General features: G+C 40.1%; 11 protein-coding genes and 1 long non-coding RNA gene across 17 annotated transcripts in view; 8 read left to right on the top strand and 4 right to left on the bottom strand.

Moving 5' to 3' along the window:
- Positions 1-3,583, bottom strand: part of tfb2m (transcription factor B2, mitochondrial) — a 5,852-nt gene extending 2,269 nt beyond the window's left edge. Inside the window, exons 1-4 of one of the 2 annotated variants that reach the window (XM_023425013.2) lie at positions 3,417-3,583; positions 2,444-2,807; positions 1,625-1,808; positions 1,390-1,481 (exon numbers count right to left, since the gene is read on the bottom strand). In XM_023425013.2, coding sequence (XP_023280781.1) covers positions 1,390-1,481; positions 1,625-1,808; positions 2,444-2,731 — 564 coding nt within the window. In that variant the 5' untranslated portion in view covers positions 2,732-2,807; positions 3,417-3,583. The remainder of the gene's footprint in view (positions 1-1,389; positions 1,482-1,624; positions 1,809-2,443; positions 2,808-3,416) is intronic. The other variant, XM_023425014.2, reaches the window with a different exon arrangement.
- Positions 3,584-3,881: 298 nt separating this feature from the next.
- LOC111668863 (saccharopine dehydrogenase-like oxidoreductase) lies at positions 3,882-12,375 on the top strand. Its single transcript, XM_023425015.2, has 12 exons — positions 3,882-4,145; positions 5,856-5,968; positions 6,710-6,790; positions 8,076-8,205; positions 8,386-8,435; positions 8,650-8,780; positions 9,480-9,597; positions 9,717-9,836; positions 9,984-10,040; positions 10,170-10,281; positions 10,504-10,585; positions 10,909-12,375. The coding sequence occupies exons 1-12, from the start codon at positions 3,947-3,949 to the stop codon at positions 10,997-10,999; spliced, it is 1,284 nt and encodes a 427-aa protein (XP_023280783.1). The 5' UTR covers positions 3,882-3,946; the 3' UTR covers positions 11,000-12,375.
- A 795-nt stretch (positions 12,376-13,170) lies between these two features.
- gcfc2 (GC-rich sequence DNA-binding factor 2) lies at positions 13,171-23,655 on the bottom strand. The gene is made up of 18 exons (XM_023425011.2): positions 23,276-23,655; positions 22,511-22,612; positions 21,639-21,821; positions 21,218-21,463; positions 20,765-20,865; positions 20,282-20,439; positions 19,881-20,064; positions 19,230-19,353; positions 18,714-18,765; positions 18,385-18,482; positions 17,917-18,116; positions 17,660-17,804; positions 16,896-17,017; positions 16,535-16,611; positions 16,130-16,196; positions 15,850-15,996; positions 15,557-15,693; positions 13,171-13,508 (listed from the first exon to the last, which is right to left on the bottom strand). The coding sequence occupies exons 1-18, from the start codon at positions 23,577-23,579 to the stop codon at positions 13,376-13,378; spliced, it is 2,580 nt and encodes an 859-aa protein (XP_023280779.1). The 5' UTR covers positions 23,580-23,655; the 3' UTR covers positions 13,171-13,375.
- Positions 23,656-24,216: 561 nt separating this feature from the next.
- itsn2b (intersectin 2b) lies at positions 24,217-54,805 on the top strand. Of its 5 annotated transcripts, XM_087178969.1 has the most exons (41): positions 24,218-24,431; positions 25,710-25,865; positions 31,781-31,858; positions 32,833-32,925; positions 33,234-33,297; positions 33,431-33,618; positions 33,886-34,146; positions 34,709-34,811; positions 34,986-35,122; positions 35,683-35,746; positions 35,977-36,114; positions 36,246-36,334; positions 36,905-37,167; positions 37,329-37,478; positions 37,626-37,766; positions 38,033-38,120; positions 38,496-38,635; positions 40,509-40,690; positions 40,803-41,575; positions 41,676-41,797; positions 41,972-42,238; positions 42,345-42,541; positions 43,067-43,122; positions 43,507-43,673; positions 43,867-43,897; positions 44,025-44,146; positions 44,418-44,514; positions 44,654-44,848; positions 48,155-48,276; positions 48,507-48,613; positions 48,748-48,931; positions 49,266-49,364; positions 49,589-49,672; positions 49,806-49,889; positions 50,096-50,158; positions 50,682-50,831; positions 51,000-51,118; positions 51,213-51,295; positions 51,403-51,486; positions 51,947-52,120; positions 52,351-54,805. In XM_087178969.1, exons 3-41 carry the CDS (start codon positions 31,852-31,854, stop codon positions 52,497-52,499), a joined length of 5,637 nt encoding a protein of 1,878 aa, XP_087035095.1. In that variant the 5' UTR covers positions 24,218-24,431; positions 25,710-25,865; positions 31,781-31,851; the 3' UTR covers positions 52,500-54,805. The 5 variants fall into 5 exon arrangements, with proteins under 5 accessions (XP_023280746.1, XP_087035095.1, XP_023280742.1 ...); XM_023424978.2 differs by lacking the exon at positions 25,710-25,865 and having other exon boundaries at positions 24,217-24,431; positions 42,348-42,541; XM_023424974.2 differs by lacking the exon at positions 25,710-25,865.
- A 6,193-nt stretch (positions 54,806-60,998) lies between these two features.
- Positions 60,999-69,846, top strand: eva1ab (eva-1 homolog A, regulator of programmed cell death b). The gene is made up of 4 exons (XM_023424965.2): positions 60,999-61,405; positions 67,216-67,396; positions 67,913-68,269; positions 68,885-69,846. The coding sequence occupies exons 2-4, from the start codon at positions 67,294-67,296 to the stop codon at positions 68,995-68,997; spliced, it is 573 nt and encodes a 190-aa protein (XP_023280733.1). The 5' UTR covers positions 60,999-61,405; positions 67,216-67,293; the 3' UTR covers positions 68,998-69,846.
- A 1,670-nt stretch (positions 69,847-71,516) lies between these two features.
- Positions 71,517-82,774, top strand: xkr5b (XK related 5b). Its single transcript, XM_023425010.2, has 13 exons — positions 71,517-71,729; positions 73,291-73,380; positions 73,485-73,590; positions 73,938-74,104; positions 74,874-75,007; positions 75,152-75,230; positions 75,360-75,529; positions 75,995-76,106; positions 76,299-76,466; positions 76,628-76,818; positions 76,985-77,068; positions 77,385-77,571; positions 78,096-82,774. The coding sequence occupies exons 1-13, from the start codon at positions 71,621-71,623 to the stop codon at positions 78,779-78,781; spliced, it is 2,283 nt and encodes a 760-aa protein (XP_023280778.1). The 5' UTR covers positions 71,517-71,620; the 3' UTR covers positions 78,782-82,774.
- A 2,316-nt stretch (positions 82,775-85,090) lies between these two features.
- ctsba (cathepsin Ba) lies at positions 85,091-92,690 on the top strand. Its single transcript, XM_023425017.2, has 11 exons — positions 85,091-85,171; positions 88,283-88,410; positions 88,501-88,586; positions 88,862-88,976; positions 89,274-89,389; positions 89,855-89,940; positions 90,034-90,180; positions 90,836-90,952; positions 91,164-91,292; positions 91,689-91,770; positions 91,899-92,690. The coding sequence occupies exons 2-10, from the start codon at positions 88,288-88,290 to the stop codon at positions 91,760-91,762; spliced, it is 993 nt and encodes a 330-aa protein (XP_023280785.1). The 5' UTR covers positions 85,091-85,171; positions 88,283-88,287; the 3' UTR covers positions 91,763-91,770; positions 91,899-92,690.
- A 793-nt stretch (positions 92,691-93,483) lies between these two features.
- adpgk2 (ADP-dependent glucokinase 2) lies at positions 93,484-105,362 on the top strand. Its single transcript, XM_023424990.2, has 7 exons — positions 93,484-93,733; positions 95,548-95,707; positions 97,518-97,708; positions 97,885-97,981; positions 98,176-98,312; positions 99,229-99,365; positions 102,175-105,362. The coding sequence occupies exons 1-7, from the start codon at positions 93,538-93,540 to the stop codon at positions 102,745-102,747; spliced, it is 1,491 nt and encodes a 496-aa protein (XP_023280758.1). The 5' UTR covers positions 93,484-93,537; the 3' UTR covers positions 102,748-105,362.
- Positions 105,363-106,438: 1,076 nt separating this feature from the next.
- drc8 (dynein regulatory complex subunit 8) lies at positions 106,439-109,064 on the bottom strand. The gene is made up of 7 exons (XM_087178965.1): positions 109,040-109,064; positions 108,739-108,856; positions 107,946-108,018; positions 107,529-107,605; positions 107,374-107,416; positions 107,142-107,208; positions 106,439-107,058 (listed from the first exon to the last, which is right to left on the bottom strand). Exons 1-7 carry the CDS (start codon positions 109,062-109,064, stop codon positions 106,940-106,942), a joined length of 522 nt encoding a protein of 173 aa, XP_087035091.1. The 3' UTR covers positions 106,439-106,939.
- Positions 109,065-109,740: 676 nt separating this feature from the next.
- Positions 109,741-115,594, bottom strand: cgref1 (cell growth regulator with EF-hand domain 1). The gene is made up of 7 exons (XM_023424960.2): positions 115,361-115,594; positions 114,284-114,389; positions 113,845-113,919; positions 112,512-112,585; positions 112,010-112,134; positions 111,704-111,805; positions 109,741-111,152 (listed from the first exon to the last, which is right to left on the bottom strand). Exons 1-7 carry the CDS (start codon positions 115,368-115,370, stop codon positions 110,859-110,861), a joined length of 786 nt encoding a protein of 261 aa, XP_023280728.1. The 5' UTR covers positions 115,371-115,594; the 3' UTR covers positions 109,741-110,858.
- Positions 115,595-116,237: 643 nt separating this feature from the next.
- Positions 116,238-117,203, top strand: LOC147818028 (uncharacterized). The gene is made up of 2 exons (XR_015438381.1): positions 116,238-116,376; positions 116,742-117,203. It is a non-coding gene; the product is annotated as an uncharacterized LOC147818028 (long non-coding RNA).
- Positions 117,204-130,107: 12,904 nt separating this feature from the next.
- Positions 130,108-140,729, top strand: LOC111668854 (potassium channel subfamily K member 2-like). Its single transcript, XM_023425004.2, has 7 exons — positions 130,108-130,220; positions 130,948-131,038; positions 131,462-131,579; positions 132,385-132,545; positions 135,593-135,779; positions 135,876-136,015; positions 138,165-140,729. The coding sequence occupies exons 1-7, from the start codon at positions 130,123-130,125 to the stop codon at positions 138,501-138,503; spliced, it is 1,134 nt and encodes a 377-aa protein (XP_023280772.2). The 5' UTR covers positions 130,108-130,122; the 3' UTR covers positions 138,504-140,729.
- Positions 140,730-141,759: the final 1,030 nt, after the last annotated feature.

Below are 141,759 nucleotides of genomic sequence, written 5' to 3'. Positions count from 1 at the left end.
AAAACATCATTTATTTGTCTCATTGATACCTCAAGGAAAAAAAGATGAATTGAAGACACAACACCAGATATATACAGTGATTTGGATTAGAACTCGGGATTGGTGAAAGTGATAGTTTGGGTAACTTGACTTGAGGTTGTGTGAAGTACTTATCTATAGCCAGTGTATAACCTGCAGTACATTTGGAACAGAGCGCTCCATGTTTAAAGAAGCAGCCAAGAATGCTGTTACAGAATCTGAGTAATGTGCTGCTGTGGACAGAGCCAGCCGCAAAAATGTGTTTTAGCCACTTTAAAAAAAAAAAAAAAAAAAGGCCACCGAGAAAAGTCAATATCAGGTGAGGTGTAAGATTTATTTTCAATATTTTCACCGCTTTATCTGCCATCAAAAAGCCCTTTCCTTTGGTACTACATTTTCTCAACCATTAAACTACCGTATTCCTATGCACAAGGTACGTCGTAGATCAGCTGTTTTAGTCTGACAAAGCTGAACTTCACTTTGGTAAACATTTCTAAGATGGCACATGTTTGTATTCAGCATTCATTTAGCATTCACTAAGGCAGGAAAATGGATGGCTGGTGATGCAGACTGGACGTGAGATGCTGGCATTCTCTGATTCAGAAAGATCCTGAAGTTGTGTTGTAGCCAAGTCCCCCTCATTGCAGCAGCAGCTGTCCGGGTCCATGGGCATGGGCTTACAGTTCACACATCTGCACCACCAGGTAGTGCATGTGAGCTCTTTTTTGGCCTCCAGCTTCCCCAGAAAATTCCCTTTTCTCTGTTTCAGGTCATTCATTCTGCATTTGCGAAAGTTCTTCTGCTGTACACTCTGGCTCATAAAAGTATCCTTTTGTCTCCACACACAATGGCATTTTGTCTGTGCCATCATAATCACTCATTTTTATTTTATTTTATTTTATTTGTCGTCACTTCCACAAACCACTCAAACAACTGATCTACAGTGCGATACAGTGGCGTAGGTGTGCTTCTGCGCAGAAATACAGTAGGTCAAAAGATCCCAAAACTACATTTTGTAGTGCCAAAGGGCTGTTTGACGGCAAGATAAAACAGTGAAAGTATTCAAAATATAGTGTACACTTCAACTGATATTGGCTTTTTTTGCAGGCATTTTTTTTTTTTTTTTTAAAGGGGGCTAAAACACATGTTTTGCAGCTGTGCGTGTCCACAGTAGTACATCTCTCAGCTTTTGTGCTGGTATTCCTGGCTGCCTCTCCAGTTGGAACTCACCAATCCGAATCTACTGCAGGTAATACACTGACTATAAGTTAAGTACCTCACACAGCACCACATCAAATACATCAAAATATCCATTTAAGATTTGTGTAATGATACAAAAAGTTGTTTGATTCTTAGAGATGTTTGTGTTACCCGTAGGTCATGCAGGAAGAACCTGTCCCCTTCAAGAGCCACAAGCCTCTGAGCTCCAGCATTTAGCAGTGTCCTGGTCAACACCCCAGGACCTAAGAGAGACAGACAAGAAAAAATGTTTAGTTTGTCAAATTAGATGAAAATTGTACATGAAATGCACTTGCAGAAGAACAAAAATTCATACATCAAGTCCACCTCTGTGTTTCACTGATGTAAACATTGTATAAATTCATACCTGGGTTACATTCGAAGATAACAGCTTTAGAATCCTCAGGTCCTAGATGCTGCGTTACCAGTTTAGCCAGGTCTGGGTCCACTATGAGATGTCTGATTTTTTTACAGGCCATAGCACGGAGTAAATTCTCCTCTACCTCTGCAAGGTCCAGGAAGTTATACTGACATAGTGGACGACACTGGCCCTGGAGAAACACATAAATGCATATAGAGTTTGAAAATCAACAAGTGAAAAAGCTCACAATATATTGAAGACCACAGTAATTTTTTTCATAGCTTATTGCATAAAGCCGAGCTCCTTTCCAATGCATAGATTTTCTCCTCACACAAAGTAATTCAAGTAACCAGGAAAACATCAATATTTATTCACTTTTTTTGAGCTAAAACCACATCAATTGAAACTTTAATGGCACCTGAGGCAAAATTGGGGCACAGACACACACAGAGCACAGCAAACTCACGTACACCGTTGATAGGAATACAGCAAAAAAAGAGTCATCCTAACCACAGTTAGCAGGGGGAAAATTGCCTTTAAATAGATTTCCTTTTATCTATTTTCATGCCTGTTTTCATACTGTGTCTCCATTGCAAACATTTCATACAAATACCACTTTTTTTGCCAATATAAGAAAATTCCTTAAAGACAGAACTTTCCTCACAGCTTTAAACCCAATTAATATGTAAAGGAAAAAGGTACAGAAGCAGAAACATCAGTAAATCAATATCAGAGAGGTTATGTATGTCATTAGTTCTACATACACTATAATGCAGTTGAAAATTAGTGTCCGGAAAAAAAGTACAGCCAAAGATAACTGCCTACCTGTACAGCCGCAGCAGACAGGTACCTGGGCGAAAGTGGTGCGGAAGGGGAAGTCCCCTCTGTGTGGGGCTGCTGTAAACTCGGACCATGTGCAGGCCGACCAGGACCCGAAGACAGAGAGTCCAGGCTGTAAGCCCTTCTATGAAGCACTGGAGCTCCAGGAACACAGGGACCAGGGGGACCCACAGGGGCCAACACTGCCTTGCGCAAACAGGATCTACTTCTGACAGTCCTGCAGCAAGCAGAGTGCATCACCAGCTGCACTACTCTACACATCTGGATGGACATGGTGGACCAGTGGATGTTTAACTATAGAGGGGGAAGGGTGGAGGGAGATTTAAGGACGTCTCAAAGACGTCACTGCCTAAAGAGAACAGGGAGGAAAAGGGATAAGAGATGTCAAGATGAACAATAATCTGCTTTGACAAACAGCAACATAGATTTAAGAGACATTATTTACATTTAAACATGTACTATCAATTTTCAAAATACTTTGGTAACTTGCGAATACTTTCGCAAAAACTGTTCTAGCACCTAGCTGATTGTTTAACTGTCCCATTTAAAAGGGGCAATATGATGGCTAAAATTTAGAAAAAAAAAAAAGAAAAAAAAATCGACCGTAGATATCATACTAAGATTGGATAAATGATGTAAACAAAACCTCCGTAACAACTGCGTGGTCGCAGTTTGCTCTGTTAGCACGTGGGCAAACTTCTCTGTAACATTTAATATCTCAACTCTGTGGCCTCACCGGAGAGGTGTTCACTGTCCTTCCCTGACCCTGTAAGGTCACAAACTTTGGTTCTTGGCCAAAGAGGTGGCACAAAATAATAATGCTTGATGTTACATAAAGGTGGTAAACAATATGAAGGGACTGATGATAGTATCACTGGCTAGCCGTGCGCTAACGCCACTCAAAGCTATGTCTCGAAATGCATTTAATGTAGTTTCACCCGGAGAAACGCATACATACCTACTTGCAGAATATCTTATATGTCCCAATTCTATGACAGAAGTGATTTTAAGGACAGGCTGTCGGCGATCTGTTTGCTGACAACGTTCCGTGACATTGAGGCGATCGTCCTGACCCTCACTTCATTTTGCAATGCTTGTCTCATGGTGTTGCTGGCGCATCTGAATGTCGTCATTGATAGGCGACATCTACGAGGACCAATCAAAAACTCGAGGAAGTTGTTGTGCTGATAGGCGAATGATAAAAAAAACAAAAAAAAAATCTAAATGTGGAAATAGGACATGTATAACCAGAAAAAATACAAGTTATTCAGTAAATACACATTTCACACAATGCACAGTCATTATACGTAATTGTTTCGGTGGCTATGAACTACCGCTGCTTCTGTTAATAACAGTTAGCATATTAGCATAATGTTGCTACGGAAGTACAAAAAGCAGAGGCGTTAAAACCGGTTTGGTCCTCCCCCGTCAGTCAGTCAGACCGAGTCCAGCAGAGAGGTGAGCCACTCCAGCCTGTCTTCTGTCACCATGGCGCATGTTGAGACATCCTCTAGCAGGCCGTACCACCTGGTTATCTTCGGAGCCTCTGGCTTCACGGGGCAGTTTGTGGTGGAGGAAGTGGCACGGACTGTGTCCGAGGGTCCGAAGGGGAACCTGAAGTGGGCCGTGGCCGGCAGAAGCAAGCAGAAGCTGGAAAAAGTTGTGGAGCAGGCCGCCGGAGTCCTCAGTATGTACCTGAACAGTCTTAGTATACGTGCGTGTTGCAGCAGGGAAGCTTTTTAATTCATTTGTTTAGCAGAGATAACCTCGAGTGCAGGGATATGTATCTGGTGAACTCATTTTCCAAGAATACTTGGTGTTTTTTCGGGAAAGGGAAATTGCTTAACTCAAGATGACAAGTGATAATGCTGATAATGATAAGTTTGACATGACTTTGACCCTAAACTTTGACTGAACTCCAAAGTGTAAGCTAGGTTGCAACAGATAACCTTTTAATGTAAATGTTTTTACATTAATGAACAGAAATTAACTCTTTAATTTGCTGAGACGGTAAGCAGCTAATGGTTGATGATTATTCATTCAGACTATTAGTGAGTATATTTTCAGATGATCATCTTTGATTCAACTGTAATAACTGTATGATTGATTGTTGATTTGTTGAGATGAATTGATTCATTTATAAATTTAATGGCAGAAAGCAATTAAAACACCCATCACCCAGAGTCCATGGTGACATCTTCATGCATCCTGGTTAGTCCAACCAACTGTCAAAGTCAAAGATATTCAATTTACAATCACGAATAACAGAGAAACACAAGAAATCTCTTTTTGAGAAGCTGTATCAAACCTTTTGCCTTTTGCTAATTAAACCTCTTAAATTATTAGTAAATTGTAATGATACTTAGTCATTGGCTTCCTGTTTCTCGACTAATTAATTAATTATTTATTTAGGTATTTCAGCTCTAACAGAAATAGAAATATAATTCACCTGAATGCAAATAATACAGTATATGGTCTATGTAACAAACATTTACTCTTGCCAGTATGCCAGTAATTTTCCAGGTTGATGATTTGTATCCATGCAACACTGTAAACATGGAAAAGTAAGTCCATCACCAGATCAAAACCAGGGAGCTATTGTGCTGTCATGCAGTAATGTGGGTTTCCAGAGGATTAGCTAGTCATTCTGTTGTCCCCTCCTCTACGGCTTGCTCTTCAGGGAGTGTTCAACAGCTGATGGAACATACCCGCTAACTGTACAGTCCCTGTCCATGACGACACACACACTGCCCGACAGGTCAGCTAATCCAGTCATTCAGTGAGCACTGAAGACTGCAGTTTGTCCCTTACAACTGAAACCTTGACAGTTACAGTGTCATATTTAAAAACAGCTTTTGTTGTTTTTGCTAGCTCCCTACAGTATGTCAAGTACATGGCAAGACATTTAATCCAACACATACCATATCTGTGTTCCTGTATTTTATCCTGTTTTATTTTTTTCTTATTTTCTCCTCACATATTTTCATGCAATACTATTATTACCCTACTATGTATTCTCACTGAACAGTGTTAGTCCTGTTTATTCTTTGACTTTTAAGGCCAGCTGTATTTTATTGCCTAAACTATTCATATACTTTAACAGACATTTTCTTATGATGATAAGGCAAAACAGCTGAGGGCATTTATAGAGAGTTAACTGCTTTCCATCTTTGGTTGGACAGTAATAGTGGCATAATAGGTAATACTGCTGAGTTAACTGTCCCACAGTGAAATTAAATGGAGCCATTGCACCTCAATATAGCGTCATGAATATTTTAAATAATATGAACTATGAATACTGAAATCTTAGAAGTGGATGGCAAACTTTTCAGATTGAAATATACTAAAGCACTCGTCCTTACAAAGTGTGTGTCCATGTGTTTGTGTTTGTGTACAGGTAAACCTGAGCTGAGGAAAGAGGTGGACATCATCGTGGCAGATGTAGGGGAGCCAGACTCCCTGGCAGCCATGTGCAAACAGGCTGTGATTGTTCTCAACTGTGTGGGGCCTGTAAGTAGACAGTTCCACAGGAATCTTTGTGCTTGTGTTTATTTTTCTGTAGAAACTCCTTCGCATGACACAATCTAGTTTTTGCACAAATTGTCTCAACAACTTTCATGTTGTAATCTTTCTTTGGCATTAGTGTAGCTAAACTTATCACCATCTTTCTCTGCTTCGCTCGTCCTCTGTCTTTCTCTTCTCTCTCTCCATCTCTCACTCACACACACACACACACACACACACACAGAGTCGCCTTCATTTACACAATGAAGGCCACTGACTTACAGCACACAATAAGTCGTATTGTGTGGAAGTCAGAATGGAGAGTAGGTTTCCAGCTCCACTGCTTCACGTCCTGCGTGTCATTCAGGTTCTTGTTTTAAACCAAATTCCTCCGTTACAGTTGCCACTACGATTGCACACAGCAGCATTATGCCAGCTGAGTTAAAACTGGGGCACAAAATTGAAGCCATAAGAAGACAAGACTACAGTATTTGTTCTTTCTTTTCAGTTTCAGTGTTTTTATGTTGATAATACAAATAACATTGTGGCTCGACGCATAGACACCGCCAGGTGAAAATAAATGGCTGTATTGAAGGAGACATGCATTTGTCTGCATTCTAGTAGCGACCAGGACTATAATTAATGGGGAACTGGCCATTGATCAAAGTCAGAAAGAAAGAAGAAGATTAAAAAAGCATGCAAACAGGATATGAATTAATTTGTGTGTGTGTCTCTGGCTGTCTATAGTACAGATTCTATGGCGAGCCAGTGGTCAAAGCCTGTGTGGAGAATGGAGCCCACCATATTGACATCTGTGGAGAGCCTCAGGTATGTATCATACTGTATTTCTGTATTGTAATGTATGCATGTGTATTTGTTTATCCTTGCCCTCTCATTTGGTTTGACATAACCCTACACTAACAGGTAGATGCTTTTAATTTCATCATGCATGTTCACTAAAGGAACACTGTAATTGCCCTTCTCCTTCCATAAATGATGTGCCCAACTCGAACAACTGAAGCTCTGAACTCAAACACGTATTTTTAAAACAATAGAGATGGCGCTGAAATGACTGACTTTCCTACACTATTGGTTTTGCATAATATTTCCTGCATGCTGTGACTGGACATTGCATGGACATTTCCCTGCAGAAGGGTTTCCAGAGAGCAGGTTTTGTGAGAACTCTGAGTTTGTTAAACTTGAGTTGAGTGTAAGTCTGAGTTCTCAGCTACTATGGTAACTTACTCTATGAACCTAAATTGCTTGTTGTCAAGCCTGAAGGAGCTCTTTTCTTTCATATAGTTCGTATCAAAGCACATATAAGAGCGCATCAATTTGTAGAAGTTTACGTCGTAAGAAGATTAAAATCCCAGTTGGATAGGCGAGTAGTTTGTTACCCAAGACCAGTCTTTATTAACGTTGCCTCTTTTATGACTAATTGGTTATCATGAGGACAGAGACAGCGACTTTTGTTTTTAATAGATGAATATGCAGTAATGGCACCCAATATTTCTAGGTCTACTCGATTAAAATTGAGGCTCTTATCTTTATTTGCCAGTTGCTATGGTCAATCGTAGTATCGAAGCTCCATTGATGGCTTATTTTGTTCACCACACACTTCGCCCAACGTGAACATATTCAAAGTTGACTGAACTAACTCTGATCAGCTGTTCTGGACCCAGATCTCAGGGTTAGTCAACTCAGTTCAGGGTTAGATTCAGAATAACAAACCCCAGATGTCCGAACGTTGGGCTTGGCTGTTGTTTTTGTTGGGATTAAATGGGAGACGTGCTGACTTTCATGCTGTAGCCTGTTAGACAAAATTATCTCTCACTTGGCTACATGACAGCAGTTTTCCCTCACTGTCAGATGCCGATGTGTGTAATGCAGCTTGTCACACTGAAACAAAGTCAGCACTCTGATGGCCTAACTTGAGGTTTATGTGTATTTTCAGGCTTGCTTTCTAATGGCTCTCTGAAACTACACAGAAAAAAAATCACCACTTTCAATACATTGGGAAAGAACTTGTCTAAGAAAGCGATATTGAAGTTTCTTCAAGATTTAAATTGAAAAAATGCTAGTCTTTATAGTATGTGCTTCTGTCTGTATACAGTTTCTGGAGGGCATGCAGTTGAACTACAGCAGCCAGGCAGCTGATAAAGGTGTGTACATCATTGGGAGCTGTGGATTCGACTCCATACCTGCAGACATGGGAGTCCTCTACACCAGGGACCAGTTCAAGGGTAGGCACATGTTGAGATGCCCATATACATATTCAGCATACACACCGTGACATACACCCTGTGACACTGATATGCAGCGGTCAATTGACTCCCTTTCTGTCGTTATAATTAAATTATTCTTTGTTGTATTAGCCTCTGCCAAAATATATATAGTGTATGTGTGTGGGTATTCATCCACAGGTACACTGACTGCAGTGGAGAGCTTCCTGACTGTCAGCTCAGGACCTGATGTACGTAACTACATTTCCCATTCGTCCACACAGTTGATCCTTAATCACCCACTTTCCACCCCCACTCACCTTCCCCATGTCTGTACACTAATTTCTTACAATTCTGTGTCATCACATATTTTTCTCCTTTTCTCAAATGCATCTTGTTTCTCCGTGTTTATGTGCTCCATTATTTCTCCCTTTGTACATGTGTTACTCCGTCTTCCTCTATCAGGGCGGATGTATCCATGATGGTACGTGGCAGTCTGCCATCTACGGTTTTTCTGACGGCCCAAAGCTCCAGAGTCTTCGGAGGAAGTTTAATCACAAACCTCTCCCTACTTTTGGCTCTAAGCTTAAACGCAGGTAGGTAAATCAGTAATGCCTTTTGCTTTTTTCAAAAGAAATCAAATCCTTTACTTTTCCTGACAGGCACTTCACAAAGCCACTTTGCCAAATTCATGATAAATACTATATTGTAGGCTCGTAGACTTTGAAATATGTCGGTTAATCTGCACATTTCGAAACATTTTGGAGACAGTATGTCATTACAAAGTTTTTCTATCATTTTGTAGCGTTTTCTAGACTCACTGAGAAGTAGCTTAATTTAAGTAGAACTTGGTGACTGATGGGGCAGATAAAGATACTGATATTTGAGAGCTTTAAAAAAATCAAAAATAGCAATATTTATATATTTTTACACAATATAATTAATATTCTTTATTAGGATTTTTTAAATTTGGCTATTAGTTCATATGTACTGAGCAGGACATTTTACAGATTAAACAAACTTGTCAGTGCCCTCTGGTGGACAAACTGTGTAATGGTGACACTGTGTCTAAATGACCTCAAACATATCTCTGGCATGAAAGTTACAATTTCCCGTTACCAATCAGATGACACAGATGTATGTGTGATAAGATGGTAACAACAAATATTACTGTTCTGATGGTGTGTCTGTTTGGTTCTGACAACCTGATAGAACAGTGAATAATCCTCTTACCACATTTGGACAATTTTGTGTTTTCTCAACACATTTTTCTTTGTATGTTTGTGCATTTGCAGGGGAGCACTGTTCTTCAGTAATGAGATCCAACAGTATACGGTGCCGTTCATGGGCTCTGATCCCTCTGTTGTGAAGAGAACTCAGCGGTTTGTGGCGGAGGAACATCAGGCCACACCAGTCAGTCTTTTTTTCCCCTCGTCTTTTCTTTCTTAGATCAAGATGGCACCAACAATATGTATATTACCACTTCTGCTATGTTTCTAGAGCATTAAATAATCTTTTTTTGTCAACCCTAGGTTCAGTATGGAGCATATGCAGGAATAGGAGGCATTGGCAACATTATCAAGCTGATGTTTGCTGGCATGATGTTCTGGTTCTTAGTGAAGTTCAGTTTTGGACGCAATCTGCTCATCAAGGTAAACAATACAATGACTTGATACAATTTACATTTCACAAGTGACTGTAACTGAATATTCTACCAGTTGGAAATCAGAGTATACATACTGTGTGCTGGGAAATATTTTGGTGTTCATGTCTGCCTGTTTTTGTACCCACCTTCTCAGCACCCAGAGTTTTTCTCCTTTGGACTCTTCTCTAAAGCTGGACCAACTAGAAAGCAGGTAAAGTGTTGTCAGCACAAAAAAGTAGGGCCTTAGACACAGTTAATGCACAGCAGCAGTTCTTAGTTCAAGTAGTTCAGCATGCTAATAAGAGGCTCTGTTTTCTGATGTGTGTCGTGTGTGTATTAGATGGAAGCTTCATCCTTCCAGTTTGCCTTCTATGGAGAGGGATATCCCGATGGTGAGGACCCCTCACACGGAAAACCTACCAGCAAGATCCGCACACTGGTTCAGGGGCCAGGTAACTGGAACTTAAAGTCCTTGTTAATTCAAGGTTTTATCCTTGATGTAACAAATGGTGAAAACAAAGATACTTGATGCATGAAGCAGAATGATAGAATATTTCAATAAACCCATTATAAATACAGGAACAAAATGCTGTAGAGTAAGAAGAACATTAGCCATGTTACTTAATGATCAGATGACCTTGCTTGATTTGTCTAATCTATTCTATCTTAATCAGAGTGTGGATACGTGGCCACGCCCATTGCCATGGTACAGGCTGCTCTAACAATCCTCAATGAATCCACAGCCTTGCCCAAGAAGTGAGTAATCACACCGCACATCTACTGCCTGACGTGGAAATGAATTTACACTCAAATACAAATACAGCAGACATTGATAATCTGTCAAAAACTAAATTGGAATTCAGTGTGTTTACGCTGTTTTATTTTAAAAGGAAAACTAAAAGTAGAAGACAAGAGCAAATGTTGCTACAACATTACTACTGTGCAGTGTTTTTTATCATAAGTATTTCATATTTTTTATAGTATAATGGTTTAACATCCATTAATTCCATGAATTTCTGAGACTTGGGTATGAAATTAATTTTGATTTGAATGTTCTTGTTTTTATCCTTCATTTCCAGGGGAGGAGTGTACACTCCAGGGGCTGCATTTGCAAAAACCACCCTGGTCGACCGCCTGAACAAACACGGCATCCAGTTCTCAGTCATCTAAAGTCTGTCCCCACCCTGATGCCGTACTCCAGGTTTTTCTGAGCACTTACTAATATGCATAACAACAACTGGGAAGTTTCCAGCTTTAGAAGAGAGCTATTTAATCACAAGAGCTTTGACTAGAGATGGAGTACACCTTCAGATGAAAATCAAACACCATTTTTGGTACTTTCAGCATTTATCCTTCATTTGGTCAGAAACTTGCCAGTCTCCTTTTGGCATGAATGTACTAATAACCCTCTGCTTCTAAGACAAATAGCACAACTGTGGCAGTGTTTCCTAGCCAAGGACAGGAGAAGAACAGGTGTGTAAATGGGTTTAACATGGCTCTCTAATGACATCATTATTGCTAATGATAGAATTTTGGCCAGCATTTGCTTCCCTCCCTGTATCTGAACAAAATTTCTAATATCTAAAATTCTTTAATGATGCTGTATCCACAAAAACTGGATAAAAAGACAGTAGTTTCTACACCTTCGTGTTGGAGTCTACCTGGGATACTTTAACAGGTTGATCACAAGTTAAAAATCTCATGTTCCCTTTCATGACGAATGTTGTTAAACAGCCACAGTTTAGCAAGCTGATAGTTTCATAATATCAGCCATAATGATTCCAGATAATCTTTACTGTGGCAGGGTAGAGGATTGGTAAAGTAGCTTGAAATCAGTGCTACAGATGTAGTGAGCTGTAATAAAACATGTTCTAAGAAAAAACAACTGGCAACTGTAACAGTGGAAGAAAAGCAAACTACAATCTTCATGTGTTGTCCTTGTAACATACAGTCGCTTTATGTGCACAAGGACATTAATCCCTAAATTACACTAACATGGTAGTTGTACATGTGTTGTTCAGTGGAGTGAAGCTGTCAATAGAGAAATAGAAATCTGCTGTATGTGCACGTACATGCTTGTCTTTCCTGGCCTGGCCTGTTAGTTAAAAATCCTGATTGCTTGGTTTTTGACAGATAGTAGTTGGACTATCACTAAATCATCCTATTTTCTTTGTTGTCTGTATTTTGTAGTTGAATGTTGCAACGGCTCACCTATCCAAATGTTTGCTTTTGAGCCTTGTCAGAAAATGCATCCAGTTGTTTGTGCACAAAACAGCATGAGTAACTCCATGAAACTGAACAGATCCTCTCTGCTGGTTAGTTAACAAGTGTGTTAAGTTGGTTTTTTTTTTGTTTTTTTTTAAATGTTTTTTGCGCTCGTATGGACTGGAATAAGTTCACTCAAAGTGATAAGGTTGATCTCAGTCCAGACTCATTTTTCACATTTGAGCTTTATGTGCACGCGACAGGCTAAGTTTTGGGTTTTGTTTTGGTGTGTTTTGCTTTGTATGAACCTTATAAATAAAGCCAACTCTGCTAATACAAAAGTCTTGAGTATTTCTCACACAGCTTTATGGAAACATATCAGTAATGCACATAATTAATTTCTTGTCAGGTATCGTTTAAATCTCAAGTCTAGGAATGTTGTGTGTGTTCATGTTCAACCCTTACTTTACCTGCACAGGGCTGGAAAACGTATCCTGTGTCAGAGCACTGATCTGAAGGTAAAATGTGTGTGTATGTGTGTGTGTGGAGGCAACTCAGGTGTCCTCAGATCATTTGCATTCTGAATGGGTAGTATAATTATTTTGTCACCGTTCGGTTGTACAGCGATAACATGTCAAAAACATTCATCCAAATGATGATTCACAATGAGCCGAGCTGAGTTTTTGAACTGGGGAATTTGTTGGCCTGTAAGACTCTTCGGTGTAAATTGTGTATGGAACAGAGTAATAACTTGAAGTAGTTAATCAAAGCAGAATCTTTTCTTCTACTGGGATTATGGATTTCATGCTACAGTGAAGGGCTTTAAGATGTTTAAATGGGATTTGTTGTTGTATTTCACAAATCTATATGTGCTCATGTATCCAGGTACTTAGTCAACTTACCATAATGAATGTGGCTTAAATTGGACTATATACAACATTCAGAGCTGGCCTGTTATGTTGGTTTCCATGGTGACAGTTGTTATTACCATCAACTGGTATCTACAGTGAAAAAGTGGCTCCACCATACACTTGTTTTTATGTCTAACTTCAAAGTGAGATTATAGGTATTAGCCAGTCACTTGTGTGAAGAACTTAAAATATGACAGTGAATAGATTCTAAAAACTCTAGCTATATTAACACAATTCAAATATTTATTCATAAAAATACAGTTATCTCCTGTACAAAACAGACTACAAAATGTTCATGGCTAAAAATTACGGGAAGGGGAATTCTTTTATCCATATAATTCCTTTTGGTTGTTTCCTTGGTTTAACAATGAATTTGCACCATTTGTTGCCATATACATAATGCTCCACCACATTCCACAGCATTCAGTGTTCATACTGTCTCCTGGTTCAGCAGCTGGTGCGAGTAGATGACATCTTCATAGTGGTATTTCTCTGCTATGGCCATGATGGAGTCATTGCACCTGACCCTACTCAGAATCTGCAGCACTTCAACCACAGCCGACCTGCAGCAGACAGAGAAACAAATGTATGAGGAAAAGTGCATGAATTTATAAATATAACCACGAAATAACCTTAAAAAAAAATCGGTAATGTTTTGCCATTTGGAAACCTGTGAAGCTGCAGATGTCACATGATGGGGGAATAAGGGGGTATTTTTTTCTGTCCAACTGCTGGTTCATCATCAAGTAACCACAAACATAAAGAAGTCAAAAGTACGAATTTTTATTTAAAAGGTAAACTAAGGAGGCTGAGCACTACCATGCCTAACAGACTATTATAAGGCAAACAGTTGAGATGCTTAGCATGCTGCTGTAAACAGGAGTACAAAGCAAAATGGAAAGATTCCTTTCAAAAAATCTCAGACATGTATGGTTTGGAAATTGTTTTTTTTAGGTACTTACAAATTAGGGCATACTTTAACAAAGAGATAAAACCCATTGAGAACTGTGATACCAAATTAACTGATATATTTAATGACAAGTATAAAAATAAGGACAACAGGAAACTTGTCCCAAAACTCTATTCAAGCATTCAATCTACAAAGAAACATTCAACAAATAAGATTAAACTAAAATGGGAGAAGGAATGTGGACTTGTCATCTCAGAGGAGGACTGGTTGAATATGTGTCTCTATCCAATCATCTTCCACAAGTTCAGGCCTTTGGAGAGACTTCCGTTGGAGGAATTTGATCAGATAAGATGTAGCCCCAAGCTAAAAGGTGTACAGACAAGTGTATTGGAAAGAGGTCTATGCTGGAGGAAATGTGGTAAACAGCTGGCAGATCATGTCCACATATTCTGGGCTGCCCAGCCATTCGGTCATATTGGCAGGAAGTAACACAAGTAATACAAAATATATTTAGTGATGGAATTGACTGCTCTTTTACTACAATTTATTTAGGCAACATTGCAGCTCATCTATTGGCGAAGATAATTACCTACTAAAGATATAATTAGCTGCCAGAAAGAAAGCTATAACATGAAAAAGGCTACAGGCCGAACCTCCAACAAAGACCGACTGGATAGATATTGTTACTACTATTCAAGGGATGGAAAGAATAACTTTACTAACTTTTAGATTTACAGACTGATAAATTCCTGCGCTACTAGGAAAAATGTTATGTGTGCGTGACCTCACAAAATGAACACTGAATATTTATCATATAAACTGACTTGTATATCCATCAGTGAAATTACTTGTATAAACACAAGGTTACCAACTGTTTTTATCTTCTGCAGTGTTTTACTGTATTTCAATGTTTCTTTTTAAAAAATAAAGAATAAAAAGTAATAATAAAAGGCAATAAAATAAGGAATTTCTTTGTTAGTTACTTAGCTGATAAAAAAAAATAAAAAATACTACACAGGCTATATCTGTGAAGAAAGAAACTTTGGGAGATATTCCCTTCAGTAAACTCAACCTGTGACTGATGTGGACAGACACCAGCCTCATTACCACATACTGCAGAACTGCTCAAATCCTCCAATCTCTCTGAGGCCAAATAGAAACCATTCAGACCTGATCCAAGTCTGGCTGTTTTGGTGTTAAAGCTTCTGAAATTGAATATAAACAAATATAATTTCATTCCTATTGTAATGTTGTTAACATGTAGCATGTAGGATGATTCTAGCAGCAGAAGAATCCACCAACCCAGTCCTACACTGGTTATCTGATTATGAGAATATTGTCTGGATTTGCACCGAATTGTGCAAATAGAGATGTCAACACGATTAATATGTCTAATCTTTTTACATCAAGATATGTTATTTCCTGAGGAATTCATGAAACTGTCAAAAAATACCCCCATCTCACAATGTTAAGGGAAGTGAGCCTGGATCTGGCTTTTTCAGATCAGCACCAAAGTTTTATTGTTTCTTCCCTGGACCCATGCCCCATCCCCTCACCAAATTTAGTGCAAATTGGTTTAAGCTTAATAATCCCACTGACAAATAAACAAACCAACAAACAGACAAGTGAAATCATAACCTCCTTTGCAGAGGTAATTCAAATGTAAGTGGACTAAATGAACCTTACAGCAGTTTTTATTACCTTGTGTTTGGATCTTCAGGAGACTGTTGTTTGCAGATGGTATGAACTTTCTGAACGAGGTGGTTTTCAAAGTTCCGTAGCTGAGGCAAACAAATGTTCCCTCCTTTGAACAAAGAGAGCGGAAGACTATCTGCTATCTGGAAAGACAGAGAGAGGGAGAGAAAGAAAGAGAGTAGTGCAAGATTAAGGACACCAGAGAAAGTGAGGGAGACAATAATAATCAAAAATAACATCATTGTCAAGACTGATGTGTGCATGGACACACTCCACATTAAAATGGTGAATCAAAATACCTTTTTGCATGTAAGGACAGTATTGTTAAATTGAGTCTGACTGCACAGAGTGGTCATCAGGTATCGGTTCAGCAGTTTGTCCAACATCAGTTCCATCAATACAGTCTCAGGAAGCAGCAAATCCCATTTCCCCATGTTACCTAGAAGCTAATATAAAAACAAAAAAACTCTGGTTAATAGCTGGCAGAATTTAGCTCCCAACTAGGAAATGCATCTTGGAGAGACAATATAACATACAAAAGTGTTTTTTTTTTTTTAAGTATTTGTTAAAGAGCAGTACTTTTATGGCCGTCCAGAGCTGTTGTTCCCTGAAGCAACTCTGAGGAGACGACCTGTCTTCTAGGAACCTGGACAGAAAAACAAACAGAATAAATAATACATGAAAAGACCATAAATGTAATAAGATAATTTTACACTATTTTTACCTAAACTTTAAAAAAATACATCAAAGTAGGTCACTATGACACAGTTTTCTATCGTGATTGAGCAGAGACATATGACATATTTGCATTTATATAGTATGCTGGATCAGGAAAAGAAGTCTGCTGTAAACAAAGAGGAACATGTATAAGAGCAACAAATAATTTTGTGTTATACTGAGGTGAAGTCAAACCTGCTTTCTCATTGTTAGTCATTTAAATAAATCCTTAATGCTTAAACCGTCAAAGTCAAAAAAGAGACTGACTTTTTTGGGTACAGAGGGATGAAGACATCTTCGTCTACACAGCTCCTCAGTCTCCTGACCACAGCCTCGATGAATGCCTGCCCAGGATATAAACACACATTGTTCACACAAACATGTTCATATATTGTGTATCTGACTTGCTAATTATTGTATATTTATTTATATATGTAACATTATTTTTCATATCTCTCCTTAATTGTTAGATATTAGGCATTCTAAAAATCGCTGTAGGGCTTGGTGCTTATTGTTTGAGCAAAACCTTTAAACATTAAAATTCAGCTAAAATAGCAGTGCAAGATAGAAGCAGGAGGATTTCTGTGTTGACAAATACACATAAGCCTTATGTGTAAGTTGGTCTCACCTTGACTGGTTTACTCTGCTCTCCCTCAAAGATGGAATAGTCCTCCTTCAGTCTGTGACAGACATCAGAGAGACAGACTGACTGTTGGTGGGACATGGGATCCCACACCAGCTCCACAAATGCTGAGCGACAGAGCAGAGCAAAAAGACAGTCAGAGTATGATGCTTCTGTAGTTTGACACATCTGTAGTCTAAAACAGGCCATGGAGGTGAGGAAAGTTTGTGGACAGAGTGTTTAACTATGGGTGAATAGCAAACATGGTAAATCACTTAGAACTGGATGCTAGCCTCGTCTACATTGTGGAGAAGCTCCCCGCTACTGGAGCATGTGGTGGAAAAGCAAGACGCACAGAAGGCAGAGGGTGAAGAGAAACATTTAGTCCTTGGAGAGAGGATAGAAATATGGTACATGTACTGTAACTAGTAAAAATATCTTTTATAACTCAAGCAAATCATGCACAGTCTCACTACAATGAATTAAGTGAAATTTGTGGGTGAGTGTATTGTTTAAATAAGTAGCCACTAAAATCAACATGTAAGCATTCCACTTATAAAACATATTTCCAAGGTACTTGTGCCGTTATTGCTACCGCTGTAAACATTATTGCTACCACTGTAAACAAACTCAAAACATGTGTGTGCCTTCTCATTTGTTTATATTTTAACACATAAAACATATTGAAAATATGGCTCATTTAATAAGAAGTGGATAGGTACATGTGTGTGAATAAGAGTGGGAAAAGTGTGTGCCTGTGTGTGTATTACCAGTTATTTTGGGTAGGACAGTCTTTTCTATGACATTAGACAGCGTCCGTCTGTCTGTGTGCTCAAGCTCCTCATGACCGTGTCCATGACAAAACGTCTCCACTGCTGTGAACCAGGGGAGGTTTTCAAAGTCCCCACTGGCATCCTGAGACACACACATGCATTACATTAAACACATAATGTCATATATTTAGTAATGCCAGTTGTGTGAATGTATCAGTAAGCCTCTATGTTGGTGTGTTCAAATGTTTAATCACCTTTAGTGGGTTCCATGCCAGTAGCTGATGTCTAATGATGGGGTTCAACAACTTGGGCAGACACAGAGAGATGTAGGCACTGTGGTAAGAGTCAGAGTAAGATTTTCTCCATTCTTCAAAGCGAGACAGAATCTTTTTAACGTTGCAGAAATCATCCTGGACGTCAGAAAACACTGTCTGGGACCTCAGCAGAATATCAGCTGGAGAGGGAAAGAAAGACAATGAAACAAAAGCATCAAGTGGATCACTTGATTCAGCCTAGACATAACAAGGTAAAAAAAAAAAAGTGTTTTCTCTACTTAGGTTTTGCTGAAATTTTCAACATAAAAAGTGAAAGAGCAAGTGGGAAAACAAGAAAAAAACAGAAGCTTGCAGTAAATAGTGTACAGACTAATTTTGCAGCCCGGCAGAATTTTACTGATTCACACTTTATAGTGTTAAAGCTGAATAGATTTAATTCCTCCTTACCCATCTTCTTTTGCAGCTGCTCTTCCTCTTCTGCTGAAGGTTGTGTGTCTTCAGGAATATCAAAGTCTCCCTCAGCTTTAGCAGCAGTGCCTGCCACACTGCAACACATAAGACAAATATACAAAAATCTGTGTAAGGGTAGAGTGGAGTACCTATTTTTTTTTATATACTTTTGTAATATTTTTGTACTGGATTTTATTAGATCCAATTTGTTACCATTTCTAATTTACTATTTCAGCAATCTTGTTGTAGAATATATTTAACATAACATATGAAAAAAAAAATAAACCAAAGAAACTTTATCTTGAAAGCTATTTTAGTACACTCACCCTGGAGTTTGTGTTCCATTGGCTGAACTTCCATTCTGCTCATCTGTGCTATCTAAAAAAGTGAGAAGAAAAATCCACTTAATTTAAATCTTACAACCTGGTGACCGTTTTACTTTCAACTGCCAGAGCTTCTTAAATCCTTTCCAGTGTTTTTACTGTAAACCTGAAGTAAAATTCTATTACTTTCTATGTCCATACCAGAGAGATTCTGTAGCCTAAAATGTTCCTTTTGGGAAACAATGTAAAGAAAGGAGTTTTCATTTTACAGTTCTGTATCTTGTTGGCGCTACATTGACACAATGTATTCACTTAAAGAATTGGCCCACACTCTCAAATGTTCTGTAGATTAAAAAGTCACACAGGACTTCGACTTTGTCAGTGGCTTTGAAGTAACAAACATAGTCTCTGACTTGGATCCAGAATAACAAGAAACACACAAGCTTAAATTGCAAAACTTGCAACAGTTCATGTCAAATGCACATACAGACACAAGGAAACACAAATGCACAAACTCACAGCTGAGCTGCTGCAGACTGTCAGCCTGATCTTTGACCTTCTGTCTTCTCTGAGCCAACAGTGCCTCCAAGTGGTCGGAGAGCAGAGTGTGAAGCTCCAGTTCGAAAGAGTTGATCTCAACAACCTGCAGTCCACAAATTAGTGCCAGTCAGAAAATTATCCCTGTTTAATTTCCAAAGGGGGAGCATCGATGTTCCCTACAGGCTGCTGGTGTTAGACAAAATCTCTTCATAGTTGGTTTTGCACATTCTAAGGCTCTTCAGCATCACCTGCCTTCAGTGTGGCACTTCCTTGTGATACATTGGTTGTATTTATTTTACCAAATTAGGAAAGCTGTGTTAGTCTGAAAAGTGCTGTATAAATATACAGAGCCATGATCCCACCAGTTCTAAATAATCAAAATGGCAACCATTTCATCAGCATTGGCCACCCAATGTTGAAGGCTAGCTAACGGTTCCGCAATCACTAAAATTTAGAGTCGGGCCCTGCCAACATTTGACAGACACACAGCTGGTTGATAAACTGCCCTCATCTTGGAAGAGAAAAATGTAAATTTCTTACCCTTTTAACTTTAATAATCTTATTGACAAGTTTGCTTTTAAGAGACAGTTAAAAGTAGAGATACTTTAGACAGATTTATTAATTGCTGACCTTCTCCCGCAGACACTCCACCAGGTTGTGGACATAGAGCGTCATGCCCCGGTAAAACTTAAGCTGAATCTCTGAGGAACTTTCCTCCAGACTCTCCACTGAGGTTTTAGCGCTCTCAACATCCCCCTCCATCCTCCTCAGCTCTGCCTGCCGTGCTCTGTGCACCTCCTTCAGGGAGTCCAGTCTAAAGGACAAAAAAAAATTAAAATCAGAGGAAAGTCTACATGTAATTAAGTAATAAAAGTGATAAACTAGGAGACAGGAAAATGTATAAGGAAATATGAGCATGAAGAATGTAGGGAATTTATCTGATACAAAAGCATTTTATCACTAATATTTCACATTATTGCAATGTGTTAATAAGGCAGGTATAGCTAAAAAAAAAAAAATAAAAAACCTACTTTCCAGTGATCCTCCTCTTGACCATTGAAACACTGATGGAAGGAAGGGTCTTTGGGATTCTAACACCTGATCTCTTCTTTTGTCTTTGTCTGTCTCGCCTGCTGCTGCTGGATCTGCTGGATCTGCTGGATCTGCTGGATTCACTGCCAGATGGGCTCTGAGAAGAAGAAAATAAGAGCATAAAGGATGTCAATGCTGCAGTAAAGAGGGGTGAAGCTACACTTCTTGAGTTTTGAGGCTTTTTGAGGCTTGATTCTTCAGTAAGAGACTACAGTGTTCTGCCATATGCCCAATTTTTAGACAACATGGGACAAAAGAGCAATACAGAAAGGATGTGACACAGGGGAAAAAAAACCCTAGAAAGAAAAGGGAAAATTTAGATAAAAAGGAAAGAATTCGAGAAAATATGCAAAAAAGTAAAAAAAGAAAAACAGAGTAAAAGAAAAGAGAAAAAGTAAAAACAAGACAATAAGACCTCCTACCTGTTCTCCTGGCCGTCTCTTGACTCCCTTCCCAATTTGTGTCTCCTCCCAAAGTTCCTGCTCTTCCCCATCAGTCCCTGACAGGCTGCCATCACTTCCTCCTAGATTACACAAAAACATAAAGAAAAGTAGACTTCATATTCCCACAATCAGGCAGGCTTATTGTTATGTAATTCATAAACAACAGACCATTTCAGTTTAATCCTGCTGCTACTGTAGTTTGACAGCTATACTAATTCACATGCTCATAAAAAAGAATCACAAAATGCTAATACCATGTTATGCAAAATATCACCAATACAATAATGTTTGACCAATACTGCTGCTTTTTAAAGCCGTTACTAATTGGCAGCTGATCTATTTACAAATCAAAACATACATAACATAAAAAAAAAAAAAAAATCTGCTTTAATCCACTTTCTTTCTCCCCTCCTTTCCATCTCCCTCTCCTACCGAGTTTCTCAGCAATCCTCTCTCTTATGCTCTTCAATCGTGGGGCAAACTCGATTCTTCTCTCATGGTCATCCGGCTCGTCATCATCATCAACTCTGTCTTCTTCATCGTCCCTGCTGTAGTGATCCGGGGTGCTACCACCAGAGCTCTGGCCACCTCGACTCAGCGAAATGAACTCTTTCTGGGCTCGAGTGGCACGACGCTGCCTCCTGGCTGCTCTGATCTCTTCAGCGTTTGGGATAACTACTGTAAAGTCAATTTGACAGACATAAAATTGAAGGAACAGGCATGCAGACAAACACACAGGGAAACTGTGATATCTAACAAGTACTTTTACACATTGTAATAAACTTGTAACAATCATCGGTGGATAAAACACCCAAATACACACTATCTATGTGCATCCCACAAAAACACATACCTGGTTTGGCAGTAGAGCGGCTCGAGTCTGAGGCTGAGCTAGCTGAAGGAGACCTGGCACCACCTTCATCACTTTCACTGTCTTCACTGTCATCATCATTATAGTGCGGACCATGTGGTGAAGCCTGACTGTCATAATCTTGCCTAGGAGAACCAGATGGTGGGACACCTACACCAGCTGGGGCTGGGAGAGAGGAGAGGGAGACATTTCAAAGTATAATGATGTTGGCCAACATTATCGCATTATTATCTAGATACTTATGGAAGAAGGAAGTAAGATGATAATAAGATAACATGAAATAAAATGATAATTTATAAATTGTTTTAATTACATTCATGGCTAAGACATGTTAAGTTTGGGAGCTGACAATTCAACATTTTCAACTGATTATGAGTTTTGTATCAGAAGTGCCTTTTTGAAACCAAAATAATTCTACCATCCATATCCATGAATCCATAAATAAGTTTATGTCAAATTACACGACAACCAATTGGATTTTTATCAGAATATACTCTCAGTTTCCAATTTATTAGGTACATTGAGAGGTGCTCTGGTTTATATCAGATATATATAAAAGTATTCATCTTTATCTAAACACAAACCTGAACATTTTGCCCTTTGTGAAGGTAGGCTTTATTGCAGGGCTGTTGTATTAGGCTGCCTTGGTTTTACTTGGATGTACCTAATACACTGGCAATTAAGTGAATATATGCATCAGTTAATGTCACTTCCCTAATCAAGACTGACTAAGGAACTGGGGGCTTTTGTGTGGATGCAGATATTCTGCCTTCCCAGTGATACTTCTTTTTTACACTCTACCCCCCCAAACATGTATTTATTGCAGTATTAACATGATCCATCCATGCACCTACCTGTGCTGTAGGTAGTCTTGGCAGGTGAAGCTTCCTTCCTCCTGACTTGGAACAGCACAGCTTTATCAGAGGACTTCTTCAGTTTAAATGCTGGTTCTTCAGCTGAGACAAGAAAAAGAAAAGCAGAGACACATGAGGAAAAAGTTGCTGCTGATTTCCCATTAAAGTTCCCCTGGACAATGCACACCACATCATACGTTTAGTTACTTCATTACATGACCAGAAAGCGAAAAATCAACTAGTCCCGTGCTGGAACTCCCCAGCCACAGGTTGTCTCTGTGTCAAATACTTTGTGATAAACTCAACTTTAAACTTAACTGTATTTTGAGGACCCCCGATAAAAGACAGCCAGTATCTAAGCTAATGAACGTGCAAATTTGCAATTATTCAAATTAATTACCTTAATCAAATTTGGCTTGCAGTGAACCTGGGGCTTTGGGGGCCCCTGGAGCCCCTGGAGGTCTGGGGTCAGTTGACACTATGATATATGTGTACGCAAATACAGAGGTGAAGGGAACAATGTAACTGGCGGTAAAATACAATAATCTAACAATTATAACCAAATATATTCTGTCAGTATATCTATATTATCCTTATAAATACACTACAAACCCTCACTCCTAAATTGTAACTAGTACGTGGGACGGTCTCCAACGGTAGTTCGTAGCCGTTGCTTTGAGGTCAGTTACCGTTGTCGTTGAGTGAACGTTTGAATGAGATCCATCTTTGACTTCAAAACGCTACATTTACTTATATATTACTTACCTTCTTTGTCGTCAGAGAAACTGAGGGCGGTAGTTGTTTTCTCTTTCCCTCCACCTTTATCTTTCCTCCTTGCTTCTTTATCGGCAGTCACTTCCAGCTTCTCCTCGTCCTCTCCGTCACTGCTGTCCGGCTTCTTCGAGCTACAAGAGATGCCGCGGCCCTGGGCAACTTTAGACTGTTTATTTACCACAACCGGAGCTTTCTCGGTCTCCCCTCCATCTTCGCTGTTGTTCTGTCGGTCCTCTTCGTCACTGGAGCTATCTTTTCTCTGCCGAAAGTTCCTCCGGGGCTTTTTGTTGAACATTTCGCTCCACTCACCGTAGACGTATGAACTGTGGTAGTAAACTCGAAGTAAAGCGTAATACGTCACGTCGGAAATCGCTTGAAGAAGTCGCAAGGAGTAACGTAACACTGCCGCAATGCACCATGGGCGATGTAGTGAGTATGTAAGGGCTGACCAAATTGCATAGAAAAAATGGGAAACTTTACATTCTTCAGATTTTTTAAACAGCACCATGAATTAAAACATTTTTACATGTAAAAATAAACTGTATTGTGCGCCCTCATATATATCTGGCCATTCTTATTGTGACCGTCTGTTCGATTATGTAAATATAATATTCATGAGAAATAAATTATGTATGAATCTTGGCTCAGGAGAATATCAGTGGTAAAATGTCAGCTAAAATCAGATGAGGTTAGGACTATCACTATCTGTCCTCACGTCGACACCCCGAGCACTCCGTGGGTAGCTGAAGTCAATGTAGAACTTCAAATGAAAAAAAACCCAACTGTGGTTATTGTGTTGCTTTCTCCCTTATCTTTCCCCCATCAGCTTTCCCATCAATTGTTCTCCTTCTCCATCTGTTGAACTTTTATTTCTGCGTCTCTCTCCTCCCACTCGGTGCCCGGTCAGACGTTAACAGCCACTCATCACTCGTAGTCAGCCATGTTGTTGGTGTGACACACCGAGCTGTCAGCAACAGGTTCTCAGACTAGAACCGCTGCTAAACTTTAACATTTCTCCAACAATTACTGCTTTCTTTGGATATCAAACCTCTGCAGTGTGTCTGGGAAACCTCCCAGAAGTGGCGAGTGATAACTTCAGACCCCTCGAAAGCTCGGAAGTTGATGTTTTTTGGCCGCGGTGAGAGAGGTAAGCGAGCGAAACTGCTTATCTAAGCATGAGTATAAGTTTGATATTATGATGGTAATGTTTCTGTAGATGACTTTTGAGCTACACGTTAGCTTTTAGACTTTGTGTAATTTCGCCTGTAAGTGTTCGTTTAGTTTGTCCTCGTTGATTCAGGAATATGAAAGAAAAACCTGTGTTTGACGGAGGGGGTGATGCTTCTGTACTGATCTGGGACACAGGATGGGAGTTAGTTTAGCTAGCTAAGTTATGATTTCATTAGATGTTGGTTACAATCGATACCTAGATGTGTGGCATTCATTGTTTCCTCTGTAAGGCAGGTTTGCAAGTAGGTCTTCTAAATTCCTCTCGGTTCAAACTAGTTGAGCAGGTTGCAGGCATGTCTCAGGCTGGCTAGTGACAAGTGATCAGGGAATGATACTGTATCAGTTTATCTTACAGACAGGCAGAGGGAGGTAGAAGTTAGTTTGAGAGTGGAAGTAAAGACAATCCGTGGTCCTCAATACAGCAGCAGTGGTCAGTCCTGCCTTTGTTGGGAAATCAACATAGTGTGTCTGTAAAGCCACCAGAGAATAAGCATCAACTATGATATCAGTGATACAGGGCCTTGTAGGAATCCACAATATCTATGTCTTTGCCAGAATTTGATAACTGACAATATCTTTGTGCAAATGCTGACATCTATGGAATTACTGAGTAGCCAGCTGTCCTGATTTAATTTTATTGTTTTCATAAAGTAACTACTGTCTTCATTTACTGAAGGTGGTGAATGGAAATGAAATCAATTATTTTTATGAAATGTCTTCAGACATCTTTTCTTTTGCACAAAATTATTGCACTATAGGCACTACCAGGTGTAATATTGATGACATCTCCAGCACAGTTTTTATGGTTGAACAGTCATTGCTTGACACTGATAAGCTGTATGATATGGCAAGGGTACAGGGAAGGTCTGGTCCTTAGGGCCTTTTTACTATTCTTGTGACCATACAGCAATCATATTAGATTATTTCCTTGAAAAAATAAAGAAGGGAGAGAGATAGAGAGAGAGAGAATGGATATTAGCACACAGTGTTCAGGATAATAATTCAGTTTGAAGGGCCTGGTGTGCGATAGACGAAGAGTCTTATCATAGAAGATGCCAATAGTTATATAGAGTACAAGCCCCAATTCTTGCAGTCTCTCTGTCACTGCAAATAATGTACTAAAACAGACTTTTTGTTCTTGCCAGCTTCCTTTACATCCTCACAACTTGATGTCTGTCATTTTATTACTGAACAGGCGCCGACCCTGTTTGGTAGAGTCTTGAAGAGGGACATTGGCTTAGACCTCCATGTTTGCATACATCCACTTGGCTGAAGTATCCTCAAGCCAAGACGCTCAATGCCTGCCACATGCAGGAGGGCTCTTTCACTGTGATCTTTCAGTCCACTAAAGGTCAGGGTTGTCATTTACATTATTATTACAGTGTTAACATTATCAGTGAGCCTATCATAAGCTTAATTGCCAGTTTACTTCATCGCTGTCATGCCACTTTAGATCGTCACTATTGTTATGAATGTGATCGTATGATTTGGAGCAGCTTTTATGACATTACCTCATCATGGAAGCCAGATGCTGCGTTGACACACAATTGATGCAACAACTGTGAGGCTTAATCAGCGCTTTGACTCCTCCTTTTTGAAAATCTTCCCTGTTAAAATTGAAGCCAAGATGACGATGATGAAACACTTACATTATACCCACAGTGCAAGAGAAACAAGCCGGTTTGACACTGCAAATGAACAGTTTATCAAAGTCCTTTCTCCAGTCCTGTCATATCCTGATATATTTACAAATCAGGGTGGGTCACAGCCGACTTAAGGAGGGAGAGGCCTGTCTTGCCTCTTAAGAAAACAAAACACAGCAATGCAAACAGCATTAATCAAAATCCAGTCCAAGTCGTTCCAAAAGGGCCTGTGCAGCACTTTCTGAATGTGTGAATGCCACTGGTGGATGGGGTATTTATGGCAACATGAGTGGATGTGCTGTGCTGAAATATCACTTTAACAAGGTCAGCTGAAGAGTTAGCTCTGTGGTAGGAGGGAGTCAGAAAGACAGAACAGAATAATAACAGAAGAGAGGGCAATGGGTGATAAAGGAGATGGACAGGCAAAAGAGCATGGGTAGTTTTATAAACACACAGAGGGAGAGGGAGAGAGTCATCGGGGCAGAAACAGAGTTGTGGACTGAGTTGATGTCATTGGTGTGAGGTCAGCGAGTGAGGCGGCTGAAAATCAATCATTTCTTAGAACAACAGGCGGTGCTTGTTTCTGAACAGAGTAGTGATGAGGACAGGCCAGGGTCACACAACTGGCAGGGTATATATTTAAGGACAGAAGAACAGGCATAGATATATAATGACACATGGAGAGACAGAGGAAGAGGAAAATGAGACGGTCAGGGAATGAGGAAATGGAGGAATTAAGAGAGGGAAAAAAGGTGACTACTTATACTCATCCATCTCTACCTGGTTCTTCATTGTGGTTTTCATTTCCTTCTGTAAATGTAAAAGAGAGTCTATATGTCAGCAAGTTGCAGTATAAAAGATTCACACTAAAAAGATTATAAGAGACAAACAAACAGAAAGATGCACTGGTGGACAGTGGTCAGGGACGGGCAGGCTGACTGAGGGTCGGAAATGTTTCAACAGGGATCAAAGCAGAACTGAAGCAGGTGAGGTCTGACTGACAAAGGCAAGCCAAAAATGAAAAGCTAGAGTTTTAATTTAGCCATCACACTCAAGTCAGCCAATTATAATGTATGAAGTGAGAGGTTTGAAAATGGTTACATATAACTAATTTAGTTAAAGAAATGTGCAGGTTGAAATCATGTTTTAGCTTTTTCATTGGTTTTGATGAAATGCTCTGTAATTCTAATTTCTGATTAATAGAGACTGCTAAGTCTTAGTTTGGATCAAAATGCCCTTTTCACAGACATAGCAGAAAAAGCACACTTGTTATTAATGATATAATAGGGGCTACACTGCATTTAGCTTTACTAGGTTCAGAGTCATGCCACTGCTGGCTCACTGGGGAGGCCTGCTGATATACTTAGATGGAACAGTTGTTGTTAATGTATTAATTACACCTGTGCTTTTTCTGCTATGACCTATAATAGCCCATGTAGAGCTTGATTTTACCAGTTTCAGCTGGAAATATAGTAGAGCTAGCTGTGATTGCCCCTGTCATGGAAGCCTTTGTATTTACACCTGGTATTAACATCTGATCTGGATATCTGTATAATGACACTTAATAATAAGTGATTGGACTAAACTGGTGGACTTGTTAATAGTTCAAGGGAAGCAATGCCCAGGATAGATGTTATTCATTATGAAATCACTTTTTTGGTACAGGAAAACTTGCTAGGTACTTCTGCTGTTTGTAGCTTTTCACAAGGCTTGTTTAAACTTGCAGGAAGAGTCAGAGCTAAGTGATCTTTAAACTTGCTGGGTGTGTTTTTTTTCATTGGTCACACTGAAGAGATTGCATTTACACCTGGCTGAGATCTGAGAAATTATTTCAAAATGTCAATGTATCATTTTAGTTGTAATATTTCTCCAAAGCTTAGCGATGCCCCGTTTGTTTAAAGGTTGACAGCTGTTAGTAAATATATATCCTGTATACTTGCATGTTTCACCACCTCTTACGCCTCTTAAATTCAGCTTCAGACAATGGTGTAGCTAGAGCTTGGATGGAAATCAAAGTCTTGCTCATGGGCACCTCAACGGGATGGGTTCTTGCTGTCACAGATTCAAACACACACCTGACTGTTGCTAGTCTCCATTCATTACAAGGAAGTGGTGTTTAGACTATACAGCGTGTTCTGAAAGTTTTTTTTCTGAGGTTATGAAAATTGCCCAGCCCATATGATGATCATACCTTTATGTACAAAAATAAGAACTTTTTGTTGTTTGTAAATGTGTTATTAATACCTCCCTCTCTATGGAGAAGGCTGTAGCTCTGTTAAAGCAGTGCGTCAAGCTTTTGCTCAAAGTCACTTTCATGTAGCCTAGTGTCTGTTTTCCAACCTTGTTTTTGTGGTTTTTTTAATAGCTCCTGCATCATTGGTAAAGTACAAGCTGTAGTTAGTTTTTATTGTAGGTGGAGCCCTGTTAGCCAACACTAACCCTGATTTTACCCCTATCACTATGCAATTGCTGATTCTGCTGTATTCATTTAGCAGCTGAAGGCTTCTACTGAGCACAGACCACTTGTGTGTGTTCATGTGTGTAAGTGTATGGGGAGGACAAAATCGGGCAGGATTTGCATGAGGTTTGCAAAGCTGACTCTGCCACTGAAGTCAGTCTCTTTTGCTGGCCAATTCAGTCAATCAGTCGGTCACTTGGCCAATCAGCTATCCATTCAGGAAAAGTGGGACTCCTCCGTCACTCTGGAAATGGTTTAAAGCCAACAGTCTATGGCTATCTTTCATTTATCCATTATAATTCCTACAGTGATACATTACCAGAGGTTACACTACTTTACTAGAGCCTCACCATTACTGGATGCCTGATACCAGCTAATCAGTCATACTAAACATTGTATTGGCATATATGTATGATGGGCAATATGCAAAAAAGTGCTTGAAACAGTATTAGGACTTTACACTTAAATCCATATGCTGCTGTGAATGGTAACCTGATTCTTTGTGCTGGCCCTGTAAATGAATGCAGTCTTGCTATTGTATTACTGCATACATTTGTGATGTCAGGAGTCTCCATAGCAGTTTTCAGTAAGAATAATTCATATGTACACTCATTTTGAGTAGTTAATAAAGCATTTACAGGCAGAAAGTGAAGAAAGAAAGGATGATAAAAGAGGGGGACTTATCCCAGGAAAAGTGAAGGAGAAGGAGAGAGGCAGGTAGCAACAGATGGCAGGCAGTAGATTAGTAGCTCTCCCTTGATGTTTCTCTGCCCTTGTGAGAGCATTGAGCAGGTCACATTCACAAAAACGACACGCGCTCACTCATTCTGTTTTTCTCAGCTTCTCGTTTCTTTTTTCCCTATCTCATTCATGTTCTCGTTCACAAAGCTCATATCACTAGGTAAGACAACTGTCGCCAACTTTGCTTCCTAAAAATCACTTTTCAATCTGCTATTCTTCTACTCCCCCAGGTCTAACCTGAGCTCTGAGGTTAATATATTTTCTGGGACATCAAAGCTGTCCCTAAGCCAAAATCCACGATCACTTCCTGTCAACTGAGGTTGCATGAGGAAATGCTTGTGTCTGTGGGTTACCAGGCAGGAAGTGTTGAGTAGAAAGATTGGAATTTTTCTCCTCCTTTTCCTCCTCCGATTTCATCATGTGAGCCTGACTGGCTGATGGGAGAGAGATAATCATGGAGGAAGCAGGTGTTCAGCACGCCTGATGAAATGAATGTGAAAGCTGCACAAATGACGTGATAAGTCTGATTCAGTGTGGGCATGTGTATTTCTTTCCACAAAAACAATTGATTTGCCTTCTAGAGAATTAAAGATAAAATCAGTTATATTCCGTGTGACTTTTATAACTGTTAAAGTAAAAGTTAGTCGTCATAGTGCTTGGGGCTTTCTCTTTATCTGTCCATACTGTGACCTCATTAAACAAAAGTTCACACCATTCATCCCACAGCAAAAACTGTTTTATATCTAAACAAAGCAGTTTTGTGGTGGCTCTATTTAAGCAGACAGAACTGTGCTGTGCAACCAAAGACGAGACCTATAAATATGCTGGCAAACCCAGCATGATACAAGTCACTAGTCTTTTGTCAACAAGGTGCCCATATATGGGCCATTTAGTCTGTGGACATACAGTCCAGTACATTTACCATGGTGTGACCCACGACAAACATCCTCCAAACCATCCCAAGAAATATGAAAAGAAAAAATTACAGAAATGTGTTTTAATAATTTGACAGAAAATCTAAAAATGTTTAAGGATAATGAATCATCAATGCTCTTTGGCTGCTGAGCTGATTCTGTCATCTGACCACACTGTTCTACAGCTTCTTTATCTTTATTGTAGTAAACTGATAAAGTGCACACACAGAAACATCCACCCTTGCACTAAATGCAATCACTTAAAACCTAAAAACCCCAACCTTGCAGAGAAGTTGGCCTTCCGCTGCAAAACTGCAAAAACTGGTTTGTTCCTTAGTAGCTCCATTTATGCACTCGTACATGACTCGACAAGAATGGGTTTAAGGCATGATGTAACAGATGTTGAAAAAGGCATGATCATGGGTGGCAGAAAGGGATGTTGGAAGTCCACCACTTTGCTCCTTAAATATCTCAACAAGTATTGGATGGACTGCCAGAAGATTTTGTGTAGACGTTCAAGCTCCCCAGAGGATAGATTCTTAGGATTTTGTTGATCTTCTGACTTTTCCTCTAATGTGATTATCAAGACAAAATGTTAATTGGTCCAGTATTTTGGTTTATGAACAAATATTTGCAAAACTCCCATCAGCCTCAGCTGTATTTGTGGTAATTAGCACATGTTAGCTTGCTAGCAGACTAAACTAAAATGGTGAACAGGTAAACATTATCCCTGCTTGTCATCAGCATGTTAGCATTGTCATTGTGAGCATGTTAGCGTGCTGACATTAGCACAAATCTCAAAGCACTGCTGTGCCTTAGTACAGCCTCACAGAGCTGCTAGCCTGGCTGTGGACTCATGGTCTTGTATGAGGTAGACAAGCTCAAGGCTTCACAGTGAATGAACGCAAACATAGCATACTTGTTTATTTTTTGAGGCGACCCAAAGTAGATGAATGTTGTAGATCGCTGCCTCTCGTGTCCACGGTAACCTCTGGCAGCATCTGCAGAGAAAACTTGGGCAGCTGCATGAAGAACTGATGTCTGCTTAACACCACAACACTATTTAGGTTATTTGTCAAGGCTTTGACACAGCCTGTGCCAGCTGTTACTAGAGCCAAATCTGAACCAACATAGTACTGAACAGGGTTTTGTAGTCCTCTGGACATAAAGTGTAAATGTCCTCTTATGAGAGTTTGTCAGCCTAGGCTGTGTAGTGGTGTTGCACTGATCTATGGTCCCCTACAGAGTCAGTGTGGATAGTACTGGAACAAGTCCTAGTGGTTTAAAAGGTTTGGGATGTGGCCAGACTGCTCCTGACTGAAGAGAACAGGAGGAGCCCTGTTTGACTGTGCTGACTGACCAGAATCCCCCCTCCCTCCCCCCAAACTCCCCCCAACCTCTCTCTCCATTTCTCTCTCCCCTGTTTTCTCTCCCTGCTCTCAGTGACAGCGCTGGCCTGTCTTGGCTGCAGTATTGACTGATGACTGGGCTGTGACTGTGTGTTTTGCAGATGGCTGCAAGCAGTAGCTGAGGACACCACCGGGAGTTCCCCATCTCTGTCTCCCTCTGCCACCTGCAAATATGAATGGTAAGACCACTGCAGTGTGTATGTGTGTGAGTGAGTGTGTAAAGGAGGGCAGCAAACCAGAAGTGTACGTCTGTGTGGAGAGAAAGCTGTGTGTGGTTTTTGGCTCTGCAGATCTGTTGGGGCAAATACAGTGCTAGGTATAGTAATAATTCCCAGTTCGATGACTGCGTTTGGCTGCACGTGCGTCTGTCTGTATGCACACTGTTTTATTAATTTGTCTCTGCTATCCTTGTGTTGAACTGCATACTTTGAGTCCTACATTTAGTGCAGTTGTGCTCTGTCAGTTTGAAGTTGGTTCCAATTTTTTTCCATATTATGACACCAGCTTTGTTTATAGTGCCAGTTACAGGACTAAAGGTAGAGCAAATGTTTATGTTTTTCTATGATGTAGTGAACTGTCCATTCAGTGTGTCTGCTGATGTGACTGTTGAGTAAACACTGATGTATAGTCGGCCTTGGTGGGGTAAATAGTAGTGAAAGGCTGAGCTTGTTCTACCCTCCTGTCTGAACAAAGTGACACAGCACCACTGGCAACACAGAGCTTCATTATCACTTCGTCAATATCGGTGCATTCTCATCTCTTAACTGCCGCCAAGGCTGGCATTGGGGTTGTCTCTCGTGTGTGTGTGTGTGTGTGTGTGTGTGTGTGTGTGTGTGTGTGCGCGCACGCGTGTGTACTCCTGTCTTCCAGCTTGTTTATTTGCAAGTCATAAAATTGTATTCATGCAAAATATCTGCTTGTTTGCCTTGCTCAGATTTACGTGTTGTTTGTGTGTAATTCACACTTATGTGATTATTTAAACAGTAAGAAAGTAAACAGTTTGGGGCCTTTTCAAGAAGCAAGTTTGCCTAAGAAAAATGAGTAAACTTACTCCTTGAAGCTGATTGGCCTGGTATTAATATGACTTTAAGGTCTGTGTTCCATGTCTGATGCTTCAAATTTATCTGAACCTGTGACTTCTTGTTCTCTCTAGGTGGTCTGAGTATATGGGCGATTAGTCCGGAGGAGAGGGACAAGCATGATCAGAAGTTTGACACCCTCTCCCCATCAATGGGATATGTCTCAGGTACACACACAAACATACGTCATTGCAGAGACTGTTGACGCATCATGCTCACAGTGATTGCCCTGACAGCACATTTACATGAGACATTACAAGTCAGACCTTTTCCCATTGTTTAAACTGATAAACGCCAACTGTTTAAACCAAAACGATTCCCTAATCCCACAATAATACCAAGACACACATGTCACATATACTGTATATAGTGATGTGTAAGAGTCATATTTTTAAGGTGATGCATGCAGGAGAACCATTACCCTCACAGTTTTCTTCTGTTTTTCGTTTTCTTCCCTATCTGTCTCTTTCTGCAGGGGAGCAGGCAAGGAAGTTTTTCCTCCAATCAGGGCTGCCTGCTTCAGTTTTGGCTGAGATATGGTGAGAAACACACACACATTCACACATACTGAGATTTTTTTGAATGATCGGTTCTCTGGAAGTATTCACTGAAATCTATACCTGAATATTTTAACACTCTTTTCTCACTCTCTATTTTTCCTCTGTCTCTCAGGTCTCTGGCTGATATGAATAAAGATGGGAAGATGGACAGGTTGGAGTTTTCCATCGCTATGAAGCTCATAAAGCTAAAACTCCAGGGCACGCCGCTTCCCTCAGCACTGCCAATCATCATGAAGCAGCCTCCAGTGCCTGTTCCCAGCCTCAGTAAACCCACCTCATCTATGACCAACCCAGCCTATGGTACAGTATTACATATATATGGATACTGTATAGTCAGGAATGTAATTGTTTTCCTAAACTGTCCATGATGTGAAAATGTGTTTTTGGCTGTAACTTCATATACAAATAAGTCTCCTTGTGTGATTTTAAACAGCTGACGGCTGGCTATTCTAAGGGTTGTCTAACTGATTGTCTCTATACATATTGTGTATATACATGTTGACTGCTGTGCCATCTAATGGGTGTACCGTGTGTTTGTGTGTGTGCGTGTGTGTGTTTGTGTCCTAGGTATTGGTTCTGTGCCTAACATGCCCATGATGTCCGGGGCAAACTTTGCCATGTTGACCCCTATCTCCATGGCAACCCCTGGACTCTCACCTTTGACACCAATGACAGGCCTCACCTCTTTGGTTCCTACAGCAACAGGTCTAAGCCCTCTAATAGCCTCCAACCCCACCAGGCCCCTGATGCCCACTATGGGAAACACCACACTGCCAAACGGCACCATGGGACTTCTGCAGCCAATCCCAGCTGGAGCTTTGGCAACTGGTACGCGTGATTCTCATTTTTATCTCTCTATTGGATTCTTCTCTTCTTTTTTCTATTCTGTTGTGTATCTGTCACTGCTCTGGAAGAAAAGTCATCAGGAGGGTCTCCAGTATGATTGAATGTATTCATGTGTCTTGTGATTATCACTTGCTCGATGCTTATTATCTGTGTCCTGTGGCATAAAAACCTTTGAGGAGGAACGCCCTGCTCTGAGAATACATATGTTTGCAGCAGAGTGCTGATGATGAAATATTTCTGCAGCTTTTGGGGGGGAAACAGGAGAAATGAATCCTAGTCCAGTTTTGCAGAGTCAGGTCTCTCTGTCTCATTTCCATATAAATAGCTTCCCTGACCTTGACAAGGGTACAACAGTGAGTGCATGATAGTATATCACTGAGCCTCTGCAGGACTCTCCTCCCCTTTCTGAAAACTTAAAAAAAAAAAAGTATACATTTTGGGAGGATAATATGTTATGGCTGTCGTTAGGTGTTAGAACAAAATGTCCTAAAAATGTTGCACACTATTATAGAAATGGATATGTTTTGGTGCTTTGTGGTTTTAGGCCTACCTCTATCTGCATCCACCTACTCCTCTCCACTAGGACTCTCCTCTTCTCCTGCTGGTTTATACAAGGCTTCATCACTGTTGGACCTGGGATCCAGCAGGTAAAACATACCCACACATTTACATAGAAATTTGGAAGAACTATGCACTTCCCCCTTTTACACAATCAGCACCTTGTTTATCTTGTTAGTCTCTTTAAAGATGCAACACTCAAAGATGTCTGAAGTTTGTTGCATTCATCTTTTAATTTTTTCATGTCACTGTTTGTCTTTCAGCTCTGCTTCCTCATCCCCTTCTGTGATGTCCCCTATGGTTGCTGGTCCCAGTGACTGGGCTGTGCCACATGCCTCTAGACTTAAATACAGACAGCAGTTCAACAGCCTGGATAAACAGATGACTGGATACCTCACTGGTATGATGTCTGTGTGAATGTGTGTATGTACAGTGTTTAGGTCAAACAAAACCAAACTATGCATGGAATGTAGGCGTGGATGTTCATGAACAACAGCCACTGATCATTTCGTAACAGTTGTTTTTTGATGTGAATCGAGTCTTAGTTAACTCTAAGGAAGTGGAGACACAGGAGTGACAGTTTCTCAACACACGCATACAAATACACAAACACATACACACACAAAGACTCACTCACTTACTTCAGCTAGATTTGCAGATGGTTTCCTCTCTAATGGAACTAGGCACAGACAGTAGTATACAGCTCCACACACCTTACCCATGATACCCACTGTTGTTCATGCTGTCACAATCCTTTTAATCATCATCTTTTCCATTCAGGTTAAATGTTTCTAGTTTCCCATTCAACATTAGACACTTTTATCAAAAACATCTGCACGGGGCTGCCCCATCTCTACACATGCTACATTTTAAATTTTATTTGTTAAGTAAATCCGTCCTCCACCACACCCACACATCTGTGCCATACAGTTGTTCTGACATTGTCATTTTTGTTACCAGGTCAACAGGTGAGAGGTTCCATGGCAACCACAATGCTGACTCAGACACAGCTGGCCACCATCTGGTGAGTGTGTGTGTGTGTGTGTGTGTGTGTGAGTGAGTGATGAAAACAGCTGATGAACAGAGTTGTAATTATACTGAGGACCTTGGTTGTCTTACAGGTGCTAAATATTTGTTTCTAAACTCAGTATACTTTTCTCAGTTGTATATAATTCTTCTGCATTCAAAGGTAATATTGTCAGTGTAAAATCATGCAAAAACAACTTTTACATTTCATTGTCAACTCTTCTGCAGGACTTTAGCAGATGTGGATAAGGATGGCAAGCTGAAAGCTGAGGAGTTTATTCTGGCAATGCATCTGGTAGACATGGCGAAGATCGGACAACCACTGCCGCTAACACTCCCAACTGAGCTGGTACCACCCTCACAAAGGTATTTGCACACATAACAAAAAAGTGTTTTGAAATACGTTATTGAAACATTAAACATTGACTACAATAATGTGACTGTTTATTGAATATTTGAATTGTGTGTATTTAAACAAATTATTTTAACTATTGCAGGGGTGCAATGAATGGATCCAGCTCTTCTCTCTATGCTGCTCTGACTGATGACTTGGACATAGAACCTCCACAGAAAGCCAAGACCAACAGTCAGTGCTCACACGTCCACACTAGCAAAGAGAGTGCAGTCTCGTTTAACTACTGGCACAGTGTTAAAGCTTGTTCTCTCTAAGATAATACAAGGCTAAAACCATACCTAGTAACCAAACTCACTACAATCAGTGGCTATGGATCACAGCTGTGCAGCTGAGTTGGCTGCCAAACTCTCCATTGATCACCATAAACATACACTCACTGTTGTGACATACACAGTCATAGGCAGTTGAAAACATCCAAGTAACTCTAAAGTAGAGTAGGGCAATACTTTGTTGTTGGATTTGTACACACTATCATAATCACAAAGCAAGTTGTAGAAGCTTGATTTAAAGTTTGTATCAGCTGTTTTTAAATATTGGGACCTGTTTTTGATTATGGTAAGATAGGAGAGTTGTGTCTATGAGTTTCTGTGTAATCCATCCTTCTGGTTTAACTTTCCAACATATTTTAACCATATAAGCTCAAATAAGTAATCATTATTTGTGCATTTTTATAAAACAGAGTAAATATTTCCAGGATTTGACTTCACAATCATAATAAACTTTTTACCCGTCTATATTCAGTGTCATTTGAGGATAAATTCAAAGCCAACCTGGAGCGAGGAAACGCAGAACTGGAGAAAAGACGACTGGCGCTGCGGGAGGCAGAGAGGAGGGAGCAGGAGCGGCGGGCTCAAAAGGAGAGAGAGGACCGAGAGAGGAGAGAGAGGGAGGCTCGGGAGGCTGAGGAGTTCAGGAGGAAAGAAGAGGAGAGGAGGCTTGAGCGACAGAGGGAACTCGAGAGGCAGAAAGAAGAGGAGCGACAGAGAGAGATAGAGAGAAAAGAGGTGGGGGAGCATGTTACAGCTTTCTGAATGAGCTGTAAATACTGTATGTAAAAGGATGATTTTTTTGTATGAATGTTTCCTTCTTTTAATAGTAGAAATGTTTGTTCACACTTCTGTGAATATATATTTACTTCAGTGTCTTTTGTCTGTGATCATTCCAGGCTGCACAGCGGGAGCTTGAGCGTCAGAGGAAGGAGGAGTGGGAGAGAAGGAGGCGAGGAGAGCTCCAGATAAAGAAGGAGCAGGAGCAGGATGATATAATCAGATTGAAAGCAAAGAAAAGGAGTCTGGAGATGGAGCTGGAGGCTGTGGTGAGTGGTGAAGAGACAATATCTAGAGTTTATTTCAGAGCAACACATAAGCCGTTCATAGACGTACCCTCATTATGTCCAGATGTCTGTCACCCATTATTAAGTTTCTAACACCTCTATCTGTCTTTCTGTCTCTCTGTACCTCAGGGTAACAAGCATCGTCAGATCTCAGATCGGCTGCGTGACATTCAGAATAAGAAGAAGCTGCAGAGGACAGAGCTGGATCTGATTAATCAAAGGAAAGAGACACGCCAACAAGACATTAACAACCTGCACAAACAGCTAGAGGTGTGTGTGTGTGTGTGTGTGTGTGTCTCTCTCTCTCTTTTCTTTTTCCAATGTGTTTCTAAGTTTAAGGTGTAAATGTGATTTTCTGACACTATTTTCCTGTGGCAAAGTAACCAAGACAGTTATTGATTGTAACCATTTTGTGTTATCTGTGATTCATGTGTCTGATCTTTGCTTCCCTGGGAAATTGTGTATTATTGTTTTCCTGAACATTTTCTTCCAATGACGCATTTCTTGTTGCTTTTGATGCATTTCCTCTCGGTCAGGAGTTCCAGAGGAAGTTGTCCCAGTTGACTCCGGAGCAGAAGAGGCTGACAGAGAAACTCAAAAGCATGACTCTGAATAACCTGCCTGGTAAGTGCTGATGGATGAACATAAAGAGCTCAGGAACAGCAGCTTAGAGTAGATATTAAATAAAAGAATATATTAAATGGGCAATTTGGGTAGTAAAATAAATTCAGAAAATATGCAGTTATTTGAAATAATGCACCAAACCAGTGCAAAAATGAAAATACTAAAAAGTTGTGAGAAGCATTAAAATATCTTTATTGCTAATGTAAACAGAGAGTGCAATATATATGAAAATGTATTTAAAGAGTTTTTCACTTTGTAAACCTCATTTTCCTTCTTAGTACACCTGTGTCTGGGAAGCAAACCGACCTGGTGTCATAGCAGCCTTTTTCACAGGGAAGGTTCTGGCTTGTTTAACTGTATTTCATCTGTTTCTAGTGGCGACCATGTCCACCCTGAAGGTGGGTGTTTCAGAGAAAAAGGGGACATGTATGAAACTGCAAGAGCAGCTGGAAGCTCTTGAGAAAGATACTGCTGCCAAACTGGCTGAGATGGACCAGTACAACAAAGACATGCAGGTAGGAATAAGTTACAAAAATAGCGTTGTTAAATTAACTTCTAGTAACTAAAGTAATTAAAGTAATCATCATTTCACACAGAACATTCGCATCAAGCCTGTTTTAACCACAAATAACATGGAGCATGTGTTCAGATCTAAGAATGTCCTCAATCATTACATCTAAACTAAATGGCTAAAGTGCTGTTGTGGTATGCGGATCACTTAATCAGAAATTCTACATTACTGCTGGACTGTGTAGGGTTCAATTGGGTTGGGCAGACAATGCAAAATGCCACAGCAGCCACGTCAAACAATTAACACTGATGAGGACTCCTTTCACTTTAATTGTGCCAGTGAGCAATGATGGTGCCCGAAATCACTTCCTGTTTACTATATAGTGCCACTACATTTACTGTCTGCCACAAAAAACACTGTGTCCTAGGCATGTAAAATTACTGTTGTGGATCTCTACAGCTGTCAGTCATGATGATGATTAGTAAGTGACTGAAATCCCAATTTATTGCTCACTACTGAGTAAACTATTGAGTGTCTGTTACAGAGAGAGCAGTGAATGAGGGAGTGATTTTGGACACAGTCAGAGAAACAGTGTACAACAAAAGGACTCTACCCAGCACTCCTCAATCTAATGCCGCCAACATTAATATTATTTTGTTTGACAAGTCAGAATTTCAACCATGAGAAAGCTCGATAGCCTGACCAGTCAACACTTGTTTGATTTTCATGTGCCCAGCATTAAAGAGACGGAAAAGACTTCATATCGACTTTTTGACTCCCTGCAGACACCACAGTGTAGTCTTTTTTAGCAGAACCTTCCCTTACATTTTCACAGTTTTAGTTCACATTGGGAGCTTCTCACTAAACTACTACTATCTTCCATCGGTGGCTAGTTATATACTCCTCCACAACAGTATTGTTTTGACTAGCTTGAAGAAATACAGTGTCAGTAGTTGTAATGGAAGGTGGACTATTAGTCATTTACTTTTTTCAGCCTGATTAATCAACAACCACTCAACACCCCCCCAAGCAGTCATACTTATTCTTTGTAAGTATCAGTCACTACAAATGGAATAAAGTGCTGACTGAGCACATTGCCATGTTAGTCCAGTATCTGAACAGAAGTGTGTTTCTTAAATTACATAAAATCAGGGTTTTGCTGCCAGTGTGAAGCTTTATTGCAGAGCAGGTTGTAGTCAAGGTTATTTTTCCTGTTACTTCCCTTACAAACTTTGAGTGTCTATCTTTAAGTCCCACAGATATTACATACTAATTACTGCTGCTTGGCCCTTATGCCTCTGTTTTTCTCCTCCTCCTCCTCCTCCTCCTCCTCCTCCAATCATTCTTCTCCTTCATAACCCACTTTCTTGCCTTCTGTTACCGATTTTATCCCTTTGTTATCTTTATCTTTTATTCCTCTCATCTCCTTTGGAAATCCTCTGTTCTTTCCTACACTGGATCCCATTCCTCTCCTCCCTCTCACCTACCTCATATCCCTTCTCCCCAACTTTACAGTATGTGGGTGCTGACGACTCTATGCTTCAGGCTGTCTTCTGTCTGCTGGCCTGCCTTCGTAACCTCTTCTACCTACTTAAGGTTTTCACTGTTCTCAGCTGGTCTAATCTGGTCTTTTCTAATGTTCATTGCTCTGCTCATGTTTCTCGATCAGTCACATCTCATTTCCTCAGGTTCATTCTTATGCTTTGAATTATCTCTGAATCTTTTTTTTCTTCTAAATATTTAGCCACCTTTGGGCTCACTACGTGTTTGTGCATGTTGTTTGTGTACAGCACATCATAACTGTCTAGTCAGTTCAATCTTAAATTCAGCCTCATATCTTTCCGCCAGTAAATGTGTGTTGTTATTGTTTACATTAGGAGCTGAGAGAGAGCCAGAGAAAGCAGCAGGCAGCATTAGAGAAACTACGGAACATCAAAGAGGACAAACGGCGTGAACTGATTCGAAGGAAGGAGCAGGAAGAGGAGAGGAAGAGGAGAGAAGAGGAGAAGACACGACAGGAGGAGGAGAGGAGGCGGAAGGAGGAGGAGGAAGCTCAGAGGTATTTTGCTTTTCCACTGGTTTAATTTTAGATTTCAATGTCAGTTAAAAGTACATTTCCTCTTGATATATTAACTTTTACAATATTGGCAATGTTTGCTTCCCACTCTCAGGCGTATTAAAATGGAAAAGGAGCGCCAATGGCAGGAGAAGCTGAGAAGAGATGAAGAGGAGCGTCAGAGGAGGCTTCAGGAGGAGAGAGAGGCCAAACAGAGGGAGGAGGAAGAGAGAGAGAGACAGGCTCTGATCCAGGCTGCCAAGGAGCAGGCTGAGCGAGAGCTCAGAGCAAAGGAGGAGGCAGAGCGAAAGAGAAGAGAGGAGGAGAGGAAGAAAAGAGAAGAAGAGGAGGAGCGTCAGAGGCAGTCAGAGAAACGGAGGCAGGAGGAGGAGAGGAGAAAGCTGGAGGAGGAGAGGAGGCAGCTAGAGGAAGAGAGGAGGAAACTGGAGGAGGAGCGGAAGAAAGAGGAGAAAAGAAGGAAAGAAGAAGAGGAGCGGCGCCGGAGGGAGGAGGAGAGAAGAGAGGTGGAGCGCAGGAGGGAGAGGGAGGAGGAGGAGTGCAGAAGACAGAGGGCGGCCGAGGCTGCTGTCCGAGATGCGGAGGAGAGGAGAAAGCGAGAGGAGGAGGACAGGAGGAAGAGGGATGAAGAGAGGAGAAGGCTTCAGCAGCAGCAGCTGGAGGAGGAGAGGAGGAAGCGTGAGGAGGAAAGAAAGAGGGCAGAAGAGGAGAGGAAGAGAAAAGAGGAGGAAGAGGGGAGCAGGAAAGCCGAGGAGGAGAGAAAGAGGAAGGAGGAGACAGCTCGTCAGCAGCAGCACCTGGGTGGAGGAGGGAAGCTGGATATTCAGGAGAAACTAACGTCTCTGCTGAGAGGACTGGAGGAGAGGAAGGGTGAGACACACTCATTCATTTCTATACTTCTCTGTAGTCTCTTTCTGCCCTCAGTGTCTATTAATGGTCAAATCACATAATAATTCTTGTGCTGCTTTAGGTGGACAACCCAGGGCCACACAACACAGGAAGTCAGCTGCTCTCACATCCTTCAAAGCGCTCTACCCGTTCACTGCACGAAACAACGAAGAGCTCAGCTTCAATGCGGATGATATCATTGAGGTAAGCATGACAATTATGTCTCAAAAGGGCTGCACTGAACCGAAAATTCCCCGTCTCTTCCTTCTAGGGGATAAATAAAGTATCTATCTATCTCTTTTACTTTTGCTCCTCGCTGTCCATGCCTTTACACCTCTCCCTTCTTCTCTCTCGAACTCCCCTGTCTCTTTTTCTCAGGTTGATGAGACGACAGAGCGGGAGGAAGGTTGGCTGTATGGCAGCAAACAAGGGAAGATGGGCTGGTTCCCAGAGAGCTACGTCGAGAGAATGGCCCCATCAGACACTGCTAACAGTAATACTGCTGCCGCTGCTGCCACCGCTCCTAAAGTGCCGCTCCAGTCACAGCTTTCCAGTGTCCTTGAGGCTGCCAAGGCAGCAGGCACAAAGTCTGCCTTTACACCAACACACTCTCCAAACCTTGCCACCTTGGAGACACAAGGACAGGTGAGAAGTTTACAGATCTGGATGAGCCACTAGCCTCTGATTACGACGGTATGATTATTGTCTGCACATGCTCATTGTACTTTCTTTATTTCTGTGCTACTGTCAGCAGGTGGTTGGTAACCTGCTCGCCCAGGCCCTGTGTTCATGGACAGCGAAGACAGACAACCATCTGAACTTTAATAAGGACGATGTCATTCAGGTGCTGGAGCAGCAGGAGAACTGGTGGCTGGGAGAGTTGAACGGTGAACAGGGCTGGTTCCCCAAGACATATGTGACGCTGCTGGGAGAAGAAGAAAGTTCAGAGTAAGTTTGCTTCCCATAATTAAACTAGTGGGAGTGGGTTTGTCTCACATTTTTTAATTTTAAATTCCTCTTGGAGTCTATTCTAGAGACTTTGACAGCTATATCAAAATCAGACATGAAGGCCAATGATTAACTTAGCTGGCACGATCCCTGAAACTTGAATCTGCACACTAGTTTGGTAAGACTTGCCAAAATATCTGAATCATTAGTCATGATCCTTTTTTTTTTTGTACTACATTTATAAACTTAAATAAACTCGGTAGCACAAAGCACATACCTGTCCTCCACTTTCCATGCCATTATATCCTGTAGCCGTTGGGTCACTTTTAACTCAATGTAAGTCAAAGAAAACAAGCATCTGTCACATGACAATGTAGATGTGCTTGTGAGTGCATCAACAGGTGTGATAACAAATCCAGTATGGTGGGAATTCAGGCCAAGGAAATAGTTGTGTCCCTCCTCAGTGATGAGGAAGCTTTAATTTGATAAGCGTGGTAGTGTAATGTTGGTTTTCTGTGTTTATAGCAGGAAGAGTTCCCCTCCTGATGCGTCAGAGTCCAGCGACAACCTGCAGCTTGAAGGTACACTAAGACGTTATCTCAACCTTCCTTATTTATCGGCCTAATGTAGTTCAGTTAATATTTATCTTCATATGTTACTCACTGTACATTATACACTCATGTGTTGCTGTCTAGCTCATATTTCAACATCTAAGGAGCACACATGGCATTATATACTAGTTTTATCTTGCTTTTCATGGCACAGTGAAATCTGGATTTCTTGCTGAATTACATAGATTATGTGTTTATCCACTATGTCTACAACCTTTGTGGTATATTTTGCATTGAACATACAGTATATAACCACATTATCTGAAATAAATGTGTTGTCATAATAGATGTGTTGGAAATCTTGTGGCCATTCATTCTGGTCTAGTTGAAACCATGTGTCCTTTTACTCTCCAGAATACGTGGCGTTGTACACTTATGAGTCTCCAGAACCTGGTGATCTGACGTTTAGAGAGGGAGATGTGATCTTGGTGAGCAAGAGAGAGGGAGAGTGGTGGCACGGCTCTATAGGTGATCGCACAGGCCTCTTCCCCAACAACTACATCACACCCAAAGAGACGGATGTAAGAACTCTTTACACATATATAGGATAAACTAGTGTATCATAAAACTGGGTGATAATGGATGATGTATTATATTGCAATATGTTAATTTTATATTTTTTCACTCCCTGTATTTCTGTGTAGTGCTCTTAAAGATTTTAACTGATGATATATTAGACAGACTCTAACAGATTTATAATTTGTTTTATTTTAGACATCAAGCATATCTGGAAAGAAGAAGCCAGGTAAGCTCATCGTCTTTTATTTTTTAAATAAAATAATAATTCTGTCTCTGGCTCACTTATAAGAACACAAATCCTTCTTTTGCATTTTGCTGCAGTTTCAATTTCGGTTTCTGTTTTGTGTGCACAGAGATTGGCCAGGTGATCAGGGCCCACTCCTCTAGCAGACCTGAGCAGCTAAACCTGGAAAATGGCCAGCTCGTCCTCATCCTCAGCAAGAACGCCTCTGGCTGGTGGCTTGGAGAACTGCAGGTCAGTGTTCGACTGCTCTTCAGACCTGTTTGAGGTGATCTATCGTACTGTACAGGAGGTAACCGCAGAGGGTCTGGGATTCAGTTTACCTATGCTAAACTGAACTCTGTTGCACTTTAGCAGCTGTGGCCCCAAATCAGCATAACAGCCAGAAGTCTCAGCACTTCTTAACAACTTCTTTCCCAACCCTTTGGCTTGTGACCTTGGCCGACATCTCCGCTTTCTGGTTAAAACCTCAATATCCACATTATTTTGTGTTTTCTGACTCTAGGCCCGTGGTAAAAAGCGACAGAAGGGCTGGTTCCCTGCTTCTCATGTCAAAATATTAGGATCCAACAGCGGCAAGTCCACACCAGCACTCCAGCCAGGTAACACACACACACACACACACACCTTTCTGCAAGTCAGTTGAAAGCCAGAGGTGGAGAGAAACAGTCCGCTACATTTTCTACAATTGTGATGTGATAAAATAGTTGGCTGAGAACATTCTGTCCTATTCTCTCTCAGTCTGTCAGGTGATCGCCATATACGACTACACCGCCTCCAATAAGGATGAGATGAGCTTCTCCAAAGGTCAGCTGATCAACGTTCTAGACAAGAACGACCCTGATTGGTGGAGAGGAGAGATCAATGGCGTCACTGGCCTGTTCCCAATCAATTACGTTACGATGACCACAGCAGAGTGCGACCCCAGCCAGCAGTGTAAGTAAATCTCTTAAACATCATATCGTGATTGTAAATGAAGATGCTCTGCTCCCATGTTGCTTCAAACCTCTGTGACTAACTGATCCTTATCCTGATGTTCTTCATCTGTGCAACCGCCTTCTGCCATCACGTGTATTCTTTCATCCACCCACCTCTTCATCTGTTTATCCCTTCTTCTCACTGACTATTTCACTTTTTCCTTGTTTGTGTCACTTCCTCCCTCCCTTCCCAATCTGTATTTCTTCTTTCCTCTCTGTCTCTCCATTCCCCGGCCTCTGTCTCTTTCTCCTTCTAGGGCGGTAGAAAGTCCTCTTCCTCCTCCACCTCCTCTTCCTCTCCTCCTGACTTCAGAGAGACCCACTATTGCACTCTTCTCTGAAGAGACGGAGGTTCTGGACTCCCTATCCACTAACTTCTCCCACTGAGATAATGCTACCGTGTGTGTGTGTGTGTGTGTGTGTGTGTGAGAGCGACAGACAGAGAGAGAGTGTACTGTGTGAGTACGTGTTTTTGAGAAGAAAATGAAAACGGTTCCTGTGTTACCTTTGAATGAAGCAGGACCTGAAACAACTTTCCTACTACTCAGTGCTGTATCTATCAATTGTTAAAGCCTTGGTGCCTTTGGTGACTGTGAACTGATGATGCTGAAGCACAGAAAAAGTGTCTGAAGCAGAGAGATAGTGGGTCTCTCTGTGGCTTCTCCCTCTCCTTTCCTTTCATTTCCCCTCATAAGACACTTATTTTTCTCTCTCCTTCCTTCCACATGTCACCCTTTTTTCTCTCTCTCTCTCTCTCTCTCACTTAATTTCCTTTTCTTATTCATTATTTCTATTCTTTGTTTAAAGCCTTATTTCCATTCTAACTCCCTCTGTCTTGGGAGTTCAGCTCACATAGAGCCCACTATTTATCTCAGAGATGTTCAGACATGTCACACAAGCTTTACTGTCACTTTCTAAGCCTTGTTCTCAGGTAATGAGAAACATTGTACTAACCCTCAAGCCTGTGGGTAATTTGAGAAAGAGTGGACAGTCCAAATTCCAGGCCGTGTTCATGTGCAACCATCCTGTACTTGTCTTTAAAAATGCTTGAAACAAGCCCTTAAGTTTGACCCTCTATATTTACAAAAGAAATATTTTGAAAAAAAGGAATAAGACAGGACACAATCAACAGTAATTTTGCTCATGATTGAGTTGGAAACTTGAGAGGAGAACCTGCTAAAAATAAAAATTCTTACCCTTCACCTTATGTAAACCCTGTTACCGTTAACCGTTTTGCAGTGGGCTTTTGATTTCATGCCTTTGAACACCTTTAGTTTCACTTCATTTGGACACAAAATGGTACAAGCAAAAGTGTACATCTCTATATGTGAAAGCCATAACTAGGTCAGCTGTTAACACCAACGGAAGGAAAAGAAGTAGTTTTGAAGTGAGATGAAGCGACTCTTCACCATATGGCGAACTGTTTCAAAGCCATCGACAGACATAAGCTTTGCCTCATGGGGTGACATTACAAACTGCTTCTCCTCATATTAACTGAATGCTGTTTTGCTGCTGCTCTGATGGTTTTTGTTTGTGCATAAAGTGAATGCACGTTACACGGTGAGAAAAACAACTGTAATCATTACTGTCAGGATTGTGGATAAATTTTCCTCAGGCCAACAAGTGAAAAACTAATCTATGCAAGCTTCACATGAGGAACTGACTCCTGAGTCCAGTCTAATGAATACTGAGGTACATCGACATCAAGGAAGCAAATGAAAAATGATAGTTTGAGGAACCCTAATGCAAGAAAAAGGAAATTGTTGCAAATGCGCTCTTCCCTGTCTTCTGTTATTTTAATTCAGAAGTTGCATCAGTCAATTTATCACAAACCTCACATACATTTCAAGTGAATAGCTGCAAGCAAATTGTGTAAACCACACTGTCAGCAACAAGATTTCATAGCAGCAAGGGCTTGACGATATAAACAGTCGGGTCCAAAAGTCTGAGACCACTTGAATGAGAAAGTGGTCTCAGACTTTTGCCAGCACTGTAGACAGAACATTTGTGTTACAAGAGAGTGGAACTATTTTTGAAGATGTGCTTAATATATTTTCTGATTCTGAAATAAAACAAAAAATAAAGATTGGTTTGGGATCACACAAGTTTTTTATTATGAAATACTCAGTGAAATATCTTTGGTCGTGTGTGTGTGTGTGTGTTATATTCAGTGTTTATATTGTCAACATAATAAAGGCGATTAAGATGAACAGATATGTGAGCAACCGTTTCTCAGCTGGATGCAGAGTTACATCCGTTGGTCTTCATCAAAATTAGACTTTCTTCTAGCAGCCATAGCCCTTCTGCTTCTGTGCAACGTAGTCCCTAAGGTTTGCTTCTCAGACAATTTTGATTTGTTTTTCTTTTGTTTGTTTTTACAAATTTCTTCTATCTCTGTAATATTAGCTACATTGCTGCCATCACTGTGTTAATATTAGGTATCTAACCCGGACACAATTGTTTTGGTTTATTTTGTAGCAGAAATCATGGAAAATTGGAAAAAAGAGTAAGCTTTATCCACTCTGAACATGCACCAAATAGGTGAGCGAGAAAGAAAGAATCCCCCTTCCTGTTTTGGTACAAACAGATTTGGTCTAGGAGAAGTTTTAGTCTGATACCAGCAATGAGAAGATAACGGCACCGAAGGAGAAAGAGACAAACACGACAGGAGAGACGGAGTACTATCAGACTTTGTGACAGAAGACAGATGGACAACTTGAATACTCAGAGAGACAGAATTGGTGTCATAGCGATGACTTTACAGTGCAGATTTCACTTTTTAAACCTTTGGGATGAGAGAGACGATGAGGGGGAAGGAAGAGAGCGAGGGGAAAGGGAAGGGTCAGTGAAGGAGAACCAGTCCGTTTGTATGGGACCCTCACAATGGGCTAATAGGCACCCTGTATCAGGTAAGTAATTGTGTGCGTGTGTGTGTGTGCGTGTGCTGATCTAGTGTTTCGTGTTCCCCTTTCCAACCCACCTCTTCTTCTTCTTCCCCTTTGTGGTCTTCCTCCTCCTTTGTGAAACCTTCATTAATGTGCATTTAAACACAAGACAGTGCAGTAAGAAAAGAGAAAAGCAGCTTCTGTTTTTTTGTTGTTGTTTTATTCATGTCAGAACCTCCAGCAGGAGGCAGTAAATGCAGCGCTGAAGTGATGCTGTGGTGTAAGCAGTGTTGTTTTGTTGAAGTCTTTTTTTCTTTTTCTTTTTTTCGTACAAAATAATATGAACCGCCCCTCTTGTGTGTGCTCTTCCTCTCCTGCAGGGTGTGCAGACCTGAACAGCCTGGACACACTGAGCCCCCAGGAGAAGAAGAGACAGGGTTACATCCATGAGCTGATACAGACTGAGGAGAGATACATGGATGACTTGAATATAGTGCTAGAGGTAATGCACACACATCCTGCTGAAAAACTCATGTCATGACCCAATACAGTTAGACACTGTGGAGAAGCAGTTATTATTTTAGGAGAATGAGATGTGTCCCTCCTGATCACGTACCTGACAGTGTTAAAATTCATCATTTTCTTTTATTTATTTTATATGTGTGTGTGTGTGTGTGTGTGTGTGTGTGTGTGTGTGTGTGTGTGTGTGTGTGTGTGTGTGTGTGTGTGTAGGTTTTCCAAAGGCCTATGTCAGAGTCGGGCCGTCTGAATGATGCAGAGATGGCCATGATCTTTGTCAACTGGAAGGAACTGCTGGCCTGCAATACTAAACTTCTCAAGTAAATATCACATGGACATTGAGTCTGATGGAGTGATTATGCAGCAGTTTTATTGTTGTGTGCAGGAGGATTCTGGCTGTACAGAGACACAGAGCTGTTTGTGCTTATATATGTAAATTCATGTGTATTTGCAGGGCACTACGTGTTCGTAAGAAGACGGGCGGGGAGAACATGCCGGTGCAGATGATTGGAGATATCCTGGCAGCAGAGCTGTCCCACATGCAGCCTTACATTCGCTTCTGCTCCTGCCAGATCAACGGGGCCACACTGCTCCAGACTCGCACTGACAACGAGCCAGACTTCAAGAATTTCCTCAAGGTAGGAGGGTGAGGGGCGTGAAAAAAAAAAGTCTGCGATGAGGCAGAAGAAACATGGAGTCGTTATCACAAAGATAGAGAAAACAGAGTTCATCATATATTAAGGCCTTTGTGATTAAAATTTTACAATGCATCAAATTTCATGCCACGTATGTACGTACGTAAACTAGATTGATAGATAGATAGTTTTTAAATTTGTCCTAAATTCAGTTGCATGTAGTGTTTTAGAAGTGTAACATTTGGTTTTCCGAAACCTGCAAATTCTCTGCAATTATAAACAAAGTGGAAACAAGATTCCTAATCTGTTTGTTAATATTGTCATTTATTCCCATCAGAAAATTGCCACGGACTACAGGTGTAAGGGCATGCCGCTGTCCAGCTTCTTGCTGAAACCCATGCAGAGGATCACACGCTACCCACTGCACATCAAAAACGTAGGCCATGGTGTTCATGAGCGTGTCTGTGTTTGAACTCCTCATTAAATGGTTCAAATACGGACCTTCCTGTGTGCAACGAGAAAAAAAGAATGTTTTGCCCTTTTGTCTTTTGTTTGTGGCTGTAATTAATTTGTCTTTGTCTTTGTGTTTGTGTGTGTGTGTGTGTGTGTGTGTGTGTGTGTGTGTGTGTGTGTGTGTGTGTCTGTGTGTGTGTGCTTTAGATTCTGGAGTGCACTGCAGAGGGCCATGCTGACCGAGGACCTTTGAAAGAGGCTCTGGAGAGGGCGGAGGAACTCTGTCAACAGGTTCATTTCTTCACTGAATCATTTACTCGTTACTTTAATTTAATTTGAAGGTGTTTTTTCTGTATTCTGGATGAAAAGAATCATTTCCTTTTAGTTAAATGATGTTTCTGTGCTGAACATTTGACTTAACCAGGTTAACGAGGGTGTGAGAGAGAAGGAGAACTCTGACAGACTGGAATGGATTCAGAATCACGTACAGTGTGATGGTGCTGCAGAGGTATTAAGCTTAATTAACTATTCACTATTAACAATTCACTATGAATCAAGCTATTTATATACAAGTTCTATAAATTCAGTTAGTATTAGCTTGATTATCTTATAAGTTGGAATAGAGAGAGTCTGTATTGTTCACACAACCATTTCCTTAACACTCAAATCTAAAGAACATATGAAAATCCTTATAACATTTACTTTTTTCCACAGCACTTGGTCTTTAACTCTCTTACCAACTGTTTGGGCCCCAGGAAGTTGCTCCACAGTGGGAAGGTGAGTAACACTGCAATGTTTCTGAAACTGTGGAAACACGGTCAGTGAACAACTCTGAGGGTTTTCCTACTCTAACAAAATTAGCATTTTTCACCGCACTGAATAACCTTTTAAATTCTAAAAATGCAAAAGTCTGGAGGGTACAGGTAGATCAGATGTGAAACACCACTGGGTCAGATCCCGGGTTGTCGTGGTTACATGTTACAAGCCTCAGACGACTGAGACACCAGGAAGACCAGTGAAGAGATTGTCACAGAAGAGATGAGTGGCCCAGTTCATCTGAGCAGAAACCCAAACAGAAGGATTTCAGTCAGTAAAAATGTTGACATTTGCCATCTGGCTTGAGAATAAATGTCTTTTGCTGAACAGTTAGCAATGATACAACCATCATGACTAGGCAGTTAAAAAAAAGGGAGCGTAGTGCATTTATAAATGTTTGTTACTGTATTATTAATATTAATATTGTACGTATTGAGGATGAAATCTGAAATGCGTCTGATGTATTTCACTTGTTTCTTTCTAGATGCACAAGGCAAAGAGCAACAAGGAACTGTGGGCTTTCCTCTTTAACGACTTCCTGCTTCTGACTCATGCGTCTAAACAGTTCACCTCTTCTGGACCCGATAAACTGTTCAGCAACAAGAACAATGTTCAGCTCAAGATGTACAAACCAGTAAGAGAGAGACACACACACACACGCACACTATGAGGATATGTCTTCCTTTGAGGCAACACGAGTCTTCATATTTTCCCTATACATTTTTTTTTTTCTCCATGTAATTTGTCAATTTTACCGCCGTGTTTTTTGATGCATGACAGTGTGTCTTGTTGTTTTCTGCAGCCTGTGCTGTTAAATGAAGTTCTGGTGAAGCTGCCAGATCCCTCCAGTGATGAGCCCATTTTCCACATCTCACACATTGACAGAGTCTACGTACTCAGGACCGACAACATCAATGAACGGTGGCAGCACACACATGTTTACACATAAATGCACCCAGACAGATTTTGGTGTGTTTGGCGGCCTGTGTAATTACTCCGTGTTTGTGTTTTTCAGGACGGCGTGGGTTCAGAAGATAAAGGCTGCGTCTGAAGAATTTATTGAGAAAGAAAAGAAAAAAAGGGAAAAAGCCTATCAAGGTTTGTCTTGACACTCACACAGCCGTGCTGATGCCAACACGTGATGATATCTCGGATTAATCTGTGTGTGTGTGTGTGTGTGTGTTTGTGTGTGTGCGCGTTTTCAGCTCGATCTGTGAAGGCTACTGGAATCGGCAGACTCCTTGTCACCATCTTAGAAGCCACTGAGCTCAAGGCGGGAAAACCCAATGGTGAGCTTGAATACACATGTTACAGGATGTCCTTACAGTTCAGTGGACTTAAAAACACGTCATAAATTTGAACAGTTGTGTCCAGCTTTTAATTCCTGCTGCATGCACCGCTGCATGGACACCTAATGAGGCCAAAATAAAGCCACATTTAATTGTGCTGTTGTGTCATCCCTTTTTCCCTCAGTTCCCTTTTAGTCAGAGACTTTTCTGTGTCCTTTAAGCCGCTCCTTTCATTATTATCTAGTGTTTGGTTTCATTTTAAGCTGTCTAACACTTCATTTCTTTTTTCTTGACTCCCCTTACTCTGCTTTGCTGTTGCTCTTCTCTCATCTTTCTTTTGTTTCCACTCTTCCTCTTTTCCATTTTCCAAATCCCTTCTTGGTTCTACCTGCCGTTACCATCCTTCTCCCTCTCCCCTTCACCCGTCTCCCTGCTCACCTGTCTTCCTTCACTCCTCCAGGTAAAAGTAACCCTTACTGTGAAGTGACCATGGGAGCTCAGATGTTCACGTCAAGAACGCTAAATGACACTCTGAATCCCAAGTGGAACTTCAACTGTCAGTTTCACATCAAAGACCTCTACCAGGACGTCCTCTGCATCGCCATCTTTGAAAGAGACCAGTTTTCACCTGATGGTCAGTTACCTGCCAATTTCCTTCTCTCACTCTCTCTGCTCATACTCCCCCAATAACTCCCACTGATTCCTCTGTAAATCTGCATAGTTAGACAAGAAAAATCTAACTGCCAAATGAACTAATTGAACTACTCACCTTTCTAAATTGTAGAAAAAACGTTTTTTACCCAGTCCTTGTTCATTTTTCTTACAGTTCCTCCAAACACCTGTTTATTTATTTTCTTATATCAGACTTCCTGGGTCGGACGGAGGTTCCCGTAGCAACCATAAAGAAAGAGTTGGAGAACAAAGGACCAGTGACACGACGTCTTCTGCTGCATGAGGTTCCTACAGGGGAAGTGTGGGTCCGGCTCGACCTGCAGCTCTTCAGTGGCAAATAGACATGTAGGATGAACTGAAATAAGAAACCGCATCTTCTACCGAGACATCCAAATAAGGATAACTAACCAAATAAGCTGCTTTTTGTCACATAAACAAACTCGGATGGTTCCAACCACATTCCTAAAATAGACTCCAAGAAGATTCCTATATCAAATGAAATACCCCTTCACACATCAGGCCTTGATATTTAATATTAACCAGCACTAATAATACCTCTTCTTATGTCCTCTGAATCCTCCAGTAGGGATCAAACCTGTTTTTCTCTCCCCTCATGATGACATCAGAGGGAAAGGGAAGCTTGGTCAGTGCAGGAGTTTGTACCCGCACCATATTTACACTGTGAGGGAATAAAAAGAAGAACTGCAGCGCGGCTTTTTTAAACAGTGGAGACACAGTCTGTCATGAAGCTCAATCTGGGTCCTTGGCTGTAATAATTTATAACCTTCAGAAGGAAGTTAGAGCTGTTAATAAAGCAATAAAACTACAAATATAAAGGTTCTCTGCCCTTGTCTAGACTCTCACAGCTCTGTGTCTCAGTCAGTTTTTAAGTATTCAGTCACTGACACACAATCTGCCAAGTCTGGTCAACTAAGGCCATTTAGTGAAAGATAAGATAACGAGTGTTAACTTTCAATATATGTATATGTTGATGAGGAGGTTGTGACTGATGACTTGAAAAAGACTGTTGACCTGCTTTATCATCATTCATCATAAGCTGTCTGGTCTCAGTGACAATTAGGGCATCGTAAACAGGAGATGGCAGATGACGGACAGCGACATGAAATGCATTGAACAACCTGGAAGAGAAGTTTTTGTGAGTAACTCTGGTCCGGAGTCAGTTCACTGGAAGATCTCAGGTTACGTTGTTCTGGGTTGAGTCACTATAACAATACTGAACGCTTTTTTTGTTTATCTGGTGTGTGTGTGTGTGTGTGTGTGTGTGTGTGTGTGTGTGCGTGCGTGCGTGCGTGCGTGCGTGCGTGCGTGCGTGCGTGCGTGCGTGCGTGCGTGCGTGTGTGTGTCTTTGGAAGTGTAGAGATGCTCTTGAGATGCTGCAACTTTGGGAGTTGACTTCTAACTTCTGGCCTTAATGCAACTCATCTTTTAACTCTCGTAAAATCTGTTCCTAAAATCATTCGGTTTCACTGGGAGGGATGATGTTCTTTGGGTAGATGTCTTTTTCTTTGCTTTTTCCTCAGCCAAGGCCAAGTAATATCTCCAAGTGGGTGTGTAAAATAATCTAGGTGAAAAAATGACAGAGGTGTAAAAAGCTATACTGAATTAAGTTTCCTTCTACACCTTGCACTCCTCCTCCAGCTGAGTCATGTCTTCCTGTCTCATTTTTTGATGAAGAGGATTTTGAGGCGACACAGATCGGCAGTTTGTCAGCAACAATAAACAGTATTTGCATCTTGTATGTTACATGTTACATTTTTACCTTGCTATATTTTTAGTGTCATTCTCCAGTCGCCGCCTCATTTATAACAATACTGTCTATCTCTGTTGCCTCAAAAAGCTGCCCTTTATAAACATCTGCTATTAAAACCTTACAAGGATATAGTGTGTAAAAGCTGTATGTTTATGTTGTAGGTTGACTTTTTGGTGTCTTCTGCCTTGTTTTTACTCTTTTGTCCTTTGCATCCAGTTTCCTTTCTAACTCTGAGCACCTGCTGGTGCTCTGAATATTAACAAAAATGTGTCGTATTTATTTCTTAATTTATGCGTGTGTGACTATCCAAAGGTTTGGAGCAGCTTTGCTTTGCTGTGTCATCTTGGATAATCAGTTGGTATCCACTGGGCTTGTTTTGAACGTGTGACGGAAAATGTTAGAAATGTGTTCATCGGACACATGTTGATACTGTTTTGAAAAGCAATATAATCTCTTAGATGACTCTTCTGCGATTGAGTTTACTGCAAGTAGACTAGGTCTCTAGTAATACTGTTAGGCCTGTTGATTTGTGCTCTTCTATTAATTAGTCTTATTCAATCAACAAGTCTGTTTTTTTTGTTTTTTTTAGTCTATTTGAAGTTTTATTTTGATTGTGGAAAATGTGCAAAGAGACTGGACTACCTTCCTTGTCTGTGTAGGGGTGTTAAAGTTTGTCTTTTGCTTCACTTTTTATTTTCTGCAGCCCTCTGCATTGACTGCTGCTGTGCTAAATGAATTTATGGCCTCTCTAATTCAGACTGCTTGTTCACAGCTCTGGAGTCTGTAACCTGCTGTTTGTACTCACTTTGGCCTCTACGTGGCACTCTGTGATTCAGGGTTTCTTAAGTCAAATTAAATACATTAAAAGTGAACAAACTGTCAAATTATTGACTGTCTTAAGAAAAGTGACATTTAACACTGTAAACTTTGAGTGCTCACCCTCCTACTACAATACGTAAGAGGTGAATGGACGATGAACTTTTAGATTTAAACTTAATCTGCAAAGCAACTTCATGTCATCTCTTTCAAAAACATTTATCTGCTCGACTGTTTAAGCCGTTGTACATAAACAACACCATCATCCCACCACCAGAGAACAGACCTTTGCTTTTATTCTTAAGTATGATATTTGCTTGGAGTGAATACATGGTAATCATGATGCAATTATTTTTTAAAATAATTTTCCCCCTACAATTAGGGGAAATTACATGTTTGACACGTAAATGTTTTTGTTGTCCAGTGCATTACAAACTTGACAATATTGTAGTTACAGTAAACCAGGCCCAAGAAAAATTCAGGCAAATTAAATCCTGAAATAAGTCTTAATTTTTGTGATTTTTATTTACTTTCTCTCTGGTTTGTGTCAGTGTCCAGCCACAGAGGCAGTGGAGTTCAGTGTGGAGTTGTCAGTGCGCACCAATAGACCTCATTAAGTCCTTCTTCACCCTCCACTGACTCTGGGTCTACAGGAGCAATAGTCATTATGTAACCACACTGAGTGGCTGTGCGAGGGGCTGACAGCAACACACACAGCTGCGTAACTGAGTCGACAAAGTCAGCTGAACTCAACCTTGTGTGGCAGAGTGCCACAGTGGTAGTAATGGACTCAGTGCAGTGGGGACGTGGTGATATAAATGATGATAACTGATGGTAACTAATTCTTTTGCATTTGATTAAAAAATGCATCACAGACTTTGCTGAACTTGCTCTTGATCATGGTGGCAAAATGACTTCATGTTGTGATTTTACACGAATTTAAATTATAGTTGTGAATGATAATCTTCAATGATGCTTTGCTAATCACAGTCAGTACGGACGTATAACTTTCTTTCAGTTTTAGATTGAACAAATTAAAAAATAAAAAGGAAAAAGACAAATAAGTTATATATTATTATATTGCTGGATCTAATCAACCCACTGTAAACCACCTGTGTAAGAATTCAGCAGCAAAAGACCAAGATATTTCCTTCAGGAGTTGGTGTAGACCAAAAACAGAGTGAACATTGGAGTTTCACTCATTAGGTGGACACAAACATGAATCTAAAGTTGCTCCAGAACTGCAGGTGTGTAAGTAAGCAACTGATTGCTACAAGTTCTCCATATCAACTTAAAATGTGGTGTTAATATTGTGTTGACAACTTGTGTTCTCTGCCCCCATGTAGCCATTATTATTATTATTATTATTATAACTATTGCAGCTTAATGTCATCTCCTAAGATAAAGCGTCATGAGACTGTATGTTTTCTCTTTGAGATCATTGGCTGGTTGATGTTGATAAAAAAAAATTCTAGTATCATGGGAGAAATGTGGCGTTGTTACAGCTTCCAGCTAAAACATTTTTTTTCTCGCTGTACAGTTTGTGTTTCCCTTCTAATATTTTATTGATGTATTATTTATAGTGTTCATGTAAAAATAAATTATACATCATCATCCTATAGAATTTTTGCCAGATAAATAAACATAGACTAAGTGTATAGGTAGAAGACAGGAATACAGAAAGATGAGGCAAAGGGAGAGAGAGAAACAGGTTGAGAGAGCAAGTGAGTGAGATAAAGAAACATGCAGTAAAACAGGAGAAGAGAGCACTTTAGAGGCAGAAGGAGAAAAAACAGAGAGAGAGAGAGAGAGTGATATGTGTGTGGAGGATGAGTCGGAGAGGCCCTCAGTTACACTTGACTCAGTCATGGAAATGATTTGATTATCACCACATGAACAGCTGTCTTATGTAACACACACACACACCCACACACACACAAAACACACACAAAGAAATAACTCAAAAATAATGAGGGGTCTGTGCTCTGGCCGAAAACCTACTCTGATTAAAGGTGGCCTGTAGCAACAGAGAGACAACAGAGTAAAAGCTACATCAGAGAAAACCTACAGACGAGGTCAGGCTCCTTCTCTATAACGTGAACATAGCAAATTATAATATAAATCTTCATTTATTCTTCATTTCTTTCTTCATTTAACAGTTGGCAGTGTTACTATTCAGGATATAAAAATAAAACACTTCTTATTGGCACTATTTGAATTATAATTTGTTCTATGGTGAAAGGTATTCAGGTCCTTAACAATTCATCACATGACTACTTGTATTTGCAAGGGGTCGCTGCAGTGATGAACCCGCAGAGAATTTGGTTTTCCAGCATGAAACTTTACTCTTTTAGTTTCCTCCAACTCCTATCATCAATGTTGTTTCATACGTAGCTGTTTTCAGGGAGAAAAACTCCCTGTACACTAACACTGCCTGCTCAGCCCCAAACAGTAAACGGACAAAGTCAGCGATGAGCCACTGAACATAGCGGAACATTTCACTGTGTTTTGTATGATTTTAAATGCAAATTTAGTTGTTTTTTTTTCTTCCTTTTGTTCAGTAACCCTGGAAAAATTATTTCATTTGCATTGATTTCTGAAGGTATTCTGAATTATGTACCTGAAATCCAGGGGTGCCAATACTTTCAACTATGACTGTATGGGGAACCATCAGGGCCTTCTAGCAGATGGCCACACTTATTAAATGTTATATTTAATCTCTTTCATTTAATAATTTATGTCTTTCTAATTTTACAATTATTCTCTTCTAATTCTAATTTTAGCCAAATTTTCTACCAAATTTGCTACAGAAATGTAAGGGTTACTGTTGTGTCTATAGGCAGAGAAAAGATTAGCGGTGTCGCTAGTTAATCAGGAGTTTATAAGAAGCCCTGAAGCCCCCACAGCTGTATGTGTTTGGTTAAATCACCTGTCACTTTCTAAACAATCACTTTTTGATTTATAGTGGGTGGGACCAAAAATCATTGCCCTAGGCCTTCTCCACGGCTCAAGGCCAGAGAGTTATCGAACTACGGAAATCGTCATCAGCTTTTCCGATAGGAGCGCTAACTGTGTTCACGAAACACTCTCAAGACGAAAACAAGCCTACCTGAACTCCCCAGCCATAACTTGAAAAAAATGTTTTCATGTTGGAAGAAGTACAGAAGTTGCCCGATGGTCTGCAATGGACTTCACATGACAATATTCACATACTTTTACCTTTCAAAGCTTTTGATCGGTGGACCCTTACAGAAAAAAGAAAAATAATTGAGGAATAGACAGACAATCAGACTTCATGACAATTTCAAGTAGCTACTTCAGGCATTTGTCAACTTTTCACCGTCTTGCTGGTTTATGGTTCTGAATTAATTATACTTTTGTACTCATGGTTTCTGTAAAGTGAACTGAACAGTCGAAATGTGGAAAATCTATCAGAGCTAACAATATGTGATTCAACAAAAGTTTAAGCATATTGCCTGTTGCTTGCTGCTTTGCAGGAGCTTTAAAATGTTCGCCATTGACCAGGTGGTTTGTAAGAGGGCTCAGCCCCCCTCTCTTATATTTTTAACCTCTGTTTAAGCTTCATTTAGAAAAATAACAACAACAAAAGAAAAAAGAGAATTTCTGGCCAAGATGCATTGGTTGCGAGTCATGACCAATTGTCAATTGACCAATTGATTGTATAGTGGAGCATAACATGACATTCAGGCTGAGGGGGCAATGCAGGGGTTCCTTCTATCTCATACTTATCGCCCTGTTTTAATAGTTTGACCTGTAATATTTAATACAAATTCGATACAAAACACGTTGTTTAGTCATGGCATGAATCTGTATTTTACGGGTTGGTTGGCGACCCCCTGCAGTCTGGGGTGCATGTTTACATTTATCAGTAAATATTAACTACCCACTTTCATCCATTAGAAGCTGACCCTGTTTTATTTTCGGTGCTGACCTGAAGGTTCCTCTCTCGGTCATGAATAATGAAGTGAGATAACTGGAGCAAAGACTGTATGGTGTGCAGGTCCAGTGTTCCCTCCCACCATGTGAAACTCACAACTCCTGTCCCTTGCTGTTTCAGAGATGACTGACAACAATTCCTCACAGACCACTCTGCACAAAGTTACGACTGTTAATATTTTATCACACTGAGCAGAAGGTACAGAAATGGATGCATTATGGATGTTAAGTGGTGTGTATTTTGTATGTGGAACAAGGTTTAGATATGTGTGTGTGTGTTTTTAATTTGTCAGTGATGATAGTGATGAGATAAGCTAATAAAGGTGGGATGGTGTCAATGAGGATTTTCATTAGCAAGTTGCTTGTTTTCATTGTCTTCACTTTCATCTATATTTGTTATTCTCCTCACACACACGAGAAGTATGAGAATGGACTTAGTTAATTAATGTCTGTCTGTTATTCAATGTTTTTTTTTTTTTTTTTTACAGATTTCAGATATACAGTACTCAGTTACCAGATTATTAGTTACAACTGTGCAGTCAAATACCACTCAATGCAGCAGTCATACAATCCATCCTATGAAAATGGGGATAAATGGGGATGGACAAAATATCAGAGACACCACAATACCATGTGATGGAGACAGGAAGTAGCACTAGTGAAGACAATGACGGGGAACAGAGCACAAGGTTGTTTTAATGGTTAATGGATGAGGAGAGGACTGGGGAAGAAGAGGGAAACAAGTGAGAGGAAATGCTGAAGAGTATTTTCCAGGTGACCTGGGACTATGTTTTATTAACCTTCTCACAGTGAAGAGGCTTTTCTACCTTTGTTTCATGCCCAGGGCGCAATAAAGACCACAACAACCATGAAGGAATTTACTGTAATGTCTTATAATGCCCATCACTGAGAGAGGAGAGTTAAAATGTGCTGAGATTTCAGATCGTGCAGACTGGAGTACGTACAGCATCACAATTCTTTTGAGTGATATCAAATGTTCACTAAAGACTTTTCTAATAATCTCTACAGAGGCTTGTGTTTAGTTGTTGATTCAGTGTTTTGTAAATGAATTGGAATGGATATAAGAGGGGAAATGGGTTCACTGACACTGTGCAGAAGGTCCACAGTTTATTTCTACACCTGGTGAAGTAAACACATATCCAAAGCTCACACGACTAAAGGCAATAATATTTTACATGAAGGCAAGGATTTAGCAAACATGCATGCATGGTGTTTTTTCTTTCTCATATACCTGTTGAGAGAAGTTGCCCCTGATAACTCTGTCAGACCCCGACCAAATGCAGGAGGGTTATTCAGGCTTTCCCTGTTGCATAACATCTGCACAAAAATAATCTGCCAAGACGACAGGTTGGCTGATAAAATTTTCATAAACTTTATCTGTTATAAAGTTATTTTAAGAAAATTGTTGACTTAGCTCTAAAACATCATTCCCATACTCCCATAAAATTCAGTCAAGCACAAACACACAGACACGCTAACTCACGCATACAGTACACAAGGTCCTGGCACAAACAACAACGACAACAGCAGAAGGCGTATAATTCGGCTGTGTGTGTGAGCATGTGGCAAGAAGGTGAATTCCCAAACACAGCTAAATGAAATCCTCATTCTCATAAAAAAAAAATACTCTGGCTGTTTGTCTCTCTTTTTCTCTGATTCATTGCTATTTATTGTCGCCTCTGTCTGTTCATACAAAGAGGTTAGTACACTGCACACTTCAGGTTTTATTCCCGTTTCTTTGTTTTCACAATTTGTGGGGGGTAAAGCGCTTTTAAGATATTTCACAAATGAAACAAACAAAATGTAAAACATCAATGTACATTTATTTACACATGGGCACATGGTTTTTCAACATGGATCATGAAACATATTTTCACATGAATTTTAATTGAACTGAATTTTCTTGCGTTCTCTTTGCTTTCCTGTTGCTGTCTCTCCCTCTCTACTTTCTGTGTGTGTGTGTGTGTGTGTGTGTGTGTGTGTGTGTGTGTGTGCGTGTGTGTGTGTGCGTGTGTGTGTGTGCGTGTGTGTGTGTTTAAGAGAGAGAGAGAAAGGGATGCAGACGTGTGGCAGAGACAGAGTAGAGAGATTTGGTCGACCTGTCGGTCTCTCTCATGTCACATCTCTGCCCTCGGGACCTGACCTCTGTCTTTCTGTCTGGAAAATAACCTGGAAAAATTAAAATGGAATATTGGAAAACTCCGCTCTGGAAAACAGTCAGAGCAACATCCCTCCTGCTGCTGCTGCTGCTGCTGCCGCCGCCTCAAACAGAGAAGAAGAACTGAAGAAAGAGGGAAAAGAAAGAATGACTGAAAATCTTAGTTTGTATCTGTATACGAAAGTGAAGAGGAGACGAAGGCTTGTACACATTGGCCTATCTGACAACTGGGGGCGGACACACAAGATTTATACATATAATTATACTGTTAGTGTTTTTTTTTTTTTCTTTGAGGGTAAGGCAGAGAGCAGAGAAGAGATAATAGGAGAGGAGAGGAAGGGAGGAGAGAGTAGAGAGCACAGAGGGTAGAGGAGTAGAGAGCGGAGCGGTGCAGAGCAGAGGACCAGAGCAGAGAGGAGGAGGAAGGAGAGGGGAAGAAGAGTTGAGGGGAGGAGAGGAGGAGGAAGATGAGAAGAGGAGAGGAGTAAACACACTCCAGATGGGATCTTGGCATAAATTAAAATGTGAGTAAAAACATTTTGTTTGCATGTGGTGAAAATTCAACATGATGCTGCTGCTGATATTGTTGTCGTCTCTACTGATGATCATGCCGATGTGAAGTGTAGTGAGGAGTCTCCACTCTTGTCTGTAACTGTCTGTCCTCCACATTTTGTTTGTTCGCCCTCTCAACTATCTTTTACTTCGTCTTGCTCTAATTCTCTCTGTCTCTGAGCGTTTTTTTTTTTTTATCTGATTTCATAGTTTTCCGCTCTCTCTCTCTACTCTTTCTCTGCAGGTCATGTTAGATAGTAACAGCACAGCAGAGGAAGGAAAGGCCAGTGTCACATTGCATTAGCGTCTCACACACACACACACACAGACCGAGAGAGAGAACTACACTCAAAATGATGTGTGTGGGGATTGCCTGCGTATCTCCTTCTGTGTGTGTATGTGTGTGTGTGTGCATTCGTGCACGCAGGTGTACAGTGTGAGCTAAGCTGAAACAGGCAAAGGAGCCATATAGTCTTCTTAACCACATGGAGAAAAACAAAGAGCTATTGTGCCACATAAGAATTTGGCCAGCAGACTGCACAGACACACAGGGAAGGGAGAGGAAGATCAGTGTCTATGGAAAAAAAGAATTAGGAAGGAAAAGTATCTTGCATTTATACTGTTGCCGTGGTGCATCTAGACTTTGGTCATGTAGCAGAAAAATGAAGATTGTGGATTGTGTCACACAGGGTGATACAACATGCACCCAAAAAAAAAACAGCTTTCATCTTAATGAGCCACTCTTTTCTAGGTTTACCTTTAACTATATGAATTGTCTCTGATGCAGTAAACCTGAAACACTCATTGCTTCATGTAGTTTAAGTCATGTTTAAGAAAATAGTTAGACATTGTCAGAAATACGCTTACTTGCTTTCTTGCCCAAGATCGAGATGAGAAGACTGACGCCACAGGTGTGTAGGACAAATATGAAGCTACAGCTGCTTAGAGTGAGATAAACTGTGAGATAGATCCTCTCATGCGTGGTCATGCCATCAGTGTAAACAGCTCCTGTTGTCTAGACCGTTTTCACAGAGTGTGATTGGCCGTAATGAGCTGGCTGCGGTCCAAGTGTCAAACACTAATGTCATTACGTAACTGTGATGCTCAGCTGCATGATAGTGAATTAAGACATGATGTTTCAGCACACCCACCTGTCGTGACACTGATGGAAATCTGTCACGAGTTCTCAGCTCAGACGTGTTTGTAGAGGTTGTATAGATGCAGTTACATCATGACACAAGATGACGAAAGCAGTTTAAAAAAAAAAAGTGATTCATGAAATTCTAAATAAAAAACTATGCTGTTGATATAAAAACAAATATGAATTATTTGTGATGGCACGATGACATGCTTTTTGCTGTAACTAACTGTGACCCAAATTGTCAAATCCAAGAGAAGGAGGGAGTAAGAGGAAGAGAGAAGGGCAGCAGCGTCCTGCAGCATTTACACACAACATCACAAAATGACCCTGACAGTCAGTGAATTTAGAAGTGCTCGGAGGTTGTGTTATGTTTGGTAGTGTTATGTTGCACTGCAATGTCATGCGAGTTGTTGTCGTATTGTTCCTCTCTTGCACTTGCCATGTCGGTGCATTGCTTTTTGACAGTTTTTTTTTGTTTTGTACCATAACAACAGGCCTGAGGTGTGTTTGTAAAGCTACTTACCATGTAGGGATGAGACAAACATGCATTTTTTTTTTAGGTGCATGCTTTCGAAAATGTGACCAATAAAATGCAGATATTTTCCTCAGCCTGAGCTCAGTTTTCACTCACAGGTCAAGAGTGCTGCACCTTCTGTTTCAGAGTTTTTCCAGCTGAAAGCATCCTCAAAAATTAGGCTAGTTTGATGTTGTGTGAGAGCATCATCCATTTTTTATCTGTTGAAGTTTAGACTTCTGCCGTGTCCTTACAGCTTCACAGAGTACAACATGTTTTGACATCTTTATACCTCTGCTCTGTTTTAGGTTTAAACTCCTGAAGACTCGACACTGTGTATTTTTTAAAGATGGTGTTTTCATGGTGAGGTACGTTTACATTTAGTCATGAAGTCTGGTCTGTCTTCATGAAGTAATTAGGGCCTGTTTCCAATCATTAGTAAAAGCTTTAATGGGGAAAAGCTCATAATCAGGGAGAACACATTCACATGTAATGAGATGTGCTAAATGTTGTCAGCTGGGGAAATCATAACACGTTCATGAAATTAAAACAGTTCTACAAAACGCTTTTAACCCTGCTCCGCTCTGTGCGTGAACCTTCGTAACAGGATTAACACAATCAAGCACAATCACGCTTCGCTCACATCTGCAGAGCTTCATTTTATTTGGAAGAAGAACAGATTTAAAAGTTTTGGATGAGAACATTTTGAAATGTTACTGAAGAATGTCAGTAATACAAATCATGCCGAGGGGCTTCGCAGATTTCCTGTGTAATTAGAGAGTCATGCTTCAAGCACAGTTCAGTTAAGTGTCACTCACAGTGTATGTGCAGATACTGCTCAGCTCATGGGATTCAACTTTGCAGATAAAGAGAATAAAAGTACCACGGATTGTCATTTATCTTTGAAAACGCTTAAAGGGGCGACTCATATTTGCAGGATTTCATTGTTGATGAACCCAATAAGTGATGATAATATAAACACTGCCAGCTCTTATCTTACTCTGTTACACAACACTGTAACTACAGTAAGGGAGCAATAGTTGTTCATCAGCACCCTCCTCTGTAAGAGGACGGAGCTTTTATTAGCTGGACGAGCTGATGCAGACAGGTTTATTTCTGGAGCAGCTGAACTCACGTCAGTCAAACCACATTATGGACTGAGCGTCAGATATACGTCATAATAAACACGCAGAGTCTCAGTGCCTCAAAATTTTACAATATGTTCAATATTTTTATGCATTTTGCAATCATTTTTAATTATGTAAATAATGAATGTACTGTACTGTAAGTCACCTGCTAGTATGACAGTAATTTTTTTTCTGAGCAGCTCAAGCAAAGACAGATTTTTCATTTGAACATTTTTTACAGGTCAGCGGAAACACTATCTGGTATTTGACAGGTAAATGTCATAATTTATGTTGCAGAAAATTAGTTTTTTCTTTTTTTCTAACTCATTAATCATCTTGTGAGCCTTCTGATTTATTGTGTGTGTGGGGCCCTGAACCACTAATTTATTTATTTTATCATCACTAAGATCACAGCTGACCATCGAGCCAAACCCCCTTACAAACATTATCTGTTTTAAATACTTAAACTTTTGTGTGTTTGATCATGACGAAACACTCAGTGAAGCGCTAAGATGAAAAGCCTGATGAGGCCTCTTCCTTTAGAGTCCATTATTACTCTGAGGAGCTGCTGGGCTGAGCAGATCAGGTTAGAGAGGAGTTCAGTAAGAAAAGCAGACACAGTGGAGTCTCTCGCCTTGCTCCCTCACAATCCTCCTCTCCTTTCAGAGGATGAAGGATCCTCCTGGATCTTCTCCAGGATTTCAGCTCTGTTAGTATAATTAGTCTGCAAGTCAGAGTGACTTGCTCTCTATACCCTCCTCCCCTCTGGCATCTCAGGCTCTCTCCACCCTCTGACAATCTGGACCCTGGGACACTGTGCATTTATGTTTCAAAACGTCAAATAAGCAACACACACACACAGACACTGAGGGTATAATTGTGAGTGTTTATGGGGGAGTTCCAGTAGAAGTAACCTCTACATGTCTAGACACAATGCCGTATTAAAACTATTTGTCTCTGTCTCTACTCTGCATTTAACCTGGGTGCTGCAAACTAACTCAGGCAATAAATGCTGTGGTATGTGTCACTGGTTGATGCTGTGTATTTGTCAAAATAATGAAAAACAAATTACTGAGCATCAAGCATTTTAAAATGGTTAAAAGCAACATAACAAAACTCCTTAGTCCTTAAACATTGTTGCTTTGTCAGAATCTCCTGGAAGACTTTTGCCTCAAGACTTCAGCCCATGACATCAGCTGGTCTGGACTCTAGGTCTAGTCTGTATATGCTTGTGTGTGTGTGTGTGTGTGTGTGTGTGTGTGTGTGTGTGTGTGTGTGTGTGTGTGTGTGTGTGTGTGTCCGTGTCCACCTCCAAGGCCAGTTACTTGATCTGAATGATTGTATTTACAGCCAGCATAAGTTGGCTTATGGCTCTTTGTTGCCACCTAGTGGTTACAGCTCAGAAACAAACCCGGTGACCAACTTCTTTACCTTCACTTGATTCCCTGTCATTTCTACTCAACTAATGAAGCTCATTCAGGTTGAAGGGGCCCCTTTGACAGCAAGTGAACCAGCAAATGACAATTAAGAAAATTAAGTTTAAATTCACCACTGTCATCGAATTTACTAAATTTGCTAACGTGATGATTTATAGTAAGTAATTAATTTGCATAAATATCCAATCTAACACACAAGAGAATGTTAGAGGAAACCTACCGTCTGAAGCAAAGCCACGCTGCCACAGTGAGAACATACAACAGCACCCTGAGGTCAGGGCAGGAAACTGAACCTGCACCAGGCTACAAAGTTAATTACAACTAATGGGGGCCTCTTACTGCCTGATGCTTGTGGGGATAATAGGAAATAGAAGACGATTAGTTGCATTAGGGTCAAGGATTTGAAGATTAATTTGAACCTTAAATTGTCCAAAAACGATGCTGAGTGTGTATTTCCTTTAAACACACGGTGTGAGCGCACCTCTTATGTCAGACTTCTATAATCATCATTATCCTGTCTCTGTGTTTTTTTTGTTCTGTGTGCCAAGTACTTTACAGCTCATTTTGCAATTTTGTTTTGTCCCCTGGGTTTTCATTTCCCTCCATTTCCAGACACCCTCTTCAAAATGATCTATATAGTGTAATTTTTTGCACAAAATGCTGTGCATATGTTTGTTGTATTTGTTGCACTGGTACTGCAAAGACTTTGTGTGTCCTACATGAGCATGTGAAAGTTTGTATTTGTGTCTGAATAGTTGCTTTATTACTTTGTGTATGTAAAATAATTTGTGCAATCTTAACTTTAGATATTGATTTTTGAGTGAGGGAGAGGAGCCGCTCAGGTTCATCTGAGGTGTGAATGATTCATTGCCGTTATTCTTCTAAACCATGCAGGCTAGCTGCACAGACATGTTAGAAAGGGGGTAAGTGAAACGCAAAGAATAGATTTAGGGCCAAAAGCATCAAAGTTTCCAAAGGAGTCTATAATTAACTCATCTTGCCTCTGTATGGGTTTCTTTTAAGGACAAATAGAAATGATTTGTGATACATTTTCTCCATGAGCATATTTCTTGAATCACAACGTTGCATTCAATCATAGAGTCTGTCTCAATTTAACAAGCATATTCATGTTTCCCATGGACAACTCTGTCTGAGTTGCAAATCACAAGGCTTCAATAAGCTCTACAGAGTAACAGGATGACTGTCGTTTCATAGGTGACTTCTTGTTTGATGTTGTAGTCTAGGATTCTCTGAGTTAGTAATAACTTTGGCAAAGTTGTAGCACAAAAACCTGAATTTATATAAAGACACTAATTACAACTAAGTGTTTTTATGCTACTATGGAGTTAATGTTCATGTTATGAATCTACAGGTAGAAGAAGTTTGTGTAGCAGTTGTCATTAGATTCTGTCTATGTAGATACAGTTTTTTTTTTAACTATGGGTAAAGGATGATATGTCATGTTTCTGCCTTTTCCTTTTTCCCCTCCTCTTCCTTTTCTGTCTTTCTATCCCGCTATCATTTCTCACAACTGTCATCTCACCTCCTCGCCTCAAACCTACAGTCCACAGGAGTCATGAGGAATGAACCCCACTCCAGGATGAACCCCAGAATTCAGTAAGCTCAAGTCACTGTTGAAATCATGAGCGCTCCAACGACGGGAAGCCCAAATATGGAGCTGAAGGTGGTCTCCCAGGAGATGGCACTGCTTAGCAACATAATGGCAGCTTACACCTTCATTGCAGGTTGGTCCAATCAGGGTAACTGTCACATGACTGGAAGTGATCAGACTCTAAAACTCTTGTGCTAAGTTTTAAGAAGTAAAGGAATGATACTTATACTGTAGATCCCCTTTTCTCTGAGGATCCCATGAATACCTATATTGTCGCCAATTGTGGGAAACCGGTGAGGACAAAAGAGGAGAAAGTTTTTATATGGAAGCAGGAATAAACCGATCAGCAACAGATCAACATGTCTCTGGCAGCGAGAGGTGATGGGGGAACAGGTAGCAGACAGTTGGCTGTATTGACTCAAAGGAAACAGGTGAGTAAGATCAGATGTGGAGATCAGCTCAACAGACTGATGGACAGGTGAGGGTTGGCACAATTTAAAACAACAGGACATTGAAAGATCAGAGGAAGAGAAAGAACTGGGTGCAGAGGAGGGAGGAGATGAGGTTGAAGCAGCAATTGATGTATTCATTGTAAAGTTTTCATTCTCTTTTAATTCACCCTCTCTCTCTCTCTCTCTCTCTCTCTCAGACCAACCCGAGCGGACAGCATTGGTGTTTCTGGGTGGTGTCTGTGTTGGCCTTCTCGTCACACTCTGCGCCATCGTCTTCCAGATACACTGTCGAGCAGACTGCAGCTATGGAAACAGCAACAACCCTCACCATCGCCACAGGAGCAGGCATCATCGCCGTCGCCTTCACAGCTGTCCCCACCATCAGCTCGGTGACAGTAATCCAGACAGCACTGCTGTTGTTGCGGCTGGAGGGACCGGGCCTGCTGGGGACAGCGAGTCGGAGGAGTGGGATGATACATCGGAGCTGTCGGCACGACGACGCAGACGCTTCGAGAGAGCTCTGCTGCACGCCAGCATGTTCACATCAGCTGAGGGTACAGACACACGCAAAACTCATGACACATATCAACACCATGATCCATTTAAGTAGGAGATAAAATAAAACCATTAAAACAGCAATTACATGAAATATACATCACATTAATTGCACAGGTGGCACAAATGAAGACTTTTAAGATTTTTTTGTTGTGGTTTTTGTGTGATGTGAGTGATCTCAGCCTTTAAACAGCGTGTATCACAGTCAGAAAAATGTTTAATAACACAAATTTGCTTTACCAAATTTGGCCACTGGTCAAGGAATACAATCAACATCTACATCAACTGTCTGAACTGTATGTTAGACATATTTGATAATGTCCTCAGGTACTGTAGTCAGCTATTGTCTAAAATTGATTTTTAAGCAGACAAAGTTGAATGTTGTGGAACCATCAAAACTATAAAATAAAACATTTTCATTTTAAATCTTTGTATAAACATATTCCAGTGTGTCAGTGCACCTTTATACACACTCACAGATGCTCTGTTTATCTCTGTGAAGACAACTGTCAGAAATACTCAGAATCATTTTAATGTGTGTGTGTGTGTGTGTGTGTGTGTGTGTGTGTGTGTGTGTGTGTGTGTGTGTGTGTGTGTGTGTTTGTCATCATCAGAGCTGGACCGAGCCCAGCGGCTAGAAGAGCGGGAACGGATTCTCAGAGAGATCTGGATGAACGGGCAGCCAGACATCAGCACAGTCACTCAAAGCCTCAACAGATATTACTGACACATAATCAGTCAGATGGAGATGGACTTGCAGGTAGATGGATAAAAGATGAATAAATAGGTAAACAAATAAAAATAAAAAAAAGAACATAAACCATTGGTTTGGGAGCTCTGTCTGCACTGCACCAAAGAGACGCTTATAGATCGAACTATAACTATCAGCACTGTGTGGAGCAGTCTCCCCTACTGTGTAAACAAGGAAACATATGAATTGTGATGGCTCAGCCCTCCAATACAGGATGACACTCAAGTGTTTGGAAAAATGTCCTCATGCCCTGAAAATCCAACAAATAAAGACACAACGGGACCTACAGAGCATGGACCTGCAGGATTCCCGTCATCAATTGTTCAGCGAGTACAGAGCAGGAACAAGAGGCATCACGGAGGCTGCAGCTCTGCAGCCTTTGATGAGTGTATGGATTCAAATGTTAGTGATACTGTGTTGTCTCTCAGCTCATCCTTTATTTGTTTTTAAAAATGCTATAATAATGAGCTGAGTACTGGAGCCTCTTTGTACGATTAAATGGAAGGGAAGAGAAACATTAGCTCCATGACAGGATGGAGAAACTCATACTGGTGCTTTTACTGCTGCAACTTTTCATCCCTAATTAAACTGATGAATGCACACTAACAGGAATGGTTGTGGAGCTTGATAAAAAGAATTGGGGTGTGTCATCAAGGAAAACCTGCCTACAGCTTGTTTGTGGGTTGTATCTGTAGGCCGGGAGGTAATCAGCTGTAGGTGTTAGACATTTGGACAGCAGGTCGTGGTGTTTGAGAGGATCATGCTGCCTTTCTTAATTTGGCTCCTGTGGTAATGAGCTGAAAAAATTGAATAAACTTTTATCCAGGATTTTATGAGCTCTGTGTTCTGTACATATTATTAAGTAAAGTCCCTTATTAAAACCAAATAGTGGCTCATATTTCTTCAATGGTTTTTGTGTGCCTCCGGGTATTTTGTACATGTACAAAAAAGACAGTATGTCCAGAGTATTATGTTGCTGATGGACAGCATTAACCATGAATTTTGAAAATAGCAAGGTATCTGTGGTCCAGGTCCGTGGTGTTTCAGAGGTGGAGGCAAGGTGGCGATGAGAACCAGCATTGAAACACTGAGGTGAACATCATGAGGAGTCCAAGCAGCAACAGTCACATGACTGAGCCACAGAAGGAAACACTTGTTAATAATGGAAAGCATCAGCACAGATATAAACATACAGGAAGTTTAGCACCCCTGCCCATCATATGGTTGGATGTTGGACCCAGCCTTGTTTGTTTCATTGGTAGATCAATATAGACATATTTATCAAGTATGTCACAGTCACTCTGAGGAATTGTGCAAAACAAATCTGCCCAATATCATCACAAAGAGGTGCCTGTTAGCTACTGTTGGGGTCCCCCCCCCCCCCCCCCCCGGTGTCCATAAAGTGCCCCTGCTCTCCAGGCCAACCCTCCTGATGACCACACCTCATTATTTACATACAACTTGAAAAGCTAAATGGAAAAGAGAAAAACAAGAGGGAATGAGGGACATTAAGAAGAAAAAACAAAAACTTTGAATCAAGTGTAGTAGTCAAAATATCAGGTAGTCATAGTAACATTGTGCAAACTCAGTATATAGTATTATATATAATACATTACAAAAATGACTGCTCTGACTCACTCATTAATCAAACCTCCAAATCAATTATCATATACACCACCATTATCAATGATGTATTCTGAATAACATGAGGATAAGTTAAAGCTCACTGCTGTTGATTCAATCTTTCATTTTATCACTTCCCATATTCCCTAAAAAAACAAGTCTGGTCACTTCAGGGTTTTACTTTGCTCAAACACACTGTTCTGCAGAGAAATGTTTCCTGTGCCCTCCAATGTTTCAACAAGGCATCCATTACAAGCAAATAAGTTGTTATCAAAACATGCAAGGAGTGTATAGGGATAGAAGATAAATATATAAATATAAATATATAAATAAAGGATGGATACATTTGTATATACAGTCTATGGATAAAAGACAGATTTAGTCAGATTGGTGAAGATTTGGTGCTTTAATGCCACATTTCGAACATACAGTTTTCTTTTAGGCCCAAAATCGAGTTTAAAGTTCATACTTGTGAAAATCTTCGTGACAAATGAAAGTTAATTTCTGTGACTTAAATGAAATGAGTAAAATCCCAATCTAGTCTTTCCTCTAAAATCCTCTCACGTGCATGACTAAAGGAACGTTATAGGCCCTGAATATTCTTGATGTATGAAGGAAGAGAAGAAAAGGAAAAGGAGAAAATGTTATAAAAACAAAACTCAGTACTTTAGTGTGAGTCATTATCATGTGTAAAATATGACCGAGCCTGACCATTCAATGCTCATAATGTTGACTTAAAAAGTCAGCATTAAACCAATCAGCTTTACTGCTGTGTCTTCCTGTGCGGTGTCTTACATACATCACCAGTGTGTATCGCTTTAACGGGACGGGCGGTGACGCTGGGACGGGGAAACGGAGCTGAGAGAGCGGGCTGCCGCAGCTGGACCGACTCCCGCCCGGAACCAGAACAACACCAGGCTGCAGACGGACACACGGTTACCTCTGTAAACCATCTGAGAGACGGTGCACAGCCGCTATGAGAGACTACACGCCGACTCCCAGCCATGGAGGCTCCTGCATACCCTGCTGCCAAGTTTGCGTCTTCGTCTTTACCGCATTTCTCATCGTTGCAGAGAGGACGGCGCGTGAGTCCTACCTGGGACACACACGCACACACGCACACACACACACACGCACTAAAACTGAGTGTTATGTCACTAACGGTGTGTTGAAATGTTATGGAATGTGTCCGTGCACATTCCTGCTGTGTGTTATTTCACTTCATTGGCGTGTGCATGCGCGTGCATGTGTGTGCGTGCCTTTTTTGGGCACAGTGAATGGATGTAGGCTGCAGTGTGGCTGGAGGAGATACTCCCATACTCTAGATGAGACAGGAGGTTTTGCGATAATCCAACATATAAAGTTGGACATTTGTTTTCACTGTCCGCTGTTGTGTTGTCATGAATAATAAAGGCAGAACAGTCTCTGCAGTCAGCACAAGTGCGCCTATTTCCTATTTTTATACCCTGCAGTTATGAAATCCAGTTTGTCGCAAAACTGCAGACTCATGCCAGTTTGCCACCTTTTAAACGGCTGCATCATTTCAGCTTCTGGGTGATCTGTCCTGAACAGAAACAAAGCCATGTTGTCATATTCCAGCGCCCTTTTTTTTGGAGGTGCATGAATGGACGAGGGGATGGGCGTACCCCGGGATGGGGCCTAGTCTGCCCTAAACAGCCCGCCTGCTTAGCAGCTAAAACGGGCTCAGGTTACATGTATGGGAGGATGGAGGGAGGGAGGCAGAGCTGCAGAGCCTCAGAGTGCAATCAGGAGAGTCCGAGTGAGGAGAGGAAGCATCAGTTGCCTTGTTGTCAGTAAACCTCAGATGAAGACGATGAGCAGAACAGAGGTCATTGAAGAAGTGGACACTCACAAAACACACAAACATTAAAATGCTGATCTGATCAAATCGTGTAGGTTACTCCTGATGTGAACAAATACTACAACTACAACACACAAGTGACAGTCTGTCATTTAATTTGAAGTATACAGGTTTAAAAAAAAAAAAAAAAGAGACCGTCTCACATTCAAAATCTCACTTAATGAAAAGTATGAAAGTCTTATCAGTCACATGTATATTACTACCAAAAGTACAATGACTCATTAAAGGCATTATATCACTATGTATTACATCATTTGATTATTACTGCTGTATTAACATGTAAAGAGCATTGTAATTATGGGACTTGACAAAATGGAATTTATTTGATCTACAGTATACTGTTGTGTAGTTTAATTCTTATGTACATTTTATAAAGCAATGATAAGATTTGTGTGCAAAATATCAGTAACTTAGTGACTGTAGCAGTCCAATAAATGTAAGTAGAAGTATAAAGTACATTATGTACATTATATTGTATATTTCCCTCTGAAGTGTAGTGGGTAGAAGTATAAAGGAGCATCAAATTGAAATACTCAAGTGAAATACAACCATCTCATTAATTGTACATATTTAGTTAAATTTCATCACTGGATTTTTTATGATTTAGACTTTATTACAATTTTTCAATAGCAGGCAGCAACCTGTAATGTTGTAAATGTATTTCTGTGTGTTTATGGCCTGTTTGTGTGTGTGTGTGTGTGTGTGTGTGTGTGTGTGTGTGTGTGTGTGTGTGTGTGTGTGTGTGTGTTTCCGTCTTTCCCCAGTGATCTACTGCTTTGTGTACTATCTGTGGGTGGGTCACAACTATTGCTATGCCCATCTAGCCGGCTTCACTGCACTGTTCCTGCTGCCAGGTGAGATAACATTAGCAACAACAACCCAACAGATCAATAGAAAGCTCTGGTAAATAGAGTAATTGACAGATTGATATTCATTTTTATCATTCTATGTTTCCTAGGTTGGGGTCCTCAGTGGCTCAGTTACTTGTGGTACCTGTCAGATGGACGTATCCGCAGGAAGTCTCTCACCTGGACACATATACTGCACCTGGGTATCTTCAAAAGGTGAGCTGACCATATATATATATATCTATATTTGTGTTGCGTGTGTGTGTGTGTGTGTGTGTGTGTGTGTGTGTGTGTGTGTGTGTGTGTGTGTGTGATGGAGATCTGTCAACACTGGACCAGGACCAGATCTGCTTCAATTAGTCAGTGATCAATAATTCTAAAACCGACAGTAATGGTAGGACCGGAACTGTGGTTTGAGTGAGACATCTACAAGTCTGAGAAACTCCACATTTGTTAATGTTTGATGATGTTTGATGATCTTGATCATGACGACAGTGATGTATCTCTCTCTGTGCCTTCATCCTTCTCCCTGCCTCCCGTTTATCCATCTCCGGCCTTAATAGGCTGTTGGAGTGTATGCAACTGCCAGATGAGGATGTGTATGGTGAGATCATGCAGCAGGCGGATGTATCTGCCTTACGTCTGTTTGAGGCCTTGGTGGTCACCCTCCCTGAGACGCTGCTGCAGACGTATGTGCTCATCTGTACTGATATAGGAATCAAATCTCCAGGTAAAGGGACACACTGAATAGAGAATGTACAGTATAAAGTATGTGTGCAAGGGTGATAAGGTCTGAAACAGCACGTGTAAATCTGTGTGTGTGTGTGTGTGTGTTTGTGTGAGTGTGTGTGTGTGTGTGTGTGTGTGTGTGTGTGTGTGTGTGTGTGTGTGTGTGTGTGTGTGGTAGTGAAAGGTATGTACAGTATGCGTTGTCTGACAATAACCAGCAGCTAGAGAAGTTTAAAAGAAGTTAAAAAACAATTTCATGTAAAGGACTCAAACAAATCTGTGATAAACTGTGGCCCAATAGACAATGGTAAAGACCTACGTAACACAATTATAAGACATAAAAAGACGATTAGGTTATGGACATAAAGCCAAATTTTTCCCCTCAGGAGTTGGTGGAGACTAAAATAGAGCTGAAAGAGAGTGACTATATGGAGTTAGATTTGTCAAGTGGCCAGCGACAAGAATCCAGATGAATGATAATTTCTCTCTGTGTCTGCTTTATGTTTAAATAAGTTTCTGGTAACATGTTCACCATGACAACTTTATAAGGTCATTATATGTGAGATGTTTTGTTTTCAGCTTGTTCTGCTGCCGCCAAGTGGCAAGAAAATGAATCAGCTTTGATTCTAACCAGTTTTTCTGCCATCTATTTCCGATCTGCAGCAGTGTTGTGTCTAATGTACACTAAGTATATATGGCATTAAAATATATCAAGGTATTCATATTTCCTCTTCTCTCCACGTTCTCCCTCTTTATGCTCCATCTCCCAGCCTCGGTGTGTTTTGTGGTGTGTTTGTTGTCTCTCGCCTGGGCCTTGGTCCTCTATGCCAGAGCCTGTTCACTCATCAGACCAGGACACTTACAAATGACCCCTGCTGCCATTCTCTGTCGACTCCTGTGGAGGGTAGGCATATTTAAACAAACTTCAAACAACCGACATTTGCAACATGCCCCCTCAATATAACAGTGTCAGTATAATGAACTGGGGATTTACAGGCCTGTTTTTGCTTTGTAATGAGTGGGTTTGTTGGTTTGTGTTCGTTTGCAGGTCAGTATGCTGGGATCTCGATTTGCTGTTCTCATGCTCTTCACACGCATCTTCAAACAGTGGATCCTAGGAGTCATTGGCAAGTTGTTGAAGTTTGTTGAACCAGTCAACAATTTTTTATGAGTTAGTGTGTTTACGTATGTGTTAGAGGTTGAATATTTATTTAGATGTGTGCATGTGTGTGTCTGTGCATGTGTGTGTGTGGCAGGTGTGCACTGGCTGGGTGCAACTTTCTGGATGGTGTCTCAGCAGACTGACATCATACGATCAACTAGTCGATGGAGACTGTTTAACCTCTTTCTGGGAGCCATTCACATCTTTCTCTTCCTCAACGTGAAGTACGGTCAATCCAGATGCCGCATGGCTGGATTCTACCTGGTACGTTTGGGTTTGTGATCAGGTCATGCTTGTGTGAATTTGTCATTACATTCACATCATACATCAGACTTTGTTAGCATCACTGATGTGGGTGGATCACAATGGAAATTAATCTAATTTTTGGTTAATATTCATTTTACATGCAGGGGGCTCTGACAAAAACAGAAACACTGCAGCACACAACTTTTGAGAACATAAAAACTGAAAAATCTCAATAAAGGGCCGTGTTAACTATAAATCAACAGAATCACTGAAAACACATGCTTGGGATACTGTAGTGCCCTTTGGATAAATGAGTCCACCAGTTAAACAGATGTCAAAAACAGAAAATATATAAAAACAGTCAGTTCTGTGCTGAATAAAAACTGCATGACTTGAACTGAGCAGTCATAAATGTGAGACAAATATAGATTTCAAGTTTTTGGAAGCGTTAACCATTTTCCTCTGTTTCTGTTTCCTCCTAAGGCCATGTTCATAGAGAACGCTTTTCTTCTACTGGCCTCCTCCTGGTTGTTTACCATGGTGTCCTGGGATACTGTCGGCATCCCAGCAGCAGTGTTCTGCAGCTTCCTCATTGGTTAGACACAAAGACACATCCTGTATAAAACTATACAGTATATACATGTTGTTGTTCATGGTTTTCCACACCTGTATGTTCATGTAGCATTTCCTGACATTTCCTTCTTTACTTCTTTACTTTTGACTTGCACACCTTCATCCCAAGTCTTCCTCATTTCTCTCTGCTTTTTGACTGTTCTTCTCTCTCCAGGAGTGATAGCGTTGGTGCTGTACTATCGTTTCCTGCACCCTAAATCCTTTGAGATTTTCCAGAGTATTCGCCATAGAGGGATAGGTGGAGCCTGCATGGAGCGTGGATCTACACTGTCATTGGAGGAGAAAGTCACACCCACTTTCCATCGCCACGCAACACTGTCTGGTCTGTTAAAGATCTATCTATCTTATCTATCTATCTATCTATCTATCTATCTTATCTATCTATCTATCTATCTATCTATTTATCTATCTATCTATCTATCTATCTATCTATCTATAGAATTTAATTATAATATAATTATGCCTGTGTATTAATCTGATCAGGAGGTGGGACTCTCATGGACCTTCCAATCCAATGGGAGGGCTGGAAACATCACCACTGGCTGCTGATTCGTTTGGCCCTGAAAACGGGAGATGTAACAAAGATCTGGTCGTCGTATGGCGAGGGGGGTCTGGCTGGACTGATGGGTCTGTCTGAAGAAGTTCACTCCCCAGATGAACCTTATGTCCCTCGGGTTTGTTGCGTTCCTGTTATTGAAAATGTATTGTGAATTTCATTACTATTAGTTTTTAGCAGAGAGATTTTATGTCCGCTTCTTAAACCGGTATCATGCAGCCTAAGTCTTATGTCTTTGAAGATGATGTAAAAGGGTGTCTCATTCCTTTTTGTGCTGTGAATAGCTTCCACCCATTCAACCACAGATTCCTCAGATCTCACATCCAACTCCTCAACCAGCTCCCCCACAAGTGACCCTGGCTCCACAGGCAAGATCTTTGTTTAATTTATCATTTCAACACAGAATACAGTAAATCCATACTTTAAGCCACTATGTGTAGGATTTGAAAACAGAGATAAATGAACTGAAAGCAGCATATAGACTGCAAACATTCTCACATTTTTCTATGATAAAAACTGATGGGTTAAGATTAATTATAAAGAAAAGGCTATAGTAACCACTTAAAGATGCTACACAGTGGATTGAAGAGTCTAGATCTGCTACTAAAGAGTCGTATGTGTGCAGAACAATCTCAGTCCGTCTGTCTGCAGTCTGAGGCTCAGCTGTCTGTTCTGTCTCCCCAGGTGAGAGAGGTGATCCAGCCACCAAAGCCAACTCCCTCCACTGTAGTGGCCAGACCTGTGAGAAAAACTCCTCCCACAACAATCCACGACATTAGACGGTTCCCAGAGGTTATCCCGGTCCCGGAGGCCATTCCTGAAGAGACTGCAGAGGAAGAGTCCTTCAGCGCTCCACCATCAGAGGAAAAAGGTTGGATGCCTGATAAACATTGAACACTTCTAACATACCAGTAAACACACTTAAAAAACACAGAATCACAGAAATATAAAATACTGTTTCATACAGCGTTGGATCACCTTAATGATTGGATGACCTTAAAAACTCAACAAGGGGCCTGTAAAGTCCTGGTGTTAAAGCTAATCTTCAGTGCTTCATGCCAAAGGTGGATAGGTGGACAGTCCTCTCTGTGAATGCTGCTTATCTCAGGTCATGCAGTGGGATTAATGTTTGGGAATGAGACTATTGAGAGTGGACTACTAGATGTCTATTTTGCTAAAGAAAACTGTGTGCAGAGTTTTTGCCAACATCACAACTCTCGCTCCGTGATAAACTTTAAAACAAAAGTAGTTTACATGGAGATTTTTTTATTTTTGAGAATTATCACAAATCTTTTATCGTCATTGTAGAAGTTCCCATTGCTTCATCCATAGAATACGTGTGTATTATTATAAACCCACTTTACCTTTAAATTTAATGTGATTTCATTTTTGAAGGTGATGATGATTTTCAGAGTGCCGCTTACGGCTCACCCACACCCTCATCTCCACGGCAACCAGGAAGCCTCCGCCACATCGACAGCAACGCTGCAACCCTGACTGAGGCCTCGTCCTCCGCAGGTTCCCTGGACATCAAGACTCCCGGCTGGTCACCTGAGCGACGTTCCCCTCTCCTGATTGGTTCGCCAGAGAAAAAACCGGGGATGCCTGGAGAGTCCAGCACTACACTGTATTTCAGTGCAGATGCACAGTCTCCCTCCAGTGGGAGCTATCTTGGCTGGGGCTCCGAGCTGTCGCCCATCTCCAGCTACCGAAGTCCCTACCGGATCAGGGAGGCTCGTTTTGTCACATCCACCCCAAGAATGGAGCCTCGAGCTGGGGCTGAAAGTCCGGGCCTGGCGCCGGTTGTTGTGATCCCTGCCACTCCAACACCAGGCACCACCCCTGGCGGGACCCCTGGTACTTTGACCCCTGTTGGTTCTACACCTGCAGCTTCATCACCTGCAGCTTCAACACCTGCTGGTTCAACACCTGCAGCTTCAACACCCGCTGCTTCAACCCCCGGTGCATCAACTCCTGGTGCTACTACGCCCGGTACACCGGTCGTTCCACTCACTCCAGTCATCTCCCACGCTCGCAAACAGATGGTCCAGTTTGTGGACAGTAGAGAGAGGGCAGTCTAAGGAGGGTGGGGATAAAGGTGAGGGGAAATCCTGGGTGGGGCATGGTATCTTTGTGAGTTTAGCAGTTGAGGATATATCTGACTTCATGCTTTAAATAACCCGGAGAAGGCTTGGTGCGGGGTTAGGGGTCTTTTAAGTTCATTTGATTCAATCATGAAGATACAGTATACATTTTTCTTTTCTTTCCCCTGATATGCAGATACAGAGGTTAAAATTGCAGATAATTGGGATACATGGGTGGCACAATGGCAAAACAATCGTTCCAGCTCACACATTTAGCAGTGTTTGTGGGTGGTCAGCTGGTGACAAATCATGTTACTGCACTAGCAGCTCCTGGTTGTTTGAAGCAGCTACATGGAGAAAGGCTGAACAGGATAAACCTCCTCACATGTGGTGCTCTTTGCAGGCAGGTTAAAAAAAAAGTATCTGGGAAGTTCCTGCGTATTAGAGGGGCAGGTGGCTGTCTGCTTCCTATGCAAACCATTAGAGCAGTAAACAGTGACAAACACCACTTGACAAGGGAATTGTACTCACAAAATTAGGGAGATAATTGGGAGAAATTAGTTTTTCAGTTTAGTATAAGCAGTTGCTGAAAATAAAAACTATACAGAAGACTATACACTGCAGATTTGTATACACGGAGGTTGAAATCTGGGTTAGTCAAAGAAACCACTTACAGAATTTCACAGGTGCTAATAAATGTGAAGCATTGCTTCCATTCATTTAAATAAACCCTTACACTTAATTTTTAATCAGTAGAAACTAAACTGCAGTTAAGTCCCTGGCTTGTTCTGTCAGTGCAGTCAGGTGATGTTATCTATGATAAAATTCAAAAGCAAACAGATTATTAAAATGAGGGGTTGTGATGAAAGTACAAAGCATAAACAATCATGTGAATTAATAGTTAATGAAATGCTAGCTGTATCTCAATGGCAAAGAACTTTCTAAATGAAGCAAATTAAACCAGTTTACAATAACCAAACATGCTGTCCGCCAAGCTGCTTGTGACGCCACTCACCAAAACCAGGCTCTTTTTTTAGATTGGCAAGATTAATCTGATACAATGAAACCAATGATCTGTTATGAAATATAGAATCAATATATACTTAATGCAAACCCAAGTATATATATATCCACAGTCAGTGATTTTAATATGCTTGAGAATGCTTCTCATTATTTTTTACAAAACCTTTTAGATGATGTTGAGATGATCTTGTCCAGTTATCAGGCAGCCGCTCGCTCATCGAACCAGTCAGTTACTCACTGTATTTACCGTTCACTACATGGTCGGTGTTAACACACATTACTGTCATACACAGAGACAGAGACAGAGGTCCTAATTTACAGTCTGTAAAATTGTAAAATCTTTTCATTAGTGTGTCTGTCTTTGTTGTAATGAAACTATCAGATTAACAAATGATGAGAAGCAAAGGTTTGAAGGAAAAACAGTTTCTAAATTATTGTATATGCTATGCTTTCCTTTGCTTATTGTAGCTGTAGTCATGTCAGTCAGTCAGCACTTTAGCAGAAAAGGTACAGCTTAAGTTTACTGTTAGATGCCAGAGTGGCTGTAGCATGATATTCTGCAAACTACACTATAATGACAACATGGTAATTTATCAAAGGGAAATTACTGGAAGCAATATAGAATATTAAAGCAGTGTCATTGGATGTTTCTATTACTAATATATATATCATACATTTCATTTGGACATTTTATAGGCAAAGAAAAGTTACAATGAATAGACAATTTCTGTAGGACATAATAGGTTTGTGGTCTTGTCTCTAACAGAGAGAAAGTAACTTTTATGGCCACCTCTGATAATCACATTTTATTTCTCTTTTACATGGATGGAATTATATTTAAATGATGAATGATAAGATATAATGTGAGATACATGGTAATTAAATGCAGTAGCAGCAGTTGTCAGTTCTGATAATGTGAATTATAATGGCAACAAACCTGTATGTGCTGGGATGGAAGTTAAACTAGTTCATTACATGGTGTTTTTCTTACTAAGTGATTGTCTCAACTTCTTGTGGTCCCAGGGAGCTTAATTTTTTTTTATTTTCAATTTGCCATTCACTTTTTTTTTTAATTGTTGATATCCATTTATTGAAGTTGGTCTTACTGAAGAGCGCACAGCAAGCTGTTGTCAGTGAAGCTTCAAGGCAAGTGTAGAATGTATTTGCCTTGTGAAGAAAGTTAAACATGTACTTGTGAAATACTTGTCATCAACTGTGCAAAGGTTACGCCTAAAACCAGCTGCTATTTTAAATGGTAATATGAGTGCCTATTGATAGAGGAAAATGTAAGTATTTCATTTTGTTTTGATAGAAACAGCTTCCACACATGTAGACAATCCATCGCAGTAAACATTAGGCATAAAACTGGTTTCGTCAACATGTATTTTTTGTTAAATTGTGCCCCTGTAGAGTGTTTTCATGGCGCTCATGCAGCATTACACGTGGATTACCTGGAAATGCTATTAACATACAGTAAACACTAAAACTAGTTTGCAAGCTATTGAGCATTAATTGATTGACTTGGAATTGTGTTGAATGAATAGCTGTAACTCGAAATTACTTTGGTGTTCTCCTATAACGTCAGCTATTCATAAATATGTGTCGCCCTTCAGTCTTTCCATCAGTTGAACCTCCTACCTCAGTAAAACTGAATTTCCATGAGACAGAATTGGTTTTATTATCTTTTTTGTCACAGTGATAAAATGTAATTGCTCACTGTATGACTGAAAACGCTCTGAGCCTTTGTTTAACATTATAAAACATTTTTGATAATATAACTACCAGACAGAGGGAAATCTAGATAAAGAGGAGATGTTTCTGAATAGAAATGTTTATAAAGGTAAAATGATGTGCTGCTATGGATTTCCAGTTTGGTTGGTGCCAGTATTATGCCATGTTTTGATTATTATTATTATTTATTTCAATATGTGAATTGTCATTTAAATCACAGAATGTGGTGTTTACCAATATTGGGCTTCCATGTATATTTGTCTAATATTTTTCTGTTATTCTTTTACCTATGCTCTTTTATTTTACTTTATCTCCGTGCTTCTAAACAAAAATAATAACTATAAAGTCAGGTCTATGTCTGTAAAAAGCAATTAAAAGGTTGAGCTGCTCATGTTTGAAGGTAATAAGACACGGGCAGCCGTTTGAGAATATACTGTAACTTGGGGTTGATGGAACAAAGTACAGAGAAAAACATGCTTTTGGCAGAACTGCTTTATCAACCTGTGTCAAGCTGTTTTCCATGTACCGCGGCCTGCTGATACATAAAGGGGCCAATGCATGATACTTGTTCATACAAGCAGCAGAGTTGTATCTATTCTCTTAGAGACAGAAAGCACTTACTGTAACCACACACACACACGCACACATTACAGTAGTTAACGCACATGCTAGAGTGTATGTGTATGCAAAAGCAATAAGTCAGCTAATGAAATGTATATTAATGCACTGATGAAAAATATCTACGCTCACGCTTTAGACTGCAGTGATGCCATGGCTTCATCATCATGAATCAGCGCTTTGCCTTGTAGAAAGACAGCTTGTCTCATGTATGTGTATTGCTTTATATTAGTACAGTATGCTTTGCTTTGTGTACCTAATGTGTATGAAAATATTTGCTTGTGTTTCTAATTTGATTTGATTTTATATTTGTGACATTTCTTTCTTTTTATATTTGATCACATTTACTGTTATGAGATGAGCCACGGTGTAGTACTTCAGGGATTCGTGCTGAAGTTTCACATGTGAAATTGTTTAGAGCCAGGATAGTTTTCATTGACAGACTGGAGTTAGTTTGCTGTTTGAGTGTAACATCACCTCGTCACTGGACGACCTCCACTTATAAACACGCATCACTTCATCTCTACAAGGATTTCCACAGAGCAGCTGTGGGTGGTGGTACTGTGTCATTAACTGTGCTATTGATGTGACAAAATAAAGTCATTAATCATGATTAAAGCCTAGAGTGGTGTGTTGATCACCCTTCGTTCATTTACCATCAGCAATGTGCCAATATTATTACAAGCTGTAAACACAAGTGGTAATGTGGCACTGTGAGTCTTACGCTAAACCTCATTATTAACCTTGCAATGTTTGTAAATAGAGATGGTGATCACAGTGTAAACGATATAGTAATGAGTACATTGTAATTTGAGTATAGGCACAGCGCCATGGCAGCTATAGTGCAGTGTCGCAGTGGACATAATGTGCTTTACATTACATTATCACAGAGCTGGATTAACCTGCCAGGGGGTCCCAGGACATTAACCACCATTCCTCCAACTCTCCTCTACATTGTACAGTATTCCTATGCTGTCATACTACATGGCTTTGAGTCTGCTGTGCAGTCATTTTATTAAAAACATTATTATGGGATTTTAGCACAACATTAGCTGAAATAATAAAGGTCTTGAACTTTTATTTAGACAAAGGGCCTGTCCTCAAGAGAAAGCCTCAAGCTCAGAAAATAAAGCACAAATCATCTTAAAGCCCCAATCATCTACTCTGATATTGTGCTTTAATTAACTCAATTCAGTACAGCTTGTTCTTTCTATTTGTACATGCAAAAGCACTTGCATATGCAGTAGGTCAAAAAACACACTCAATAAAAAGGAGTAGAGAGAAAAAACACTGTTATTCATAAAGCTGAAACAGTAAAAGGCTAAAACATTTACAACTATATGTGGAATTAGTAATAATACATTATTAAGTAACGATAAAATTGAAAAAACATAAAACAAAGTGAGAAGTAATGAGAATTAAGAAGACGTATTACTGCAGTAGAGTTTTGAAGATGTATGGTCAACTATTCAGCACACTGTAACTCAACCCCAGGCTGTTGTTTACTGTAGTATGTGTTTATAAATGATCTCTAATAAGATGATTAAATCGTTTGAAACAAGAGTGTGACCTTGGTTACTGGTTAAATAAGGAATTGGTTTTGGTCATTAACTCTGTACTTTAAAATGAGGATCTGCTCTTTTATGCAACATGCTTGGTGAAATAATGATTAAAGTGCGTATGCTGTGCTTACAGTATTTTTCCCATTTCATCATTTTGAAAGTCAGGTGACAGTATCATAAGGAAGAGAAAGCAGAAGGACAATCAGCATATTCTCTGTGGTCAGTGATCCATGTCACAATACAGCAGGACACCCACAAAGGCTTGTCTTCATCGGTTCAAAATCACAAGATACTTCTCAAAGGAATAAAAAAAGAAATGAAAGTCACAAATAAGCTAAAAGTAGTCAAATATCAAAATACACACACTGCTGTGCATGCATTAGTAAGCATTATGCTACATGTCACTGAGAGGATTACGTCAAAATATAGTGTGTTTTGGCCTATTAATGTAAAACAAGAAAACACTGATTTCTTTGAAAGGATGCTTTTAATAGAATAACATATCAGCATCTATCTGGTTACATCAGACTAACAGGGTATAACTGTCAACTTTATGTCAGAAGACAGGAAATTTATTGTCTTGATTTTAAGTTAGAAATTAAAAAAGTTAAAAATATAATTAGAATAGCCTTTTAGCAAATGTCTTACTTAGATCAATAACAAATCACCTTTTGGTGTGAGTTGTGTCAAGGTGTTTGAGAGACATTTGCAAAATGCAAATAGCCAAAAACAAATATGAAGCACTTTAAACAGACAATAGCAATTTTTAGTAAAATGGCAGTGAGCAACAGATGTGCAGATTTCCCAGACTTGTGGACTTGGGATCACTGTTGGGATGGATGGATTGCAGAATGAGCACACCTGGGCCACCTGAGGCCTGGGGTCCGAAATTTGAGAGTGAAAAGTGGAGATGTCTTGATCACGGTTTTTGCTCCAAATGCAGATTTTATGTTAAGTACGGACAACACATCACATCAGAGGTTTAGTCTACCAATAACAATAGAAATGTGTTAAGAGCGAATAAAACTAGATAAACTAATAACACAAAACACAATGTGGGGGGTTTACACAGAGGCTAAAGATCAAAGATTTGAGGATTAAATGGTGAGGGTGAGCTTCAGCACCATCCAGCGGTCAGATTGAAATAGTATAGATCCACTGTGTCCCGCTGCACCAAAATGTCTAAAGTATCCCAGACCGCGTTTAACTGTGACCTGGATCTGGTTATATCCAGATCCATTGTTCTGTTATGGGCACGAAGACACCCACAGACCGGGGTGAAAGACGGAAGGGTGGTGATGATGGTTTGGTGTCGCCACCGAACACATGAGCTGCCTTCATGTGACTGTGTCACGTGGTTTGTGGGATAAATAGGACCGTCTCACATTCATACAGTTTGTTGTTCAGTGACCCACCGTTAAACAGAGGAGAAGACCTGATAAATAAGATACCGGTAAGAGACTTTAGCAGTAGTTGTTGGTGTGTTTCTCCACATTTGTGAGGCTCCTGTTATCAGCTGTTATTACAGTTACTGATTGTTTACACGGTGAGTTAGCACTTAGCTAAGCGAAGTTTATATAAGCCAGCAGACACAATACGTTAAATGTGTGCAATTAATATGTTTTGTTTGACAACGATTTATTTGGCAAGAAGGAGCAGTTTCATCGCAGCAGTTACTTGTTTTTGTGATTGTTTGTGACCGCCTGACCTCATTTTAGCTTCACGGTCAAAGGTGATAAGCGCTGGAACAGGTGGAGCTGCTAAGTTGTCCAAACACACGTGTGTCTTATTTATTCATGATTAGGGCACATCAAACAAAGATCAATGAAATCTGATTCAAATGAGGGAGATGACTTAATATCAAAAGTAAAAAATGAATATGGAACATAATACTGAAGAGTCAAGGAAATGGAAAGTGAAAGCAGAGGCAGCCATTCCGTCCTCTGTTTTAACCAGACAAAAGAGAAGAGCTGAGACTTTGTGTTTTTACTTATAAACATGTCTGGGATAAAGCAGAGGGGAAGTCAAGCTGAACGAACTGAAAGTAGTTGGTATGTAAATCATATGACCATATACCGAGCTACAGCAGTTTGCAGCCCCGACTTTGCAAAACAAGGTGGTGGGGGTGTGAAAAGGTTTTCACACTTGCAAGTAAATAGAAAACAGACTTTGGCCTTTCTTTAATGACTGAGTAAATCTGGCTCTGTGACAAGGAAGGAGGAAATGCATTTTATCAATCACATGATGGAAAGCAATGCAGATAGGTTGATGGAGTACTATTAGAGATTTATCAGACTTTTTTTAAAACATGATTCCTTTAGTTTTGACATCAGAAACTTTGGGTGTCATGTTTAGTGTGCAGTTGTTAAAAAAGGAAAGAATAAGTAGATGAGCACAATATTTCAAAAAACGGCAGTAGTCAACTCTTTGACAGCTAACAGGATCATTTGTTTTACTTTTCTACTTATAAAGTAGTTGTTCAGGAACTTGACTCTCTGTGGATTCGGTGGTGACTCATCCATTTCAGACTTGATCGGAAACTCCCACACAGTAGAACTTCCACAAGCCCTTGACCCCTTGATGGTATTTATAAATGTGAAGAAATAAATAATAATTTATTCACTTATTTATCACATTTAGGAGATGTAAGAATACTGCAACAAAAGGCCTCACAGCCCTCCACTATGACTCAGCGAGTTAACTTGGCTGTGTGAGTCTTTGTATGACAGCTGTGTTGAAAGTAATTGACATGAGACTGATTTCTTGACAGCCAGCGCTGCAGATCAGCAGACACATGGTGACTTCCCCAAATCATTGTTTCAGCTACAAGGTTGTTTTTGGTTGAACCACTTCCTTAAAATCTGACCAAAGAAAACCTTGATATCTTTCATACTTTTTGCTTGTTTGTATGAGTTTGTCCATGGTACAGCTAGGACCCATTGAAATCTGTCTACAAACCACCCTGTAACCATAACCTAGTGGTTGCAGATAAACTTCCAATACCCAGATTATAAGAATTACACAGATTATGATATATGATGACCTGCGTGTGGTGTTAAAGAAAGTTGAGCACATACAAGAGCCATGAAATTTCATCAGCCTCAGTCTTATGGTATCAAACCAGTTTCACTAGAGTTTTTTTCTCTCTGACACACCTGAGGTGTTTTCATTGGATTCTCTTCTGCTTTTTTCATAATAGAAACAGGACCTGTCCAGACAGGTGTGCAGATATTACAGGCCCCTCACAAGGCTTGCTCTTGTTCTTGAGGAAATCTCCATGATAGTATAACAAAATATGCACAGAGGGTCAATAAGTCTAAGTTCCTAAATAAGTCCATGTAAAATTGTGTTTGGATTCAAATTTAGTTGTGGTTGTAAGCAGATTTTTGGCTAATTCCCAGAATAACTGCATGCTGAAAAAGTCAACATGTGTCTCTTTCTGACACAAGGCTTTTATTCACTCCTGATGTTCATGCCTCCAGAATAGATGCATCATCATCATCTGTTGTCCTTTTTTATCAGGGGTGTCAGGGTTTGAAGCTACATGTTAGTTCTTCCCATTGTGTTTATAAAGAAGCACAGTATCTGCACTGGTATTGATTTTTCTGGACTTGGAGCATCCTGTTTATCCTGAGAACACCCCTACCTTCAGTTTAATAGGCTACAGCATGATGTCTAATGGAACTGATCTCCGCTCTCACTACTGCATCTCACCTCTATAATATGGTCCATATTATCGATTGCATTGTTGCTGATTTCTGCAGCATGAGGATATATTTTTCTTTCTGCCTTTTCTTAAGCAGTAACTGAAACACAGCCTAGTTACAGTTAAGTGAACAACACTTGTACAAACGAAATGCACTGCATATTGAGAGTCTCTAAAATTTATTTCTTGTGTGTAGATTTAAATCTAATGAATTAGTCCAGATCAGTGGACTGTTTTTTGTACGTGTGCTGACGCAGTCTGTTTAACCACTGGAAAGGACTCTGACCAGTGTGACTGAGGAGGAGGTTTTTTCAGCTGTGTGTACACATGTTCCACTTGTAGATGCAACCGCAGTGATGCGGTCTAGTCGGCTGTGAAAGAACTTTTTTTGTAGACTGGTTTTAGGAGGGCATGTAAGTGGGGAATAACTTGTGTTAAAGCATAACATTACATTTTCTCATGTGTGTATGGGCTACAAATGTGAAGCTTTTCTTCACAGCTGAGTTTTTGTTTTGAGGTTTCCTTAACTTCCCCATTTCCTGCTCATATAGCAGTTTTTTTTTTTTTCTTCTTCTTTTTTTTCCTAGTATTTTCAATCTGTCGTCCACCCTAGACTTTCATATTTACTGTCTTTTTGGGTTTAAGTACTGCACTTTGTCTTGTCTCCCTTCATCGTTCATGCCTGAAAGTTGAGGGAAATGAAAATGCTAATTTTGCCGGGAATAGAAATGGAGGCTGTGTTGGTTAGAAGAGGAAGTTGGTCATTTATGGTCAGATGTTGTGATTTGACTCTATAGCTCAGACCTAGTGTAATGAATAACCAATTTACTCATGTGTCCTTCATTTCGTGTTTTTCAGGCAAAATGTGGTGTGCAGCCTTACTGCTATTGGCTGCCAGCTTCTCGATGAGCCTGGCCAGACCCCATCTGCATCCACTGTCCAATGAGATGGTAAACTACATCAATAAGATTAACACTACATGGAAGGTGAGTTTGTTTTTCTTTTTTTCTTACCTCAGACATCTCTCAGTGGGTATAAGCAATTCTGTTTGACTAAATCTCCCTTCTCTCCTGCAGGCTGGTCACAACTTCCATAATGTTGACTACAGTTATGTCCGGACTCTGTGTGGTACGATGCTGAAGGGACCTAAACTGCCAATCATGTAAGTCTCATGTAAACACGGTCTGTTGCTGGGTGTGAAATATAAGAGATTGACATCAGTTTAGTATTGCATTACACTCACACATTAGTCAGAGTATTTGTTGTGTTGTACATCCCCTAATATGCGCCCAATGTACATTTGTCTGTACATAAAGAAGTGGTGGCTTCAGTGGCACTGAGCAGGACTCACCTAAGTCAAATCTGCTTACATCATAGTTGTGTGTTTTACTGTAGTAACAGTAATACTTGACTCTACAATGCTGTTTTCCTCTGCAGGGTTCAGTATGCTGGAGACCTGAAACTGCCTAAAGAATTTGACTCCAGAGTGCAGTGGCCCAACTGTCCCACTCTGAAGGAGATCAGAGACCAGGGCTCCTGTGGATCCTGCTGGGTGAGGGGGGGGGGGGCTTACTGCTCAAAAGATGTGACCATATGTAACTGGGCCTCGAAGGGCTTTGCAATCTGGGTGGCACATGACATGCTATATACTTAAATCTTCAAATGAACAAAAACAAAAATAAAGCGTTGGGGTTACCAATATTTCTTGCTGTGTAAATATGTAGTCTAAATTTTATCCTACTATTCAGTGTAACCTTACTTATTGCCATTTAATCACATCCAGACTGTTTCCCTGTCTTTAATGGTTTGTTTTTGTGTTTGTGGCATGTCTTGGTTCTTCTCCCCACAGGCGTTTGGTGCTGCAGAGGCTATCTCCGACCGTGTGTGTATCCACAGCGATGGCAAGGTCAATGTGGAGATCTCCTCTGAGGACTTGCTGACCTGCTGTGAAACCTGTGGCATGGGGTAAGGGACAGAATGTGAGAAGTTTCATTGCTTTGTTGTGTTCAAATGTGAGGAAAGAATGAATTGGTTCAACACAAGCTTCCCAGTCAGACTTCCATCTTCATATCAGGTGAAGATGGAAGGCATGTCATGTTATGTCATGGCTGATACCCAAGCCACAAAGTGAATCACATGAAATGTCTTGTCAGTGTAATTATAAAATTCACAGGGGATCACAGCAGTCCCTAGGCTCAATTTATCGTTAAATAAAAATGATTCCAGTGAGTTCCACACAATGAAGTGTACAGATTTTACATTTGGGAAAAGTGAGCACTGTTAATGAATGGAGTACTTTGTCTCAGTGCAGTAAGAGTATGTACTGGGAGAGGAAAACTGGTGCGTCCCTAATATTTATAAATTTGGAAGTAGCATGGAGTGCTTATTGGTTGTAAGTGGGGGTGTATTCATGTTGTTCTCTCTTTTTAGATGTAATGGTGGCTACCCCTCATCTGCCTGGGACTTCTGGACCCAAGAGGGACTGGTCTCTGGAGGTCTCTATAACTCCCACATTGGTGAGTTTTGTACCTGTGAGACTTCTGTAGTGGTGTAAACACATGTATGTGTGGCATCTACAATTGACAATGACTCCATCTATGGGCCAACAGGTTGCCGGCCCTACACCATCGCCCCCTGTGAGCACCATGTGAATGGTAGCAGACCTCCTTGTACTGGAGAGGGTGGAGACACACCTCAGTGCATCTACCAGTGTGAAGCTGGATACACACCCAGCTACAAACAGGACAAGCATTATGGTAAGAAAGGCAGGCAGATGGAAAACATTTTGATTACTTGATAGAAGGAGAAATGAAATCTAACATTTGAACTGTATTTTGTTCTTGCCCTGCGTTTTTTTTTTTTTTTTTTTTTTTTTTTTTTTTGTTTGTTTCAGGAAAGGATATTCCTCATTATTATATTATAAGTTGGTTGGAATGCTGTGATTTGATTCACTTTTGCTCTAAGTCCATATTGATAAATGCACTAAGAAAAATAAAATGGCATTTATATGAATAGTAAACTGACTCTGGTAAAGTATGATTTATCATCTTGAAATATGTGAGAGACCATAGTTCACATACAGTAGAGTCTAAGACCACTTTGGACCCAACTATATACACATAAATATTTTTGTAAAGTTCATTAGAAATTCAGGTGACTCAGCCATTGTATTAGATGATGATGATACATTTATTTATTATTATTATTATTATTATTATTATGATTATAAATTTATCAGTAAACCTTTCACTAACTGGCATTCCTCTACACTGACTGGCTTGCGAATGCATAGTTATCATTAGATATCTGATAACAAAAAACTGTTTATGTTCTGACATGAGCCGAACCCTAACGATGGTGTGCATGTACGCACAGGTGCAGCACAGGATCCTAACTCTAAGTCTGTTGCAGGTAAAACATCTTACAGCGTAGAGGCAGATGAGGAGCAGATTCAGTCTGAGATTTTTAAGAATGGCCCAGTGGAGGGAGCATTTACTGTCTATGAAGACTTTTTGCTCTACAAGTCCGGTAAGAACACATGCACCATTGCCAGTATTATGTGCATTTATGCTGCATTTGTCTAAGTACTTGTATATTCACAACTTGTAAAGCAAAGGGAAAATGCTGATTGCAGATTTTCCTCAGTGATTCTGTAAAATGTTGCTTTAGACATTTTTCACCCACTTGAACTCAAACTTGCTGACCACCCCATCCATTTTTTCCCCCCCCTTGTCTCCAGGTGTGTATCAGCATGTGTCTGGGTCTGCTGTGGGTGGCCATGCCATCAAGGTCCTGGGATGGGGGGTGGAGGGTGGCACTCCCTACTGGCTCTGTGCCAACTCCTGGAACACTGACTGGGGTGATAACGGTGAGCAGTGACATGGTTTACTTTTTCTTTTCTTTTCTATTTTTCTTCTTTTTAACTAACATTTACACAATGATAATCAGCCTTACATGCACGCAGGGAATGGAATATTAGAAACTAACATATAATGCAGTCTAATACACAAACTGCAGCTTCAAATGACTCCATACCAGTAAATCAACAGCTCTGTCATGCTTTGCTATGTAAGACTCATTGTAAAGTGTAGATGCTCAGCAGCTGTTCTGTATATGAAACACAAATGCACATACTATTCTGTTTACACACTCAGGACATGATGATATTTTGTACTTACAAACACACAATTGTTATACAGTGTTTCATTAGCTAAAACTGAGCTAATTTAACTGTTGTATTCTCTTTCTTGTCTCTGGTCTTCAGGATATTTTAAAATCCTGCGTGGATCAGATCACTGTGGTATTGAGTCTGAGATTGTGGCAGGCATTCCCAAGTAAAACCTAAGGTAGGACAACAATAGATGTAATGGAAATATAAAGTAATGGTCTCAAATAAATCTTTTTATGAAATTCTCAACAAATGTTTTATACTATGAATGTTGACTGAGTCTGTGCTTTACTGTTTCTCTTGCAGGTTTGAAGCAGTAGTGGCACATAATCACTAGAGGGCGACACACTCCTGCTTTTAAGTAATTATATTTAAAACCCACTGATCGCCCTGCACACAACCACGTTTTCTTTCTACAGCAGACTGAAAAAACTCAAGAGCACCGTTCACTTACTGTAGGTGGATTAGCAGATGGGGTATGACAGCAACTATGTGCCTGAACACAAATTACTGTTGTTGAATAGAAGGTGAAGTTTGTGACTGAACTGTCTTAAGATCTTGTTCCTTCACTTCTTAAAGCAAGATCAATCAAAAGTTGTACAGGGAGAAAATGTTTAAGACATGCATGAGCATTTAATTTCATCTCAGGTGATTTGAAGCAGACTGTTGCAGAACTGATTGAATTTGTCCCTGTGTTGCGTGTATGTGTGCTTTTTTTTTATTTTTTTTATTTTTTTTTTTTTCCTGCACTGGTGAAAAGTGACTGTTTTTAGCGCAATACAAAGAGACTGCCTAAAGCAGTAGAGTGGGTCTTTTTTTTTTTTTTTTTTTTTTCTTTTTTAATAATTACAGCTTCCATATTGACTGCCATTTTTATATTGGTGCCACCTCAACTCCACAATATCACGATGTACTCCTTGTAACTGGTGCCTGTTAGTGTTTTTAAATTTTAATGTCATAAAATGAAATGTCTTTTTTTTTTTTATTAAAGAAATATGGTTGGAAATGACTGTCTTAATTGTCTGACTGTATCAATGGGGAAAAAATATTAGCACATTACTGTTATGTTTGGAATTAAATAAATCATTCTTTCGTTCCCATGGTGTTATTATTCTTGAATATGCATGCTAGCAGTTTAAATCAATTAGCATTTTATCTGACTGAGGTGATGCTTCTCAAGCGTGAAGGGACTGACTCACCAAGAAAATGTGAGTCAAGATGTGATGGATGTATGGATAAGTCCATGTGAGTCAAAACTATTCTGGTGGTAGTTGATTAACGTTTCTGCTGCGCCTGAACTTTTAATCCAAATTGGACAAAAAAGACTCATGGAGACTCAGACTTATAGACGTAGGTATTTTTTGAATGAATGAATGTTTGTCACAATCATTGTAAAACAAAGTTACCGGATTGTTGGAGAGCTGCAGTGGTGAATGGGAGTACTCAGATTCTTTGTTGCAGTAAAAGTAGCAATACATATTTTAGTGGAGAAGTATAAAGTAGCAGGTAATCGAAATACCCGAGAAAAGTACAAGATTAGAATGACTGCTCTCAGCTCACTTCCGCCTTGTCAGCAAAAAAACAAACACTCCCCCTTCGTAGTATTTAAAAAAAAATATATATATATAAAAAGATAGTTAGCTTCGTACACCGGCGTCCACCAATCAGACAAGCGGGACAGCGGTGCTTCGCGAAAAAATAAAACCGTGAAAGAAATCTTCTTTGCGACAAGATATAGACAGTAGTTGTTCACAGACACACAATGGTGGTGTTTTGAATGAATAGCTGAAAAGCAGATTTCCGCCCAGGATCCGTCCAGTTGAGACATATCCGGGACACTCCGGTTCCAAAAACAAACAGACATCCCTACGCTCAGTGGAGCTGCTGGAAAGTGCTTGTTCACTACACCCAGTGTGAGCCACTGTAGCCAGTCAGCGAGCGAGCGATGGAGGGGGGAGGCAGTGTTTCGTGGATGAAATATGGGCCTGTTGTGTCCCTGTTTGTGGTTATTTTGGCCCTCTGGTTCCGGTCACCCCAGAATGAAGACCTGGACGACCGGTTGGACACGGTCCTGTCCTCTCTTCTCCGGGCTGAACAGAAAGTCGGGATGAGCAACGTCGCCAGACCGAAAGTGGCCGTTGGTAAGTGTTGGGGGTTAGCTAACGTTAGCTAACCAAACCTGATTTCAGGGGCTCATGGAGACGCTGGATTTTATTATTGATTTATCTCGAAATGAAAAACATGCTGCTGTTGAAGTTAGTAAATTGTTAACTTCAGCCATCGCTCCAACTCTCCAACAAAATAGAAAATTAAAAGTTGATTGTTAACCCTGCACATTTTGAATCATCTTAACGTGAATATTGCAACGTTAACCTAAAACTTAAGTAGGCTATTAAAAGTTAGAAAAGGTGCAGGGAAACCTTTATTTTTAGTGAGCTGACAATAACTGGCTTAGTTTGCCCCTTAAATGGTGCACAAAATATTATTGATGAAGGAGAAGAAGGGGAGGTTAAAGGGGCGTGAGCATGAATGATCTGCACAGTCACCAGATTTCAATCCAGATTAGCACCTTGTCTGACCAGCGGAGCCCAGTTTGTTGTGAGAAGACATCCTCAAACAAATGGACTCAGCGTGTTTGAAATGTTAAGGGACAAAAAGTGCTTGGAAATGTGGGCAAGGTGGTGACAATATTTGTACCACGAACCTGCGTGAATTTAACCATAGTAACTAATGTCTGCCTTATGTCTCTAGTGTAGATGGTACCCTAATTGTGACATCTATTACTAACTAGTATAAAGGTTAAATAGTGAAAGCAGATGGGGGATAAATTTGAGGGTACTTGCTGTGGTTAAAAACAATACAAATGTTGATTTCAGTTCCTGGTTATGGCTTTCCAGTATCTACAGTAAGTTAACAGCTCCATGTTCTTGTACCTGCACCTTAAAACAAATGCCAGTTAATACTGTGAGTGGTGCCAAGAAGTGGTCTGTGCCACAAGTGAACATGACTTGCTATTACAGAGCCCCTTCTTCCACTGTTAACAGTGGGTACTAAGCCATTGCCGTATTAAAGGGTGGAATTCCTCACAAGACAATCTGCCTCAGGTTTTAGCAAACATAGTAAATAGTGTGACCACTCTGTCTTGTCTGTCACACCCTTAACCTAAAATATTGTCCTTTGAACCTTGGTACAAACACACAACAGAAGTGATCACCATATCTGTCCAACCTTTACCCAGTTCAACACCAGGCCCACCCACGAAATCAGATCTGTTACATAGTGGTTATTGAGAATTAGATATAATAACATCACATGTCAGCCAAGTCACATGATATGACAGATATTTTCATCTAACCCTTTTGTGTTGCTGTTAGATGTGACAGGTAGACAGGTAGTGAATTAGGGTTAATCAGTACAACGCAATGCCAAGTACTGTCCTGTTGACACAACAAAAAGCACAATAAAATCCACGACTCGTGCTGACCACATGATAACAAATATACACAGGTACTTTTAACTTTTATATACAGCAAATTGTCAGGAAAACTCCTAGATTGTTGGTTAAGAGCAAAGAAAAGCAATTAAGCAGCTTGAAATCAGACCAGAAGTCAAACTGAGTCAAAACAAATTCCAGTGTGAGATCTACTCAAACCTTTTGCATTTTGGCTTCTCTAGTAGGTTGCCATCACAAGTGCGTTATCAGGGGTTGTTACTGTTCATGTTGGCCTTTGTTCACACATGATAGATAATGTTTGTAGCTGAAAGCTATGAAAAAGATGAAACAGCTGAAACTATAATTGTACTGTTGCTAGAGCATGAAAATGCCTGTGTGATTCACAGTCTTCTCCCTGTTCCCTTTTCCCTTTAGGCTATCTCATTTTCTTCTCCCTCATGGTTTTATTGCATATTTATTTCTCTTTGTGTTATTCTCTCTGTCCCACTCCTTCGTCCTCAGGTTTTGGAGGTTGTGTTGACCTGATAGTGGACGGGGTGTCATTACTTAATAAGATTGGCCTCCCTCCCACAGACCAGCCCCTGCATCATGACTACATAGAAAACACTGAACAGTTGGCTCAGAGCTTTGCCTACTTCTTTGCGCCAGGAGCAGCTGCAGAGTAAGTGATGTGTGTGTGTGCGTGTGTGTGTGTGTGAATAAGAGCTGGCCATTACATTTTTGTGGACTAGTTCAGGTAGTTAACCCTAAAGTCACAGAAGTAGAAATACAGTATATGTGCTCACAGAATATCCTCTTGAACATATTTGAATACTTGAGTCTTCTCTGCGTTAGGGCTGATCCGCTGTTTATATGCATGGTGTGCCAAGGGTGTTTGTAGTAGATAATCAGTTTGAGAGGCTTGAGACCATGAAAGTTAAAACTGTTGGTGCCCCCCTCAGGCTACTGTGTTCCTCTCTCTCTCACATGCTGTTTCACAAACACACTCGCATTCCATCATGAATGTGTTGGGTCTTTGTAACTTGCATACATACAAATAAATCTAGCTGCTCGCTCTGTCTTCTTTCGTTTGTCCATATCTTTTTCACACAAAATAGACTGTCCAAGTAAAAGCTACATTTTTTTTTTAAATCCTCGCTTTAGTCAGTGTTTGTGTGTGTCTTACTGTCATTGTCCATTTGTTGATGTTTATCAGTTAGTTGTAGCCATTCTTAGCACTAAGTATTTATGCAGTTGAACTCATCTCCCCTCTCTTTTCTGTACTGGTGACTGCTCCTGTTCTGGCGCCTGTGAGCCCTTGTTCATTTGCTGGAACTAACACCTAAAGGCAACAGACTTACAAAATCATGAACAGAAAATACAAGGGCATATCTGTGAAACACTGAATAAGAATGAACAGAAACAAGGACTTTCTCAGCATCTATTGTTATTTCTTTTGCCTCTGTTTTGCTTGTTTTCTTGTGGAATTTTGTATTATGAACACTTGATGTCCACCAGATGACGACCAACCTTGTGTGAGCAAAGTCTGAGACTGAGTCTTAGACCATAATTTTGAAGCACTTGAGACAGAAAAAGAGAAAACTTAAGCAGCTAAGTGATATGTGCAAGTAACAGAAGAGATGAATGGGTATGTCTGCCAAATGCAGACCACGTCAAACTGCATGCATAATAGTTTTATTTCTAGTAAAATAAATTTTTTTCTTTATTTTGCATAGTGTGCTGTTGCTTTTCCTTCTGTTTCTCTTCCATTGCTGTTAGTGACTTGTGCCAGAGAAGTGCTGGAAATAACCTTAATCTACAGGATGCTAGTGTTTGACTAACCAGACTAATCTCTTAAAGTAGCATACATACTGTTTCTAAAACCGTCTCTTGTAGGCTGCATGTTTATTGGTTTCATGCACACAACGCAACACTGGCTTCTCTTTTTTTTCCTATCTGTTGGCTGCACTTTCAGAACTCAGAATGACAAGACTGTGAAGTCGGAAATATTTCAGCTTTTATCAGAAAGGGGCCAATGTTCACATATTTTGTCAGGAGTCTCATAGCAGCAATGGGTGCCACACAGAGCCTGAGCAAAGCCAGGCATCATACAAGCATTAACTCATCATATCTTGTCTTTCCAAACATTTTTCTGCTGCTTCCTCTCGTGTCATTAGCTCTCGACTCCTATCCTTTACTTTCCATACAGTGTTTTCATTATCTCTTTTAAATTTTTGTTTTTCTCTTTCTGCCTATCACTTTTATCTTAAACCTTGTTGATATAGCTGAAGTGTGTGTTTTGCCGCCAACGAGCTCTGGCATGTCAGTATCTTCAGCTTTTAGCTGAGGTTCCTGTCATAAAGGAAACCTGTGCTTTTACAATATGATAAACTGTCACAGTGAAAGAATGATGAGGAAATGTCACTGCTTTCATGTTCTGGTGTTTTTGTTTTCACATCATCTCACCGTTTTTTAATTTCTTTGTGTTGCAGGCGTTTCATGTTGAATGACACTCTCTTTAGTGAGCTGGTCGAGGCGTCCCGTGACCTACCTGGGAACAGATGGTCAGTAGGCGGTAATGCTCCGGTAATGGCTGGTCGTATGGCAACTGAAGGATGTGATGTGTTGCTAGGAGGAAGCTTCAGCCCCGACTTTACAGATGTCCTGTCCCAACACATCACAGGTACACACACAAATGCACACTGTTAGACCCTTACTACTTTCGAGGATATATGTCTCCTCATATTTAGTTCCCATGATCATTTTCCTTTTTCCCATCTTCTCTGCCCTCTCTACTTTCTGTTTCTCACTTCTGTTCCCCTTCCACAACCTGTACCCCACCTACCCCTGTGTTTGCAGTGGCAGGTAATATTCTAGACGAGCCAGACATTCATCTGATCCTAGAGTATCCATCTGGAGCTAGCTGGGGGCACTATACGTCACGAAGAGCCAACAGGTGTGTTGAGCTTTTGGTGGCTATTTGTTGGATCTTTAGGGATCATAGAAAGGTAAACTGTGTATGTGAGTCTCTTTTTTTTTTTACCTTTTTCACTGCTGTGTGTGCATGCGTACGTGCGTGCATATAAATTTAGGACTCTAAGGTATTTGAAGCTGACCGTGTTTGGCCTTGCTTGTGTTTGTGCTCTGTAGATATATCATCCACAGTGATGACCATAACCCCTACCTGGACTCCATGGAGGAATTTGCTGAGAAACTCGGAGACTTCAAACCAGATCTGCTAGTGGTTGGTGGGCTGCAAATGATGGATAACTTCCCCTTTCAGTCAGGTAAGAGGAAACTGGTGACAACCTTTTAATTGTTGCTTGTTTGGAAAATGTAATATTAGAGTCTGCTGCTTTGTGTCGCACAAGTGAAATAGGTTTTCAGTTAACCCTGCATGACTTTGCTGTGAAGATCTGGGAGTGTGAGTTGATGTAAGCTAAACTTTGGTACGATTATTAGTGATTTCTTACTAACCCTAACCTTAAAGGGGGTCATCTATTCTGAGTTGCACTTAAAGGTCTTTTTATTTGTAAATTGTGAGTTTTATGCAGTAAAAGGGTAAGAGAGTAAAAAGAGTGTGACTGAGATTAGCATTGTTCACTGTAGAATCATCTGCACAGTTAGCTCATATGAATATTTATTTTGGCCATAATTACACTTATACTCAAAATTGTTAAGGTGAAAAAGTGCTAATTGTCTTATGTTGACACATTGCATCGGCGCCATCAGCTATGTAACGTTGATAGTGACCATCAGCCTCCACCATAGTTTCAGTCTAGCCGTAAGTCAGTTTGGCTTGACTTTGATCGTATTTGAAGTATTTGTGATGGTTGTTCATGAGGACAGAAACTGAAAGAAGGAAACAAAGAAAAGGGCAGGTTGACAATCAGTATCACACTGGCAGGAAGGTCATAACTAACTTCCCATTCTGCACCAGGCTGTTTGCAAATCAGTGGTGCCTCATTTGATCTGACGGTTGTCTTTTTCTGTCTCTTTGTCAATCTACCATTCTTCCTCCGCATCTCATTTCTCCATATTTCATCACTTCTCAACCACCAACCCCCTTACTTCACTTTTTTATTTGTCTACCTTTTCTGGTTTTTGGCATCCTTACCTCTCTAATATTGTACCTCCTCTGTCCCTTTACTCACTTCCACATTACTTCACCCCCTTTTGTCTGAATACCTTTCATCTTTCCAGGTGAGCGGGACGCTCTCTTCTCTCGCCTGGCCGACCTGCTGTCCTCCTCATCTCCTCAGATTGGTGTTCATTTTGAGATGGCCAGTTTCGTAGAAGAGAGTATAATGGAAGACCTGCTTCACTATGTCATTCCACACGTATGTATGACTGAGCTAATAATTACTCAACACCTTAATTAACACATATTACTCAGAATGCAAAGAGACCAGAGGGATTACATAAAGACAGAGATGAAATAACTAAATGGCAGTCACACCAGGAAGTCTGAAACTAGATTTGCTTAGTTGAATACATTTGTGTATGAAACATCGTGACCCAGAAACTATTTGCCTTCCTGTATTTGCATTGTTTTATTTTATTTATTTGTTTGTTTGTTTGTTTGTGAGTTTTCAATTTTATAAACAAGTATTACAAATAGAAGGAACTACCATTCCAGGAGACTAAGAAAGAAAAGGAAAGAAAAAGTAAATAAAAATAAAAATAAATAATGACCCTGCTTTTAAAGGGCCAGCCAGAAAATTGATGTCTAAAACATATTACAATTACCAAGAGAAGCGTACAGTTGTGGTCAAAAGTTTACATACACTTGTAAAGAACATAATGTCATGGCTCTCTTGAGTTTCCAGTTATTTCTACAAGTCTGATTTTTCTCTGATAGAGTAATTGGAACAGATACTTCTTTGTCACAAAAAACATTCATGAAGTTTGGTTCTTTTATGACTTTATTATGGGTTAACAGAAAAAGTGACAAAATCTGCTGGGTCAAAAATATACATACAGCAACATGAATTAGCAATTTTGGTGACTTAGAAAGTTGTGTCAATGAAATGAGCTTCATAGCATGGCCACTTAACTTCTTGTGAGTAATTATGAGTGACTACAGCTGGTGACTTCTCTGAGGCCATTTAAATAGGGCTCATTGGATACAAACACCCACAAACGCTACAATGGGAAAGTCAAAGGAGCTCAGCATGGATCTGAAAAAGCGAATCATTGACTTGAACAAGTCAGGAAAGTCACTTGGAGCCATTTCAAAGCAGCTGCAGGTCCCAAGAGCAACAGTGCAAACAATTGTTTGTAAGTATAAAGTGCATGGCACTGTTTTGTCACTGCCACGATCAGGAAGAAAACGCAAGCTATCACCTGCTGCTGAGAGAAAATTGGTCCGGAGGGTGAAGAGTCAACCGAGAACCACCAAAAAGCAGATCTGCCAAGAATTAGAAGCTGCTGGAACACAGGTGTCAGTGTCCACAGTCAAGCGTGTTTTGCATCTCCATGGACTGAGAGGCTGCCGTGCAAGAAGGAAGCCCTTGCTCCAAAAGCGGCACCTTAAGGCTCGACTGAAGTTCGCTGCTGATCACATTGACAAAGATGAGACCTTCTGGAGGGAAAAATCGAGCTGTTTGGCCACAATGCCCAGCAATATGTTTGGAGGAGAAAAGATGAGGCCTTTAACCCCAAGAACACCATACCTACCGTCAAGCACGGTGGTGGTAGTATTATGCTGTGGGGCTGTTTTGCTGCCAATGGAACTGGTGCTTTACAGAGAGTAAATGGGATAATGAAGAAGGAGGATTACCTTCAAATTCTTCAAGATAACCTAAAATCATCAGCCCGAAGGTTGGGTTTTGGGTGCAGTTGGGTGTTCCAACAGGACAATGACCCCAAACACACATCAAATGTGGTAATGGAATGGCTAAATCAGGCTAGAATTAGGGGTTTAGAATGGCCTTCCCAAAGTCCTGACTTAAATCCCATTGAGAACATGTGGACAATGCTGAAGAAACAAGTCCATGTCAGAAAGCCATCAAATTTAACTGAACTGCACTAATTCTGTCAAGAGGAGTGGTCAAAGATTCAACGAGAAGCTTGCCAGAAGCTTGTGGATGGCTACCAAAAGTGCTTAATTGAAGTGAAAATGGCCAAGGGACATGTAACCAAATATTAGCACTGCTGTATGTATATTTTTACCCAGCAGATATGATCACTTTTTCTGTTAACCCATAATAAAGTCATAAAAGAACCAAACTTCATGAATGTTTTTTGTGACAAAGAAGTATCTGTTCCAGTCACTCTATCAGAGAAAAATCAGACTTGTAGAAATAACGGGAAACTCAAGAGAGCCGTGGCATTATGTTCTTTACAAGTGTATGTAAACTTTTGACCACGACTGTACATATACATATAAAGAGTACATGTACAAACATACCATGTGTACACATCTGAATCCACAGACATACATGCACTTACATAAATGCTTTAGACACTGTGAGCACACACACAATGCTTGATAAATAAGACAGAAGTGGTTACCACATTCTGTCAAAGGTTGTAGAGCGAAGACAGTTCGTATATCTAATCCTCTCCAGATGCAACAAATTAGTGACCTCTGCTAGCCAAGTCTTAAAAGAAGGCACATCCTCAGTTTTCCAGAAGCTTAAAATATTCCTCTTTGCAGTGACTGTGGTACACTGTATTGCCTTTTGTTGCAAATGTTTTAAAGATGAAGAGTGATGGACCCCACCTAGGATGGCAGTGTAAGGGTCTGGTGTAATAGCACAGTCATATACAGAATTTGTTTATTTTGGGGCCAAAAGAGATGGTAGTTTATTTATTTTTATTTATGTTTTAAATTTACATGTTGATAAGCATATGTTTAGACCTTTCCTTACATGGTGTGAACAAAAGTGAGAAAACAAAACAAGAGTACATTGACAAATACGTTTTGGCCATTCAAATAACTACTAAATAATTCAATAATACAATAATTCTTTAGTACTAAGTGTCACAATTTTGCCCCATATTCAGAACAAATAATTTAAGGGATAAGGCTGGTGTTATTTTATGATTTTATTATTGACTTAAGAGTTTTTTTAAGAATATAATGAATGTGCCACAATGAAGGCTTTTCTGTGGTGAGTCACTCGTTCTGTTGCTGCTTCCCAGGCGGACTCTTTGGGGATGAATGAACAGGAGCTTCCCAACCTGCTCAGCCTGCTGAAAGGCTCCAACATCACGGTGTTGTCAGACCCAAACCCTCGTGTAGCTACTGTCCTCGACCAAATGAGGGAGGTCTATCGCATTCTGAACCAGCGCTACAAGGATGCAAATGATGCTAGTGTAGAAAGTGACACAAACAGTTCTAAAGCTAAGGGTAAGCCGCTGACTCGCCTCCACGTCCACACACTGGCCTTTCAGGCCATGATCGTGACCCGTGGCTCTCAGTGGAAGAACACCATGTCAGCCACGGCCAAGGCCTCTCTCACAGCTAACCGCCATGTTTGTGGCTCTAATGACATTGACCCCAGCAAGGCGAGGCTCATCATGGATGACTCATTCTCTGTAAGCCGGCAGGAGGGCAGCCAGCGTATCCCTTTGCAAGAGACCAGGCCCGTCAGCTGCTGGGATGAGGAGGATTATGAGATCTGTGTGGCACCTGTGCTGGTGTGCACTGAGGTTTACCAAACTGCAGGTGGAGGGGACAACATCTCAGCTGCTGGCCTTGTGCTGCAGATCTAGACAAGGAGACTTCATGTCCTATTTGTGTGTAATGCTAACTAGATGTTGGCAACAAGGTGACTCTGGAAACTTGATCTGAGTGTGATGGCAAAATAGCTGTTGTGGCAAACACAGGTACTGAAAAGTATCAGGCTAATGCTATCACACTTGCAGCTCATGGCCCAGGTGGACTATAAGGAAAACTGATTGTTATCACTCATAGGAGTCAGATGATCGGGTACAGTGGTTATTAATCAGGTTAACCCACAATATTTTAAAAACATGGGCTCAGTATTGATTTTTGAAAGAGATAAAGAAAAACTCAAATATTACAGTTTTGTAAACTGAGTAAAGTCTATCTTAACCAGACTTTCTTCAGGTAATGCTCAGTGTGGTGTGTGAGTGTGTGCATTGTGTTGTGACTTATGCATATAATAATATGTATTTTGTAGTGTCTTTGCCTGAGTGCAAAGCCCTCAGGTATAGAGTTTATTTAATTTTTAGGACCGCCTTGGCACATACCAACCATCTTTGCCAAGTCATTGTAGCCCATCATCTGACTCTGGTGATTTTAATAACCTGTCTTCCTCTTTTTCTCCTTGACCTTACAAGACTTGGCCTTCAGTCAGGATGAGATGAAGAGGGATGAGGTTTGGATAAAGTCATTTTTACAGAGCCATCCTGGGTAGATTGTGGCATGGTATTTTTAAATTGTGTATCAAGACTTTGAATGCATCATCGGTCTGCTGTATTCGCAGGGTCTGACAGCAGGGTTACACAACCTCTGCTCTAAGATACACTGTCTTTGCATAATTTAAACCTGTGGCTCTTCTATGCAGCAGATTTATCCAGAGTTGTGTAATTACTGGAACAGCTGAATCTTTGCTTTCTTGGCAGCATGTTTATTAGGTGTTTTCACCTACTTAAAATCGACAGGTCCCACCACTGCACAAGCCTTTGCCCTCACCTACCTTGCAGCAAATGCAGTTTCAGAGGAGCCAACCTAAGGCTGACAAGTTAACAGCCTGGCAGTTTTAAAAGATCATATCAACTATTTTAATGAGAAGGTTCTGTCCTGCCTCTTCCCTCTCCTGTCTCATTCTCAAAGAAAGACTTCAAGTAGAAAGCTGGTGAGGTGATCACCTCCTGTTCTTCCCAATATATGTGAAAAATGTGCATTCTGGTTTGGGTGAGTTTGATTTGCTCCAGGATTGTCATTCCTCTGTGAGTCATTTGCAGTGCAATAATGCAAAAGCTATGTTAAGAGACCACTGTTGGTAGCTGGATATGATGTCAAAAATTTCTTCTCTACCTCCACGCTCTTTCTGTTTCACCATCCCTTTTTCCGCTCTTCTTGTTGTTGTCTCTTTCCCATGTTTCTTTGTCAAAGTTTTCTATTATTTGTCATATTGCTTCCTTGTTTCTTCCCTTCTTCTTGTGTTTGTTTATGGCTCTTTAAGGACCAAATGACCAGTGTGTGTAGACAACATTACTGTTCACAATATGGCTGTACACAGTGGAACCAAATCTCATGTGTTGTTTTAGATTTTTCTAAGTTAGTAACATGACATTGTAAGCTTGACTTGAAGCCATGGTGCTACTCACCATCAATGGAGTAGTGGACCGCACTGAAATTATATTTTCCATATTTAGTCTTCATCTCACTCGTAGCAGGATTATTGCCAGATGAGTTGATGGTCTGCTCCTGGATAGGCCCATTGCCCCTATCACTACACACACCCCCTATTATGTCAAAGTCATTACCTTCTTAATTCCTTTTTTTTTTTTAAATAATTGTTGTTGAGATAATCTACAAGTTAAGGTTGGGCCCTTTCTCTAAATGACCATTATCATCATCATCAAACTCCCATTGCACTCTTCAGGATAGGAATCACTTTTTCATTTGAAACTGTATTTACAGAAGTAACTGGATCTAAATGGGAATGATGCAAACTCTTTTATTTTTTCATTTTGTACAAGTCAGACATTCCATCACAGACCCCACTTCAGCTATTTTCTCCATTTAGATTGAAGTATGTTTCACAAATACACCTCAATATGCAAGTATGAGTATTTTTTTCTTGCTTACACAAAATAATTTCTTTGTTTTTTAAAACGTGCTTGTTAAAGCCCTGTTTCAGCGAGGAACACATTTATTCGTGTTACAGTGCAACATGTATGAGGGTAAGAGAAAAGAAGAATCTAAAGGTAAAGGAATCTTTTCTCTGTATCAAGACTGTACTGGTTAGATGCTATTGTTTGATTATGCTGAAGGTAAATGAGCCTTATTCTGTCTTGACTTTTGGTGTTTAGTGAAAAGGGAATGTTTAATACAGACGTTTTCTATTATTGTATGGTTATCTTTTATTTTCTGATGTCTTTGTCTCACAGTGATTAGAAGCTGAGAGGAAGAGGTCTTTCTTTTTTTTTTTTTTTTTTTTACTGTGAAATTAAATCTTTAGCATGCATTCATGCTCATGTAGAGAACAGCTTGTGTTTGCTACCATATCATATACTTATCTAAGCTCTAGATGAAGTCATGTCACCCATGTTCCAAAGCTGTCTTTAACCGTTTCATGCATGTTATCTATTCAGTGCAGAATCACCTGAGATAAAATGCTATGCTGATAAAGCAATCATTGCTTTGTTTATTTTTTTATACTTGGGGTCATATATTGATAAAGTTTGTAGCCATCATGGCTACAAGCTGTATTTTTTAATCTGACACTCTGGACACGTAAGCACAAGAGTTTTTTCTTGCTTTAGTCAGTTAAAATCAACTGAACTTCACTGTTCTTCTAGATGTTTGTGATGAGTACTGCAGGACTGTCACATCATGGCTTCTTTGTCACAACATCATAACTCATCAGGTTGTTTCCTTTCTGCCCGCTCTCAACATTTAACACCTTTAACTTCATTTTTAATTAGATGTCATTGTTATTTGTCCATTGGCTGCACATACTGACTCCACCACTGTGCCCAGATGTAATCAGTGAATGAGAAATATTCTCTATAGAGTTATTTTATTGCAGAGAATTTCCATTATAATCTGTGTCTGTCGGCCATCAGATTCCTTTCAACTTTAAAATTTCATATCGATGGGCTTGTACCCTGCAGCTTGAGGAGTGTTTGGACTAATACTGCTGCATGTATTCTGTACAATATTTGCCGGAGTGCTGAGTATCGCAATCCCTGACTACCTCAAATTATTCCTATAGATTTTATGGGAAATAAACCCATTGAGAAGCCTAGCTTCACTTGCACAGAGGTACTCTGCACTTGATTAAACTTAACTTAAGGAATTAAAACGTAATAAGACGGTGACATCAGAAAGGGATCATAAATGTAATCTACAGCCACTCTCACAGGAGTCATGATCTGCTCATATCTAGATTACACGGTTTAAAAATGTTTATATTTTCCATGTAAAACAAGCCAATAAAATTCTATAGACTGTTAGTCTACTGCTGCAGAGCCTGTCCTATTTTAAGGCCCAACACTATGCCCCAGCTGAGCCCTGGTTCTGGGGTTGGGACAGCAAGCAGCAAGCTCTCTTTCTTAAACATGCATTTTATTAATTTTCTCAAATACACAAGCACATTTCAGTACCTGTGGATTATCTCAAGATCTTGAGCTTTTGTATTAAACTTACAAAAACATTTTCAAGTGAGAAAGTTGAAAGAGTAAATGCCTGCACAAAAACATTCAGAAATTACTTTTCTTATCAATTTAATTCAGGTGCAAGATTACAACAATGTTTTTTGCATCATCTAGAAAACATCACAGTTGTGTGGGTGATCCTGATTTCTGACTTAATTTACATTAAAAAGGGAACTGCATTCCTCCGTTTGATTTATACTGTACATGTAGTTTCAAATTTAATATGATTCTGGAGAACATGTCGGCACATCTTTGTCAGGCTTGAAAATGTGGAAAGAGAGGTTGGGTAAAATACGTAAATGTGGGGCAACATAAAACTACTGTATGTGGTACCAAAATAATGGACTTCTAAAAGATGTTTCCAGACATGGGCTGTTGATACATTCTCCTAAATGTGCCAATTCAATGAAAAAGTATTTGATCTTAATTCAAAGACAAGTCTGAAAGTCACATTTATTAATTATAGCATGAACACAAACACCAAACACACACAAACTTTTTTTTTGTAATATGTGTCAAGAATTACGCTGACACGCATGTACTGTGACACCTTCTACTTGTCAGGGTCAATGGTCAGCTGGCTGATTATGTCTTTGTAATAGATGCAGTTCTTCTCACGGTCAGCGAGTGCTGTCAGCATCTCATCCATCTCCTCCTGAGTGAAGGACTCACCTGGTTTCAAGACAGCCATCATCAAACATAGCACAATGAAAAGTGATGAAAACAGCTCGTACGTCATAAAGCCTCTGCTTTACCTTCCTGTGTCATGTACTTTGTCAGCTCCTCGGGCTCCAGGTATCCTTTCTTTTCTTTGTCCAGAACCTGGAAACACAGTGTGAGTGTTGCTTTGACAAATATCACAAACACTGTGATGTTAGATTCACTCTGCTGACAGTGTGATTTTCTCAGAAGCTCTTACTCCTGCTCCTATTCCTCATAGACTACAACAAAACCGGAGAATACACAAGAAACGGCTGCTGGTCTCACCTCAAAGGCCTGAAGCAGAGTGTCCTCAGGAATGGGAGGAAACCTAACACACACACACATACACACACACAGACCATTGTTATTTGTGTCTTTCTCCTGTTGTGTGGGAATAATGCCTGAGGGTAGTGGGTGCTTTATAATGAAACTTAACTTACTTGTGCTCCAGCAGCACTTTGGTCATGGCTGGGAGGAACTTGTCCAAATGGATACATTCTGTGTGGTCCTCTTCCACCTGGTTGAACAGGATGAGGCTTCTGGATTTGTGTTCTTGAACAAGGATGGTTGCTTATAATATTCTCTGTATCTGGATCTGAATCTGCATCTTTCAAGCATACATCATGCTGATCATAACTCTTCATTTGCACTAGAGCAAATTAACAATAAATGCAATATATTTTAAAATGGGATGGCATTTTAATGTGTCAGTGACATTAGAATATCAGGAAGCTCATAATTAATTATATTTTGTTAGCAGGTTTAGTAGGTACATTTGAGGAAAGCCTCAGATGATTTATTTGACTGGTTGTTTTCCTCCAAAACATCACTGAAACAAAAAACAATACTGTTCTGACCTTAGCTATAAAGTCATGTAGGTCTTTCTGAGAGGGGAAGCAACCCAGGGAATAGATGATGGTGCCAATCTCTCTAAAAACAAAAACATGACAGGAAATGAACAGCTTACAGTTAAAGTCACTACAACATGTTAGCTCACATTCTTTAAAAATATGTAAAGACTGCAGATGACAAATGTGACAGCACTGATCGCACTTTCTGGTTTATCCAGTCCTTCCAGCCAACTGGCCATTGTTCAACCCTGTATCAAACCACTAACTTTACTCTACTACAGTCACTGCCAATATGAGCTACTTGCTCCTCTCGTTCAAAGGGCTTCATTATCTCCAGTGGTAAACCAGAGGCATTTCAGTTTACTTTCCACCCAACCAAAAGATTAGGGAAGTATTAAAAAAAATCTACAGGAAAGGATGGGTGTAGCTTTCCTCGTGAACTACAAACTTTCAAACACAGCGTCCCTGGAGGTGTGAGATAAGAAAGAAAGAAAGAAAGAAAAGAGGCACTTCGATAAAACAAGACTTTCCAACATATGAGCTCAATAAAAACTAAAACAGTTAGGGTAGATTTTGATATGGGAGGAGTTGATACTGTGCTTCCAACAGGTGCAAAATTATAACAAGTGAAATTAATCAATTTATGTTGGTCCAAATTAGTAACTCTTGCTGTTGGGGCTCCTGGAGGGACAGTTGCCTACTTTGCCCTGGTTGTAATGCAGCCCTGCTTCTTCCACCACTGAAGGAGAAAGATGTAAACAATCACCACCTCCCCCTGCAGGCTGCTGTGGGAGCTTACCGGACATTCACTGTGTTGTTAAGCTCATAGTCAAACGCTTCAAAGGCTGCTCTGATCTTCTTCTGGACATCTGTGGTCTCTGACAGACGAAAAGGAGAAAACACGTACAGAGCCAAAAGTCAGTCGACCGCTAGCTTGTTACTGAAGCAGTAACTCCACTGTCATAATGTTCAAGCAAAACCTTCAAATACTGAACCGTAATTTGAAGGGGACTAGAAACACTGAAACTGCCCTTTTGTGATGTCTGAAGATAAGAATTTAAACTAATACACAGAGGGTATACAACATAAGACAGACTAACCTGCACTCTGCTTGCTCTCCGCCATGTCTGCCGCGTTATTCCGTTGCGTGGCAACCGACTGGCCATATTTGAGGAACAGTTAGTTGGAAACAAGGAGAGTAACTGATTTTACTAATACCCCAACATATGTCTTACAAAGCCAGGTACATTTTTAAAACATCGTAGCACGTTGTCAATCTTTGTCCTTTAAAATACACACTATACCTTGTTTCAGTGTGATGTACGGTTTGCTCCAAATATTTTAGTTTACTTAACAGGAAACAAAAACACACGGTGTGTTTTTCTCTTATTAACAGTATTCATGAATTAATTATAAATAAACAATCCCAGACTGATTCCATGTGGAGATCAGGACTCTATGGGGGGCCTGACCATCTGTAGCAAGACCCCTTCTTCTTGTCTCTGAAGATAGCTCTTTAAGACTCTGTCTGTGTTTTGGGCTTGTTGTCCTGTTACAGAATTAATTTGGGACTGATCAGACTCCTACCTGACGGTATTGTATGATGGATAAGAAAAATTTTTGCACAGGACTGTATATCAAGAAAAACGTTTACTGTCAATATACAGGTTTAATTCATGCTCTTGTTCACTCAGCTTTATTTATTTACAGTATAATAGTGTTCACAGTTGTAGCTATGTGTTATGTTTCTGTCTGTTGAACTTCACTTTATGTAAACTGAATAAACAATGAAAGAGAGAGGGACAAATCAATGTTTGCTTTATTATTTCCAGCTGTATAAATTCATAAATGGTTAAAAGGGTAAACAAAAAATTACAACAAATAGTAAACCCTTTCATACTGTAAACACATTCCAGGTTTGAATTTAATGTTACATCACATCTAATGGTAATTCAATGGGGTCTTCTTGTCCTTAATTGTAAAGCTGAGAATTTATGGGCCTGTAGCCTGTAACTGGTGGCAGTAGATAGACTCATTACTTAAGTACTCAATAGGAGTGCAGTACTGTCCTGTAATTTCATTCAGGCACACTGAAGTCCTCATCAAAATATTTTACTTACTGAATTGTACACAAGTGCATCAAAAGAAATTAAAGCTTGGCCAATACTGCATCATAAGATGTGTTTTTTCTTTGAATAACCTAATTTTAAGCAAATCGTCAAGGAAAACTAAATTTAATTTCAAAGCACACATGAGCTGCCTGTAAATGAGACCAGTTTAAATAATAACAGTCCAGATGCACCTCTAGTGCAAATCCTAAGTCTAGAATGGGTCAGACACAATAAGGCCAATCAGTGTGTACATTAAACAACAGTCTCTATATAGAAAAACAATACATTAAAAATATGCAAAAAAATTTCATGTATGAGAGAAAGGGGTAATTAAATACAATTAAAGCAGGAAAAAGTAAGCACATCTTATAATTGTCAAATTATTTAAAATCAAATGATCAACTGCTTCAACTGCTGGGAGAAGAAAAAGTATTCAAAAGTACTACTCGCTATCAGTGATGGCTTCCATTTTACTAATATGGATAATATTGCATTTTGAATTCCGAACTTTTGTCCCTTATACAGCTTGAGATGTCTTTGTATTCCTTAAGAAACCAATACGTACTGGCTGTAGAAAGAGTATTCCAATACAGTGACATGAATAGTTTTAAAACATACATTGTTTCATCAACCATTTACATGTTTTACAGTCCAGTGAAATGGACTGTAAAATTTCAGAATTCACCTCCGTTCATGGGGATGAAAATGAAGAGTGAAGAGTGGTACTTTTAACTCTGTAATCAGTCTTCAACAGACCAGAGCCAACAGACCAGAATAATCTCTGGTGTGTGTATGTGTGTTTGTGCATTCATATCTCTGGTTGCCCCTGATGTACAGAGACTCCCTGGTGATGCCTCTGATCTGCAGCTTGGGCTTCTGGGAGTTGTTGTCCATTATGTTCAAATACTTGCTTTACAAGTTCCTTTTCTTCTGTCTTTACTTCGTGTTGACGTTGCTCTTCCTCTCGAGGCTGAATCTCTTCATGAACCTCCTCTCTCTGCTCCGCTGCTCCTGCCTTCTCCTCGTCAGTACTGGGGTTTGACAGCTTCTCCTCCACTGCCACCTCCTGCTCCTGGTGAGGTGCATTGCTGTTGCTGGAGTCCTTTGAGATGGAAAGTGTGATGTAACATTAGTGCAGTCGACAACAAATTAAGCTGTGAATAAAACTAGATTCAGCTCAGTAAACCAAACTTAAATGCAAAACAAAAATGCAACATTACTTCTGTTTACATATTAATTGACAGTAAAGCAAACAAACTAACCGTTTATAACAAACTTGTTTAATAGCAAAAACAAAATAGACAGAAATTGACAAAACAATCTCAATCTCAAGGTCCACTTACTAACTTTATTTTTATATCATTTATTTGACTAAATACATCAATATTTTTCATTTTAAAAAATTTGAAAACGCAATTAAGTGTACCTTGAGATGGGATTACTTTGTCAAACTATTACTGCAAATGTCAAGAATAAGATTTCATTTTTTTTTTTTTCAAGTAGATGTGCAAAAAATCACAACAGTTCAGTTAATCAAAGATTTTCCATAACTATACAATCATTGTGCTTGAACAGAGTAACATATAATTTAGCTTAAAGGTAACCTTCATACTAGATAAGAAAGAGTTAAGAGTGTTTACATGCACACGGTACCTGTTTGTGAGGTAGTGAAGGAGAGAGCAGCTCTGATGGGGCCAATAGGCCGTCCTGGTTTAGATCCTGAGTCTGGAGTAAGAAATCTACCATGGACACCACCTGAACTCAGGAAACACATACACACACACACACACACACACACACACACACACACACACACACACACACACACACGCACAGTTAGATCGATAGGTTAGATATGTAACACTAGGCATAAATACAATGGAAGTTCAAACACACAGCACACACACACACACACACACACACACACACACACACGCCCCTACAGCCACTCCTCCTCACCAACTCATTGGCCTGTGCTCCAGGTGTATGATGGGAGCTATAGTCCGAAAGTAGCTTCATCATCTCCAAGCCATCCAACAACCCACTGCGATCGAAGTCGTACAGACGAAACAGGAAGAATACCTCTGACACAACACAGGAGAACAGTGGCATGTTTAAAAACCAAACATGTTTGATATACTGCTGCGGAGGAGGAGATACAGTAGCAAAATGCCCTACTCTTTACACACAAACACAACATCAGTGATGTTAACAACTGATTGTATGGGACACAGGCGTTCTACCAGAATCACAGACAAAACCTTGGAGAATCTCTGGTCATCTGCTTGAAAAAGATTCAGCCAAAAGTCATGGAAAATGACTTTATTAGAACCTGAGACGTTCTTACATATTCCAGTAAGCAGCTGTCGGAAACACTAGGTGTATTTGGTAACGATGATCAAAGGGACAGTCCTGTGTCAGATCTTGTACAGGTGTCACAGCAGTAGGTGGAGATATCTACCTTGCTCCCAAGTGCTGATTTCTGGTCCTCCCTGGCTATCCTTCAGACTGGACTGAATGTAACTCTGCAGCAACCTGTGGTACACAAAGCACACAGGACATTTCAGTCCATCAGTGAAACATCAAGAGCCAAAAATGAACAGTGAGGAGTCAGATTCGTTTAACTCTGCAAGAACGGAGTCATATTGCAGATACAATCAGACAAAAGCTGTGAGAGGCAAAATAGAAAGACAAATTTAGGATTAATATATCTTGAGTGGATTGTTTAAAATCTCAAGGTGGTACTTTAAAAACAGCAGTGATGCTGTATGATATATAGCCACAAGAGGGCAGAATATTAGGCTACTTCTTTTATTTTAGGGCAAGTCCTAACATATGACTCAACAATAGGAGGAGGAGTTGCCACTTCATCAAAAAAATACTCTATCTATCACATCTTACACAAGGCAGATGGCAAGAAGACACCCTTGGGGCAATAATGATACTCACAGCGCCTTTGAGCCGCTCTGCTATTCTGTAAGGGTATCAGTGCTGTTTCAGGTCATCCTGCGTGGGTGTACACACTTTTTGCTTAAAGACTAAATCAGGGGTTTTCAGTGTCTATGGAAGGCAAGCTTATTTGTAAAGCCCCTTTCAACAACGAGGCAATTCAAAATGGCCTGTATAAGACATGTAAAGACATTATAGATAAGAGATATCAGACAAGACATAAAGGAAACGCCGAAGATGACTCCTGTTGTATCATTTGTCTAAATATTGCAATAGTTTAATCCCATGCACAGGCCATAGATGAAGCAATGGGTAATCGATGGCAGCATAGTCAAAATACATTATTCAAAAATGCCCTTTCTATCCATTCACTGCACTCGGGGCTCCTGTGAATCCATGTGCATTGTTTGTTGATGGAGGTACAGATCACATCAGCTGCAATTCTGCACAGCTGACAAACATATGTCTGGTCACACACTCAACAGACTCAATTGAACAATATGAAAGAGCAGTGTACACATCAATTAATCTTATCAGGAAATCAATTTTGGCCACAACATACTGTGGAACTATGTCCACAAAGTGGTTACTTCTCTCACTGTGTTCCCTGAATAAATTATCAGCACATTCCACTGTACAGTAACAGAGATGTGAAGGGAAACATATTTTATAGTTGCAACATGAAGCAGAGTTATTGCACGTGTAATCTTATCAGTATATGGTGCAGGCCACATCATTAGCACAACACAGCAGGCAAAGTCCACAGAGTGACCAGACAGTAGCTGCTAAGTCCACTAAAGCAGACTGCAGGTTGGACAAATTTAGATGTGGTCTGCATTACTCACCTGCGGTCCTCCTCTCCGGTGCCAAAGGGATTGGGTAGTGCTATGGAAGGCGGCTGGATATCTACTGTCTCCTCTCTGTGGGATAAACAAATAAAAACTGAAATAAAACATACGCCAAGAAGACTCCTTTCTTTTACTTTCATTTAATTTGTACATTTCACACTAAGCAACTACAAAAGAGGTGAAAGATAGTTTGTTTCTTTTGCTGGCAATAGATATGTATCCCCTGTACATAAAGCATATGTTTGTTTGCCATTAAAAAAAGGACTGTTTGAAATATCCAGTGTAACAAATCTTGGCCATTCTGATATTGCAGCTCTTGGTGACATGTTTATTGTGGAAATTCACTTCTTATGACAATAAAAATGTATCATTTATGACAAAAAAATAAATAAGAACATTTACTTGAAAGATTAAAAATGTAGGGAGGTGGGTTTACCTTTCTGTCCCTGGTAAACCTGGGGCAGCCAAGCACAGGTGTATGAGCAGGAGCAGGTATAGGACACATGGGACAAACTTGCCCAGGTGAGACTCCATGAACACACCTACAAGCAGACAGCCATGTTATGGCCTCATATCACATCTGTACAGGCCAATGTCATGAATATACCTGCAAACAGTCTTCCATAATTGAACAAAGTATCAGAGAATTCAGCAAAATGTGCACACATGGCAGAATTGGTGGCATAAGATATTTCATGGTTGGAAAATAATGTTAATTAAATTTCCACATAGTTAATGTTAGGGACATAGGAGTGTTTGATGGTTTGGTTGCATGATGTGTACGAAGTGGAATTTCCACATGGCTTCTGTGTATCTGCAAACCCAGTAGTCACTTGCACTGTTAGCTGTTTCAAATGGTTAATGTACATGTTACACCTACTGACCTAATCAGTCACTGGATAAATATAACAGTGCTGCAGCCTTTACAAGTTACACGGATGATGGACCCCATGGTCCATTATGGGGAAATCAATGAAAACCATCTGTATCTACCTACAGCTCAGGATCCACATTGTCCAACTTGTTCAGTGAATATGTCCATGTATCTTTAGTCAGTTTAGTCAAGCAGATGTTTTATTTGTGTATTAAACTGCTTTGCAGCTCTGGATTGGCCTGGCGCTACTTTATCCCAACTGAAACGCACTGAATAATAAACCAGCTACGTGCAGCAATGCTAACACCACGGCTCACACAGCCCCACCTGACCCACAGCTGACACCAGCCCACTGCAGCATTATTACAGCCTGGACACAGATAGAATAAACACTGGTCGTTTCTGATAGACCGCTCGTCTTCCTGCTTCCAATTACAACAAAAAACAAATGCAAGAATGACGAGTTTTAGCCTGAAAGAGCAACCGGTTTTAGCCTGCTGACTATGCGTTTATTACGATGTATGTAGATGAAATATTTCTGTGGACTGAAATAACATGCACACACAGCTCAGAAAGGCTAAGCTGCAGCTGATAAATCCAGCCTGATACTCTACATCTGTATTCAGAGTCATAACCTACCTGTCAGCATGGTGGATGTGCGGACAGTAACAAGCTTTAACTCGGGCAGGTTTGCTTTTACAGGTTCATATCTGGTGAGCACCTCTGTCCCGCACCGCCCTGCTGCTCGCGCCTCCCGGTCTGCACTGCGCAACGGCAACTGCACACGCGCCCACCCTCACCTCCACCGCCGGGCTGCCACGGAGACCGGCGGTGTGTTTTGGTCAATGACAGGGTCCACGTGGAAGAACAGAGCCTCTGTCGTGTCAGTGAGTTTGCGCACGAAGCCTCTCTTTGTGCTCCTCTCTCCGGGTTTTCCGCCACGCCACGTCCACACAGACAAGTCAGATTTCGGTAGACCGGGAGGAGTCTTGTAATCTGCTCCAGGCCTTTACAGCTCAGGGGTGTTTTATTTTCAGTCTCAGTAGTGGAAGCTGGAAGCCGTCTTAACTCGCTGTTCTTATATAGTACTGCCATTACTATGATCTTTCAAGAGCCACCAAAAGCTCGACATATATTCTTAAGACTCACAACCAGTGAATTAAATATTTTTGCTGATTTAAATTACAGATTCTACTCAAGTGTTTAACTCTCAAGTCTTCTTGACTCATCTGGTTAAAAATAGTGGATCTATGGCTGTAGATCCAATTAATGAAAGAACCATAAACATCTTTATTCAGTAACGCTTTATTTTAAAGGTGCATTATTTTAAGTGTGTTTAAATTCTTGAAAGTTTCCTGAAAATAACTGTGTAGTTTGGTCATTAAACAGTTTAATGAAGCGGTAGATTTATGTTGCAGTTTGACTAAAAGTCCAAAAGGTGGCGCTAAGCTCCTGCGTGGAGCGTCTTAGTCATGAGAAGGGAAGGGAGGGGGAGAGACGAGGAAGACAGCGAGTCCTGAGCGGTAGTGACAAAAGTTATGTCTTTTAAGTTCAATGTTGAAGTTATCCGGCAGGAAGTTACCTTGGCCCGAGAACTGTTGTGTTACCAGAGGATTCAGGAGGAGTGCGATCTAATGTGTTTACAACGATCTCTGGTGAGTGTGTTTTCTTTCTCAGTGCTAGCTTAAAGGTGATGTTAGCTCACGCTGATTTCAGGATTGTGAACGGGACAAAACAATCAGAGAAACGTGTTGTGTTGATTTAAAAAAACAAACAAAAACTCTTCAGTGTAGAGTTTGAGAGGTGTGATCTTGTGTTTTGAAATATTGCTTGCATAAACTACTGTCTTGTGAAATGTATTTTCTAGTCATAGTGATGTTGTGTTCTGTGAAAATTTGAGTGAGCAATAAAAGGTTAGAAGGTAACCATGAGATACTGGTATTCATCTTCATACTAAAAAAAATAATTTGACTTTAACTGAAGTGTGGTATGCTGGTTGTTTTCTATGGTCGGGTTGAAGCGAGCCTGGAGGTCGTCCAGTCACCACTATGGCTGCAGTAGAGGAGCAACTCGTGGATTTGGATGCACCAGCTTCTCCACTCGGATTCCAGATAAGATCCATCACAATAGAAACATTGCACCATAAATGAAGTGAAAGAGAAAAAAACACTCACTGACTGACTGAAAAAACAACTTTTGACTTGACTGAACTAAACTCAGATTTCCCTCAAGAAAGGATCCAACTATACAATAGAAGAGGAAATAAGTAAGGACTTAAAAACATTGAGCTCAGGAATCTAAATACCCGGGTACAAAAGTTACTTTGCTTTGTTTTATTTCAATGTGTGAATCGAACAGAGCTCTGAATTAAGGGACATTTTGAGTTCATTTGTTTTATTTTAAAGGCCTTGCTTTGTTATTAAGCCCATTCTCACGTGAGTGTTGTTTTTGTATTCTGTGAAAACAAAAACTATTGCAAAGAGCAGTGGTTGTGTTTTACTTATCATCTTCCTCATGGAGCCTAGATTTTAGATATTGATCTATTACAATTTTATTGGCATCTAACACATCTCCTCATATCTAGTGGTTACAGTAGATTGACCAAAATAATATTTAGAGGTTCCTGGACCACATCAAGTGAGATATCAGATTCAACTCTGCAAATAATTGTGCCAAATTGGAAAACTCATGGTGTTTACATCTAAGTGGGTTTAATCCAGTAAATACACACACAGACATGCAAAGCAAGATGGGGTAAAAGTCAGAAGTAAGCACTGTACTGCAGATATTTCACCACAAGATGTCCCAGTAACTCTTCGTTTGAATCGCCTCTCAAGGCATCATACTCACATCTGCAGAACATTATGAATAAGAAGATTAGGTTTATAATGTTCTAATTATGTCATAACTGTATCTGCAATAATATCATAAATGTCACATCATTAATGGAGTCTGGCAAAACTCAAATTGTAGATAAGAGGCTTTTATTTTGTTTCCTTTTCCTGTTTCAGTAAGTATTTGTTGTCTTTTAGTAAATGACCCTATAATTCAAAGTAAATTTAAATCAAATAATTATAAATTTCTAAACTTATTTTTCAGAGGGAGGTCAGGTACATTACACACACACACACACACACACACACACACACACACACACACACACACACACACACACACACACACACCAGGTCAAGGTAAGTTAATATTATGTCATAGCCGTGCAAATTAATTATCATGCTGATCTTCTACTGGTTCCCAGGGAGTGTGATCTGTTTTCTGTGACTCACATAGCACTGATGAATGTTCATTTGACATGACACATTTGAGATCTTTCATTGGTCCCAAAGGGAAAATGTTTCACACCCCTGCTGCTGGTCTCCAAACGTCGGAGCAGCAGGCAGTGTGGGTTCTGAACTGTGTGTTACAGTAAATACACAGGTTTGTGTCTTTTATCTTCGGGAAATCCTTTATTCAAAATTCAACATCCAAAAATGGTTGTTTACTATTAAAGGGAAAGATTGTGCAACATTTAAAAAAAATGTATGTGCATAGTGTATAGTAGCTTTATATATAGTGGAATTACAGACTATTTGTCTATTTTACTACTACTTTACTACTATTTAATGGGAAGGTATAGATTATGAAATGGATGGAAATAGAGAAAAATTGGATTTGATGTGTTGCACAACTATATTATTACGCCAGGGTAGGAGGCTCTGTTTAGAGGCAGTGTTTTATTCCTCCATCATTCCCACATCACCTCACTCTGCTCAGTTGTCTCTTTTTATCTGTTTCCCATCTGCCTTCCTCCGTCATGTCTCTGTCTCCCTCAACCTCTGAAGTAATGCCAGACCTTACACTCAAATTTCTAAAAATAGAAAAACTCTATTGAGGTGGCAACACAGCAGCATGGTGGTAACACACACACACACACACACACACACACACACACACACACACACAGTACTGTACTGTGAATGAGTGTGTTCATGTATCTGAACTGTAGTTTTACTCTACTACTATTACCCACAAACAAACGTTCTTCTTCACATCCACATTGGTCGGTCTGTATGAGTTTACAGGAGGTCAGTTCAAACTGCAGAGCAGTGTCATTGAGCCCTTTCCTGATCATATCATTTTGGGATAGTCATTGGTCCCAAAGGAGAAATCCATCTTTTTGAGGCTTGAGCTGTGTGGTTGAAGGACAGTATCAACCTGTCCTGCTCCCACATCACCTCACGTTACTGTAAAAGTAGGAAATTCTTAAATTGTGGGTTTCACTGACTTTGTTCAACGGGCAGCTGAAGTCCACCTGAAATTGACTTTTGAAATTCGATGCATGTAGAGGACTAATACTATAAAATATTAAAAATATAATAAAAATAAGACCATGCTTGGAAAAGCAACCTTGGTGGTCAACCTATGACTCCTCAGCAGTAATGGCTCAGATCGGTCTTTACTAGCACACTTCAATCAACCTCTTAACAATATTCTGGTATGTTTGGCAATTGAATTGCTTTATTTAGTTATTTGTGTTTTATGTCAGCATTTCTTCACCGACTGCATGTACAGTGTTTGTAGTAGGGCAGCACCAAATGCTGCAGAAATACTCTCCAAGATGCATTTCGTATTTTCCAAGTCAGATTTTCTGAGACAGTATTTGTGTATACCGTTTTTAGTTTAGATGTTCTGAACTTTTCATCCTGGAGCAGTGACTGACAGCATGATTGTAACACTGACAAACTCACACATGCATAGAGATGAAATACTAAGATTTTGAAGCGTATTCACATGAAACTCATAAAGTCAGTCAGAGTGAGTGGAGCTACAACTGCTGAATATGGGAAGAAACAGTCTGAAGACAAAACACACTCAACCATATGCCGTTGCACACACATATAAAGGTCAAGGACCTGTGAGTGGGAGAGACCAATTGTACTTTTATAATCACACAAAAACTAGTGACACGCATAAAAGGGCACAAATATACTTAAACATCTCTGTTCTTCTGCGTGACTCTCTGAATGGCTTTGCACTGTGGTCGCTCATTATTCCACAGCCGGTTGGTACATAAACATCCTACTGACACTCACTTACAGGAAGGGAGATTACTCTGTAATTGTTAACATGAGCTGCTGCCTCGTACCTGTGTGTGTGTGTGTGTGTGTGTGTGTGTGTGTGTGTGTGTGTGTGTGTGTGTGTGTGTGTGTGTAATGGAAATACATTTCATTTAGACAACACTTTTCACTCTCACGCACAGCAGCCAAACAGATAGAGAGACGGATACGTGATGCAGAAAATTGGACCGTCAGGCAGCGCTGTTGTTCTTACAGCTCTTACCACGCAGAATATTGTTTAAACAAGTCTCCTGCTGCTCCGAGTGTGTTTCCTTTGGTTGAATAGAAACACTACAGTAAATGCAATAGCACCGTGCTGTGAGATGATGTGGTTTCCAGTCGGAGAGGTTTGTTTGCTGTCCGAGGCGAAAGCAAGTACCTTTACCTGCCCATGTGTACGTTAGCATCTGATGCACAAGAATTTTTCTACTGGATCATTTTCTTTGCAATTTCAGGCAGTTAATGACAGCAGGGGACACACTCTGTGAGGGCTCACTGCATCACGGCAGAATCCTAACATGGTGTTACTGTCCCACAGAGATGCCTGGTCTCCCTCTGGTGCAAATTACTGTGGAGCCTGGTGCGGCACGATGTAGAGTAGCAGAGCTTCAACATCATCAGGTTAAAGTTGGGTGGACCACAGTGACTTCAGAAAGAATTCACACACGGGATTTTTGAGGCCACCGTACTCAGAGGAACACTCAGAGCTTTAGAAATGGTTTCATACCCTTGCCCTCATCTATGTCTCGCTGCAGTTTCATCACAGAGGTCTACATAAAGTTCCTTGGACTTCAAACTTTTTGCCCTGATATGAAGTATGAATTGCGGGACCTTATATAGCCTACACAAGTGTGCGCCTTTCTATGCTACGTCCAGTCCATTCAATTTGCCACAGGTGTGCCCCAGCAGAGGGAGTTTTTTTGTTCAATAAATGTACAAAACCTTCTACAAACATGTTTTCACTTTGTCATTATGGGTTACTTGATGTAGGTTGATGACAAAAAAAATGTCAGTTTTACCTATTTCACGCGGAAGAGAGTTGGAGAGGCAAACAGAGGGGGAAAGTGTGGGCCAGACGGACAGTTGTGACCCATATCTGAAGTAAACAAACACAGCTGTAAAAGTAAACAGGAGGGGATGAAGAGAGTGAGAAAAACAAAAAGTTAGAGAGGAAGATGGAGAACAATGTTTTATAACCTATTAGTCAGAAGGTAATAATAAATTGTATATTCTAAGGCTAATAGGTTAATAGTTTTGAAGAGCAATGTCACAGCTACTATACCATCCTGCAACAATAACATTTCATCCCGAAATTAACCTCCAGTGTCCTGTGGAAGTGCAGGTGAGCAAGACTCCCTCACACAGATTCTCTAACATGGCGGACAGTTATTTGATTTGGAGGTACGGCATGTTACAGATATTTGATTTGCCCATGTATTATACACCAGATAGGAATATTTTGGGGGGAGTTTTTTTCCCTTCTTAAAATTTGACAAAATTCCCTGCTGGTATTTTCCAACTGCTGTTCCCACCTCCCAGCACCATGTCACGCAAGTGCATGGCTCTGTTTGTCTTTAACATAGCCCAAGTGCATTCGCATGCATACTCTCACAAGCACGTACACTGGCAGACACACACGCACACACACACAGGTCCCATACAGAAGCCCTGCCTCCATTCAGTTATGTAACAAGGATTAGGTTTCACTATCCCTTGGCCCCAACAGTCAAAACTATGTGAGCTATTTTTAACCCTGTACCCCAATATAATATCAACAGACATGTACCGTGATTAACGGTCATCGCTGCTCCCGCTCACATGTCCTCCTAACACTGATAATCCCTGCACGGGCTTCCCACAACAACACCAACAGCCATTTCCACTGCATGAAAACTTCATCTGAGGCTGCGACAAAAAGCTTTGTTACTGCACAATCTGGAACTATTTTAACTGTCACTACAAAACTACTCAACATTAGAAAGTGTTGAGAAGTAGTGGAGCGTTGCTGACGCTAGTGCCGCAGACGCAGGTCACATTCTCAACGTGGGAAGTTGTGTACATATTTGGTATAACGTGGATGGTGGATGTAGTAAACAAAACACTGAACTGGAAAAAGAAAAAGAAAGTCGCTTTACTACTCCAATGCTCCAGAACAAACAAAGATTTTCTCAACTTGTGGACTCAGAGCAATCAGAAAATGTTTGCAACCAAGTCGAACCACGTCACCAGGTTGCTCAAACTCACCTGGAGTGAAGGCGGTAAAAACAGCTTGATTTGAACACTAGCTTAGATACTTTAGAAACAGGGTATGGGGCCCATGAGCCAAACATTTTGCACCTGCAATGTACACAGACACACCTAAACATACACACACACACACACACACACACACAACTATGTTCTATAGTATGAGTTTGTTTGAAGTAGTTGCTGTCACATTCCACAAGCTAATTCCTATGGGATTCAGATCATTACAACTGGAAAACCAGAGGAAGCACTAAGTCCATTACAGTGGCCTCACACACACACACACACACACAACACACACACACACACACACACACACACACACACACACACACAGTGTTATATACTGACAGAGTTTCTATTGCAGTTTTTCTACCCAAGTCAGACTCACATTGGGGGGATGTTTCTCTTTAACAGTGGCGATACATACCACTGTATGCACACACACACACACACACACACACACACACACACACACACACACACAGACACACAGAGAGGGCAGTTCCGCTTCATGGGTGTCTAATTGCAGGCTTGTGTCCAGCCACGACATGATGTCCTAAAGACCCAGGGTCATTTCTCCACAGGCATCTGAGGGGGCACCACGACGTCAGGACCAATCAACTGAGAAAGCAAGTGTGCTGCTTAAATACACCCACACACACATGTATATATGTCCAAAACTATATGCATGTACTGTATAGGGATACACGCACACAAAGTAATGACCCACACATAAAAACAATGTACAGATAAAGTCACGTACAGATGCAGTAACGTAATGGTGGATAAATCTTCACCAGAAGCTGTTGTAGAAATTAAAATGGTCAAGTTGTCATGGTAATGACAGAAAAGGTCAGGAGGGATCACACTTGTTTTCCACAGAGTGAAGTTGTCGTCTTTACTTCCTGTATCTACAGTATATCTTCTCACGTCAGGCCTCTGTAGAGCTTTCCTCTTTACTTAATAATTTTACTTTTTCACTTCCATCTGCATCCCTTTAGTTTCATTGTCAGTGTGTTATGAGCATGAAAAAAATCTGAACTTTAACTGCTGAATAAATAGTCAGTTTATTAAAATATTATGAACTACAAATCAGATTCCATTTCATGACTGGAAGGTATAAGTCATCAGAGTTTTATTTTAGGCTGAGTATATAGATAGACACTGTGTGTTTTAGGGGCAACAGTGGTTGATAAATGGATATAAATACAGCTGCACACTATTAAAAAATCACCATTGTTCCATCTTTGTTCATTTCATAATTAAAGGTCTCCACGATACCTCAGGTTTCATGATCCCCAAAATTGTTTCAACAGCATCTTGTTTTTAAATCGGCTGAGTAGAAACTGTGAGATGAGTTTTCAGTGAAACAAGATTTACTTCCATAGCTGGAGAATATTTGCATTTGAATTATTTTTACCCTTCAGACAGACTGCATAACAGTGATAATAGATGATGGGAAAATAAACTGAAACGAGAGTGCTATTTTTGGTCACTCCTGCGTAAATTGACTGTGACTAAGTATCAGCACCATTGATTATCATACACCAGACTGACTGCAATCATTGAGCAATCAATTTCTAAATTAGCACAAGATACGACTCACGGATACACAGACACACAGGCACGTAAACCACAACTGAAATAATATTTCTATCCAGTGTTAGTCATCAGTATTTTTTTTTGCTCAGAGGACCACCATGTGTGGAGTAGACTTGTAAATCAACTGACAAATAGAAAGTATGGAAATATTTACATACTACATATTTGAATCCGCAAAGAGTGATGAACTATTTTCAACTGAATAATTTGAGGACTAAAAATATAAGACAATCATCATGAAGACAGCGAGTTTACATTAGAGATTTGCGTTTCAGAACATGAGAGCTAAAGTAACATTTTTTACTGTTTTTATTGAGCAGCAGTTTCTAAGTAAAATAGGAGGCCAGTGAATGAATGAAGAGCAGCTATAAGCAGAACTCCAGTGGCAGAAACTGATGAGGACAGGTGAGGCATGTCATGTGATCGATTTAATAAATGAAGTCCCTGAACATTAGATGTGTTTGTTTACACTTATAACTTGATTTTCTGATATAAATCAGAATCCACTGCATGATTGGAAGGTTTAAGTGAAGTTTTCCAATTACGAGAGTTTTATTTTAGACTTTATTTTAGAGTATATCCTATACACTGTGCATAGGAAATACCTAAGAGTACAATGCATTCTGGGTAAGATGTGCTCCTTGAGTAGGCATCAGGGCATGTTCACTCCCCTCCTAATGTCTGAAGGTGATGTCCGCCTACTTGATGTTCACTTCGATGGATTACAGCAGATTAAAACTGTAAAGCTGTATTCGGTAATGGTCAGACTGTAGCAAGGTGTGCTCAACTGCACAAGATGTTTTCATTGTAGGAGGCAAACCAGCAAAAATACTAATGCAGAGAGTAGCTCTGTAGCTGCATAACCATCCCAGTGCTCCTGCCTCTATTTGCCTCCTTTTCAATTATTCTTGCTTCTTTGCTGACTTTAGATTTTTGTATCAAAGCAGCTAAAACTTGCAAACACACTTGAATGGTCCTTTACATGATCTTACATGAAATATTGGAACTTAAAATGGAAACAGTGAGTTTCCTGACAGGAACTCAACAAGTGCTTGTTGTGCACCATGAGGCTGAAGAGAGGGAAGATGGAATAAAGTACCATGACAGCAATGGTCCAAATTAATGGTTTGCCCCATTCATTTGAAACAGACTATTTATCAGCACCGTGGCTGCAGCATAGTAGAGGTGGATGTCATTCTACTGTCACTCTGCTGATTCAATTGACTTTGTTCAGTTCAAGTATTTAGTTCACTTTTTCTCTGATCACACCACTGTTCAAAAGCACTTCTGTATGTATGTCAGCAAGTGAATGCACCATTATTAACATTATTAAAATGTTCAGGCATTACTCAGTTTAGACTTCACCGTGAGAGAATAGGGTATATCTCGTTTAGCCGTCTGGTCTGTAGGTCTCCCTACACTAAGCAGCAGACAGGTGAGGTGAGACATACACATACACACACACACACACACACACACACACACACTAATTCACTCATATACACAAAGACTACATGTTCATGTTAATAAGCATTCAGCATACGGTGACAGACAAATACATATCACCCACACACACTCAGGCAGGCGCTAAAAGTCACACACACAGTATCTATCTTTAGCTGTACAAATAGGCGTGTAATTAATGTTTAGATGTTGGAGTCATGAGGTGGAGACATAAACATTTAAACAACTTAATTTCTCATCAGGGGCCGAGAGACAGAGAGAGGGAAGAGGGAGAGAAAAAAGAAAGAAAGACTAATGGAGCGTGAGAGATGGATGATACTAGATCATGGTTCATTATTGATTGCCAGCTCATAAAAAGCAACATTTTCTTTCAGTAGTTTGAAAGGTGACCCTCAGAAAGCTGCTGAAAATGATGTGTGTAAAAAAACTGGAGTATCCTGGTAATCGAGTTGCAATATTGTATATATATATATATATATATATATATATATATATATATATTGTATGAATATTTGTTTCATGTCAATCTAAGTATTTATAAAAACACTTTCTATTTTTATTGCACACTCAGCAGTGTATACCCCCATTTCAATCCTGCCTCGATCTAAACCTCCATGGCATTAATCAGTCTGTGAAAAGTGGACTGTGATTCATCCGTTTGATTGTTTCAATCACTAACACAGCACTCTACGATCTTTACCTCAGGAGGTTCCCAACTTTAGGTTCAATCAGAGGATGCAGACCAGACTGGAGACCGAGTCTCTGCAGATTATCCATCATCTGACACATGTCAATATTTATATTCTCCATTTAAATGTATATAAACTTCTGCATAGTTGATCACCTCAGTGGACTCAGACACCTGTCATTCAATGCTCATCTCCTCTGTACATGTGTTTGTTTAATAGAAACAACCATGCATGTGTGTGAGACTATGAACATCTGAGCTGAGTGACTGTTGACTGAGTGGTTGACTGATTAAATAACTGGCTGTTTTTCTTTCAGTGATGTTTATATGTCTTTTAACAACCTTCTCTCTTCTCTTCTTTTCTCCTCTCTTCTCTTCATGTCTGGAAGTGATTAAAACTCATAATAAGAGGTCTGCATTGAAGTTGTGAACATGGCAATATGGGTCATTGTCCTTGAGCAATTAAGATATCTTGCCTCTGCGAGTGAGTGTGATAAAGGACCAGCTTTGTGTTCCCTCAGTGAGTTTATAGCACCTATGCTGGTTAAACATTAAGAGAACATCTCTGTTGGGTCTTGTGCTACAGTATAAACACACTGGACCATCTGTGGGTTATTTTTGTTTTCCAGTGGAAAGCACAGCGACAATATTTCCATTCCCATCTACAAATCGAATACTACATATCTGAGGTCCTAACCAGTCTGGTAGTGTAGCAACCATCACAAGATAAATCTAAGGGGAATGACTAAAGCGAGAGAAAGGAAAGTTCTGCTGCACAAATTACATTTTTTTGTAACCATTCTAGTCGAAAATATTGATAGTTTTAACCATTAATTATTCAAATGAAACGATCTGACGTGTTGGAAGGAAACTCACTCTTTAGTGAAACTGTTCACAATAGGGGTGTTGTGATATAAACTGTAAGTACTGACAAGAACTGATTTTTTTCTTTTTAAGTGTAATTTTTTTGTACGTTTTTGTACAAAAAACTGACTCTGTCCACCTCCATCTATATTTGAGTCTAATTTTTTTGACAAAACACACAATAAACAAAGTTAAAGATGAATATGACTGATACCTTTATTTCTTTTTCAAATTTTCTATAGATATTGTGATATCTATAGTAATTAATTCTTTTGGCCACGATAATGTGCAGGTTAGTGAAAATCTGATTTCATGACAGCTCTAATTCACAGTTTATGCAACCCATGTCAAGGCGTGGCAAGAATAGACGCGTCACAATCATTGAGGTGTCACAGGCCAAAAAGGTTGGGAGCAACTGCATCTAACCTCTCTCTCTCTCTCTCTTTCTCTCTCTACACCAAGAATGTTTAATATCAGAATATCTTATATGAAATAACACAACGACACTTTGAGGGTGGTTTTGTCTCAGGTTTTCCCCTCCTTTGACATGCAGGTGCATTTGGGCGATAAAATGAGAGAGAGGAACCCATGACCACATGGTCACTTAAATAAACTTACCTCTAGTGAATAAACATGCAGTCTCTGTGAAAGTCCTCTGTTGGTTCCCTGATCTGGGAACCACCGCCCTACGCCCTGCACCTCCACCCCTTCCCTCCTGTTATCTCCACCCCCCTCCTCCCCCTCGGTGATATCCCACCGCTGCACCGGTGCGCTCAAAATTCAGAGCGCAAACGGAGCGGAGTGAGCGCTGGAGAGCTGGAAGAGAAGGTCGAGGAGGAAGACCAGAGAAATCTCTTTGTTCGTGACATGTGGAGACAATAGAAAGTACCTCAGCGCAGCATCACTGTCCGATCAGCGGTCAAAGTAGAGGAGAGGAGCAAAAGAAAAACGGAGAGCCTGATCTTTCCCCCGCTTCAGCACCGCAGGGAGGAGACACGCAGAGGAGGAAAGATTCCCCTAAGCGCAGTGAGAGCGTCGGATGAGGAGAAGAGGAGAGCGGAGGGCATCGGATAGGCAACAACAAGGAGTAAGTGAGACTTAGTAATGTGTTGTCGTTATTTGTAGCAGACAGGGTTGCAACGAGAGAGAGAGAGACAAAACTTATTGGAGTTTGTGAATAAGTTTTAAATCACCACTGCTCACACCTCAGGCTGGCTGCGTCATTTTTAGAATAATCAAATGGTTCATATGTCATCTGATCTATTTCAACATAATAGTTATAACACATGTTTTAGTAAAAAATAACACTGAGGCTCCATGTCCATGTAAGACTGGCTTCACTTTTCCACCCAGAGAAGAAGGAGAGATGAAGATGAACCCACAAAAATGTTTCTCTAAAGCAGCTAAACATCTAGGGTGCGGGTTACTCTTTTATTCTGATATTTCACAGTATTTGAAATATTTCAGCAGCTAGGCATCTTCATCCCATCATTTACAGAATATCATGTAATGATGAAGGAGTGACAGACTATGAGAGAAATGTTTTTAGACCATTGAGGTGACTGTGCTTCTAAACACATAGTGTATATGATTTGGACAAACCTGTATGTGGAAAGTAATCAGCCAGAGAATGTTTGACCTTTTTTTATTTTCAGCCTAATATACGTCAGTAAAAAGACTCGATTTTTGAAAGAAAAAGGCTTTGTTTTTGTTTCATTTGTCATTTCTCTCAGTTTGTGCTTGTTGAATGGCAATGTGAAGATACTGTGGACTGTGATTCAAATGTTCATTTGGAGAGCATATATATATTATATACAATTGTACAGTTCAGTTTAATTGATATCCTGTCTATTGATTAAATGTTCTTACTTATGGAGATGATGTATCCTCGGCGTAAAAGATGAATAACTTTTAGTAATTTTCTCTCCAGTCTGAGTAATCCTGAACAGACTCCACCTCCCATATCCTCTCCTCCTCTCTGCTGCTCTTCTCTCTCTTGCCCTCCATTCATCCCTCTGTTCAGTCATCTCATGCACACGCTCACACATAGACATGCATATTCATACTCAGACTGGGGCAGTACAATATGGTGAAAAATGTTATATCATAATATTTATTCTAATTTCCAAAGTACTTAATTGGTCTCTGGCAGTATTTGGCTTTTATGTTTGAGATCATATTAATATGATGTCTTAGTAGTAAAACTGTCACGTCTGCTATTCAAGCACAGTCTGTTCTTATTTGTGATTTTAGGATAACTGAATAATAAAACAGTGAAGACAGAATAATTAAAATATGATGCTATTGCAGAATTAGTATGTGTATACCTCATATCACAGGGTAATATCCTAATACATATCACCTCCTCCTCCTCTACCTATTTAATTTCAATAAATAAGATACATAAAATACGGAAATAAAACCTTCATGTAAACAGATCTTTAAATACAAAAGGTCCTATGTTTTGTGCCGAAAAACTGAGAGTAGTTATCACACTGCTGTTGTCTTCACTCTAATCACTCTTGTTTTTCTCCTTAACTTCACACAAATTACACTTCAATTGAACAACAGATCCCAAACTGATTGACAGGTCTAAAAGCTAGGCACCCGATTTGGTGTACAAAAGTTTCACAGTTGAATGTAATTTGCAACACACCTTCTACACACTTATTAACCGACTGAAAAGGAGTAAATACATAAAAGCTATTCATTTGCAAACAACAAAGACTTTGGCAGCTTCTTTTTCCGTCTCCGTCTCACCAGAGAGATCAGTAAACTTGATGTTCTATATTCAGCCTTGCTTTCATGCCCCTCTTTCTTCTTGCCCTCAGCATACCTTTTATTCTCAACTACGGGCTGTGTCTTATAAAAGGAGACACACACATTATTACATACCCAAGCACAGTAGCATGAACACGAGCAAAAAGCCCGAGGACTAAACACTTGTGCTTGATTCATGCTTTTAGCAGTGTTTGGATTTAAAGGCCGTTTAAAGGACTTGTTGCTGATTTATTTATAAGGACTTCTAAAATTAACAGCTAAATGTGTTTACTGGAGCAAGGTAGAAGAGACAGGGAGGGGAAAGAAGTGTGGGGGGAAAAAATGATTCATTGGCATTTTTTTCCTTATTTCACCTGACAGTGGCAGCTCCAGACTTATTGGACCCTAAATCCGCCACTCACAACACCAAGCCCCGCCTCTCCTTCTCCACAAAGCCAATCACACTGACTCCCCGGGAGGAGAGTGAGGTGAGAGAGAAAAGAAAGAAGTCCAGACTTTAAAAGTAATTATTTTTGTCACAATGGCTCATACAAAGGCTCTGTAAAATGGGCTTTTGGTGTTATCATAGGTTAATTCAGGACATGTGAATGTGGGTTGATTGATCAGTTGAAGTGTTGTAGGTGGTTGCCACAGTGATGAAATGGAAGACGGTGACCGCCATCTTTCTTTTGGTGGTTCTGTACCTGGTGATGGGAGCAGCAGTCTTCAGATCCCTGGAGCAGCCTCACGAGAGGTAGGCAGGTTAAATATGTCCACCCTCTGTCTGACTCTCTGCCAGAAAAGCCACTCGCCCATCTACCCATTCATTTAGCAAGCCTACTCCTACTATGGTAATTCTGTCTACTAGCTGTAAATTGCTCACTCCTACCAGGCATTTCTTCAGTGCCACTGAAAACTGCAGGTTTTAAGCCCCTTCTAAAAAGTGCAGTGTTGATCCTTTCACACTAAATCATTACTGACATATTTTGAAACTTTCTTTTATTGTGAAAATATTAAGAAAGTTGTCTTTACTCTTTTCTCTGCAAATTGATTTTCAAAGGCAATTTTTCTACTTCTAAACCTGAGACCCATACAATGAGGCTACTAAACGATGTTTGTCTTCAGCACTGTTGATCACAGACTCTGGTACAGAACTGTGTTGTCTCAAGTTGTATCTAGAAGGCAGTGGCTATGTTGTTGCAACTGGTGAACATTTATCTGGGTGGATGACTATAACAGGGTTCAATTATTTGGCCTCTATAATTAAGTCCTTGTGTGCTTTTGGCCAAAGTCCTACAGGACAATAAGATTTTACACCACAGCTATGCAGATGACACCCAGATATATGGAATAACTCTGGCGCTATATATAGACCCATTGTGTTGGTTATAGAGCAACATATACAATTTGGTGTGATTAAACAACTTCAAAAATGTTTCTCAGCCTCCTTCACTTTTCTGTCCTCTCTCTCTCTCTTCCAGTGCCCAGCGTTTGGCCATCCTGTCCCAGAAGCTGGAGTTCCTGTCCAGACACTCCTGTGTGAACCAGAGCCAGCTGGAGGAGCTGGTGAAGGTGAGACTGGCCTTGCCTTTACCAAAGGTGTAAAGATAAAAAATAAAGAACTGTATTGTCCATGTGTGTGTCAACTTACAGTATCTCCTATCACACACACAGTTGTAATCGAGCGTGCATATCTGCAGCAGCTTCAGCACCATGGACAGTTCCTACAGCTTCACTTAAAAGGAGTGGAAGTTGTTGAAACATAGAAAGTTTATTTCTGCTGTTAGACTATTGTTATTCCTGTTCCCAGGTCAGATCCAGTATCTTTCATCTTATCTTTACATCTTTAAGTCATCTGCTTAAATGACATGACATGATAATATTATTAATAGCAGCAAGAGAGTAACAATATTTTTTTTTTTTTTAAACACAAGGACGGTGCCTCTTTGATAACAGCTGTATTGAACACAAATCTCTCTCTTTCTCTCCTTCCAGCAAGTGGTGTCTGCGATCCGTTCAGGAGTGAACCCTGCGGGGACACTGACCAATCACAGCAGCCTGTGGGACCTGAACTCTGCCTTTTTCTTTGCTGGGACTGTCATCACAACCATTGGTAGGCCACACACACAGACATAGACACAGACCATTGCTATGTGTAGCCCATCAGAGGAAGTGATTAGATATTAAAAGAAACAACTAACATAGTATTTTCTGATGTTAATGCGTATTTGTCTGGTGTGTCATTGTTAATTGGGGTATGAATTTAAATCATGGCAATTTCCTTGTAAGTGTGTTATGTTACGTGTATATTTGTGTGCACAGTCTTTTGATTGGAGCTGTGGTCAGTAATGTAACATGATTTACTGCTCTGTGGAAAGTGGAGGAGTTTCTTTTGTCATTGATTCTACATCTGCTTCCTGGATATAATCAAACTTGTTCACATTATCATCCCCATGGCCATACATTTACAGTGTACATGCATATACATGTGTGTGTCCTTCACACTTTTCATTTCTTGAACAGAAATGGAAAACATCACAAACTTGGAAACTAAATATAAATTAATTCACAAAAATATATTTAATCTGAAAAATATGTTACTGATGCTGTAAATTCCCTCTTTGTTCTCTCTCTGTGTTAGAAAATAAACATTGGCATTTGGGAGAAAAACTGTATTTGAACACAGTGTTTGTCTCAATCACTACAAAATAATGAATAGAGCAATGAAACACTGGAACATCCAGTGAAAATCCATTTAGCAGGATCCCATATCGTGTGTTTAATGTGGGATGTGCAGAGTTGGAAACAAACATTATGGCACCACAATAGGCCAAATGTCCACTGTCCTAGTATTCATACCATAGGATCACTGGTGAGAGATTTCCCTGTCTCAGCTTCTCTCTGTCCTTTTTCATCAGGTTTTGGGAACATCTCTCCTCACACAGAAGGCGGAAGAATATTCTGTATCGTCTATGCGTTGCTAGGGATCCCTCTGTTCGGCTTTCTCTTGGCTGGTGTAGGAGATCAGCTCGGCACCATATTCGGCAAAGGCATTGCCAGAGTGGAGAAAATGTTTGTGGTGAGTCTGGAGAAATGTACACAGTCAAAACATACACACAGGTATGCGTGAAAATGCACCTTCAGTTATTTCTAAAACGCACACAGGAGAGTTCACACAAGTTTATGGACTGCAGCCAGCAACTTTATATAGGCAAACATGAATAATTCACACTAAAGCACTCTGACAACATCCTTAGCCACACCAGCTCTTTTAGTTCATATTTATATAACACCTACATCTGTTTTAACTACTGTACCATTCACTGATTTAATCAAAACATGTGGTAAGACTGTGTGACCTATATTGCAGTATGTGGAACTTGATACTATGATAAATTGTCATATAGTTCATTTTCTGGAATTATTCATAGATAAAGGAATTAAATATGAAATGTAGAGCTTCAGCACACAATTCCTGCTAATTAATATACAACATAGCTGACATTAGTCTAATACTGTTTATCCACAGATATTTTGATTTTAGACTTCGAAAAACCTATTGACAAATTTCTGTCGTTTCATGGTATAGATCAGGCATGACCAAATGGCGGACCGCGGTCCCAGTGACGGTTCTGCCCCGGACCCGTGAAAATTTTATTATAATTATAATATTAGGCCTAATAAAAAGATAAATCATTCGTGCATGGGCAGCTAATTTAGTTAATACAACAGAAACGTCATCAATAGCCAAGCCAATCAAATCGATTGTTTCCCTTTCAGCACCAGAGAATAGAGAGAGAGAGAGAGAGAGAGACAGAGGGGGGGGGGGGTGACTGAAATGGCTTGCTCAAATATGAGAAAAGTAGACAGTGAAAACCGAACTTTTAAAGATGAATGGACAGACCAATACATGTTCGTCCTGCCTGCAGCCACTTCTAAACCTGTGTGTCTCATATGCTGTGAAACTGTGGCGTTAATAAAAAGTAGCAACGTTAAGCGTCACTATGAGACCAAACACGGATCGTTTGATGAAACATACCCGCAGAAGTCCGCAGTGAGGGCAAGTAAGATTATCCAACTGAAAGCACAGTATGACCGGTCTACCCGTGTCAATACATGGTTAAAATAGGGGGTGGGCAGCTCAAAGGTCTTTTGTTTAGAAGAAGAAGAAATTCAGGTACTTGAAATGTAGTAAAGACAACTACAGTAATGTTTTCCATTCCAGCGCCATACAAGTTCAGACTTATCAGTATGTTTAAAGTATAAAACACTTAAAATTTGACAATAAATGACAGAAAAGTACGTATGTTGTTTTTTATTTACACCAGGGTGCACTATTTCGAGTGACAATATAAGATTCGGACCTTTGCTGGGAGGACATTTTTGTAACTGGACCTCTTTGAATTTTAATTGAATACCCCTGGTATAGATCATCCTTCATTGAGCATGTTTTCCATAAACCGGTAGTAGCTTGAGTAAAAATGGCTGAGCCAGTTCAGGCACTGTATCTCTCTGGGTTTGTTAGACTTCCCACCTCAGAGATGTGTCCTTGTTTATTTTTAAAGGAACCTCTTTAGCATGAGTTACCCAAGAGGGAATTAAACCTTGATGATAAACTTTTCAGTAACAAGGTCAGCTTGATTTTTAAGCCTTTGTTTCATTAATTTTATGTATTCATGGCCTTTTAAACAATAATGGCTGAGATTAAACAACCATGTCAGAAATTATTGGGCATTAAACAGCAAAGATTTACATTGTAAATGCAGCCTAGAGCTAACAGTATGTAGCTACTGTATGTGTGCTATGTGTGTATAAATGGTCCATGTGCCTGCTCACTTTAGATGCTGTGTGAAAAAAACATTTGCCCTAAATTTACATTTTGATGAGTCATTCTCCAGCTGAGTGACATACTGAGTGGATTTCTATACACCAGGGGTTGATTTAAATCTAAACTGCTGTTGATTGCCAGGTTTGATTAAAAGCTGAATCCAGATGTGAAGCTACAGAAGGTCGGTCATTAAGCAGCTGACGCCAGAAATTAAACTGAGTAAATCAATTCTCTCTTTCTGGGATCCACACTTATTAAAATGCTTAAACTGCCTGAATGAAAAGCAGATCACATTGCATCTGTTAAACAGTAAAGTTTCTGTCGGTTCAATTATTTATCATATTGTCAGAATTCTTTTATGAGACTGTCTATGTGACATCATCATTGACATCATCATTAATGTGCTGTAACAGCCCTGCAGATGCCAAATAAGAGAAACAGAGTTCAAGCAGTTTGTGTTCAAGTTTTTAAAGTTTAGGTTGCTGTTGTGAATAGTTTACTTTCTAGTCTTGAATGAGATGAAGGAGAAATCTGAATCCAGAAAGTGTAATTGAGAATGATTTCCTCCTGCTGCTCTCAGAGCACCCGAGGGACACAGTAATGAATATTATGATTGAGGCTGAGGACAGGGGACAAAAGTTCATTGTATAAGTGTGTTTGTGAAAGCCTTATTGCTCTTTGCAAATTGTGTGAGGGTGCAGCATTATCCTCAGTGAATACTGTGAATGGCTTTTCTTTTCTACTGTACCCAAAGGACCCATTTGCAGGATAATGCTATTACTACTAACAGCAACTGGCTGTTTGACCATTTCACTTCAAAAACAGTTTTCTCTTCAACAATCTGCTGTATGTGTTATTGTTGGTCAGTCACAAGAGCCATGAGACTGAAATATCTCAACAACTACTGGATGGATTGTCATGAAATTTGGTGCAGACATTCATTGTCCCCAGAGGTCGAATCCTTCAGCACCACCACAAGTGTGACATTTGGTTTTGAGTGAAATGTCTCCACAACTGTTCAATGGATTTGTTTCACACACTCATGTCCCCCGCACAATGAACTGTAATAATAACAGTATTTGTTCCTTAGATACCCTAAACACTAAATCAATGAGAAGTTTCATGTATGTTTGCAGTGATCACAAACAGACCAAACAGATCAGATGTTCCTGTTGCAGAGTTGAAATTCAGTGTTATATTGCTCATTTTCTCTGCCTCTCTCTCTTTCTCTCGCTGTCTCTCTCTCTCTCTCTCTCTCTCTCTCTCTCTCTCTCTCTCTCTTGCTGTCTCCCCTGCAGCACTGGGACATCAGTCAGACAAAGATCCGGGTGATCTCTACCCTGCTGTTTGTGTTGTTTGGCTGCCTGCTGTTTGTGGCGCTCCCAGCAGCCATCTTTAAATACATCGAGGGCTGGTCTGCGCTCGAGTCCCTTTACTTCGTGGTCATCACCCTGACTACCATTGGATTTGGGGACTTTGTAGCAGGTACAGACACTTTAACACCGCTCTATTTCTTTGTATTGTACAGATCTGTTGTTCCAGGTGTTAAAAAACTCAACATCTCTTTCTCTCTGTGTCTAGGTGGGTCAGAAATCGAGTACTTGGATTACTATAAACCAGTTGTATGGTTCTGGATTCTGGTGGGACTGGCCTACTTTGCCGCCATCCTCAGCATGATAGGAGACTGGCTAAGAGTCATCTCCAAGAGGACGAAAGAAGAGGTATGAGACAGGTGGCTTCATTCAGTGGCACTGTTATTTGTCTCTCTGAATGTCTCTCTCTGATCAACTGTTGGTGTATACAGTATGTTTCCACCCTCTATATCTCTTTGTCTCTTTCCTTCAGCACAGTGACACAGGTTATACGTGCTACTCGTTTACAGTGCCATGTCCCTGCCTGAACTTTTGCCCTCCGCTTAATGTCATTTCAATGATAAGACTGTTTTCTAATCTAATTTACTGTCCACCATCCAAACACATAGTCTTAGGCTATTACTGTTTACATATCCAGAGAGAGAGAGAGAGATTATCTGGACAATATTTGATGATGTCCTTATCTACAACTGTCTGAACACTAAATATAACACAGGTTGCACAAATAAATTCACTTGTTTCCAGAAAGGAACCTCTGGGAATTTTCACAGGAAGAAATGGTTTAAATTGCTTAAATGGCTTTTTAGGGGTTAAGACTTTTAGAGTTAGAGTTTTAGGATTAGAATTGTGTTCTGTGTGTGTGTGTGTGTGTGTGTGTGTGTGTGTGTGTGTGTGTGTGTGTGTGTGTGTGTGTGTGTGTTATTATCATCAGGCACTGCGACAGAGTTAGAAAAAGAGACATTATTTAAGGTGTGTGCACAGGGTTGATTTTGGCTGGAAGTGATACTGAATGGCTATATGACTGCTCCATTAGCTTCTGATGAGATATCAGGACAAAAGTGAAGCATGTTAGCGTCCCATAAAGGCACGTCAATATCCTGGTTAAACAAAGATGTCGGCACAGCGCTCCACCTGAGTCTGCCATTTCTTTTTTTTCTGGCTATGTGGTGTTGCAGAGTAACACTCTTATCAGATTCTGGGGGTTTCTGAAGATGAACAGATAATGAGGTGTTTAATTAATTGAAGTTGAGATGTGCAGATAGAATTAAATTAGACTCAGTGTGCCAGCACACTCTGTTCTTGGAGAATACAACTCTATTTAGTTGAGTTCATTTTTAACATTCAAATATTTCCACTTCCACATGTCTCTGCTGTAACATCATGCTCTGTTCCACCAGAAATATACATATCATTGCTACTTTGATATTTAAAGATGTGTTCAGCTGTGTATGTGTGTGAGCCACATCTTCCATGGTTGGTTAATACTCTGTGCAGTCCTATCTAGCTGCAGATACATTGATTTAAAGTAACTGAGTTGACTTCCTGATCAGTAACATTGTCACTCTCAACTTCTCTTGCTCTGTTTCATTCACAAAGGGGACTGTAAAAACAGATTATTTCTAAATGGAAAAATTATGTTTATAGTAGATCATTAAAGGACTAAACCATTTATTTATACATCATAGCATTTATCAGCTTCGGCAAGTCTTGGATATCGGAGTGCCCTTGAATGCACCAACAAGAAGAGTTTTCAGAGCAGTCACAGTTTGAATGAAAGTAGAAAGTGAAGAAAACTTCAACAAAGGTTCAAGTCTTGGCATGTTGATTTGAATATTGTAGTGAATTGAATGGAAACCAATAGCTGCCCAGAAGGTGCCTAGAAATGCAGTGACACAAACAGTGTAATATTATGTTACACTGTAATTTTATGTCGATACAAAATTCACCAAAAAGACTTTTAAATGTTATTTCTTAATGCCATTACACAATATTCTCTCCTCTTTATATCAGTGTTTATTTTAGCCATTTAAATACACAATATATAATCTTCTGCCGCTTTGGGTCTCTCATTCAAAACGATAATAAAAGACAGAGTTTGGGGACGTAGTGAAATAATGTGGGCTCATGAGAGTTATTGTCTTGGCCACTGTTGCCATTATTGCAGTCAGCTTCTCTCGGTTAGGATTCCTTCAATTCTGACCCCTTTTGGACGACAACCACAAAGCTGACACGTGCAGATGGGATATGACACCATTTACAGGCAATCAAATGAATGACGCCGCTACCTTGATTAAAATTACAGATTCCCCTCGGTTTGAAAACAGATGGAAACATGTGTGATACTTTAAGCACACGACTCAACAAAACCTATAACATAGTAAATGTTACATATTATAACTTGAACTGACACTATCATTAAAACAGGATTTGTTTGCTCTACACTTACATCCATCTGTCCTGTATGCTTACGTCTATCTGTCTCTCTGTCTTCTTGCAGGTAGGAGAGATCCGTGCTCATGCTGCGGAGTGGACGGCCAACGTCTCAGCAGAGTTTAAAGAAACTCGTCGGCGTGTTAGTGTTGAGATCTATGATAAGTTCCAGCGTGCAGCGTCAATTAAACGCAAACTTTCCACAGACCTGGGATTCAGCCCTGCCCCTGAAGTCGCAATGCCCAAGAGGACTGTGTCGGTCAATTTCAATGAGGAACGGGACAAGAACGAGAAGGAGACCGGGCTGCAGGGCTTGACGACACCTCTGGCCAGAAACGGCAGTTTGTTCATGAACGGTTTGGACCCAGAGAGAGGAGATATCTCAATCATTGAACATCTCAAGTAGAAAGACGATGGCCTTTAAAAATCCTTCTAAGGCCTTTCCATTTGCTGTCACTGATGGCATCAGTACTGAGACCAGAGTTTCTTGACCAAATGAACTGTTTCTATTCACAAATTAGGTAATAGCGAGAATGTGGTACTTTGTGACCCCAGCAGGGACATGGTGACCCCTCTACAGGGAGGCTGGAGTAAAAGCCTTGCTCAACAACACTCCAGTGGATTGTTGACAACGGGACACCTTTCTCACCTCTCCACCCTCGTCCCAACAGTGCAACAAAGAACAAGAAGAACATATAGTGCATGACTTGTCCAAAACTGCATTTAATGGGTGTCTGTCAACCAAATCTCACTCATATCTGGGAAAAAAGCCAAGTTGTCATGTAGTAGTTAAAATTTGCTGAATGACAATAAAATGTTACATATCGAACATACTGTATAAAAAAATTTAACAGCATTTGGTGACCTAATATTGAATAGTTGCAAGAATGTCCGAGGTGCCTGGCTATGTTTGCACCATTTTAAAATTTCCAACTTTAACTATTTAGGATGTACTACACAGCTTTTCAGCTTATAAACAAATTTTAGTTTGTTTGTTTTATTTTGATTTTTTTGGTTTTTTGGGGGGGTTGCTTTCTTTGTTTGACAGTTGATAGCATAGAGGCAGACAGGAAACACAGGGAGCGAGAGAGAAAGTATGACGTACAACAAAGGTACCAGACTAAAATCAGATCATGAACGGAGCGGTTATATGGTATGTGGCTGTTTGTCATCTGAATGCAGAAGAACACTGACAAGTAGGATGTCAACCTCATATGTCAAATCAATGACATGTAAGAAGTATTACATACATGATGGGATGTGATGACATCAGAATGGTAAAAGTTAGAGAAGGGGCTGTCTGAACTACAAAGGAGGAGGACATTGATCAAGCTACAAACTGAACACAGAGAACCTGTGTGGAGTCTGGATAGCAGGTCCTTTACATTTAGACTGAGCTCACATTAGAGCATTGTTTATTGATTTGGGAAAAGACCATAGTTGCTGCACCAAAGTTTTTCTAAAACATAAAACTTGAAAGCCTCTGTAGTTTTAAACTCCAAAACTGTTTGTAATTCAAACAATTGGATTGGCTTAAATAAGTAAACATTTTTTTTATCTGAAGCTTTTTTGCCAGTCATCTCTATGACTGTTTTATAGAGTAGCTCAGATAAATTATGTTTTACTTTATCAGTTTTGTCACCAGTGGTGTAAAAATCACATACTAGTTTGCTAACAGATATAATTTGTTTTTAATATAGTTTACTTCCACAGTTTGTGTGGTAAATGTTCCAATCTACAGAATTAGATTCACAGATTTTTAAAACAGATTTTTAAAGCCATGACTTTTTCCTGTTACTGTTGCCAAATATTATTTTCATTTCAATGTAAAACTTCTTTCCAATGATTCAAGCAGGCTGATGAGTAACTAAACACTCACCTGTAGTTTGGCCAGATTGGAGGGTGAGTAGCTTCTGATAAGAGCCAATAATCAAAAGGGTCTAACCTCTGTGGTTTTTAGTGGCAGCCATGTTAGTCCTACAATCCTGTTGTTCAGAAAGGAAGTCTTACTACAACTGTAGATCTTTTTGCAATGTGTTGATAGAGGGCACCATTACATACAATATTTGCAACTAACTCTTCTCAGTTTTAGAGGAGAGGCAGAAGCTGCATGTGGTTTGAGGAGTGTCTCTCTCTCTGATTATTTGGATGTAATTTTAAAAGAACTGAGAGCACTGATCTCTGAGCTCTGTGAGATTTGTAAAACCATTCCTGTGCCTTAAACGCTTTACTTTGCCTGCAAGGCCAAGCTCAGGACACTATGAGGTGGACCAATGATTTCACAAGTGTTTATATGCAGTGATCTGATACATCAATCAGTAAAAATTGGGTTTACTTGAACTGAGGAAAATTAGGTGTTTCATAAGCGCAGTGATGATGGTGAATCCTGTCTAACAAATATAAGTCAGTTCACTCTCATGATGTTCTGCTGGCCTGGATCCACATGTGATCATATCTATCCAATAATTTGTCTTTTCTATAATAATATCATTTGTATGGCTCAGTGGATCAAGTAAGTAAACTGTTGCAGGCTTGACTGTTTTATTTTCTGCAGTGGCTGGAAGCAGTAAATGAATGATGCAGTGCCCATTTGAACCAATTGGTCAACCATTAAAAGGTTTATCTATGTGAACTTTTTAATCATTTATGATTCTATCTTGTATCAGAGTATTATATCCAGCAAACATCCACTTTCAGCTGAGCAACCCAAAGCTGCTAAAACTAATAATAATAATAATAATAATAATGATCTGAGTTGTACAACCACACGTGTTGCACAAACAACCTTTGAATCTTTATATCTCATTGTGAACTGTCAGACTTTTGGCATCCTGGAAAACATTATAGAAAATCAAACCATACCATTAATGTTGCATTATTGAGGTGTGATATGGTTTGATAGGAGGGTTCACAGGTGCAGACAATTACAGTGCAAGAATAAATTCAGTTTTAATACCCAGCTTACACACACACACACACACACACACACACACACACATACACTGAGGGTTTGCTTCCATGTGTATGCCTGCCGTTGAAAATGCACTTTGATTTAACAGCCTTTGAACGTAACAACATGCTGCTGCTTCTGCAGCTAACCAGTCCATCCAGTCAGAAGGCTTTGATTTTGTTGTTATGTGGCATTAGAGGCGAGTACACGGTCTACCACACAAACTTTTAACCCTTAGATTACTGCGCACATACACTGGTAGTTTGAAACCAATATCTGGCCCTCTCAGAATTTACATAAATAGTTTTCAATTAACCTACTGAATGTAATGACAGAGAAAATTAGAAATACATCAATGGTGCAGCCTGGAGTTGTATATGGTTCCAATAAGATGCTGAGGACAACACATAAAAACCTCATACCTGAACCAGAATAAATCAGAAAACTTTGAGAATCCTGCACAGTTCCAGTTCTTTGATCTATTTTCCAGTCATGATTGACTGGTATCTGTGAGAAGTGATATGGATTCTTTTACTTCTATTGGATGTACTGTGCTGGTCCAGTCTAAACATCCTAACCGAACTGTTTTGACTTTGACTTGACTATAGTAGTGTTTTTTAGCTAAGCATTAACTGTATGGGTCTGTATGGTTCAGTACTAACACTGAATGGAAACAGTAGTGGCTGGTTGGTCTGACTTTGCCTTCTCTCTT

The sequence above is a fragment of the Seriola lalandi genome, unplaced genomic scaffold (genome assembly GCF_002814215.2).
Source record: "Seriola lalandi dorsalis isolate HSWRI2012SDOR001 ecotype SW California unplaced genomic scaffold, Sedor1 jcf7180002054763, whole genome shotgun sequence".
Lineage (NCBI taxonomy): Eukaryota > Metazoa > Chordata > Actinopteri > Carangiformes > Carangidae > Seriola > Seriola lalandi.
This window is presented reverse-complemented; position numbering and strand designations above follow the sequence as displayed.

Bases quoted from the DNA above. Each gene is read 5' to 3' on its own strand.
- xkr5b (XM_023425010.2), top strand. From the start codon at position 71,621: ATGAGAGACTACACGCCGACTCCCAGCCATGGAGGCTCCTGCATACCC. The intron at 77,069-77,384 runs GCAAGATCTTTG...CTGTCTCCCCAG, and splicing joins AAGTGACCCTGGCTCCACAG to GTGAGAGAGGTGATCCAGCC. The intron at 77,572-78,095 runs GTTGGATGCCTG...TCATTTTTGAAG, and splicing joins TCCACCATCAGAGGAAAAAG to GTGATGATGATTTTCAGAGT.
- cgref1 (XM_023424960.2), bottom strand. The intron at 113,920-114,283 runs GTAAACCCACCT...TTTATCCCACAG, and splicing joins GGTTTACCAGGGACAGAAAG to AGAGGAGACAGTAGATATCC. The intron at 112,586-113,844 runs GTGAGTAATGCA...TGTGTACCACAG, and splicing joins ACCGGAGAGGAGGACCGCAG to GTTGCTGCAGAGTTACATTC.
- LOC111668863 (XM_023425015.2), top strand. From the start codon at position 3,947: ATGGCGCATGTTGAGACATCCTCTAGCAGGCCGTACCACCTGGTTATC. The intron at 4,146-5,855 runs GTATGTACCTGA...GTTTGTGTACAG, and splicing joins GCAGGCCGCCGGAGTCCTCA to GTAAACCTGAGCTGAGGAAA. The intron at 10,586-10,908 runs GTGAGTAATCAC...CTTCATTTCCAG, and splicing joins TCCACAGCCTTGCCCAAGAA to GGGAGGAGTGTACACTCCAG.
- itsn2b (XM_023424974.2), top strand. The intron at 37,168-37,328 runs GTGGGGGAGCAT...TGATCATTCCAG, and splicing joins GAGAGATAGAGAGAAAAGAG to GCTGCACAGCGGGAGCTTGA. The intron at 49,890-50,095 runs GTATTAAGCTTA...TTTTTTCCACAG, and splicing joins AGTGTGATGGTGCTGCAGAG to CACTTGGTCTTTAACTCTCT.
- ctsba (XM_023425017.2), top strand. From the start codon at position 88,288: ATGTGGTGTGCAGCCTTACTGCTATTGGCTGCCAGCTTCTCGATGAGC. The intron at 88,411-88,500 runs GTGAGTTTGTTT...TCTCTCCTGCAG, and splicing joins AGATTAACACTACATGGAAG to GCTGGTCACAACTTCCATAA. The intron at 90,953-91,163 runs GTAAGAACACAT...CCTTGTCTCCAG, and splicing joins CTTTTTGCTCTACAAGTCCG to GTGTGTATCAGCATGTGTCT.
- eva1ab (XM_023424965.2), top strand. From the start codon at position 67,294: ATGAGCGCTCCAACGACGGGAAGCCCAAATATGGAGCTGAAGGTGGTC. The intron at 67,397-67,912 runs GTTGGTCCAATC...TCTCTCTCTCAG, and splicing joins AGCTTACACCTTCATTGCAG to ACCAACCCGAGCGGACAGCA. The intron at 68,270-68,884 runs GTACAGACACAC...TGTCATCATCAG, and splicing joins CATGTTCACATCAGCTGAGG to AGCTGGACCGAGCCCAGCGG.
- adpgk2 (XM_023424990.2), top strand. From the start codon at position 93,538: ATGGAGGGGGGAGGCAGTGTTTCGTGGATGAAATATGGGCCTGTTGTG. The intron at 93,734-95,547 runs GTAAGTGTTGGG...CTTCGTCCTCAG, and splicing joins CAGACCGAAAGTGGCCGTTG to GTTTTGGAGGTTGTGTTGAC. The intron at 97,709-97,884 runs GTACACACACAA...CTGTGTTTGCAG, and splicing joins CCTGTCCCAACACATCACAG to TGGCAGGTAATATTCTAGAC.
- drc8 (XM_087178965.1), bottom strand. From the start codon at position 109,064: ATGGCGGAGAGCAAGCAGAGTGCAG. The intron at 108,857-109,039 runs GTTAGTCTGTCT...CGGTCGACTGAC, and splicing joins GGAGAGCAAGCAGAGTGCAG to TTTTGGCTCTGTACGTGTTT. The intron at 107,059-107,141 runs GTAAAGCAGAGG...TCTTGAAACCAG, and splicing joins AAAGTACATGACACAGGAAG to GTGAGTCCTTCACTCAGGAG.
- LOC111668854 (XM_023425004.2), top strand. From the start codon at position 130,123: ATGAAATGGAAGACGGTGACCGCCATCTTTCTTTTGGTGGTTCTGTAC. The intron at 130,221-130,947 runs GTAGGCAGGTTA...TCTCTCTTCCAG, and splicing joins CTGGAGCAGCCTCACGAGAG to TGCCCAGCGTTTGGCCATCC. The intron at 131,039-131,461 runs GTGAGACTGGCC...CTCTCCTTCCAG, and splicing joins AGCTGGAGGAGCTGGTGAAG to CAAGTGGTGTCTGCGATCCG.
- gcfc2 (XM_023425011.2), bottom strand. From the start codon at position 23,579: ATGTTCAACAAAAAGCCCCGGAGGAACTTTCGGCAGAGAAAAGATAGC. The intron at 20,440-20,764 runs GTAGGAGGTCTT...TCTTCTTCTCAG, and splicing joins AGAGACGGCCAGGAGAACAG to AGCCCATCTGGCAGTGAATC. The intron at 15,694-15,849 runs GTATTTTGATTC...CTGTCTTTCCAG, and splicing joins CTGTCCTTACATGCAAAAAG to ATAGCAGATAGTCTTCCGCT.